Source organism: Spea bombifrons, chromosome 4, assembly GCF_027358695.1.
Source record: "Spea bombifrons isolate aSpeBom1 chromosome 4, aSpeBom1.2.pri, whole genome shotgun sequence".
In the NCBI taxonomy this organism is placed as follows: domain Eukaryota; kingdom Metazoa; phylum Chordata; class Amphibia; order Anura; family Pelobatidae; genus Spea; species Spea bombifrons.
Window position 1 is genome coordinate 40,334,759 of NC_071090.1, and position 137,015 is coordinate 40,471,773.

At 40.0% G+C, this 137,015-nt stretch overlaps 4 protein-coding genes and 1 pseudogene across 9 annotated transcripts in view; 3 read left to right on the plus strand and 2 right to left on the minus strand.

Annotated features, from left to right (window-relative positions):
* Positions 1–12,827: 12,827 nt before the first annotated feature.
* LTA4H (leukotriene A4 hydrolase) lies at positions 12,828–24,820 on the minus strand. The gene is made up of 19 exons (XM_053463108.1): positions 24,594–24,820; positions 23,117–23,247; positions 21,083–21,203; positions 20,552–20,620; positions 19,724–19,828; positions 19,155–19,207; positions 18,652–18,724; positions 18,255–18,395; positions 18,011–18,034; positions 17,622–17,692; positions 17,156–17,267; positions 16,373–16,517; positions 15,606–15,709; positions 15,346–15,416; positions 14,535–14,589; positions 13,980–14,075; positions 13,677–13,759; positions 13,345–13,449; positions 12,828–13,118 (listed from the first exon to the last, which is right to left on the minus strand). The coding sequence occupies exons 1-19, from the start codon at positions 24,738–24,740 to the stop codon at positions 13,001–13,003; spliced, it is 1,824 nt and encodes a 607-aa protein (XP_053319083.1). The 5' UTR covers positions 24,741–24,820; the 3' UTR covers positions 12,828–13,000.
* Positions 24,821–40,009: 15,189 nt separating this feature from the next.
* ELK3 (ETS transcription factor ELK3) lies at positions 40,010–56,989 on the plus strand. Of its 3 annotated transcripts, none has more exons than XM_053463303.1 (6): positions 40,010–40,370; positions 50,520–50,728; positions 51,288–52,103; positions 52,639–52,767; positions 54,351–54,473; positions 56,391–56,989. In XM_053463303.1, the coding sequence occupies exons 2-6, from the start codon at positions 50,522–50,524 to the stop codon at positions 56,490–56,492; spliced, it is 1,377 nt and encodes a 458-aa protein (XP_053319278.1). In that variant the 5' UTR covers positions 40,010–40,370; positions 50,520–50,521; the 3' UTR covers positions 56,493–56,989. The 3 variants fall into 3 exon arrangements, with proteins under 3 accessions (XP_053319278.1, XP_053319281.1, XP_053319279.1); XM_053463304.1 differs by lacking the exon at positions 40,010–40,370 and adding an exon at positions 48,425–48,569; XM_053463306.1 differs by lacking the exon at positions 52,639–52,767.
* A 1,186-nt stretch (positions 56,990–58,175) lies between these two features.
* Positions 58,176–119,393, minus strand: CDK17 (cyclin dependent kinase 17). 4 transcript variants are annotated; one of them, XM_053462420.1, is made up of 18 exons: positions 119,027–119,393; positions 96,904–96,965; positions 87,056–87,205; positions 82,106–82,201; positions 75,724–75,857; positions 71,091–71,216; positions 69,964–70,020; positions 69,554–69,668; positions 69,002–69,096; positions 67,997–68,059; positions 67,170–67,293; positions 64,983–65,103; positions 64,399–64,496; positions 63,677–63,782; positions 62,394–62,436; positions 61,320–61,410; positions 61,132–61,209; positions 58,176–60,816 (listed from the first exon to the last, which is right to left on the minus strand). In XM_053462420.1, exons 3-18 carry the CDS (start codon positions 87,171–87,173, stop codon positions 60,779–60,781), a joined length of 1,503 nt encoding a protein of 500 aa, XP_053318395.1. In that variant the 5' UTR covers positions 87,174–87,205; positions 96,904–96,965; positions 119,027–119,393; the 3' UTR covers positions 58,176–60,778. The 4 variants fall into 4 exon arrangements, with proteins under 4 accessions (XP_053318395.1, XP_053318393.1, XP_053318394.1 ...); XM_053462418.1 differs by having other exon boundaries at positions 82,106–82,270; XM_053462419.1 differs by lacking the exon at positions 96,904–96,965 and having other exon boundaries at positions 82,106–82,270.
* A 10,131-nt stretch (positions 119,394–129,524) lies between these two features.
* Positions 129,525–133,158, plus strand: LOC128491344 (tubulin tyrosine ligase 3-like; annotated as a pseudogene).
* Positions 133,159–135,125: 1,967 nt separating this feature from the next.
* The window catches only part of CFAP54 (cilia and flagella associated protein 54), a 119,170-nt gene continuing 117,280 nt past the window's right edge, over positions 135,126–137,015 (plus strand). Inside the window, exon 1 of the mRNA XM_053463661.1 lies at positions 135,126–135,210. Coding sequence (XP_053319636.1) covers positions 135,126–135,210 — 85 coding nt within the window. The remainder of the gene's footprint in view (positions 135,211–137,015) is intronic.

Here is a 137,015-nt window from a genome sequence, read left to right on the forward strand (position 1 = left end):
AAGCATACTGCGATGTGTTACCATTCGGAAACTAGGCTATGTGTAGATCTATTAATGATTCTCTGATTTTGATCCTTTCCAGTGGTGGTGATGCCTATGAATGCATTTTGGAGTATCTGCATGTACAGTAAATAAACAGTTTTAATGGTGTTTACAGATTTAATAATAAAAAACTTCCATAAAGTGAAATTTTAACTACATGATGACTGTATTAATGTACTAATCTATCTTTAAAAGAGTGGTCACAATGACCACTAGGACATAATAGTACGTCCTGGCTATCTTGCCACCAGAGATTTTTGTGCCAAAGCATGAGCGATTTTTTGACAGCCTGGCCTCCCCTTTTTAAGCTGACCGTAACAGCACTAGGTGAGCCCTTCCCTGCCCATGGTCACATGTGGTATGATTAGGAGAGCAGGGACAGACCCTTGAACCCTCCAAGGAGAAAACAAACATTTTCAGCCCACGAGCAGTTTAGTTTAGTAGTTTAGTTCTTTTGTCTTCTAAACTATTTATGTATCTCTGTACTCGCAGAATGCTGCCGAACATAATTTTTCATTTCAGTTTTGGTAGCCATCCCAAGAAAGCAGCCCTAAGCATTTTTTACAAAAAAATATATGTTAATGTAATAAATACTGCATTATATGTATGAATATGGAATATATATACACATTTTTGTATGTGCACTAAACAACAAAGGGAGAAAACAGGGTTGAACAAACCTATAGTAAAGATAGCAAAAAAAAATCTCCAGTCTTTAGGATGTGCGATACCCTTCCCCGTGAAGGAGTTAAACTAATATTTTCAAAAGAAATACACCAGTTAAGACAAAATGCACACACTTGGGTGTTTTGATACAATAGTATGGCTGTAAGTTTGTTTTTACCTTGGTAGCTGCATTCTGTGGTATTTTTATCTATTGTGTAATACACCCTTACTCCCTCTAGATCGTAAGCTTGTTTGAGCAGGGCCCTCCTCACCTAATGTTTCTGTAAGTCAAATTGTTATGTTTATATACTGCTTATGTCCTGCCTGCCCATTGTACAGCGCTATGGAATATGATGGAGCTATATAAAACAATAATAATAATAGTTATTTAGAGGAACAGACAGCAGTAATTACAAGTGGTTCATTGTGCTCTCTTAGTGAGGACCTGTCGATTGCTCCATCTGAAAAAAATAGGGACTATCGGGCACCCTGCTTAGATAGCATTGATTAGCAAATGTTGTGAAAGAGCCTTTATTGATCTTTTCTGGATTTTCTTAACGTCAGCCTTTTAAGTTTGAAGACTATTTTTTTAAAATGATCTTTGAATGATCTGCTTCTTTAACTGCATTTTATATGTTGTACACTCGGAAGCTTGGTTTCCATGTGTACACCACAAAGTCATCCTTTCCTCTTAGTGTTCTACTCACAATCACAGTTTTTATTTTGAATGTTCTACCTAAGAACTTCCTTGTTACTGTGAAGAACTAACTAGATGACAGTGAATGTATTGACTTTTTGGAAAACTTGGGGGGGGTCAACCTCTTTTGGCTCATGTTCGTAAGGTAAGTGTCAGAGGCCTCATCATATATGAGAGTACATTGAATCCCACAGAACAGATGATTTTTGAGAGGCACACAAATCTAGATGCATGGGGGGGATTCCTTATGCATTTGCCCCTGTGCCCACCCCGTGCTATATTCTGCGCTGGAGATATGTTTAGTCCAACACATCTTCTTGCATGTGATATACTCCACAGCTGGCTCGGCACATGCACAGAAATTGCTCCCATTTATTTCAATAGGAGTGCAAAACTTGTCACACCATGGACCATGTATGTTCTCCTTCAGATACATTTAATTTGTTTCAATTTCTGAGGAATTCATATTAAAGTACTTACAGAGCACTTTATCATACAGGCTTTGTTGTGATGTTGTCCCTTTAAATATAGTTTGGCTGGTACCATCGCTTCTCCAGTGTCAGCACAAAAATACTTTTTTTTTTTTTTTTTTTTACTCTTTTCTAAGCAAATCCATTCTGCCCAGTGATGAGCACTTTTGAGAAATCTAAGTAGTTTGTTTAGTATTCAGTCGGTCTGCAGGTGAGTTTATGAGATGAAACATTTACAAAACTCTACTAACCATTGCGAAAGCCAAACCTGGTGAGTTTCTTTTGAACAAGGGCCAGTGTAATGTACAGTTAAATTGAAGAGATTTCCATAGTGTCATCCCTTTAGTTAATGATAAACCTGCATGGTGCATAGTTTAAATGAACCCTTCTCCAGAAGTCATTTGCTAGGTTTGGACTGTTGTGAAGTTTATGAGTTGAAATGTTTTGTTTTACTGCAGCTTACTTCAGTCGGGTGATTTAGAGATACATAGATTGTAAACTATCAAGAGCAGTGCTTTCTTCTTGTCCTGCACCAGTATGTCTTAACATGTGTTATTTTCAATTTTAATGTCACTGTCAAATATTTTCGCTGTCCTCTTTCGTAATGGAATCTGCCAGCGCTATATAACTGAATGCAATGTAACACGTTTCTGTGAAAAGTGCACATGCAAATTGACATTACCTAGTGTTGATGGAGTAGGAGCTCTTTGGCATCTAGAATTGTGTTTGTGCTGTATCCTCAAAGAGGCTGAGCTGTGGAATCCCAAAATATCACTTTAGTGACATATCAACACAGCTGCAGTGCATAGCTTGTGTTCCTTTTGTTTGTTTTGTTGGGATGGTGGCAGAATGATCAAAATCCTTGGTACATGGTAGCTCACTGGACAATCTCCATAAACCCCTTTTATGCTATGGAGAATTGTTCCGACCCGGCACTCAGTAGACCAGACAGTGGACACGGAGGTAGCCGCTGGAGACAACGACCAGGGACGTACTCTAAGCATGCCACGGACATTGAGAGCCAAAGATAATTGAGAAAAACTCTGTAATGTTTAATTCTCATAGATCCATAAAGCTCTTTAGTTTTGTAAATTCTGGGGCAGTCAGTACTCAATATTATATAAATTAAAATTATTTTGTGGGTAGAGAATACTGGCTTAGTATGCACAAATTATTAAATTATTTTGTAGTTCTTTTATTTCTCTTCCTCCATTGATTTTTTCCCCACAATGAATCTGTGTGCTGAAGTGCCATTTCTGTACTTAAAAAGAAAAAAGATGGCAATGTTAGTTTTGAAGATGGAGGACAGCCTTTTCTCCTATAGATAACTGCATCAATTGAGTCTAGCGTGCTAACCTTCAGCATTATTTGCTGAATTCTTATGTCTGCCATTGCTTACTGACCTTCAGTGTCAGTAGCTTTTTTTCATTGTTGCAGAATATGGAATGAATTGGTAGTTTATTGTGTAACAGAATACATTATCAGAAATGATCTATTTTGTAGAGAACATATCTTCTCTTTTCATTCATTATGCAATAGATAGCGGTTACCTGCAGAAGAACTACCTTGGATACATTAAGATATATGATAATCTACAAAATGTATTTTAGATTTCATCTAGGGAGTGACAGCCCAGCCACAAAGCGTAACCCATGCACACTCACAGAGTGCAGAACCACATAGCACATACAATCTTGCTTGTCCTCTGTAGCATCACACACTCCAAACCGACCCTAGAAGCAACATCAGAACAAGCACTGTCCGTCAGGAACTTTATGAAATGGGTTTCCGTGGCTGAGCAGCTGAAGATCATTAAGTGCAATGGCAAGTGTCGGTGGGAATAGTGTAACGCACACCACTTTACACTATTCCAGTCTGCTCTTGGCATTGCAGTGCTGGAGCAGTGGAAACATGTTCCCTGCAGTGATCACACTTCTCCATCTGAAGTCTGATGAATTAATTAGGGTTTTGCCAGGAGTTACCTACCTCAATAGATAATGTCTGCTATAAAATTTGGTGGAGGAGGGATAGTGGTCTTGCTGTCTTTCATGGTTTGGGCTAGATCCTAAGTTTCAGTATAGGGTAATGTTAATGCACTAGCATTCAAAGACATTTTAGACAATTGTGTGCTTCCAACTTTGTGGCACTTTGTTACAGCATGACTGTGCCCCTGTGTGCAATGCAATGTCCATAAAGACATGGTTTGATGAGTGTGTTGTTGAGGAACTCAAGTGGCCCACACTGTCCCCTGACCTCAACCCCATCAAAAACCCTTTGGGGGGAACTGGAACAGAGATTGTGAGCCAGGCCTTCTCGCCAAAACATCAGTGCTGCCCTCACAAATGCTCTACTGGATGAATGGACAGAAACACTTCAAAATCTCGTGGAAAGCCTTCCCATAAGAGTGGAATCTGTTAGAGCTGCCAAGGGGCGCCAACTACATATAAATGCCCATGGTTTCGGAGTGCCTTTTTGCTAAATTTAGAATTTTTGTACTGGTGTGTATGGATTCCATGGTCATTTTTCTCTTTCCTCTAAGGCTAGATATCCTTTATGAGCTTACAAATAAATCATCTATTTGTTTGTTTAGATGCTTATTTTAAGAACACATAGCTGGTCTGTTTTGGAAGCCACTTCCTACAGAGCACAGCTTAAAGCACAAAATATTACTGTTTGTGCGTTCTCATGACAGTCTGCTCTTATTTTTCCATTTCCTTCACCCATCTACATATATATATATATATATATATATATATATATATCTTGAAATGTTGTAGGTCTTGTTTTGGGGCTGTAGATAAACTATCTACTAATAAATATTTGTCTGGTTGATCTGCATGATAGTTAACATTCCTAACAATGTTTTTTTCTGTAAAAGAAAATCATTGTTCTCTTTCAGTTTATATTGGCAAAAGTTTAAAGGGAATTGTCTAAACATCTTGCATGGGTATTCCTTCGTTCTGTTTCCTTAGTGTAATTGGCGTGCAGTAACTCCATTGTTTTCTGTAGCTGTGTATCATCTTTCCTAGCCAGACTTTAGACACTAAGGTGCGGTACTAACTTGAGTTGATGTCAGACACACCATAAGTGAAGCCAGAGTATTGTTGCAAATATATTTGTCACAATATATGGGTTACTTAAGCTTGACAGTTGCAGAAATATCTATGCAATTATGTTGCATGCCACATCACTTGTGTCGTACTCCATGCCATGTTCTGATCTCTAAGAGGCTTCCAGGTTGTGATAATATATGTGTGTGTGTATGTAGATATATATATATAATCAGAGACATACATGAGTAAAATATAGAAATAAATAATAAAGCCGTCATCTAAACACTCTGGCTTATCCTGGACCAGCTATCTTCACTTTCTTATATGTAAACTAGGGAGCCAGTGAAGCCAAGGAATCAAAATGTGATAAATGTTGTGTCCTTACGTTGATGGTGATTTCACTTTTGTTTAAATAAATCTATGTTGGGCCAACCACAGTATAACATCAGATTCAAAAAGTGCTTTTGTGATCCATGTGATAGTCTTAAGACTAATCATGTATCAACTAAGAAAAAAAACATTGTTCCCGTTATAGCATCTGTTTGCCAGTCTTATTATGAATATATTCTTGGCTTTTCTTTTTAGAGATTTATATTGAACGCAGATATATAATGGTGTTTACAGATGAAAATGAGCAATGTATGGATTAGAAACATAATTTCTGTCTGCAAGAGTGAGCAGTCATGTTAGCTTCCTGTCCTTGGGATCTGCATGATTACTCTTCTCTAAACGTATAATTGCTTAGTTTAGTTGCTGGGTTCAGGCGGTGCTTGTAAGGAGTGGGTAAGAATAAGGGAGAGATTAGATTCAGTTAGTTCTTCTTTTTTTCCTTCAGACACTTAGGTAACCATTCAAACTCAATCCAAAATGTTACACTGATTGACGAGCGTAAATCACTGATTGACGAGCGTATTAAAAGTAGATATGGTAAAACAATTCCTCTTTAAAACTGTTATGAGAATAAAGGTCTGAAATATTCAATATTATAAAGTCATTATAAGTTACCTCATTATTTGGACAATATTACATTGGTGTTAAAATATTGTGGTTCATATATAAATTAATGTAAACATGTACGGATGGAGATATGTTTGTTTGTTTTCTAGGTTCCAGAATATCCTGTAAAGATATGTGAGTATATACAATTTTTATAACCCTTATATTTTTATTTATGCACAGTTAATGTTAATCATCCAACCTGACACTTTGAACATTGAAAGTATATAGTCAGCAGGACTTCATTAGCATAGCCATAAAGTATCAACACTTATCTTGAAACGATTTCTCATTTAGATACGTTCTAAAACCTGAAAGAGAGAAACGCCACTGAAAGTTGTGCCTAATCCCTTTTAATGCATCCTTCTTCTTGGTGGGTTTTCTGCAGTTGGGTTCATGTGCAGAAATTCAGGATATAATTCAACCTGGTTAGTTGGAGTGCCTTTTCCTTATTTCCCAGGTAGAGATTCACACGATGACCAAGTTGGTAATCTATGACATCGTGTGGATTAGTGGTAGCCCAAAACGAGCTGCTCTGCTTGGAAAACTGACCGTGTTAACATTCAGCCGCTTCATATTAAAAATGAGTTTTTCTGAAAATATCACAACATTAGAAGTATAAAAACAGCCTTTCAGTTACCAGCAGTTTATGCAAAGCAATGTAGAGGAAAAGACTAGATAATCAAAAGGTTAACTGTCCCTGGTGTAGCATTAAAAAATAAAATCTCTAAATAGTCTGAGAGGGATATGACAGGCGACCTGCTTTCCTACTTGGATTGTATTGGAGAAAAACAGCAGATGGTCAATTCATCTTGTGGTCGTGAAAAGTAAACAAGCCTAATGACTTAATGTGAGGGCAATAATGCTTATAACTGCGCAGGCAGATATCGGGAGTACTACAGGGTCTAAATAGACTCCTAAATTGTTTAAATGAGCAGCGGTAGCCTGTTTCCAAGGAGGCTAGCCGCTATGTTGTAAATAAGATGTGCCTATAACATCAGCTATTTTAATTTTAAAGGGAAACTTCCACCATTTAAAATGACAACCTTCGCATTAAAATGAGTTTTCAAAAACATTGTTGTGGTTTTTGTTTCAAAATGGCTCTAGTTCTTAGATAATACAATATTTTTGAACAATGCCATTTTTATGTATTCTAGCTTTGTTACCCTAGCCAATCTACTAGACAAAAACTCCGTGACTCCTCATCACACTGGTAAAAAAAATAAAAAAGGCTTAGTGTTAATCACCTAAATCAGCAGGACTTCATTCTTTTGCCATAAGGAATCGGCTCAGTGTGGTGTTTGAGTAGGGAAAGTCACCCAAAATATCACATGACTGGCAGCAATGGCAGCCCTCAGGGCTACAGATAAAGTAAGCTTATTGGAACAAAATGAGAGAAAAATATGTGAATGAGAGGAGGCACTCAAGAAAGAAAAACAATAGTAAAGCACATATAGATAAGTATATGGTGCACCCCACACCGAGCTTGTCCCTAACAATGCAGTTGATTATGTAGGAGGTGCACTTGGTAAAAGCAATCCCATATGTAACCACGCATACTAGATATTAATAAATAGAAAAGTATTTATTAAATATAGTATTGATTCAGTGAAAACATGGGGGTACAGATAAAAAGCACTTACATAGCGATAAATAACCATGCCGGAGCTGCGGACAGTGAAAGGTGAGATCCCCAACATTTTGGCAGGTAGCCTTTGTCGGGGATGATCTACCTGGTGTGGTGCAGCGGCTCTACTATGTGGAAACAGTATGTGTATCCCGGAAACGGAAAAACAAGATGACCGCGGCCAGTCAAATGCATCATGCTTCGTGATGTCATGATGTTGCCACTCCATGTGTTCCATATGTGAATTGGAACGCATATGGAATACACAATGTGTTTGACTGCTGGCCGCCATACTGTTGAGGATCTCACCTTTCGCTGTCCGCCACTCTGGCACAGTTATTTATCACTATGCGCCACCATGCTCTTTTCACTGAATTGATACTATAGTTAATAAAATAATTTGCTATTTGCACCTCCTACATTATCTATAACAGAATGAGATAAAACCAGGTTATTGTTACTCTTAACATACATCACCGCACATCACTATATTTAAGGCTCAAAGAAAAGGGTTTTCCCATGAGACTTTACATTTAATATAACAGTAATGCTATAAGAATAGCTCAGACCAAATGGAGTTTGTGATGATTAATGGCAGTTAGAAAACCAAAATGATTCTGAATGGCTGACAGATATCATATTTGTTTTAATTTGGCTGCTTTGTACTGGTAGACTTTGCTAGATTAAATTGTAATAATTAATAAATGTTTTTGCATTTCAGACAAGAAGATTCCAAAAGTGAAGAGGCGAAACGAAGGTATGTAGAAGGTCGTAAAACAATTTAGGGTAATGAGCATAAAACTACAAACTTGTTTGGTTGTGTTGACTGTATTAGTGATTGCTGAGCCTTCTTCTTCTTATGTTTTTTTTTTTTTTTTGATGGAGTTGGATATTTTATATTAAAATTGATTGTATTGTGTATATAATGTTTCCTACTCAATTTCTTGATTTGGTATTTTGGCCATGTGGTCTCGCTCTTAGTTATAGTGTTTTATATGTAAGTAGTGCTTACCAGTGTTGCGTTTGCAAAAGAATATTGTCAACTGAGTCCATGTGTGTGTTTGTATTCTAATTGTGTATATATTTTTCACGCCGCTTAGGAATTATGGTGGAGTGTATGTGGGTCTTCCATCTGATATTGCATCTGGTGTAGGTGCTAGTTCGAAAGATGGCAAAAAAGGTAAGCTGTTTTTAGCAGTCTCTGTGAGCAGGGAGATTTATTCAGAAAACGAAGGACTATACGGCATTGAACATCCTTTGGGCAATTCCAGCACATTTCTGTGCACAATTCAAGCCATTATTTCCAGTGCGCTGGACGTTTGGGAACCAGTTTATTGCTGCCCCAGACCCCAGTAATGTTACTAGTGAAATACTCAGGATTGTATACTGCTAAAAAATATATATTTCGTGAATCCCTTTTTGCTTGGAGATGCGTAACTTTTATGCAGTTGCAAAAATGCGTATAAATTGTAGGCAAATGAGCTGATTCCTAAATTACAACAAGCACCAAGTCCATAGAACCAAACAAGATATGTCTTCTGTTTTCTTTTTCCGTCTCTTCATAAGATTAATGGAATGGGTTGTACATGGTGTTACTGGGTCTTTTTAATGTAGCATTATGCTGTAATACTGGCTTTAAGCAATAAGCAGTGAAAGCCATGTCTGCTTGTAACAGACCTCTTTAAATGTTTGCAGATACTGTTCAATCCTGTATTCAGAGGAAGGAGTAGAATCATTCCAGCCAGACCCAAGGAAACTAAACTCTTAACACACACAGTATTATGGTGCAAAACTGTACAAGGACATATATATGGCTTTTCAAACTAGCTGACGCGCCGTGTCATTCTCTTCAAAATTCCCGCCAAAACGAGTTGTCTTGCCAAGGAAACTATGGATGACTGAAGGGAAATGTGTATTTCTGCTTTTCTTACGTCACCACTTAAGATGACCCTAAGCAGGTGATTATTGGTGAGGTCCTGAATGCTGATCTAAAGGGGGTAAATACGGAACAGCCATATCATAACATGGAGTACATAATACTACTACTCTAACAATGATTAGACAAGCAAAAGTCTCTTGTGAGTTGTAAACTGCACAACCATTTGTACTGTTGAAGACCGAAAGGTGACCTTCGTCCATTTTTATTTATTGGGAGTTATCAGCATGAGAAAAGCAGAAAGTTTGAACCAGGCCATAACCATGTATCTGGATGAGGAAAGCATTACCGACGATGAACAATAAACTTCCACCATATTTCCCATAATAGGAAATAGAGCCCCTAAAACAATGTTACAACTTTCATATTTCATATTCATATCCAAAAGTAAACTGAGCTCTTTAACAATTGTGTCGACTTGTGGTACATCTGAAGGGAGATAGGGGAGATGGAAACAAAGCGTTGATTCACTTATAAGCTTTCATTACCACAGACACATTACTGCTGAGTTTTTTGTTTTTAACCCCTTAATGTATGGGCTCACAATGTATTGTTTTAATGGGTTTAAGGACAACCCATTGTCCTTAAGGGGTTAATAGGATCCATCAATATTATTAGTATCTGATTCAAATATTAGTGTAATGAAAGTGAATAGGAGCTGCACTGTGACAACCCTTAATATTGCAAATAGGTGTAAAAAAACCCCCAAAAACATAAATATAGTGTGCGAGGCATGCAGTAAGTACACTTATTTTAGCGTCCCACCCGCTAACACAATACACCACAAAGGAAAAAAACGCATCTGAGCAAAAACCATAAAATTTAGATATGCTCACAACAGGGCTCCACTCACTTAACAGCGTACCCGTACAAAAAAGTATTGTTTTAAACAGTATTAAGAAAGTGTATGAATCGGGTCACTCACCTGGTTCTGAGCAGACACACTGCTCAGTTAATCAGTATATAGGAAGAGGTCATCGCCACAATTAATATCCACCTAACTGGGCTCCGGCTTCCAGGATTCCAACCTCATCGTGGTATAGTTCAACCAGGAATCATCCGCACAAGCAGGAAGAAAAGGATGCTAACCTTCTTCAATTCCACAACTTTTTATTTCAACAAAAATTACTAATATATTGGATTAAAATGTTTTCCAAAAAATATTACTTTTTGCATTACTTAGTGGTCATGCAGCTGCACACAGGCTACTGGTGTGTGGTCTAGCGCTGTTATCTTATCACAATCTACTACACATTGACTCCTTATCCCGCTGCCTCTGATAAGCAATAGAATGGCTCAGTTTTACCAGACACGCTGACTAATGAAAGTCTATGATGGGAACACACTTCATTGGAAAGGGAAAGTTAACCAATATTTCACATGCCTGACAGTGTCAGCCTCTAAGTACACAGATATTGGAATAAAGGAAGGTAAAACTAGGTTTTGCCAATGCTAACCTACAAAGCTGCGTTTGGTACTGTATTTTATGCTTAAGGAAATATATTTTTTTCCATGGGACTTTCGTTTTATGTCCACATTGAATTGTTCTGTAGTCTTGTGCTTTCAACTTAAAATTGAGGTGAAACATTTTGCAAACTTTTTTTTAAATACTGTAATATAGGATAAATGCTGCTATACTAAGAATTTGTTTACATTTTAAAAACGTTTAGGTCATTTACCTTAATATGCTTCGATGGAGGGGGATTAAAACTGTTCCTTTTTCCTTATATTCTTTGGCTATAGTTTGCAGCCCCTAAGCGATGGTACTAACGGCCCTGCAACATCTATCCTCAGGAGGCTGCTTTAGACCGAGTCCAATAAGCTCTGTCGGAGGGAGATGGACGCTTCTAGGCGAAATAAAGCATGGAGTAGGAATCTTACAGCTTAGTCGTATCCCTAAATTCACTGGCTTCAGCAAGTGTCTAGGGTGTTTTGTACAAGATCTAGCCTGTATACATATCGCACCTGTGAATCATATAAAGATACATATAGCTTTATAGGCAGTCTTTTATCGAGACTTTCGTGTTATTTTTGTCACAAAACCATTTCCAAAGACATTTAAATGCCCTGCAAGAGATGTGCAAACAAACATCACTCCGCATGTGATATTCTCCCATCCATGTGTGGAAAGTGTTGCAATTGTATGGTTTTCAAAATGTATATATCTTTACAGCAGTGTGTCCTTTTTGCCAAAGCATTACCTGACTGCACCATGTTCAAATGATTGGATGTAGCTGCTAAGCTGGACCCATGTTCTGCAGGGTTTTCAAACAAGATCCTTAATGAATTGGCCATTTAACCTCCTTTACTGTATTTATTTTGTGTGCGCGAACACACAAAAATAATTTGCCCTACAACAAACACAATAGCTGTAACTACAGCCAAGCATCTTGGATTCATCACAGCAAAGTATGATTTAGCCAAGGATTATCTGCAAACCACCTGAATAGCCTTGCACTACATGCAAATGTCCAGCAGGGGTCAGCATTTGTTCAGTGTACCAGTGGCAGCTCATACAATGTATATGATTGAAAAGAATGTTTGGATGAACCTAGCATATGACTGCAGCAAGAGCGTGTGAACGCATGTTTTATAAACAGCAACAAGTAAAACTAATTTAGTATAATAAATCTTTAAGTCTTGGCAGGTACGAGGCACCACAATTCCTTTAGTTGAAAATTCACAGGTTAATAAACCAAAATGAAGTTAAAAAGCGGACTCTTATAGCAGTTGTAACCTAATTCTGCATAACCTAAACATTAAAGGTGCACCCCTTCCATAGCAATAAGGGGATGAGAACTTTAGTTCCGGGGCTGTTCCACCATTTATGGACACCGCTTTCTCAGACATGTGTAGTCTAACTGTAACACGTAAGTATAGTAACATGGGTGTTTTTTGTACCATCAGTAGCAATTTGAAAGGACTCTGATAGGCGTCTAGGTTCATATTGTTGTCTAGTTTCACAGCAGGTGATGAACTAGGTACCCTTAACGAGCCATTTTTATTAGTGGATTCCACGCTTCCAGTTCCGCAGCCCATGAGAACTTGCAAAACAACTTGCAAGTTTAGGAAAAGCTATCTGGGAAACTTCTAAAGGGGCTACCCCTGAGACTCTTGACATATTAACCTTTCAATAGCCCATCCCGCTGGTTCTATGTAGTAACTCACCAAAGTTGTTAAGCAAATTACTCTTAATTCCAGTCTCACGTTAACCTTGACTTTCCATTATTCAAAGATTCACTTATCTGAGTCACCTGCATTCATGCAGGGATATCAATCATGACAGACTGGTAGAAAAAACGCAGAGGCTCAGATGACTCAAGTCACAACATGCGGTGGATTGCAGTCAGTGTAAAAGATATTTATCCAATTTTTTTTTCTTCAAATCAAGCATTACATGATGAAAACCACAAGCATAAAAAATACATCTCTAGGGAGTGAACTCCATACAAAGTTTTGGTTGCGTAAATCTAGAGATCATTAAGGCGGAATCAATAGAGCATTGGCTATGCATTAGTTAACGTGCAGGTCTTTCGCCACCAGCATTTCGGTCACAGGGTGCATATAGGCTCTGTTTTTAAGGAAGGTGCTTACAGCTTCATCTCGTGCCTTATCAAAGTTGTAAAGATCACTGGAGAGGAAAGAAAACACAAGGCAACAAGTACTGAGTGTGGTGTTACCAACGGATGCTTCACTTAGCAACAGATCTATATTTTACAAAGTTCTGTTTTCTTAATTATATGTTGCCCCTGCTAAAGGGTTAACAGAACAACAAACTACCAAAAACTAAGACCAACTGGCATGTTACCGGCAGTTATACCAGGCTTTACTTGTCCTTTTTAGGTGAAGTCACTTACCGATACAATGGTCGTGTAAACTTCATTCTCCCTTGTTCTGTTGCCATTTTGAGCGCTAATGGGATAACTTCCTCCCACTTTGCTCGAATACAGAGACGCAGCCACCTAAGCGATATAAAAGAACGATAGCCGTTATGCGATGGTGTATAAATGGAATATTTCACAGTTAAAACTCTTCTGCCTTCCTTGATATTAAGAAAAAAAAATTAAAACCTGATTTAATTAAATTCAAAATGTCAAAGTTACATTACTAGTAAGAGGACTAGATTTTAATGTTTCTCCCCTCTCAGATGCATTCAATAATGTAATGTGTTTTTTTTTCTGCCACAAACCTGAATCTTATTTCGGAATTTTTTACTTCATTAAAGTTGTACACTTCTTGCATGCGCTTGACGTGAGATACTGGAAGTGGTTCCTATAAACAAATATAAATAAGAAAATGTAAAACTTTTTTTTTTTAAACTAGTTAACAGAATATGATTAATATAGAACTTTAATATTCACTTGTGGAATAGAAATTTGCAGGCTTGTGGTGCTTTGTAAACAGTAAACGGGCGCATGCATTTTCTTCATCTTTACTGGAACTCTTGATTAAGGATTATAATTCATCCCAAACAGACAATCATTAATTTTACCTGAAGTAGCAATAGAGTTAGGAGCTCTATTCTCTGATGGGAAGAAATGTCTTTCAAATCCTCAGCACTGAAGGAGCTCAGGTCACATTCCTTAGCCTAGAAGAAGTTGGAAAATTTGTGTATAATTAGTGACGCACACACACACACACACACACACACTTTAAACTGTTTCAAATACAATGACACTGCTTTTAGGATACACAATAGCAAACGTATGTTAAAGAAATTCTAACTTCTCTCATTATATCCGGAAGAATTTGTTTCATTTCCAGGTATGATTTTTTAATTTCAAGTTTGTGAATAGTGGAAACATTGCTTCACTTATACATCATTTTATGTAAACATGGAAGATGTTAATAAAAAACAGCCCTCTAAAGTGCACTGTAAGCCTGCAAGAGCAGGAACATCTTCTCTTTCTGTACCAGGAATGTTGCTTTTATTTTTTTGTTTTTTCCATTGGCCCTCATATGTAATAACGCCATGGAACTCTTAATATGTGTGATAAAACACATTATATACAAGGGTAACATTTTTTTATATAAAAAAGGTCCTTACCTCAACCCATCTCTTGCTGAGAGCAATACAAGCATTTGCGAGAGTCATATCATACCTGATAGGAAAAAAAGAAAGTAGCAATGAGCAAGAACTGTTCCACTGGCTGCTATAGTGAATGCTTACATTTCACTGCTCTATACATAACCCCCGGCATGTCGGCTGATCTAAACGCTCTATAGTAATTCGCACTAACGTTTATTAGCAATGTAAAAACACTGTGCCAAAAGGGATCTTAAAATCTACCTGATGAAAAAGAAAGAAAGCAGTGGAAGGAATTGTTTGCAAGCATAGATTTTGGTTTATCTTACTGTATGTAGATTTTTAGCAAACATGAATATAAAGAAACTTTTGAGAAGGCCATCAGCATTGGCATTAAATTAGGATATACTTTACTTCGTAATCCAAGTTTCTCTTCTGACTTGCCATTTCTCCTCTTATCTCTAGTCAGCCCGTTACAGTAATAGTGTAATAACTGGGTATTTCAAAAAGACTGCAATCAACCAGGTACATGTTCTCCCAAACAGAGCTCAATGTAACCCTGTAGCCTGCCACCCCACTAAGGAGGCCCAGGGGTGACCCTAAAGGTACACCTAAACCGTTCTTATGACTGGGAATGATGGGTAGTTATTGAAAATTTGCCCTGTGTATTGAAACTAACAAGTTAAAGCATTTAGATGCCAAGTCAACAGCAAAGCAAGGCTAATTAGTTTTAATACAACACACTCGTTACTTTTTTTCTTCATATATCATAAGTGGAAGCTTTTAGGCTGTGTGCCACACGCTTTAGATTATTTCTGCAGAACACACTTACTTTGGCTGTACTGGTGGCATACCAGGGGTATTCATCCATCCATCCCAGTCCACTTTGTCAAGAATCTCTACCTACGTAAAGGAACACAACATACATCCCAGTGACGTCAACAACAAAAAAACATACTGGGCTAAAATTGAGTAACCATATGGTCAATGTAGTGACCTTGGATTAAGTTAAACACCCACCCAGGTTTGCTGTTATTACTGGCTGGTGCATTCCAGCCACAAGTTAAAGCAGACTAAATGCAGCTCCTCTACCTTGTCTTTGAAATAGGAATACAAGAATTTCTTCCAATCTTCTGTAGTCACTGTCTTGTAGGCAAACACCTGGAGATAATTCTTCAGGAAACCCAGGAAAACAGCTTTGGATTGGAGGAGGAAATATAAAACACCTTAGTATAAGCAGATGTAATGCATTGTTCTTTCTAGCTATCTTTCCAGCAATATAGAACCTGAGGATTTTTGCACTTAGAACGCATCTCCACATAATATATACAATATAAATGTCTCTCAACATTCAGATTTCTCACTGCTGCATATTCCGTGGAATTCTCAATGTATCTAGACTGGAGATTAAGGCTCTTCTGAGCAGCTTAATATTCGCATTCACACACTTGACTCTTAAAGCAATTTTCTGGTGGCACTGCAAGATATCTAGAATTCAAGAAAGTATACAGCTATCCCAAGGAACAATTTGAAAAATGCAGACTAGATGAGCCAATTGGACACCATCTATAATAATAAAAAAAAGGAAGTCCCAAATATTTCACAGTCAACCAAAACCATGAAAGATAATAATCTTGAGAAAAGAGTGGGCTGATAAACATGTTACAGAAAAAAAAAATAAATATATATATATATATATATATATATATATATATATATATATATATATATATATATAACATGTATATTATGAACTCATCAGCACATACCGAAGCAAGGAGGCTTTAAAATAACATTGTGTCACAATTTCTACGTTCATATCTCATCCACACATGGGCATGTTGCACATTTTCACAGACCTGGCCCTCCCAGAAGCTGCTCTAGGTAAAACAGCAAAGCAAAGCCTTTCTCATAAGGAACAGAGGAAAATGCTTCGTCCACATCCACTTCATGTAGATTGGGAACAAGATTTGTAAGTACATTACTGGCTCCGAATGTGTTCACCTGGGAAAAATAAAATATACAAAGCCTCCTTAGTACACAACAGGCATTCTACAGCATCTGGGAGTTTATATCTGCATATCCTGTAGTTTATGGATAACATTAAGGACAGTTATTCATTACACTCTGGATATTTATATGAAATGTGTAAAATCTAAATCAAGTAAGTTCCATTCTCTACTACCAGTGTCAAGGCCAGTCATCCTATATCAGGTCTTTGTTATGCTCATAAAAAAAAAAACCATACTCCAACCAGAACAATTTAGCCTTTTGTGTATTTAAAAAAATATATATTTATTATTGACTGATGTGTCATTTATGCACGACAAGATGATCATATACCTCATGGTGATATGATACGCATTAAATCTACCCCCACTGAAGACACAGCTTTTACTTTTTGGTTACGGACATTATTTTGGAACATCCTGAATGCAGATTAAACACATTAATTGCGTAGAATGACTAAAATACTTGGTAAGCGCTGCAGGGCTACACTTTTCACATTAATTCCCACCTATTGTACTTACTAAATGACTAAACCGTGAAGCATATAGTACATCTGTGTCATACATACAATATAAATATGATAAATATCCATACTGATTGAGAGGCGCTTTGATAGAACATTAAAGACCTACAGCGTTTTGCAATTCTTTCCATCCACCCAAAGCCTTGAACTGGCGGAACTCTTCCCCATGAAGGAGTCCATCAATTCTGCGTTCCAAATAGACGGTATGACCTTCGTTTAACCTGAAAATCAGAACACTGAGGATAAGCACTGCTCTTATGCCTTAGGAAGGTACCTTATACTATGCATTTCAGTCTCGAGCAAGGACCCGACGGTACTTTACGGATACAGTTGTCTTTTGTCCAGCTTCTGCAGAGAAGGCAGTACAGGAGCTTTTGCTTTCTAAACAATTCTGCAAACCTCCCTCAAAAGACCTGAGTAACCAATTTAACTAAAAAAAATATCTACTGGTGCTCATGCCATCGATTTAGGAATGGAGAGAAGATTTATCCCTGCTATGCACCTCCTAAATCCACCTATTACCCAAAAGCCAATCTGACAAATTAATCAACTGCGGAAAGAATAACGACACATACCAAAAATTTTCCCAAGTTCTGTTTGTAACCAAATTTCCTGTCCAGCTGTGTGAAATTTCATGTGCAATAACCTTTAAAATAGCAAAATTGAAAAGTTAAACGCACTTCTGGCAACATCTTATACAATGTGAAGGTCCAAAAAAAAAAAAAAAAAAAAGGGGGGAAGGAGACAGATGTAGAAAGAGAGTAGATAAAGAGGAGACTGGGTGGGAAAAGATCATACACTCACTGTGCACTACATTTTGTCAAATAAAGTAGATGATATAACCTAAAGGAGGTTCCCCTAACAGAAGAAAAGGGGCATATATTTACAATAGTTGACCGCTACATGCTGGTTACCATAATGCATAACATATTCGGGTAAAAAGGTATGAATAATAAACACTTACACTTGCTAGAGAGCGATCACCAGCCTGTACAAACAAAGAAATATTTTGTTTAAAACCAAGCCAACCGAAAGTCATAGAAAACTTAGGTTCCCCCTGGCCAGTACAGCCCATCCCAGAACACCGTTACATGCAGCACCCCCTGCCCCTATCAGTTGGCACCCTAGCTATGGGCGAGTACTACCGAACCGAGCAGTACAAGTGACTAATTGTAAGTGCACTCAAATTCCTGGTGTTCCTCACTTACCAGAAGAGTTGGAGTGACAAAAGTGAGGCAAGGGTTCTCCATACCACCATAGGGGAACGAGGGAGGCAATATAAGCAGGTCATATCTTTCCCAAACATAAGGGCCAACCAGATCTTCTGCGTATTTCAACATTTTCTCAGTCTGTTCAAAACATGCAAGCATACAAAATATATCAAAGGATACACAGTTTACAGTGCAGATATGAATAATCAACAGCAACCCCACAGTAAATGGGCAACAGGAGTGCTCACAGTTTTAAAGCGCTTCTCAAGAACATAAACTGTTACTGGACTACAGGAAAACCTTACACTTATGATAATGTTCTCATAGTTCTTCTTAGGTTTTACACATCTCCCCCTCCACCTTGAGCATAGAAAAAGGTAACACTAAAGCCTACCTCAGCAAATTCATACACAGAGGCCTCCAAAAGTTCCTTCTCTGTCCACACGGTCGTCCTTGGACCAACACTCCTGTACAAAAAAAAATGCTCAATCACATATTTTAGCAGCAATATTCACATTCTTATAAGGCATTGTTCCACCAGCTTGGCCATGCAATAGACCAAGGCAGTAACCAAGGGGGCACAAAGCAACACTGCACACCACCAGGTTTTCCCTCAAATTAGACAGACTAGCCTCATGCCGCAAAATCCCTGTTATTTAGGGCTCTATCAAAAATAAAGGAAAATACAGAAGGGCTGTTGCCTCTCACAGTCTAATGATGTTGACCCATGGTGGACTGCATGGAAGCAAGCGCACAATGTTTATGCATAAGCAAAATTAAACACAAGGTAGTGGTAGTATTAGGATTGTAGAAACTAATAAATATTTAAAATATTTACTTCAATAAAATGCTTTTTTGGGTTTTTTTTTTTTTGTTTTTTTTTTAGAATCAACTCACCTGCCCTCCAACGCTCCAACAACCAGGGCAATCAGATAGCTGGGTATAGGGACCTGTGCAGGGATGAAAACCAATTGGCACCTTTTATTGTTAGCTGGCTTTAAAGCTTCATCCTGACTTTTCATCACAGATCAATACAGTATATTTTTATGTAAGAGGCTGGAGAATAAGGCCACCATGCCACTCTTGGAGAAGTATACCGGAAGACCTGTCCCAATAACGTCTAAGTATCTGCTCTAACAAATATAGCATGTGTATGCATCAGATAGAAAGGAATGGATTAAGTCTACCCTACAGATCCCAAGATTGTGGATCTGGATGTAATCTATTTACAACACACAAATCTGATTTAGACCATGGGATTACTAAACAAGCAAAAACAAACTAACAAAATTGGATTGACATCATTACTACACTATATGCAATACAAACGGAAACAAAGACTGTTTCATATTTATCAAAGAAAAAAATGAAAAATGTTGAACCTGCTGTGAATGTTTCTTTGATTAATACATATTTCACACCATTGCCCTTATATTGTTCATTTTGTTAGTCTGCACAGATCTTACATTTTGTTTAAAACGATAAATCTTCCTGCTGTTGTCATCTGGATCTGAAATTTCTCCATCATGAAGAGCGCTCATTAACGCCACCAGCTCCTTAGGAACCGAAATCTAGCGGGGTGGTCAGACAAGTAAACATTACAACTTAAAAGGAAAACATAGAACGTTTATTTTATACAATAGGACTGTAAGTTGATTCGGGACATCATGCAATCCCTTTTGAAGAGGAAATTGATTTTTTTTCCATGTTACCTCTCAAATATCTTCAAGTTCTACTCAAACTTTCCATGAAGAGCAAATCTATTGCAGTGCCCACCTCAGCCCTGCTGCGACAGGTTTACTACTGGCTGGATCTGGGCATTGAGAATAAATAACATGCTCATGCTACTCGATTCCCTGTTGCGGCCGGGATCAGTACTGGATCCTCTGTGTACACATGTAAGCCTGTTAAGCAGGCCTGGGTGCCGGCACAGGGGAGATAGAAATCGGGTCTAAATAACACCTGTTACAGAAATGCTATGCAGCACTTTGGAATACAGGACAACAACTTTTTATCATCCATTTTCCCCACGGAAAAGGGAAAAAAACAAGTTGACTGTTCCTTCTAAACAGCAGAAAAGCCTAACCCTCCATTGTTCGTGTAGATTTTTTCCTGAATCTCAAATTTTCTGGAATATATGGAGTAAAGGTGCTATAAGATATAGCTTGAGGAATTACTGGGTAATGTCACCATCGATCAACGGTGTAGTCATTACCTGTAGGCATGTTAAAAACGGCAACAGCACAGACTAGCACATGCTGGATGTTGCCCGGCTATCTATAGTCGCTACAAACCTGGCAGTAGTAGGTGAATTTCACCGATGGGGTATCTTGGCAGGGGATGATGGTTCTGCAGTGGGTAGCCTAAAAAAAAAAAAAAAAAAAAAAAAAAAAAGTTTGATAAAAAGTCATGCAATTCATTTAAATTATGAATTAAAATGTGTGTTCTCAATTGCTTTGATGTTCTACATGTCATCTTCTAGGCATAAATAAATTCACATGAATCATGTTTTTTTGGGGGGAGCATCAGTATATTAGATTGAATAATACTAGCTGACTTAAGGTTCCTTTGCACATTCGCATAAACCCAGAGAAGGTCTCAACTTGCGTTATGTGATGCAATTTACTCTTTACAACATTCCAAATTATATGCAAATAACAGCAGCGCAATTGGGCCACATCCATGGAGAGAGCGGTCTGTGTGTATAAGGACCTATTGAGCCTTGGTGCTGCTCAGTTGTTACGTGTACAGAACAGTGTGTTTCTATATATCAAGCAACACATCTATAGGGGTTACACTTCAGAAAGCAAAATAGAGCTTGTCACCTGGCATTGACTGAAGAGATAAGGATGAATCTTCCCTGCTGTCTGTTCTGGTTTAAGCCACTGGAGAGCTGATGACTTGGGAGAGGTTTCAGAGCTGATGTCCACAACGATCTCTTGACCCCTACATACATAAAGAATAATTTAGAAGTATTCTAAAAACATCCAAAAATCCCTGTTACACCTACAATGACCCAAGGGTCCCACCCTTGGTACACAAATTAACAAATTCTCAGTAATTACACAAAGCAGTGTTGAACGTCTCGTTAATGCAGCATCTACATTGCTTTTTCCATCATTTGTCCTTGGTTTCCCTCTTGTGCTCTCTGCGTTCTTCTGGAAAACCAACGGGGGTGCCTGCGGTCAGTTTATCCTTAGACCCCGTGCTTAGGGATTGACTACATAGTACGACTGATCATGTCCTGGTGTCTAAGCCATCCACAGCGATGCCAGGAAAAAACTTGGCTCTGTCAACAGAGTACCCTTTGAGACGGGTTACTGCATTCATACTAATGACACAGTGGTGAACAATCTAGCTTGACACATGATAACCATATGGCCCTTCATTTATAAAAACAATCATGCAGGAATGTGAAGCGCTAGATGCAAAATGCTAATTCTCCATATGAATTTCCACATTTAAAATAGGCCATTTGGTCAACATCTGCCTGCCCTGTGAATCAATCTGTAACTGCTTAATTTTAGTAAAACGTACGGGGACCATTTTGTAATTGAATCCATAATCCCAGTTTCAGTCTGTTAGGATGTATCTGCGTGACATGCTAGATATATCTTTTATTCCTCTTTATATTTTGTGCCAAATAAATAGGAGTATCCACAGAACATTATTAAAGTGGCAACATTTCACATGGTTAAATAGCTCTAGGAGTGTAATCATTCAGTAGAACTAAGAGGAAAGTTCCCAATACAACTTTTGGTTTTATTAGGAACAACCAAAGAGCAGCACCTCTAATATAGAGAACACACACACACACACACACACCTTTTCTGAATGGGTTATAAGACTTGTATTCCGTTAGAGTCGACTACCATCTGGTGTTATGGTTACCAGACCTTTTACTAATTAAATACAGCCCTCCGAGTTTTCGTCTAGAAGGTGTACATGGTAAACGCCAATTTTACTGCAGTAATCGCAAAGCGCACAGAGAAAATAAGTTAGTAAGAAAAGTTCAGAGCATTGCAGGCAGCCATGTCCCCATCAGCACTAACCAAGCAGTAGACTTTGCACTGATACAAAGTCTGAGAACTTCATACTGCAATAATTGCGATAGGAAGTCTGCTAATTCATGATCCAATAACGAACACAGAACTTTACCCTCTTGAAGTGTGCATTTTTAACAGATAACACTTCCCGAAGTACAGGGCAGGATGTAAAAAAAAAAAAAAAAAAAAATGAAAATGTAGAATTTAGTAGCCATCCTCACATCCTTAGCAGTCAAGAAATGAAAATGCCTTGTATGAACTCCACCATGGGTTAGAAATCTTTACGGCTGGCAGCTTTAAACTGGCAGACATTAGCAAGTACTAATTACAAGGGATAGATCAGAGAAACGTCAGAGATGCCTAAGGCTTTTATAATGTATATTGGATTTAGCAGAATAAATTGGATAGGAGCATTTAATATTTTATAAAGCCAAACAAACATTATTTAGAAGAAAAACAATTAGGTGAATTACAATTCTGTTTACTTAAATAGGTGCTGAATATTCAATTTATCTAAAATACACATATTGCTGAAAATTGGGGTTAAGCATCAGGATCTTCTCACCACAGACACCAGCAGAATAGTCAAGACAAGACCAAAGGCTGATTAAGGTCCGAATCTCGGGGAGACCAGATGGCCAAATGGCTCTGATCTGCCACCGAGTTCTATGTTTATAGAGCTCATGTACTTGTGTACAACATGCACCCCTAAGTGTAATAAAAAGGGGGGATGCGAGTACTAGGTTTTACAGCAGGTAAAGGGGTGCACAGATCAAACAATTTCTATGTCATTCCGAACAATCTAGGTTGTACCTTGTGAGGGGAAACGGGAGAGTTATTTCCAGAGGGGTTCCTTTAAACTTGTGACTTGTCCCAAGAGAATATTTTGCCTCTTGCCCATTTACTGAAACTTTCTTTATGGTCAGATCCTTGGTGTCAAAAATCTGGAGGGAAAAAAAAATAAAAAAAAAGGATTATTCTCTCCCAAAATACTTTGTCGGGAAGTTTACAGTTCACAAGTTAATAAAATAGTTTTGCTTGATATACTACAAGATAAAATGATTTTTCCATGCTGGTCAGCAAGTTCTACACCATTCATAAAGATGGCACTACTTTCGAACACAGATTATTGATGCTGAAATATCTGTTTTAATGACAAAGATGGGATGAGAATCTTTGCACTATAAAAATTCATGATACTTAAGACATCCTGGCACAATATTATTTCTAAGAGACCGGAGTTGCAGTATCATGAACGTACAGAAATGATTAGCTGTCAACCGAGGTGTAAACGTAAACCGAATGTGTAATCCAAGTTGTCCTTGCAAAAGATCAGATTTCAAAACTGCTAAGTACAGTCTCCTCGGCCAAATGCAGAACCACGATAGCAAAGCCTGTTTATTGGAGCGTAATCACTTCTTCATTAAAGGCAATGTTCCACTTATTGTGCTGAATTAAGCAATTTGTTCAGATGAGCCTTTATAATGCACAACTATCCTGCTTTAGTGAATAGACCCCTTTGTGTGCATAAAGTTATAAGAACTACATGCCATTAATTTTATCTCAGTGGAACATCACCTTTACTTGGAAGTATTTGTCTTGCGCAATGACTCAAAGGGATGTAACGGTAAAGTGAATACGTTACAAAACTTAAATAAAGAAAGATTAAAATAAGCCTATCAGAGTATTTATCATAGTTCACTTAACTAACTCTGGAACAAACCAATGTTATGAAATCTCACCAAAAAATATTTCGATCCCATGGTAACCCAAATACTTGGCTTCCTACTCATACATTATACAGACAAATAAGTGCCTTGGGCAATCACGATCACATGCAGCTTAGTTTGCCTATGAAAACATTTTTTGTTCCAAATTAGAAGAGCTGCCATGCCCTGTCCAATAGCAGCTAGTGTTTTATTGCAAAAACAAGAAGACAGATTAAAACACATTTCATTTATCAGTACATGCATTTGCAATCAATGATGCTGCACATTATTTCAGGTCAACATTTCAAGTGCCCGGTCTCTGCCCAAAGGCAGCACGGCTGTAGCCGGTGCCCCGGTCCCTGCCCAAAGGCAGCCAGGCTGTAGCCGGTGCCCGGGCCCTACCCAAAGGCAGCCAGGCTGTAGCCGGTGCCCCGGTCTGGGCCCAATAGCAGCCTATGCCTGGTCCCTGGCCAATAGCAGCCAGGCTTGTGTCCAGCTCCTGCCCAAGGGAAGCCAGTCTGCAGCCGGTGCCCGGTCCCTGCCCAGCACTCAGGAAGCAGCCCTCTCCCATGTCACCGTACCAGCTGGCTCAGGGAGTCGTGCAGCCCCCGCACGGTCAGGGAGCTGGAGGCTCGGATCACCCGACAGTCGAAATCCACGCAGAGTTTGAGGTTGATGTGTCTGGTGATGAACTGATCCGCGGAGGCGAACGAGCTGGGATCGGCCATGGCTACGAGGAGATCGCTGTCCAGTGAGCGCTGAACACAGAATCAGAGCGTGACAGCCGAGAAGCCGATAGAAGAGAGGTAAAAATGCAACAGCGCTCCCAGCGTGCAACGGGGCAGCAATGCGCGGGGCATCATGGATAATGTAGTCTCATTCTACTTAATCCTCAACAAATGATGTTGCACGAATTGCTGACCTGTACTTTTCAAATAGTTAATCATGATCTATTATGCGCTTTAGTTTTAATACAATTTATACCAAGAATGTGGCACTAATGTAAAAAAATATTTCACTTGTTCATCTCATTTATGAACTGTGGTGAAATCCAAGTTAAAGGATATGGCTTAATAAGTATTTTTTATAACATTTGAATGTGTGATTTATTGCAGAAAAAGAAAACATACATAAAAACATATATATATATATTTATCTATATATATATCATTTCATTTACATTATATTCCGGTTAGCATGTAAAGTAAATTGGCGATGTTACTTTTCACGCATCATATACTTCTCACACAAGGTTTAATGCTTTTAGGGTTTCCATAGTCTACCCGGCTTTAACCCATTCATTCATTTAGGGACTGTTATGAAACATAATGTATGTAAAAAAGGGCCTTTCATTTCCTGTTCTTCTGTCTTCCTCCTTTCCCTGCTAAGTGCATTTTAATAGCTTTCATCTCAGACGCTTATATGTAAAAGTTGCTTCCTTTCTGGCTGCTCAAACTCAACCTCGCTTTTACCGTGGGGTCATGTACAGGTCGACGGGCCCTCTGTGAACAATTTTGGACTGGCCCTTGGGGCCTTTTGGCATATAGGGGGGTAAAAGGCATGTCATGGGGCAGCGTGGCATATAGGGGGGTATAAGGCAAGCCTGAGGGCAGATGTGCATAACTGGGGGGGCAGGTTGGCAAATAAAAGGAAATAAAACCAAAAAAATATATAATTTTTCTCAGCTTTTATTAAATATGAAAAAAAAGTTTACATGAATTAATAAAGAAAGTTTCATACAAGAATTTTAAAAGGGAAGCATTCATCAAACAACCAGGTTACAAAGTTTTGTAAATATACAGTGTAGATACAACAGGATATTTTGAAACCAAATTCCGCAGAACATCATATCAGCACTTTTCAGTAAGGAGTGAGTCAGAATGTATATTGCGTAATAAATGTTACATAATACAAGTCTCAGCCCTTACAACAGATTTTACAAAAATACTGAATCTAGACTCATGGTACTGGCCTTCAGCATTTCCCTTTGGTATGTAACTTTAACCCCTAAACCCATTAAAGACAATGCATTGTGAGCCATGTACGGGCTTAGTCGTGAAGGGGTTAAAAATGTCATTTTCTAAAATATATTAAAGAAAAACAGCTTAACAACTATATTATAAGTGCTCTACCAGAGATGCAAAATGATATATATATATATATATATATATATATATATATGTATATATATATAAATAAATAAATATATATATATAAAACATTCATAAAAAAAATATTAAATATACGAATGGATATAATTTCTGTTTTATAAATACGGTAGCACAGTTTTTCATGAATATAACAAATCCATTGCGCTGTACCATATGAATCACCTTCATGGAATGCAGAATGCAACGCCCTTTAGCGTAGATAGAGACTTCAAATCAGACCAGGCTCCACGGTTTGAGAGAATGATGATTTCACATTTCCTAACAAAAAGTGTGTATGATGGTAACACGTGACTTGCATTGACTGAAGAGGTTAAGGGTGAATCTTCTGTCTTCTCTAGTTTGAGAAATTGAAGAGTTGATGTCTTTTTAGCAGATCTCCACAAATATATTGACTGATGCAGAATGTGATTCATTGTATTAAAACGTGTTAAATGTACAAAAGCTATGAACAAAAAAAATGTGTTTTTTTTCCAGTTACTTGACAGGCGAGCTTTTTATTTGTGTGTGTAGCATTACGAAATATGTTTCAGGTGAACCCTATAAAAGTTCAGCTATTGTTAGTTGTATTTGTAGGAGTAGCAAGACTTGCAAAGGCAATGATATGCCAAGTGTCTTACTACAAAAGTTATTTCAATTAAGTCATTACCAGAAAAATGACCCAAAAAAATTGTTTAGTAAGCAAATCAGTAACACTAACAGATCCTGATAAGGTTTCAGACTTTGTACTTACAACGTCTTACATGTTATTTGCAGAATAAAACTACAATAGACAGATAACCGGTTCTAAATGTAGGCATATAGCTTTTCACGCTGCAAAGTTCAACAGGTCTGTTGGAAGGCTAGTTTGCAACACAATGCAAGCCAAGCCACATTGACAAAAATTGGCAGGTGCTCAGGGACCAAGCTTTACAATGACCCACATCAGCTGACTAATGTGCCCAACTAATGTGAAGTCATAAGGGGATTCAGATGGAAAGAAGGAAAAAAAGGAAAAAAAAATAGATATTATGATGAGGGATATACAGATACTTCATGAGAGGGAGCAAGGACATAGACGTGCTTGATGAACTGTTACACCTAGGGCCCCTTTCATGTGTTTGAGATGTTGCTATCATCATGCAATTAGACATATTCAATACAATTTTTGAAGCCAAGAAATGAGTTGATGCAGCTACATAACATTCATAACCTGGGTCTAAATGATATACCACTTGAAAAAGGTTAATGTACTAGAATACATTTCCCATAAGCTCTTCTCTGGACAAAGGTCTCATTACTAGATCTATAATTGCATTGAAAAGAATGTGATCAGGAATAGTAAGGTAGAGACCATGTAGTATAATTCTTACACCTTTATATCAAATGGTGTGCATGTTGTATTCTTTAATGACTTACTTTCTTTTTATATACCACAAAGTCTTTACTAATGTACTGAACTGGCCACCAGTCTCCACCATGTCTTCAAGGGGAAGTGGAGAATACTGTGATAAAATCATTGATAACCCAATCAACCGATTGCAATACATTTTTTCATAAGTTCTAGGCAATAATCATTTTTGTGCAATTATTTATGTTCTGGGTTTTTACCTGTGCAGTGTTTTCCATCCACAAATGTGGAAAGCAAAATCATACCCTTAGCATCACTGACCAAAAAAAATATGAAGGCAGGTTTTTCCAGAATCACAGGGAATTTCAACAAAATTTCACAAATTTGTTCAGGTAATTTTCTAGCGCGCTGCCGTCAGTTGTCAATTTGCCATGTTCAGGAACACAATGGATTCTCAAGCTATGCCTAATTCAGCAACACAACCAGACAAACATTGGTGTCTCCTGTAAGGGGCAAGATGATAATTTAAGCAATCAGGGGCCATCATAGAAAGATAATTTTAATAGATTTGGTGGCCTTAAATGAACAAATCAGGGTAAAAAATAAATTATGCTAATAAAGAGATAAGGAAGTTGTATATTAAGTTAATTATCGCTTTGAACTTGGCTTTCCAAAAACTGCAGGTGCCTGTTTATGGTAGTAATAATAATACACTTTGTATAACGGTGCTTCCTTTTTAATATGAAAACCTAATCTATAACACTCACTACAATTTTTTTCTTTTTTCGCAAGGATGTAAGGCTACACTTCATGGTGCTAATTCCATTTACGGTAATTTGCAAAAGAAGAGTACTAAGCACATTCAAAACTTACCAAACTAGTAGACGCATATTAAAGGTGCCGTTCCACATAGTCTACTGAATTTACCATTCTTGCAACCATTCTTGCTTTACAAAAACAATTCCTGCCACTGCTTAATGTCCAAACATTTCCCATTAATAATTACCGGTACTTAACTGTGTAAAAAGCTGCCTGACTTGTCCTTGTGATTAAACTGGTCCAAGGAAAAAATAGCATGACTGTAGAACAGCACCTCTGAAAAAAAGACACTTTAACACATTATTCACTAAAATCAAAGAACTGCAGCAACCCGCTGGTATTTTCACGGCACACGTGGTCAGTAAATGCTGCGAAGTAAGACAGAAGAGCATTTTCAATATAACTTGGTTGTGAAGATATGTGTTTTAGCTTACTACTCCCAAACAAGTAAAATGTTAAACTAATTGTACTGCAGCAACTGTCTGAACATCCCCCTTAACTCTCTGCTCTTCTTAATCCAGCTATTGTCTTTTCTCCACTTCTCCAATTTCCACATTCTGTTTTCCATTGGCATGACATAAGAGAACACTTTCCCATAGTGTTCAGTCTGAGGAAGCCTGTGTTGTCTATCACTGTTCTTTATTTTATTCACTCTCATCCCACCTTTCTACACATCTGTCCTCAAATTTTAAGTGGACTTATTCTTCATAAAGTGAATGTTTCTGCTGTTATTTAAACTTACTTGTTTCTCTCTCCTCCATGTAACCTGCCTTCCTTTTTTATAGCATTTTAGAATGAGTCCAAAAGTCCACCATACCCACAGGTTAGCCAAAGATCAGCCAATGAGCTCTTCCGCATGAAGCCTCCACTGAAATTACACCTCAGCCATTGAGAACTGGGGGGAGCCAGGATCTGATCAGGGAACTATTTGCCAGATTCTCTGCTGGCAACATTTACAAAAAAAAGACATAATTATAAAAAAAAGGAAAAACCGTATGGTAATCATAGATGTTAAATGACCAATTAATACAGGGTGTTCTTTTTACTTTATTTGAAAAGGCAGAGAGGGGGGGCATGTGTGAAACGTCCGTCATCAGACAGAGCATGATATTATAAACCTGCTAGGTGCACACAACACTGGATATACTACAAAGATAAACAAGGAATTTACACATATATTGTATTGCCTAAATAATAATAACCACTTAATTTACACTTATTTTTATAATAATACTGACTGGTCTGATTGATTCATAGCTCCTGCACAGCTTTACACTCAGCCTGTGTATGGCAGATGCTGCCGTCTACTCCATGCCCAGCAGCTAGATGCAGCTAGATGCAGCCTGTGCCCGGTAAATCTGTAGGATTATCCCCGCCTCTCGTTAAAAAACACTTATTTTAGAGTCTGTGAAAACACAATACTTCCAGCAAACGCCAGTTTGATGACGTAAAGCTGTTTCATGAACGGATGAAGCAAACTTTGGTGAAAACCCAACTATGCAATTCCTCGTTAGTATAGTGGTAAGTATCCCCGCCTGTCACGCGGGAGACCGGGGTTCGATTCCCCGACGGGGAGGCAAGTGTTTTTTTTCTTCTTCTTTTAATTAACGGTTTAAAATTTTAGAAATGTGTTACATTATAAGGACGCTTGTCTGTAATATTTCATTTATCTATCTATTTTTGTGATGTAATCTAAATTTAACAGGGAATGTGCCATGCAGAATGATTCGTTACTAGAACATTTTAAAAGTGTCCCCAAAACCAAGCCATGATCCATGGAATATGTAATATTTGTCCTCAAGTTTTTTTTATAATTTGTCTTTCGCAATTACTTATAATAATGTATATGTTCTACATAACAGCACACATTTTTTAAAAAAATACTTCCTTAAACACAGTTCCCTTTATGTGGTCTTTTGAAATAGTTCTACGAGTCTGATAAAATATTGTGCATGGTATCTGGATATCATTGCATCTTTATTATAACTACACTGAGGGTTCCCAGCATTTGCGGGTTGTCTATTTTTAAACTTTCGCAGATGTTATACATTTCCATTTTCAAAAGAAAGAAGCAGGCATACTTTGATTCCAACTTCTTATTTCAGATGTCTTCTTAGAAGTTTCGGGGGATATATACAGTATACAATTACCGTATTTATCGGCGTATAACAGGCACTTTTATATCTAAAAAATAAGTTTAAACCCTACCTGCGTGTTATACGCCGATAACTTTCTGTGCTGCACGATCTGCAGCCGCGTCTCCCGCACTTCCGGTTCCGGCGAGGGTGCGTGTTATACGCCGGTGCGTGTAATACGCCGGTAAGTACGGTAGGTCACTGACACAATTTTCGGGGGATATATACAGTATTTACAATTTGGACACTGACACAATTTTCTTTATTTTGGCTCTGTATGTGACCACAGTGGATTTGAACCACCTACCGTACTTTGCCTATAGATGGCGCGGCTCTGCATAAATAAAATGTTACCTCCTTTGTGATGCTTTGGCAGGCCTTTTCTGCCTTATGTTTTGTCTTCAGCAAGTGAAATGCATGCTAGATTAGGTTGAGATCAGGTGGTTGACCCGGCTATTGTACAATATTTCAATTATTTGCCTTTAAAAACGCCTGTGTTGCTTTTGCAGCATGTTTTGGGTCATTGTTCATCCACTTCGCTGAATTCAGGTGAATCCAAGCAGACAATATATTCCTATCCACTTCAGAATTCATCCGGCTGCTTCTGTCACATAATAAATAAACACTAGTGACCCAGTGCCATTGGAAGCCATAAATGCCCATACCACCACACTACCTCCACCGTGTTTTACAGATGATGCGGTATGCTTCGGATCATGAGCCATTCCAAGCCTTCTCCATACCTTTTTCTTTCCATTAAAAAGGTACAGGTTGATCTTAGTTTCACCTGTGAAAAAAATGCTTTTCCAGAACTGGGCTGTCTTTTTTAAAGGTTTTTGGCAAAATCTAATCTGGGCTTTCTCTTCTTGAGGCTTATGAATGGTTTGCGCCTTGTGGTGAACCTTCTGTATTTGCTCTTGTGAAGTCTTTTCTTTATGGTAGACTTGGATAATGATATCCCTGCCTCCTGGAGAGTGTTCTTCACTTGGCTGGATGTTGCAAAGGGATCATCCAGCACTGTTGTCTTCCATGGACGTCCAGGCCTTTTGTGTTGCAGAGCTCACCTGTGTGTTCTCCTAATGTTCCTGCTAACTCTCTGATGGTTTTTTTCTTTTTTTTTTGCAGCCTAAAGGTGTACTGTTTCGCTTGCTTGACAGCATGTTGTGGGTTCACAGCAACAGCTTACAAATTCGAATGCCACACTTCGAATCAACTCTAAACCTTTAACCTGCTTAATTCATGAAGAAATAATAAAGGAATCACCCACACCTGTCTATGAAACAACTTTTGAGTCAATTGTCAAAGTACTTTGGGTCCCTTGAAAAAGAAGGGGCTACATATTAAAGAGCTGTAATTCCTAAACCCTTCCTAAACCCTTCCTCCAATTTGGATGTGAACAACCTCAAATGTAAGCTGAGACACTGTACTTTAATGTAACTGTAACTTGAATTTAGTGAACAAAATGGATGGCAGTTAACTTCCCATGTCTGCATTACATGGAATAATCACCCATTGTCATACACACCCCAACTACATTATTAACTTTTCAACAAGACCCTACACACATTTACACATAGACAGTAAAACATGCTGTATCATTCACAGCTCACTCACACATCTGAGCTCCACCTGCCTCACAAGGTTATTTTTTTAAGTTAGACGCAGGGGTATACCAGTAAATTCTGTGGGTACTTTTCATCACTGCACATGCCAAGAAGTTGGCCAATAGTATGTAAAATCATTGGGTATAGCCAGAGCATCTTGCTCCAGGGCTTTATGTTTAGATAGGAGACGCATTGTAGCTTGGTTACGAACATACAAAGGTATTTAAGGGTCACTCTGGCCCTGAGCATTTCTATTAGATGGAACACAATTGGCAAATATTTGGAGGTCTTGGAAACTAAGCAACTATATTGAAAGGATTGCAATGAATCCTTTTGCACATTTGCATGCCAGAAATGTAAACATAAGGTGACACACAGTTATGATATGCATTAAATTGCGACATACGTTTGCATATAACTCACTTTCCATAAAACTTACGCAAACTATAAAACACTTGCTTCAGATATTTATGTTGCAGTTGTGGTGGCACACAAACACCCTCACATTGGTTTATGCATTTTTTAATGCACATGTGCCCTCAGTAACTATTTATGTGACATTCCTTGCAGAACAAGAGTATTGTTTTAATATCCTTTTGAATTCATCATTTTTAAGATCATACTTTTTAATATGGACCGTCAGGCAAGGTCAAGCGTGCTGAAGTCACACAATTTGAAACACTGCTACCACCTTGAGGCAAAAGAGGAGAATGCATACATTGTAGTGCTTATAGTAATCTTTATTTTGGTTAAAAACATAAATACATTCTTAAAGCATGATAAGAGGTGTCACTCTAATGAGTATAAAACATTGCCAGTTGCTATGTTGATATATATTGTCTGTGTACAAAATTTTGGATGGAATTTCCAAAATTTTTCCGAAGTTTTGTACCTTGGTTCCAAAAAAGTAGACTTGTCTTGCACCATGAAATTAAACATAGAAACATAGAATTGGATGGCAGATGAGATCTTTTCGGTTCATCTAGTCTGCCTATTTTTTCTAATGTAGAAACTCAGTCCTTGGTCTTTATGCACAGGATAGGCTTTATGCCCATCTCATACATGTTTCAATTCCCTCGCTGTATTAACCTCTACAATACATTTGTACCGTATATCAGACTTTTATACATAGCTCCAATGATCTGCATTCATACACACATTTATAATAACTAATCAAAATGACTTTCTAACCGTAACCAAGTCCCTGAGGTTGTGAGACTTTGACATATGTGTGTCCAGGAACTTCCTCTTCTAACAGAGGTTACAGAGGGGCTAGAAACTGCATCTCCACCCAGAAACTGGTTGACATAATGATTGTTACCTCTGTAGATGTAAAATGTTCTATTTCTGATCAAAGACAACCTTTCAAGTTTTCATTGTTTTTAAGAAAGACATTGCTTTTAATACATTCTAATATATAACGATTTATGCTCTACTGTGCAAAACCTATTTAATTAAAGGAACCTGTCATCTCTGAAAACTCCATTTTCTGAACGAGTGGCTTCATGAGGAGGAGAGCTAGCTATCGGTGAAGGCGAGGCTAGTCATTTGCGGGAGTTAGGTATGCACAGGTATGGAGCTTTGGAGGTACGTCTGCAGGGAGTAGAAAGGGAAGCGGGCAGGGAGCTGGCGTGACCAAACACCGCTCCTCTTCAGAGAAAGAGGAAAGTAAGCTAGAGACCCAGGGAAGCATTGCTTCAAATATAGACTCTGGGTGAAACCCGGTGGGTTCCCAGGTATGTTCCAATGCTCAGAATGGGTAGACAAACCATAGCACCAGAAGCCAGGACATAGAGATATATGTCTCTTGTGTTTTTTAATTGTGAGATGGTTAGGGAGAAGTCTCTGATCTCCCCAGCTGCCCCTTCCACCTGACATCTAGTGGCAGCTAAGTGTACTACACCAAGTTCACTCTTCCAGGTACTCTTCTCACAATGAATTAGTACAAAGTGGAAGACCACTGCTACGTCTTGCATGTGAATGTTTGTGTGCATCTCCTGTATGAGCAGAAGTGTGAGTATTTATGCTTCAGTTTATGTATACATTGCTCAAGTCTGTATATGTACACGTGTGCACATGTACCTAGAAAAATGTGTATAATTGTCAGTGTGTGTATGTATGAGGGTCTCGATGTGGTTGAGTTTGTGTGCATATATGAATATAGGTGTCACTGTCAGTTTTAATTTTCAGCATGTATATGAATAAATAAATATTTGGCAGGGTAAGCAGGACTAAAATTGAAACACTGTCAGGAAAGGCGTTCAGAGATGTAGGGGCCATTAAATAAGGCTTGCAAGGTGGATTAGGAATGTGTGCTGCCTCACTTGAGGTAAGGTTACATCTGTTATTAACAGACGTGCTAAATTTGCCTGTGTGTGAATGAAAAGACATGTAGAAACTGAGTTTACTTGAGAGAGCCAACTAATCCCAGTTTTATTAATGCCCTTCATTACCCAAACTATATTGTCTGTGATAAGGTATCTGTGATATAACCATAGGGGACAACAACCATGCAAAGTATGACCTGTGCATCTCTATTCCATAATGGGTCTGCGGATAGGCCTACCTGCCTTAAAAAAACATTTTAGTGCCCACTTCCCTCTAGATTACACAACTCTCTTCTCTTTCTATGTTTTTGCACCGCTTGATACAGACATGAAAAATATAACGTGTTTTACAAAATAACAGAATTGGGGTATTGTTGATAAAAGTACAGAATGTGTCGGTCTACGTACGTTACGCATTTCCAGATTTGGAACTAATCACTCAGTATACGCTAGGAGAGCACTATGTTCTGTCTGAAACATCGTGGAAAGGATTTCCCTGCAGGAAGGAGAAAGGTGGAGCAAACTGTGCAGAGCATTTCTGGTTCTCTATTGTGCAAATCTTTGGAGGGACACAGGAAAAGGATGCGGAAGTTTCTACCGGATGAAGGAGGAAAAGTTCAAACATAAACAGCACCCAAATAATGTCATTAAAAGATATTTTTCATTTCTCTTGTAACACCAAACCCTTTCATTGCTGACATACGGTATACCGTATATTCTATGGTTCACAATCTGATGTCCGAGGATCAAGATGGGAAGGTTCAGTGACTTTTGACATGACTGTTTCATTTAATGGAAAACAAATCCTCCTAGCTCCACCATGACTCCAGATCCCCAACTTCATAAGAGAAGGCCATTGTGGCTTGTGTTCATAGATAGATAGATGTATAGCTCAATCCGGACCCCCAGACAAGTGGTATGTGCACCCGCAGCAAATCTGATGGTACTGCCTGCTTAAAGTCAATAGACTCCAGTGAAGTAAACGCAGATTAATTCAATGATTTCCCCACACACACACAAAAAAAGCAAAACAAATCATGGCTCCTATATTTTGGTTTGATACACTGGAAAATTGGCAGGAATGAGTTTTTATTTAAAAAGGCATTTTGTGAAACATTTATGCAATTATAATTGTGTGTAACAAAGTACATAATTTCAGTTCTAGCAAGATATCCCCATTTCCTTTGTGGGTATTAAGAACTTTTTTTTTACATGGGCTGGTGGTAGATCATTTTTGTTTGGGAATAATCCCACCAGAATTTAACATAAGCCTTCCATGGCTCCCTCTAATTTATTAACCTAACTATAAGGTTTATCACATAACAGCATTACAATAAATTGAATTTTTTATTTCTTAGTAGCATCAAAAATGAGACCGTCACTGTGTGCAATGTGGCACTAATTGCTTAAGGAACAGTCAGGTATTTTTTCCATTCACTCTTAATGTCTCCAAGCTCTCAATGCTCTGCTACGTTTGCGTGGGCATCATATTTCTAGTTGTCTACCACACAGTAAGCTGCAAATCTACCTAGATAGATTTCAAAATGTGTCATTATATTGTCAGATTTCTCTCTCTATATATATTTGGAGACAATGATGGGTGGATTTCCCACTATGCAGATTATGCATGTTTATAGTGAATTCAGCGGGGTGATATTGGTGGACCTGGAAAAATAACCTTGAATACTCCACTCCAAGCTCTGCCTGTCTCGACTAAAGTCATGCCCTGAACATTTTATGTTTATGTCCCTTCTTGTGTTTGTTTATCTCCCAGGGGATCAGTGGTGTTTGTGCCTAGGTGCACATGGTCCTGGATTTAACTTTCACTGAGATACTTTTATATGACTATACTTGCCTCTATAATATATAAATACAAAGGGTTGTCACAATCATAGAATTCAAATCCACATGTAGATAAAACTGGACATTGGACCCAGGTTCGACACAAAATACATCTTTATTGAAGCATACTGCTATACATATACTCCTATAATAATGGAGATCGTCCTCACCCCAAACGCTGAAGGGCTACATCTGGACTATAAGTTAGACTTGTATTCTATCACCAGAGTCAATATGTTTTGCCTGTTGTACTACATGAATGCTATAAATTCCATAAAACCAAAAAAATATTCAATTATTACTTTTCTGAATATGCAAAACATTATTATTACAATTGTTGCAGTTATTTATTGTGTAATCATAAGGTAAGTACTTGCCAAACATATAATCTTAATTATCTCTGGAACTAAAAGATACTTTTTGTCCTCTTGATTAGCATGGCACTTAGCTTTTCAATCAAACACCGTAATAAATGACGGTCTAAAAGCATATGTCATTACTTTATACCAGAGCAGAATCAGGATGGAGAGCTGTGTTTAGTAAACCTTTCACCATGTTAGATTTAAAGGAACAGCTTAAATGGTACTAGAAGAGTTTTACTTGACTATCGCTAAAGTGCTAATCACTGTAACATTGATTTGTGTACACATTGCAGGCGTTACACGTCTTAATGGTGCTGTTCCACCTACCCTGCTGAATATTTACACTTTCTAATTCAAAGCAATAAAAACATCATTCATGAAACTGCTCAGTATACAAGCACCAGAAATGATTTCCTGTGTTGATACGCTCTCACTCTTATAAAGGCAGCCAGAAGAAATCCGTTTTAACCAAAGAGGGGCTGGAACACAACATAAAAACGTGTGGGGCATAAACAAATGGAGAGGGGAAATACAGACATAGACAAGCGCAGTGTAAAGAAAACAAACCAAACAAAAATATATATTTGTCATCAATGTACTACAAAGCAATCAAAAGCACAAATGACATTTCCATGATGGTGACCCTTTAACATTCTCTGATCAGCTTATATAATATTTATAAAAATTATATATATATATATAGTAATTTTTCCACCCATATTATATTTCTTCTCAATTACAGTAAGAAAAGAAATGCTAGAATTGGATTATGTAACATTGTTCAAAATGTTCTGATAATTACAGCTCATCATGCACAGAAAATAAGGAAATGTTCTGCACATTTTACAGATACTCCACCTATTCTCCAGGGTACTGGGGAAAATATTATGAATTCATATCTATAGAGAAGAAAGTCAATCTCCGGGCTCATATTTACATGCTTAACATTTATTGGAATAGACTGATTAGGTATCCGAAAACTCTGCTCTGTTAGACTAAGTTTATTGAAATTGTCAGGAATGCTGTCGTTTCTTAACTAGAAAAGAAGGGTGCTCTATACTTAGTGAATGACAACAATAGGGATTATTTTGACAATTAGTTTAATGTGACACTGAACTCTTGTGTGAGATCATCAGCTGACTTTTACTTTGGAATGCAGAAAATAAATATCACAAATCATCCTCAGTATAAGAAAGTGACTATGCAGTGCTTGCAAGTAAGCATTATAAGTATTAATTAACACAAGGCATTAATACTTGCAATGCCAGCGGTTTGTACAATGTGTTCCTTGTGAACACTTCAGGCGCTGAATTTGGTAAAAATCACTGGCACCCTGTTGACGACATGCAGTTAAAGAGTCAATCTCTAACTCAATAATTTAATTTAAATGAAGCCAACATGAACAGGATTGTGTCAGATAAAGTGACATTTATCCAACACACCAGATAATGCTGAAGGGTAGATCCAAAGACCTAACCTCAGCTAAAATCTGGATTAATTCGTAGCCCCCCCCCCAAAAAAAAGGGTGTATGACGAAACCTAGTTTAATTTTTTTTAAATTCATTTGCAGACATGCTTCTTGGCTTGCTTCCTGGGGTGAATGACAGCAATGGGGAACCTGGCAAACCAACCCACGTTATATCACTTCTCCTCACTGTTTTGCTTCATAGTAAAGCAAATATCTTAAAATTGTTATACAATAAGGGGTGTCTATGGTATGGTTGTGTTCAGAATGGATGCTGATTACCCCAAGAAGTCTTAGAGGTGACCTGTCTCATTTTCCTCCCAGGGGTAGCCACCAATATTGCTCATGTTGGACATTTAATGATGTTCTACAGACCTCAACAAACCTTGTCTGGGACACTTTGCCAATCCCTGTTTCCTCCTCTCCTGCCTCCTTCTATTGATGCAGGGAGCATACTCCTGTATCATGTCCGTGTGTATATACTAAAGCACTTCCATGTTTTGGGTTTCTTATACAAAAAGTGATTCAGGTGCAAAGTTTGAAAAGTTGGTCACTATAGCAACCAATGGAATGGTCCCATCAGCAGGAGCACTGTAGTGGTAAGACCTCGTTTTAACATGCAATGCATAGGTAAATCTTTTATCCTGCGTAAGGGGAATATTTGGAAAAGTTTTGTTTGACTTCGGAAATGTGCCATTAAAATCTAAGCAGAAAACAGATGACATTATTGTGACAATCCTCGTCCTAATATTAATGTATTTGAAGAGTTCAGGCTTCTCCTGAAAACAGATTGACTTTGAAAACCTGCACCTTTTAGTTATATGCAATTATAATTATACATTATCGAATACATAAATCCCATACTGCTTGACTCTTGGGGGAGCAAGCCTTATTATGACTTAAAAATCAATGCAATTTATTTTGCACAGCCTGGGAAGGGGTGTGTTAACAGCAAACTGCGCCATGTTTCAGATTCATTACATAGCGATGGATAAATAGGGAGGTACAGAGAAAAATGAAGCATGTCAATTATTGTGGTTGTGAACATTGTTTAGGCATTGTTCTGGTTGCTATGGTGACTGCACAACTTTAAGTAAAAGCTGATCAGATGTTTCATAAGATGTAGGAAGATTTCTTATATGATTCCAACAAGTTAGAGGAAATACAGGAACCAGCCATATGAGCAAAACATAAATATTTTTTTAATGTCATTTTGAAATAAATTGCCTGCTGGGGATTTTTTTTAATGCTGCCGACTATGAAAATTACCTTCAACGCATTTAAAATAAAAACATTGAAATATAATTTACCTTTACCTGTATACCTAAAAGAGATTATGTGGACATAGAGAAACATAGGACCAAAAAAGGGTATATTATTATCATTTTTTTCTTCCCAACCTCTATTTCCTAATTAAAATCCCATCAACTTCTTCTCCGCGGAATCTTCTTCTCTATAAATACAATGTAATAATAAAATAATACTTAAATACATCATTTATGTAGGAACATTGAAAGAACTCCTCCCCAGTAGTGTAGAATGGGAAGATGTGGAGTATGGAGAGATGGAGCATTTGTAGCTTGATATGTATGTGCGTGTACGTCGGTATAGGCGTGTGTGTGTATGTGTGTATGTATGTATGTGATATTAATCTTTATATTACTGTCTTACCTCCTGACATTTCTTAAGGGACACCTTTGTTACAGAGGGTGTGGAGGGCGGGTGACTAGGGGTGGGGATTTATTTTTTATGTGACTTTGTGAACTTTAAATAGTTTTTTTTTATGTAACTGAGTAATGCAATTACTGGAAGAATGTATTTTATTTACACAATTTAATTTTGAAACACATGTCCTTTTGTTTCTTTACACATTGTGACTCTATGTAGAACACTCATACCCACCAAACATTTTGAGATAAGGGGGGGTGATTTAGGGCCAAAAAGGGGGACTGTCCTTCCTAAAAAAGGGACGCTTGGGAGGTATGCTATGTGTGTGTTACGTTACAGCGATGCTGAGTATCAGCAGCCAGAGAAAGGAGAGGGAGGAAAAGCCTGTTTACACAGACTGTAAACCGCCTGGGGAATAATGCAGCAGAGGAAGTGAGCCGGCTCTCTGTCTGACTGCTCCAACTTCCTGCTCTCTCTCACACACACAGCACTGAAAAAAAGAAAAGAAAGAAAAAAATCAGGATCTCATTACAACAGGAACGCTCGCAGACGGCTGTCAGCATGGAGCGCGAACACATATTACCTGCTCCATTGTAGAGCATTAAGGGGAAAGTTCCGAGGACACAGCAGGAGTTCGGGTAGGTAACTGCATGCAGTGGATTTAGGGATGCTGCAGACCTGCCAGCGATCGCCTGCACTGGGATCGCACAGCGGGCTTTATCGGAGGACGTGTCACGATAGAGCTGGAAGGGACACATGATGCTGTGAGGAGGCGCGGGGGGTAGCGCAGGTAGAGCGGTAAAGGGGTGTCACTGTCCCCATGTCGGAGGAGGCAGGCTGGCGGTGTTACTGCGGGGTGACTGTCACCCGCCGCCGTCTGGGGCTGCTGTAGCCAGCTAGGTGCTGTGCGAGCCACAAAGGGCGAAGCTAGCTAGAGGAGGACGGGGGCAGCACGCAGTGGAGGCGAAGCTGGGATACACAGGCAGGGGGGTGCATTCTTCTTAAAGAAAACTTGTGTGAGTCTGGCTTGTCTGGAAACAGTAAGACTAATTGCCATGCGCTTCCGGTTTGAAAACTGGCAGCAGACAACATCTTGAAAATGAGTCACTGGAGCTCACAAAAGAGACTCTGTGGTTTCCTTCTGCTCAGGTTTATGTATTTGCGCCTTGCTGCGTCCTTTGTAGTCTTGAGAGGGATTTTTATTATTATTATTAGGTTTTTTTTTTTTTGGTTACCTTGACCATTTAATAAAAGTCCCCTCAGACAGAGAGGTAGGGGATAGAAACTCAAGTGTTGTTTTTGGAGGTGAGGAATTCCACTTTTTTTTCTTCTTAATATAGTTAGAGGACCTGATGCTGCTTGAGGGGGGGGGAGAAGTTCCCTTGAATTTTCCACTGGCTGCAGGAAGGGAGCATATTTAGTCATGGCTAAGTAATGTCTGCGAGCACCGACTAATCTCATTAGGAGTTTCCGGTCCCCAAACACTGGAGGGTTTTGTGCGCTCTCCAGGAGGAGCCCTGCCACCAGCATGCACAGAGTAGGAGACACATCATCCATCAGATCATCATCCATCACAACAAGGCTGCCTGCCCTTCTGGACCAGAGTAATCAGCTAGAAGAAGTAAAGAAAAAAAAGAACCCCGAGCAGATATAATATATAGATATATATATAAAAAGAAAGAAAAGAACCCAGAGCAGATATAATAAGTAGATAGGTAGATATATAAAGAAAGAAAAGAACCCAGAGCAGATATAATAAATAGATAGATAGATATATAAAGAAAGAAAAGAACCCCGAGCAGATTTATAAAAAGAAAGAAAAGAACCCAGAACAGATATAATATATAGATAGAAAAGGAACCTGAGCAGATATAATATATAGATATATAAAGAAAGAAAAGAAACCCGAGCAGATATATACGTATATATTTATAAAAAGGAAGAAAAGAAACCCGAGCAGATATAATATATATAAATATATATATATAAGAAAGAAAAGGAACCTGAGCAGATATAATATATAGATATATATAAAGAAAGAAAAGAAACCCGAGCAGATATGTAGGTATAAATTTATAAAAATGAAGAAAAGAAACCCGAGCAGATATAATATATATATATATATATATATATAAAAGAAAGAAAAGGAACCCGAGCAGATATAATATATAGATATATAAAGAAAGAAAACGAACCTGAGCAGATATAATATATAAGAAAAAAAAGAAACCAGAGCAGATATTATATAATAACGTATCAGGATATCCTATTTTTCAAAAGACATTGTATATATAGATAGATACACATACTGGGATCAGTGAATCATGTTTTGGAGTTACATTTGGTAAAATAATTACAATCATTAAAATATGTAGACTTGATTAGGTTCTTGCAATCATTGAGAATTCTCAATTTAAGGAGCTGGGTGGAGTAAATAAGCAAATCATAAATAACGACCTACTAAATTTTGCTTTTGGTATTTGAAATCAAGACGGCATCTTTCATTTTGTGCAGTTTTGGAATTCAGTGATTACTTTTATCCATGGTAAATCATCATCGTATTGTTCAGAGGAATGCACGTAGTGGTTGCTATAACAAATTTATTTGTAAATGAAAATCCTAATCATTTCTATAGTCTTGCGTGGAGTCGAAGTGATCAGATTGCCTTTTGATTGGGAAAATGGAAAATGTTTACAGCTGGGCTGTATTATAATCATAGCTGCCTTAGACAGATATTAGTTTTGTTTCTGTGTTCAAAGAGACATCTTGTTTTTACTTTACCGAGAAGGTTGTAGATGAGTGAAACATCCTCCCAGCAGAAGCGGTAGAGGCTTAAACAGTGAGGGAGTTTAAACATGCATGGGACAGGCATAAAGCTATCCTGGATCTAAAACATGACCAATGAATGAATAAATAAAAAAATGGACAGCCTAGATGCGCCAAATGGTTGTTAATTGCTGTCAAATTCTATGTTTCTACCTGAATGCACATCTCCTTTTTTCTTGACTTTAATTTGATTCAAACATAGTTTATAATAAACTATTATTAGGGTGATTCATATTGATATATATATATACACTTTTATCAAAGATAATATTTTGCATGTACTTGTTATATGTGCTATCATTGCTGATGTCATCTGTGAAGTCATGTCTGATGTAATCAGCATGGGGCGCATGGAGTTAAGTTCAGAAGACTTAATGTTTCCCATATTTAAGGGAAACATTAAGTCTTTGGCTTTAAAAACCAACAATAGTGACAGAGGAGCGCAAGAAATACAAGATACTGTGTTTTTTTAACAGTTTTTCTAAACAAAGTGTGAGTAGGTTTTTTGTTTTTTCTTTTACCCGAGAGCGAGCTGCATATTATTTAAGGTGATGGTAGAAAGCGCTCGGCTATATTGACTTTGGTTTTCTGTTGGTAATCCGTGCGTTAGCCGTAGAGTTTTGTGATTTAATATACACTACACAAGTGCTCCGAAGAAAAGGAGGGGGGCTCTTTTTGACACTTGGTTCAAAAGAACAGAACAACAGCGTAAATCAAGGTGTTAACATTCAACCTGGCCAACTTCCAAAGCTGTGCCTGGTGAAACCTCTGCACATTGGATGCAAACTGCAGCTGAAAACACAAACATCAGAATGATTACATGTTTGTGTTGTGCTGGTATATGGATCATTACAAAAAACTTTACAATTATGTTATTGTGTTTATGTTTTAAGTCTATTCATATCTCTATAATCTAAACAAGGTAGCTAATTCCGGCCGTGTGTTAACCCTTTCACCATGCAGTCCTATTCCATCATGATTTTCAGTTTATGGCACATACATGATGGTTTGGTTAGTTGGGTGAATGTATTGTAGGGGTGTTTCTTCTTTCCCAGCTACACTTGGTGTTTGCAATTTATTATGGGAAAAGGTATGTTTATATTTTTCCATTTATACAATATGTATTAAATGTATACTTAAATGTGGTATCTAAAGAAAACACTATGCATAGTAATGTGTATGGATGCAAAAATAACATCAAAATGATTACATTTAACAAGTAATTTTATTATATTTATATAGCGCCAACAATTTACACAGCGCTTCTTAGAATTTGTCAGTTTAAACAGAACTAGATTTGCAGGTGAATCAATACATTAAGTATTAGGGTCCTGCTCGCAAGCTTACACTCTATAGCAAATGGGGTGTAAAAAAACATAATTGTTATACTACCGCTAGGCTACTCTAAGATGTACTTAAGGTGGTCAGTATCTTTTCTTGGAGGGTCAATGGAGCCATGTCACATGGGCCAGTCTGTTTCGTATAGACATGGAAATCTTCTAGCTGGCCTAACACCAAGCATTCCCTGACTCTGATTTCAGGAAGGATTTGGGGTACACGTGACAGGTATTGCTATGCAGAGTGTTGCTTCGTTCTGCCCCTTTTAGTTTGATGGCTAGCATAGCATCGACATGGATGTTTAGCTGTAGCTTTCAAAGACTGCATTCAGAGGCTGTAGATACCGCCGAGCCACGTGCAACAGACCGGACGTTGTTATCAACCAAAAGATAGCCAGTGGCCAATAGCAAGGCGGTTCATTTTATCAGTGATAAAACCCATTTGATACCAGTATTTATAAGTAAGATATTCCGCTTATGTAGCATGGTAATAAACCTTTTCATGAACAGACCTTTTCTTAAAATGACTCATGTTCTATATTTTTGCAACAGTAATTTTTCTGTTTTTTTTTTTACTTTACCGTGTTTACGGATAACCTCCCGTGTGGTTGGTTGTAAATGATGGCTTGAACATATAAGACATACTATTTTCATCTATGACAAAGGACGAGCAGCTGAAACGCTCTAGTAAAACACATTAAAACCATACAAACATAGAACTAGCCTGTTCATTTTAGGGCACCAAACAAAGCTGTTCTGTAGAGAGGAAAAATTGTATACTTGGCTTGACTACAATAGAAAAACACACACACTCATTAGACAATAGGAAGATGTGCACTGTATGGACAAAATAATTAGGGCACTTGACCAATATATCAAGAGGGACTTTTATGACATTGCCTTCTAAATAAATAGAGCTTAATATGTAGTTGGTCCCCCATTGCAGCTATAACAGCTTCCACTCTTCTTGGGGAGTTTTTTTCACAAGATTTTGGAGTGTTTCTGTGGGAATCTTATGCCATTCATCAAGTAGAGCATTTGTGAGGTCAGACACTGATGTTGGATTAGAAGGCCTGGCTCATGATCTCCGTTCCAGTTCATTCCAAATGTGTTTGATGGGGTTGAGCTCAGGGCTCTGTGTGGGCCAGTCAAGTTCCTCTACACCAGACTCATCCAACCATGTCTTTATGGACCTTGCTTTGTACACTGGGGCACAGTCATGCTGGAATAGAAAGACCTTCCCCAACATTTCCCACAAAGTTGGAAACATAGTATTGTGCGGGAGATGAAGGTGTCTATCGACATCCTAGACTCTAGGCTGTCAGGAGCAGCTTACTGCCAACAGAACGAGTATAATGGCATTATTAAGACTTTACTTGTCCTGAACAAAATGCTGTATAATTTGTGTGGGTATATCAAATATGGAAAAGTGTCTTCATGGATAAACATATGGGAAAATTGACAAAAAAAAATTAATTTGTGTGTGATGACAGAGCTAATCTGCTAATTAGAACCCATTATTAATCTTAATTCCATTGGGAAGTATTAAAATATGTGTTATTATTACCAAAGTAACCAATGAAATGGTCCAGATAACAATTAAATTTCAAGTTTGGCACCACAGTTACTGTTTTGCTTCTTATGTACATGACCTGGAGTGTCTGGTCAGTGTCAGTGCCTCATAACTACACTATAGAAGAATTCATCATAAACGTGAGAGTTTAACATGCATTCTTCCAAAACAAAAATAAATGAATAAAGAACTTACCTGACTATGGAAACCAACGGCAGCACTTTCCATACAAGCACACTTCACTGGGCCAGCGTTGGGCTGACTAGAGTTGAGTATATTGTGTGACGTTAGATGTGTGGCCGAATACATTTCTCACAGGGACCTTAGCTGGAGGATGGTGAATGGGGCAAATGCATATGGGGGGATTCAGCAGAAACCCCCGTACATCTGCAAACTGGGCACCCAAAAATTTAAAGGGACCAAGCAGCTATCATGTGCATTACCGTGCATATGATGGCTGGAGTGTGCCTTTAAGTGATTGTTTCTCAAAAAGGTTTGGCTATTCAGTAGCACTGGGAATGAGATTTCAAATAAGTGTTCCCTGGAGGGTTCATCGACTTGTCCAGTCTGCATCAGATTAAAAGATGTCCTGACAAATTGTTCTGTGGATATGTACGTCTGAAAGATTAATGTATTCCGTACCGGTCTGCTTGTATCCGCACCAGTGACGATGTTTCTCTATGTAAGCTTGTTTGAGCAGGGCCCTCCTCACCTGTTGTCTCTGTAAGTCAATTTGTTATGTTACATACTACTTGTTATGTCCTGCCGACCCATTGTACAGCACTACAGAATTTGATAGCGCTATATAAAACAATAATAATAACGTGTATAGAGGTAACCATGCGGTTTGGGACCACGTGTCACACCAATACGTGCGTTCCCTTTTAACCAACCTGTGTCCAAGTGAGGAGGACAAACAATGGAACATATAAAGAAATTGTTTAGAAGAGCTGCCATTTCCACTAAATCACCTTGAAGATTTTGGCACGCTGCAGAAGTAACACATGATGCCACCTAGAGAATGGGTATCGATCTATAGAAGGCAGGCCTAACTAGCATTTCTCTTAGACGGTACATTGTACGTTGTATTAATGCTATGTTCTAAAACATTTGCTTTATTAAAGAGTGAATTAGTTTTAGATATATTTCTGTAAAGGCATATATGGATGTAATACACATGTTGCATTCCCAGGGGTTCATCTGATCAACAATAAAAATACAATTTCCTTTGAATTGAAAGACCTCTTCCAAAAATGCATATTTTAAATATAACTCTAATGATTCATCCATTAAGGCTTTGAATAGTCAGTTTTCTTATATTAAATCATACATCAAAGCAACTATAGTAAGAGACACTTACCGTATTCTGTGTAATCTAAAACAGCAATCATTACATTGGAATACGTTTGTCTAATTGTCAAGTTTAAGCAGGGGGTCGATAGATGAAATTGTTAAATTGAAAATTAATCTGAATTTGAGAGAATTGTCTTCTGAGCACCAGGATAGATAAAGTAGGCAACTGAGGCATAATCACAGAGTCCGAATTGTTTTTCTATTTGATCCAAGAACAAAGGATCCAGTATAGCGACCAAATCAAATACACAAAAGAACCTCGAAAGAAAGCAGTAAGTCTACTCACCTCTCTTAAACGGGAGTTAGCAGCCGAGTTGTGGTTTTCAATTCACTATTCATTATAAAGGGCCAACACTGGCAGGTTTCGCCAGCATAAAGAATAATTGAATATGTTAGGAGACTTTGAAGAAATCTCACTGATTTAACTATAGAGTGTATATATTTTAGAGTCAGCCAAGCTCTTCCTGCTGCAGAAGCTTACTGGGAAAGGACTATCATATAGACGCCACTTGTTATGGTGGCGTACGCAGTGGCATGTTTACCTCCAGGGCTTCCCTATGCTTAACCCAGGGCAGTGCTGCCTGCCACCCATCCAAGCCGCTGTCCTTTCTAGCGGGTGTCAAATTATGATGTCATATCCCAATAAATAAAAGCCCAATAATACTTTGTACGCAAAGGATGATGTGCTTCAGTAATTGTGGAACTGCTTCAGCCACCAGATTTGTGATAAGTAAAAAAGTTGCTTTTGGCAACTTTTGCAAACCAGTGCATTACATCCTGATGCATCAACCTCCGAGTGCCTAAAAACCAATAAGAGAGTTAAATCAGTCCAGATTTTCATACATCTCAGTCTTATAATTGGTATTTTCCACAAATGTGTTGAGCCCTGAGTCACAGAAAGGAAAGTATTACTTGAGTACTGTATGTGTGTGTTTAGGCTGAGTCAGGCAGTGCTTGGATTTAAGTTTCACTCAAGATGATCTATAGATATGTTTATCTGTATTCAACATTATAAAAGGATAGGAAACATTAAATTGTGTCCATTGGTGACAGAAATGTTTCTACGCTGTATTTGTGATTAAACCCTAAGAGAGAAAAAAAAAAGAACAGATCTGCCAAGCTTTATTTGTTTATTAGGCTAGAACATGCAGTTAGTTTTTCTTTGCCGTTTATTCCCATCATTTAACTTGACTCGTACTCATTTTTCATTGTGGGCTACAAAGATATTATATATATATATACATATACATATATATATACACACACACACATACATTTTATTTTATTTTTTAAAGGAAACCAAAATGAGGATTTATTGTACTTTAAAAGGAAAATACTTGGCCTCATCAAACAGTGTAGATTGTACATTTCAGCGTTCCTGGTTTTCCATGGGGTAGTGCTAAAGGAATTCCTACTTTCTGCTTTTTTCCCAGCAAGACGCCCCAAAAACATAATAGGAGGAAGTCCTGATTTAGAACGTTTTTACAGCTTGAATACAATAGCAGAAGTTAGAGGATGCTCTGGGCGGAAACATTAGGTACTGGATATGGAAAGATCAGCATCGTTACTTTGCAATAATGTAGTATTCCACCCAGTGTTGCGGGTATGTAGCTGATTTCAGCATCACCTTGGATTGTCCGCAGCGAAGATGCAATGTGAACGGTGTGTTAAAGGAAACTGAAACCGATCTCATTTCAGCCAGGTTCAGGTAATCAGACTTCTTATCCTCAGCAAGATTTGTGATGATGGTAAGTTCTGTGCTTTAGAAGAAATGCTTATAGCCGTCTAATTACTCCAAGCATTGTTTTCTGAATTTTGTTAAGTGGATCTTTTCTCTTTAAAGTATTTTTTAGCTTGCTTTTATTATGAGTAATAATCATACCACAGCAAGTGGCAAAACCCAAGAGAGTAGGTTTGGTATGGGGCAGAATGCCTATCAGCGCAGACATCAATGCAAAACTATTTCACAACTTATTTTTTATATTTTACACATCCGCTATAACTACTGCATTGTGACAAGAACTTAATAATGTTCATTCTCCTCCAAAGAAGAAGAATTTGCGTTATTTCAGGTGTAAGTAATCCCTCCTACCCCAGAGGCACATAACGTAACGTGTGCTTTGGGTGTGAATGTAAAACTCAGGGGTTAACGGTTCTGCCGCTTGGAGCAGAGGAAGCGAAGCGTTGTGATTTTAAGCCGGGGCAGATGTAAGAGTCCAGATTTCCTGTGGCCTGTTTTCCAGTTTCCTGCCAGTAACCTACAGAAATACAGGAACCAGCAAGTTACAAATCAAGCCCACCCTTGTTCCTGGAGATATCGCTGCAGACTAACGGTCACAGGACACCCTGCACCAACATTGTTTACAGCGTCTTTATATACACATAGGAACCAAATCAATATTCCTACCGTGAATCTGGTTACACACAGCGGGAGCTTTATCAGACTACTACCAACACAGCCAAATACTTACATCTGTAACACAAACGTCACATCAGACTCCACCTCCGCTGTGCATTTATTACGCACAGGAGCCATAACAACAAGTAGAGCCAAAATAGTTTAAAGTAGTGAACATGCACCAATTTGTGCACGTGCAAAATTACAAAACAAATTGCCACCAACACATGCTAACAAGGGTCACTCACACTTCTCTCAGGGGCACCAACTCTCCTTCCTCCAAGGCCTCTTGGTCCAGAAGCGAGTCCTTCGAACCTGGAGTTAATTTGCGTTTAAGAATGTCTAATATGTCATTGCATACAATACATATGTTGCCCCACAATACAAGTGCACATAAGCAAACACTAACTTCACTCCATAATATCTCCCAAAATACAGCCATTAAGATCCAAAATAGGATGGATAAACAGGGAAGTGCTACACCACTGTCTAGTGTGGGCTACTGGGAGTTTATGGTATAAGCCAGGATTGCCTTGCCCAAATTAAATCCTTATGGGTCAGACACACAAGCATAACATACTAACCAAGCATAACATACTACATGTATGTATGTCAATTGGTTATGCACCTGTAAGAGCTTTTGTAATACATTTGGACTTCATACTACATTTGGTATTTGACAGAACAATCAGCGGAGTACTCTAACTGCTGGTTAAGTGGCCTTGGTGGACAGGCGAACCAGTGAAAAAGTAGCAGTGTTTGCTGGCAGATTAACCAATTCCATGACTAGTATAATACTTTTTTTGGAATTAGCAATCGGAAACTTTGTGGAAGTGGGGCCTCAGGAAATCCAACAGCTATTGACTAGTGCTCATATACTAGATTGTAAGCTCGTTTGAGCAGGGCACTCCTCACCTGTTGTTTCTGTAAGTCAAATTGTTATGTTATACACTGCTTGTTATGTCCTGTCTACCCATTGAACAGCGCTGCGGAATACGATGGCGCTATATAAAATAAATAATATCATCCATTTACTTGGATGGAGAGGGGTTTCCCATTTGTGCCATTACAACATTTCTGGTGCAGGAAAGATGGTTTCCCTCTAGTGGTACATTAACAGAATGCAAGCTGTGTTTTCCACTACCCTTGCTGTTTTTAATCTCTGCAGTGCTTGAGCTATGAATCTGAATCAATGACCATCTTCCTCAATGTTCTCCAACTTGAACTACAATATTCAAGTTCTTGTTTGTACATTGATCTTACCCAGCGTACACTTATGCTGTGACTTTGCTACTTGCAGGTATGGAGAGTGCAATCACTCTGTGGCAGTTTCTTTTGCAACTGCTTTTGGATCAGAAACATGAACACCTCATCTGTTGGACGTCAAATGATGGCGAATTCAAGTTGCTTAAAGCCGAGGAGGTGGCCAAACTCTGGGGGCTTCGCAAGAATAAAACTAACATGAACTACGACAAACTGAGCAGGGCTCTGAGATATTACTATGATAAGGTAAGTACTATCACGTTGGTCCCACAGAAAATTGGTAATCCCATCTAGATTTAGGATGGGAGGTGCTGGGCTGTTGTAAGAGGAACATATGTTTCTATCTGCAGGATAACTGTTTCTGTGTACAAATTCCTAGCAGTTCGATGGATGTGCAGGCAGAGCCGTTAAGATTAGAGCTGCAATATCAGCTGCTTTTTTTCCTGGACACAAATAATTCTCATACTTAGCTTGATTAATATCCTTCTTTGATTTCATAAATCCCAACTACCGTATGGTAGTTCTATAGACGATGGCCGGCAACATGTAAAACTGATGTGTCCAGGAGAAAACGGCAGATCAAATCATTTTTAGGAGTAGCATCAGTTCATTATACCATGCTTCAAATTTAAAGTCATCTTACATAACGAACATATAACAAACATGATTGATGGAAGTTATATATGAATTTCTTAGTTGTATTGTCATGAGCTTGCAAATGGATTAATACATTTTGCTAGCCAAATGTATAGATCCACAGATATGTAACCGATTCTATATTTTCTTTTATACATGCATCTTCTAGAACATTATCAAAAAGGTCATTGGGCAGAAGTTTGTATACAAGTTTGTCTCCTTTCCGGAGATATTGAAAATGGATCCTCATGCCGTGGAAGTCGGCAGAGACAGTCTGCTGCTGCAGGACAGCGATTGCAAAATCTCGGCTGATCTAAGAGAACGTCACAAGCACACCTTGTCAGCATTAAAAAGAAACGAATACATACACTCGGGCTTGTATTCATCCTTCACTATAAATTCCCTGCAAAATCAGACAGACAACTACAAAGTCATCAAAAGTGAACAGGAGGACGATGACGAAGACGTGGAGGAGGAAGAAGAAGAAAAGGAAAAGCCACATGCCAAAAGCCCCATGGAGGAAGTCAGAACTGTTATAAGATTTGTTACAAACAAAACAGACAAGCAAGCTGTCCGGCCTGTAGTTTCAATACCATCAACATCAGAATCGGCAGCCGCATCAGAATTTTTAACATCTTTTTCTGCTAAACGGTCTTCTGATAGGTCAAATAGAGCTAGCGTGTCATCTTCATCACCCTGCTCCACCAGATCACCATCTCTGTCCCCTAACATTTCCTACCGGACAGAGCAGAGAAGTCCATTCTTTGATTACCCTTGCCACAACACAGACACCTTGGAACCATTAAATCTCTCGGCAGGATCCAAAACAAAGTTATCTTGCCACCCGCCAAAGGCTAAGAAGCCCAAGGGTCTGGAGATCTGTTCTCCACCCCTGCTCCTCTCTAGTAGCGATATTGGATCGATAGCTCTAAACAGCCCAGCACTTCCTTCAGGATCTCTGACCCCAGCCTTTTTCACAGCTCAGGTAAGAGCATGTACCAGAAAATCACATTAATCGTGTTTTCCATACTTGACACAAAGCGGTTTATTCACTAAAGGGAGAGTTAACAGAAGAGATTCCAGGTGAAGCGACTCCTTGATGTCACTACATTATTAAGCCCCAACCCATACATATATGCCGCAGGAAGAGTATGGTTGGCCCCATTGTAATGCATAATTCAATCAGCGAGGTATATCCAATATATCCTTGCATATTGAATAATGGTTCATACACATACCAGGGATCTCTTCAAGCGAAGCACTGCTTCCCCGGCTCACTCTGCTCTTTGGGGAGGGGAGTTTAGCCACACCTACCCATGCTTTCTGGGGGTAGCCCTGCCTATCTCCACCCCTTAAGTGGCTAACCCCACCCACCCCATAAAACCACTCCACCATAAGTGGAGTAAGCTGACCTAGCAAGTGCCTAGGTATTGTCTCACATAGCGCCATCATGTTCCATAGTGCTGTACAACTGAAAGACAGGACATAAGTAGTATGTAACATAACAATTTGACTTGCAGAAACAAGAGGTGAGGAGGGCTCTGCTCAAACGAGCTTACAATCTAGAGGGAGTAGGTATGATTATAGAGGACCAGCTCAGCCCTTCTAGTTGGAGGAACCTGCCAGTGCCAGCCCTGTATAATGATGAAGTAAGTGAGCTGAAACCATAACTCTCTTGTAAATTCTTCCGACAGTTCTCCCTTTATTCTACATTTAATAAATAGCTCCATTTTGAAGTCTAATATTGCAGAATGTGATTGGGGAATATGTCCTGGCATGTGTAACTGGCGTTGATTTGATGCAAAGACTTGAATACGATGGGAACCCAAAAGCTATTAATCTATTTAAATAGCATAACTTGTGAGACCTTACAAGGCTGAAGAAGAGAGAAATCAGTGTTCCATAAGAAGCGTATGCTTATAGCTGGTAGAACCTGTGAGATCTGTGCTGTGTTTCTCATGATTTGACTGGGGACTCTATATCTGAAATAATGGGAGCAATCACTACAAAAACATTTGCACATAGTACCTCATGGCAGCAACCGACTAAAAACGCAAGATCATAAGTGAGACCTTCGCAGTTGAGTTGTGAGCGTGTCCTGGAGCTTGGCCAGGCCCACCTTAAGTGAATACCAAAATGAAATACCCTGATTCGGTCACATCTTTTGAGCTGTCATCGCATAGCCTCCAAAACCAAAATACAGCGTTAACCAATGTAGCACACATAGTTTAATGTTTGAGATGCACCCAATGCCCCTGAATAAGAGTGATCAATAATACTTAATTGGACTTACCATGAATTCTCTGAAATCATGTTTTCTGTCCAATGCCAACAAGACCCCGACGCCCATACATCCACAAACAGGTTGTATTAGCCGTTCTCTACACCCATCCAAATCTTTCACTTTATATCTACCAGCGAGGTATAACTGAGAACACTCCAGATTTGATACAAGAATGTATTGCTAGGTCTGTAAAACAGGGGAGGCGTTAGCCACAACCTCTTTGATACATCTATGCTGCTTTTAACAGGCCAGCGTACCAGAACATATCGTGAGAAGTACCTTTATGCAAATCTATTGTGACAATAAGAAGGGTATTTCACCCACATAAAGCCCTGCATGTCAAATGGCCAAGGGGGACGTGATAAGAGGTGACTCGAGCTGTCTAGAAAAGTTTTATGACTCTGAAACCAGTTTCATACATATTATTGTAACTCTTAGGACGCTAAAACAATGCGATACACTCATAACCAGCAAACATCTGAGCGCCTAGAAGAGGACCCATCTCTAGGACCATGATGTAGTAAAACATTATTAGGTGTAGACTGTTATACTGACATAAAACCCCAAAAAGTAGTTCTGTGAATGAAACTACTTGAAACCTATGGTTTCTTTGTGAACCTACACAGTCTTGGCATCACTGCCAAAGAATTGCGTTTAGGGTACAGGTACTGGGTAAAATAATGCATGGCCACATGAGTTCAGTCAACAGATTTATTTGTTTGCACTGATACACAGATACTATAAAGTCAATTCAAAAAAGAACTGTTTGCAAAAGAACAGGCTATCAGGTTTGGAATGAAAAGTTGCTTAAACTGCACAAAATGGTCCGAGCGGCAGTCCTGCATGCCACACCAAGCTAAATAAGTGAATTTGTCAGTGATGAGTGAATAAAGATTTGCACGCATAGCAGGTGTTACATCTAATATCAATTTTCTATTTACATTTCAGACTCCAAATGGATTACTGTTAGCTCCAAGTCCTCTTTTGTCCAGTATTCATTTCTGGAGTAGCCTTAGCCCAGTTGCTCCTTTAAGCCCAGCCAGGCTGCAAGGACCAAATACCTTGTTTCAGGTGAGTGTGAAAACATTGGTGAATCAGTTACTTCTACAGCACCAATTGCAATAGCTATAAAATATGTTATTTTATATATATATATATATATATATATATATATATATATATATATATATATATATATAAAATATATGTTCAAGCTCCACAGCCATCACAAGTTCAGTTTATGATGCAAATAGAGAGTCAAATGAAGGTGACCCCCAAAAAATAAAATATGCATGTCTGGTCTCTTTGACCTGCTAAATAAGCCAGCCAGTAAAGGCTTTAGTTAGCAATACTGCAACCTTTCCATGTCACATGCAGTTACTACACGGAGAACTAGATAGTGAGTAGCGTGCGCACAACTCGCATATAAGAACAGCCAGTGGCGACTCTAGAAACAATGTATAGGGGGGCACACAAGATATCACAGTCAAACTGGGGGGGGGCATTCATAATTTCCAAAATTAATGTGCTATGGAATTATACTTTTGTTATTGGGCTAAAATAATACTTGATCATTCAACATGGGAAGCCTGAAGCCACAATTGAGTGCGACTAATCCTTGAAATAAATATTATAACACAATAAATAACTTTACCACTAAATGATTTCAGGGCCTTGAACGTTTTGTCCCCTGAAGTCACTACAACTTCAGGAGGGCATTTTATCTCTGGATAAATATAAATTAAATTCCTACTGTAAGTTAAGTGCCAGGAACAGATGACCAAACACACACACCAACACAGGCTCTGTCACACCAACACCCAGACACACACACCAACACAGGCTCTGTCGCAACAAAACACAGAGACACACACCAGGACAGGCTCTGCGACACCGACAACCAAACATACACACACACACACACACACACCAGGACAGGCTCTGCCACACAGACACCCACACACATCAGGACAGTCTTTGCCACATCCAAACACACACACACACACACACACACACACACACACACACACACACCAGGACAGGCTCTGCCACACCGACACACACACACACACACACACACGGACAGGCTGACACACTGACACCCAAACACACCCTAGGACAGGCTCTGCCACACCAACACCTATACACACACCCGAGGACAGGCTCTGCTACACTGATAACCAAAAACACACAAACAGCAGGACACAACCCACGTCACAGACGTCTGCATCAGGATGGATTTTTCACACTGCATTGTCGTTTATACCCCCCTTAGTGTTTTTGCCCCTGCTGCCCATATATATTAATATTAGCCCCAGTTGCCGATAATTAACACATTAACACACAAACCAAGCTTTGGATAGATCAACTGAAATTCACTTGTGATCTCAGCACTGAAGGTATATATCAAATAAACAGAATCAGACATACAAATCCTGTATTTGCAGGTATACAATAGTATATGAAACGTAGCATTGCACTCATTCATTCACAGATTCATTCCCTCAATCACACATTCTCATTCAAACTCCCTCCCCACCCCTTACCTGCACTGCAGCTCCTCGACGCTGCTCACAGACTTCAGCAGAGGACGCGGCCTCCCTCTGCGTTCTCTGGTAAAGCACAGAGGAAGCAGGACTGGAGCAGAGTCATGTGATGTCACGTGAACTCTGCTAGGTTCCGCTTCCTCTATGCAGTACAGAAGACCCTCCCACGGGTAAGTAGCAGGGCTCGAGGTGCGGCCCGCGTAAGAACGGTTGCCTTGGCTGCCGATCTTACTCGGGCCGCACCCTCTCTCTCCTCCGCGTTAAAAAAATTAAAAAAATAGCGACGCCACTGAGAACAGCCTTTTTAGACCTTATATATTGAGCGATACCACTGTGAGCAAAATGACTTTTTTTTGGTATGCGTAGAATCTCTACTGTACTAAAATGCATTAGTGTTAGTGCAGGTCTTTTATTAAAATGTGTTCTTGCATTGTATTTACAGTTTCCAAGTCTGCTGAACAGTCACTTACCGATGCAGTTGACAGGCTTGGACAGAGCTTCATCTCCAGTGCTGCTATCAACCTCTAACCCCCCAAAGTCCTGATATACTCCACTCATTATGGACTGGTCAACCAACCCATGAAATAACTCATTACCAGAACACCTCAAGTCTCTGGATAAACTGTACATGTTCACACGGCACCTTCTGTGTTTCATTGAAGTGGTCGACAGCAGTGCAAAGAATTGCATGAGTATTATAGGCTTTGTTTGGTTTAGTAAGTGTTGAGCACTGTTCAATTCTCTCCCCCTCAATCGCCGACTTATGATACACCCCTATGTTATGCACTTGAACTTTTGTCAACTATAACCGGCTGTGTGCCTTTTTTTTTTTTAGTTGTGTAAATTGTTTATATATATTTCTTGCATTACGGGGAACAGTTAGGAAGAGATACTTCTTTTGATAGCATTTTAAGCCCCTTTCCCCCAAACATATAGTCCAGCAATATTTGTATTTAGTGCTTTTTAAATGTATAATGAAACATGGCCTTATATTTTCTACATTGGGAACACAAAAAAATAAAAATAAATGTTATCTTTGAATACTTTATCTCGTATTTCCTTAGCCAATGCTCAAACGTGGGGTTTATTCACTAAAAGTTTTATTACTCGTACTTCATCATCCATTAAAAAAGAAATCTCAGTAATTTATGCTCTTCCTGCAGCAGAAGCTCACCAGTCAGCCAGTTGAAACCATACCTCCGTTTATTGGATCGCCCCTATATGTTAGCAGTCTTAGACTATGCTCGTTGAGCAGGTCCTGTCTCAAAAAACAGAGAACATGACTAATGAAACAAAAAAAAAACAAACCCAAAATATTTAAGCCTATTTTAAATAGTGTAAGCCTTTGTTGGTGGGACCCAAGGATTTACTATTGCTAGCCGTTTTCTGTCTCTCGTCAGCTCACAACGAGGCATTTAGCCATATCCGTGCATGTGATTGTCTGTAGCAGAAAGTGCGGGGGAGCTGCTGAAGGCTGCAGTCCGCTATATGGGTGACCCCACAATCACAGCAACGTGGGACCGTTTTACCAGTGACCGACCTACCTGGTATCTCATTGATCGCGAAGAGTTTCATTGAAACATTTTAAAAAGCCACGCTGCAAATAATTGATCCTATGGATATCCGGACAGCAGATCCATCCCCCTCAACAACCCAGTGCCATCTAATGCTTACCCGTTGCAATGTTAATCAATGCTTAAAACTCAATCTTTAGAAACAAAAATAATCACTATCCTCTGCATGGGCTTTAGAAAATTATAACTACATTTTTAAGAACCATGGACTTGTTAACTAAGTGTGCTTCCAAAGATCAAGTGCCAAGATTCCCAATCCATAAAAGTAAGAAAGTTGTAACTGAACTGTGAGAACTATAAACCGCGTCGTGAAAGTAGATAATGTATTATATGCTAGTGTGGAGGGCTGAACACCGAATGGGACGCAGTCACAGGGTGAATGGACATCATAGTCCAACAGAAGCTACAGACATTTCAGTTGGGCAACTGGGTACTGATGCTGCGATCTCACTGAACCCAGATTTTGCCCTGGAAACCTGCGATTTAAGAGCACTCTATACCAACAGGGGAGAATGTATTTTTGAGCGAGTCCTGTGGAACACCCACCTAATGGTCCAAGGGACAACATTGGTCTTTGTTAATCTCAGTGAAATTTGATAAGAATTCAGCCCAGTGTCAGCGCCAAACTGCTACCAAATGTTACCAACATGCACTCAGTTTCAAATCCATTTTATTTTTGCCCCAGAGAATATTATAAAACACCTTAGAAATCAGCACCAGAATGGTAAAAACACAGGGAAAACAAATTTTAAACATCTGTTTCTGAGCTGCACATGATAAGGTGTGTGTGTGTGTGTGTGTGCGCGTGTGGGGGGAGTCTCACAACATAGAAATAGCTGTTCTCATGAGAAACTTCAAAACAAGACTGCTGATATTTCACATAATATTTATACTTCAAAAAGTACAATATTAATACAGGTTTGTCAGTTTAAAATAAAACACCAGTTCTGTTAGGTCTATGGATCCATTCATTCTTAAATTAACCCATGTACAATATCAGAAAAAGTAGTGGTCCAAATATTCTCTGCTATTTAACATGAACCTGTCATTTCTAACAAAAAAAATTCCCAATTTAATATATGTTATATTAAAGAAACAAACCCACATGTTCCACCATCACTATTCACAAATAAAGTTAAAAATGAAATAAAAAAAATATAGAAAAAAAATTAACAAGAGGTCACGTAATACTGTTAAATAGACTACAGAAATGGGAAGACCCTGAACGTTTTTACAGTGAATGGTAGAGTCGTGAAAACCCAATGACAATCATTCAGGATGCACCACTTCAAAGATTAACATGACCACTTAAAAACAGAACAGAGATTTTACAATCTTTTTCTGGTTAAAACCCCAAAAATAAACTAGGCGAGCTCAAATACTTCAGAAATAACTTCTGTTGCCACCAGCAAGTTTACTTTCATTAACATCTCCGCTTCATCGCCAACGGCAGCTGGAAAAACGCTGCACACTGACGCTTATGTCACAGAAATGCTGAAAGTTAAAGCAACAGATTTACTTTCAAGACATAGGAAAAGAAAATTAAAAAAAAATGTTTATTATAGATCCGTCTTACATAAAATGGAGGGAATACAGTAAAAGGGGAGATCGTTTTGTTTTGTGCTAAGCGGACTTTTCCACATTTCGTTCAAAAGTACGTGAAAATAAAGATGAACTCAAAAAGTTTACCTTTTGAATGAGCGCTGCATATGTTTATAAAAGGGCTCATTCTACAACTTTATTACGTTTAAAGGAAACAAATTACAAAAGGGGGAACTTTTTGGCCAATAAAAAATGCAGCCACTTAGCTATTTTACTCTTCACGAAGATGTTGGAGGAAAGGAAAAATGTTTGTATTATTGCATATTCACTGGAATGCTTATGGGTTACATCAGGTTAATGCTGCACAGCGGTGCAGGCCCGGTGTTACTATGTGCTATTCACATTGGAGTGAAAACCTTTAGAGAATCCATTACTACTGCCTTTTCGTATAGAAGTCTAAGAGTGCAATTGTGAAGCAATCGTGGACTACAATCCCCATGATGCCCTGCCAGTGACTGCCACGCTACAGCAGCTGAACGCCAAGGGGTGCCTATAGGAGACTGGGATTTTATAAGCGCATAGCATACAGCCGAGCGAGAGAAGCCTAACCAACGCCAACTTTAGCACAGAAGATCCAAGAACAGGGTTGGAAACTGGAGCGGCTTCTCACTGCTTTGATCTTGTAGTACTTGTCATCACCGTGTTTTTTCCGGTTAACGTGAAATGTGCATTTTAAGAAGCTTAACGTGGCTATTCGCTTATAGTTTTACGTAATATTGATATAAACCATCAGACTTTATAAACGTGTTTCATTCAAGTAATTAAGATTAGTTATCAATTCTTGTGTCACTATCCTATTCCCCCTCAATGAAGAAAAAATGGAGGAAACTGGTCATTTTTGAAATTATATTAGTAATAAAAACAAGGATGTAAATATCCTTGAAAGACACACCGGTCTCACATGAGTGTACTTGTATAATCAAGTGAGCTTTAATTTAAGTGCCGTTGGCACTTTGTGGTTCCAGGCATCATCAGAGCTTCTAATAAATGGTCAGTGGGGAGGTTGTTATATCTGCGACTTGGAAAGCACTTTGCTGGTGACCTGGAAAAATTAAGAAATATTTTTGCTGGTTGGATTACTGAATTATATATTTTTTGCTAAGATTAACATGGGCAAATTATTCTCAAACTAACCGAGTGTATTAACCTTGGTCCGCAAAACTATGAAGGCCAAGCAATACAAGAGAAACATCCAAACATGGAAATAAAATGTTGTGGAAAAGAAAAAAAAAAAAAAAGATAAAACCGTCTGGGAGAACAAAAGGAAAAACAAAAAACACAATGCATTCACAGATTATAAAGCCACCGCAACTTCTTCAGGCATTTGACTGTTATGGTAAATATTCAGACAGTAGTCATTTAGCAGCAACGATTCCGCAATAAATAACGCATTATGTCTCAGTCCCGCATGAGAACTGCAGCTACAGTCACACCGACAGCCGTAACCTACCAGCTAAAACAGCAGTGGAGACCTTAAGAACAATCTGTACAGTATTTGTCACACTGTGACAACAAATATAAAAAAAAATCTGCAGGCCTGAAATAAACAACTCCGCTGGTAGGTAGACATGAGTCCAGGAGTCCACCAGAAGTGATCAATTTCCACCAAAGTATCTGATATTGGTACAAAAACCACAAGATAGGAAAGAAAATCTTAGAAGAGCATGCTTTGTCTTCTGTTCTTTCCATGTCCTGAGAAAAAAAGAAACAAAATATATGTTAGGAAGCTGAAGCAGCAAGCATTGCCTGGTGGTTATAATCGTTATAGGACATTCTAGACATTATTTACAACAAATGCATAGGATAGTAGTCCTTTAAATTTTATGCGGTGCCCCCCCATCGGCATAATTCCTCATATGCTGCGAAGGTGAAACAGTGTAAAATAAGGCACCCATATACAGTACATATCATTTAAGAAGCCATGATCACCAGCAACACAGATCCAGCATGTGAAGAAGCTAAATATTGTAAATAATTGTCTGTATTGTTCAAATGCAGATCACGTACCTGTCTCTGAATAGGAGGAATTTCGAAAACCAGGATCTTTTTGTAATTGGATATCCATAAGACTGAATATAGAGATATCTACAAAAAAATTAAATATTTTAATACCAAAAATGGTACCAATTTAATTGGTAATTTAACATGTCTACATAGACATGTTAGCTGAAAATATTCATGCGTTTTGGTCTTACTTTCTGGTAAGCTGTGTATTTTTGTGCCAAGACTTCGGAAGTAAGCATGTTTCATGGCATCTTCTGCAGAAATCCTCTTTTTAGATTCGTACTGCAAATTACGGAAAAAAAAGTTAAACCCTTCAAAATTGTGATGTGCTTTTTCTTCCATGTGCTGCCAAAACAAACCACAATGTAGCTACACACCTGACCCAGGCAGTCCTCACAATACACTGCATTTCGCATTTTATACTATAGAGTGGAAACTAGCAAACAACTTGGAATAAAGGCTGCTGGAACATTAAGAAACTGCAGACTTACAAGACAATGCAATGTGAATGTCATTAGGATCAGCATTATTAGCAAGGCCTGATTGGTTAGTACGTGGGTAGTTCAATTGGGCGATTCTTAAGAGAAATCGAGGTCCCAAACTACAGCACACACTTTATTTCACAAAGGACTAAAAGCCGTTCTCCGAGCGATAGAGGGAAAAGTGGATGTGCCTAGATACATAGATGTCATACAAGCGTCTACAAGTTTCCCACTCCTCCTTACTAGGTATTAAGTACAGTAGTGAAAGAGGTTAATGCATGCATGCATGGGATAGGCAGTACAGCTGCCCTGAACAAAAAACAAGCCAAGTCTTAAGGGCCAGATAAACGGTGCGGTTTCACAGGAGATAGAAGGTAATAAGGGAAACATAAGCTAGGCCAAATGGATTATATTTGCACATGAACAGATTCCGGCCCTCCTATTGAACTAAAATTATTATGAGCCACAGCTAGAATCTTGCTGGCCACGAGATCACTTAGCATCTTGGACAGGGTAGTAGAGAAACAACTGAAAAAGTATAGGCTACCATGACACTATTTCATTCAAACTGGCCTCCAAGCCATCTTACTCCATCGACAGTCGCTTCACACTCCATAGATGTGAGCTGGTTTGTGTGCACTGCATAAACATTACGAATTACAAATTCATCTAGCCTCCTTCTGCATGTATGTCTTAATATGTTCTATGCTGTTAATGCTGTATCCTCTCTTATTCTAATAGCCCTGCAGAATCTGCTGGTACTCTATGGATGTAATCTCTTACCTGAAGAAACTTTGTTAATAGCTCGATTCCTTCCGAGTCTAACCTAAAAGAAATAGGAGTGATTAGATGAATACATCATTGATACAAAACCGCTTACATTTGCTCTGAATGACTTAATACTGCAGATTTAATATTTTTCACAAAAATATTTTGCGTTTGATTTGAAGAAATCCTATCAACGCAGCTCCTGTTTTGCCAGCGGTATCATGCTTTCCAATTGAAGTAACTATTAGACGTGTTTGCAGAGTAAGGTAAACACAGCAAGCGCACCGGCACAGAGGATCTCAAGCATGCGCACGCCATTAACATGCTTAACTCGTCACGTAGGCCTACCGCTTTGTTACTGGGCAAGTTTGCATATGAAAAAACATACCTAAGAGCTTCAATAATTTGCTTAACACATATCATTAATAGGGTATTTAAATGGTGGTTACCCCATTAAACAGCCTCAAGACTATGCTTACTGGGGAAACGACACTCAAACATAGTAACACTCAACAGCTTCAACATACTAAACACTAAAGTCTACCCAACGTACTAAACACTAAAGTTTACCCAACGTACTAAACACTAAAGTCTACCCAACGTACTAAACACTAAAGTCTACCCAACGTACTAAACACTAAAGTCTTCCCATGTAGAAACTCCGTCCACCACTGCAAAAAGCACAGGCGCTTGCTGTGCATAGATGATTTATCCCCTTGTCTGTGGGTAGACGCACTAGGGCGCCGGGACATGCAGAAAAGAGGCGCTTGGCAGCAAAATATAGCGAAGGTTACATATAAGGTGTGATTTTAGTGCAAAGTGTGAAAAGTAGCAATCAGTAAAATACTTCTGATGGAGATACTCTTCACTATGGTTACAGGGCCACTGTCAAATTTCTATAGGTAACGTGTATGAATGTCAGGTTTCGTTCTTATTTGACCCTGTATACATAAAGATGCATAGAACCTACTGACAGACTACGCCAGATTTAGCAACACTTCTAGCTGCAAAAAGGAAATGGTCTTAAATAACCCACCCATGTACCACAGGCGGCAGAGGTTTCACGGTGACACACGTGAACTGAAAAAGGCTGTTTTGTTACCAGAGCATAACTTCATATGTTACGAGACTCACAGAGTAGCAGAGCAATGCTGTTAACGTACATACATACATAAAGTCCAGCAGAGACATTGGATCACATGAAATCTACAAATGGGCCAATGCGTCACACATAAGACAGGATCTTTACTGGGCAATACAGCACAGCAGAACCCTGTCCTTCAGAGGGGGCTCAATACCTTGGTGCGTGATTGATCAGAGGCTGAGGCTTGTATTTGGGAAAATTGTAGTTTCGGAATTCATCATTTGACAAAATGCCCGGCCATGTTTCCTCAGTTGCAGTGCCTAAATGAGACAAATAGGGAATATTGAACCAAGTTCTCTTTCCAATAGGGTAGTGGAGGTGGTAAGAAATGTTTAGAGCTGAAGTTGCCCATCTGCACTGTATTAAAGCAGCTTATATTACCCATGTGGATGCAAAAAGACTCTACACAGCTGTGTGAGGTGATGTGTACATAATCAGCAGCAAGATAACAGCTAGTGGCTGCATATTTCCTAAGGTCTGAGAGAGTAAGTCCTAGGTCAGCTAAGACCTTACGCTTGCTTACTACTTGACCAAGTTCCTGCCCAGACTGAAAGGTGTTAACATTAAAGGACTGAAGCCCTGGAGCCACCACATGCACATCAAAATGCCTGTATGATACGGCAGGCTAGACCACTAATAGTACGGACAAGGCTGTAGCAGGGTTCAATCCGGAATACATAGCTATATGTCTAATTCTTATGTATAAAACATGCAACAGCACATTTCTGTACCTGTGTGTCACTAGCTGGGTTCTGGCAGACTAGGTATACATGCAGACGTGAAGCTCATGTAACAAGTGTCGTGCCCTGCGTGGGGAGACTGCGCAACTGCAGAGGTAACCAACTTGTAAATCCCAATCACATCTACAATATTTACCTAGGAGTCTGAAAATTAAATGAAGCTCATCTTCCACCGTGGACCCGGGAAACAAAGGTCTTCCTGAAGCCATTTCAAAAAATATACAGCCAACACCCCTATTGGGGAGAGAGAAAAAACGTTAACTCATATTTTAGAAGTTTGTGTGTTTTGACATTACAATACCCTAAAGAACGTAAGCATTATGACAACCCAAATATTAGGAATTTCCTGGAGGAATAAACCAAACTACCAGTGAAATATTTATTCATAACATTTCATTGGTTTGCTACCCAAGAATCCATTTTTTAACCAATAATTATACTTAGGTAGCTCAATAGACAAAGTAGCTGCCACAGAAAAAATGTATGCCATGCTGCTACCACTAGATGGCACTGTAGTATTGTGTGCCCTGTGAATACTTTCCTATTTCATACGCTTACAGCTCATTGGGAACATTTTCACATCTACCAGTATTCACCATATAGTAATATTCTAGGAATCCCATTTTTTACTAACATATCGGAGGAGCGCTAGGCCCCTCCCTTTTGCTGGTACAAGTAAAATATACACACATACATATAAGTTATATATGAACTATTTACCACATATCAATTTGCGTTGAGTATTCAGAAGAGCCCAGGAGGACATCTGGAGGCCTGTACCATAGTGTTACGACCTCATTCGAGTAGGTTTTTGTGGGAACAGACTTTGCTCTGGCCAAGCCTGAAAGGGAAAAGTAAACAGATTAACACGCTATATATAATTTCATTACAACGCAAAACTGCTCTCGATGAAGCAGGAGTGGAGATCCAAGAGCACACATTGCATATGCAAAATGCTCCAGGGCAGGCATGAGCAAAGTTTTTAAGCTTGTTTTACAAAGGAAATCTTTGCTTTGATGCAGGCGAGTATTAAACAGAACAACTGCTAATGTGCAAGACTGAGCCAACGGCTGCTGCAGCGGTGATTGACATAAATACATACACACACACACATATATACACATATACACATATATATATATATATATATATATATATATATATATACATACATACATACATACACACACACATATATATTACTCTGTATACTCTGCTACTCTGTAGCAGTTCCTACCCAGTGCTGAAACTGTTGCCTATTAAACCTTCAAGCAAACCCTGAGATCAGACAAAAGGGAACTGGAGCGAAGAAACCCATGTTGACACAGATATCACTTTTTAGTTAGTAAAGGAACTAACATGTCCTGGTGTGAAAAAGCAGCCACTCCTTAGACTGTGATTATGCCACGTTCAACAGCAATAACTGCAATCAAGCATGTCCTGTAGTTACCGACCGTGCCATGCACACATACTTTATCTTGATGTTTTTTTTATTATTATTATTTCAGATGATGCCACAATACCTCAATGGGGTCATGGTCTGGACATTTACTAGGCCTAATGTCTGCTTCCTAAACTATTGAATATGCTCACAATCTGCTTGAAGAAATTAATACGAAAATGTTGATTCGTGTTTCTGTCATTGATTGTAAGATGTCCACGTTCTGATGCAGCAACATATCAATAAACAAGGACACTACTACTGCAATGTTTATTATTTTTTTTTTTCCAACATGGCAGGCAGTATTTACTTTTTGGCAAACAAAACGAGAGTATGTTACTCAAATGTTCCACTTCTGTGCCCATCAAGCATCGTTCTAGGATGCTTGAGGAACATCCAGGTGGTTTTTGGCAAACTCTTATGTTCTTGGAGAGCAATGGTTTAAACCTAGCTCCTCTGCAATGAACCACATTTGCCCATTGCTCCTCTGATGGTGGGCACTGACCTTGGCAAGGGAGAGCGGACTGCAGATACTCAGGGCAATAATTATTACACATATGAAGGCCGCATGTTTGATTAACCAGCACGTCAAACCAGAGTCATCCTGTTCTATTATATTGCCTAAACATTGCTACGGCCCACATTTGCAACAAAGCAGAAAGGCTACTGTAGATGTTCGAGTACTGCGTGATCCTGTAACGCAAAGGGCACATTTACAGTTATTTTACGGTGTAATTTGAGTCCACTCGACTGAAAAGAATTAGTGGAAAGGACAATACAAGATACAACACACTTCATTCCAGCAAATCACACTCAACGTCTGTCATTAGTATTATGTAACTGCAGCGTCTGACAGCAATTTAAAGCTGTCTGTGTCAAGCCCAATCACCTGTGATAATATCTATAGTTACAGTCCATTTCATCGTAATCTAAGCACCCTTACGCACTGTTGTGCATTAAAAATGTTTGTCCAAGGGCTTACTTTCTACATGAACTGCTCCGAAGTCTCGGATGATCCCAGATTAGAAGCAGATGACTGTCAAGACGAGTAAAGCCAAAAACTGTACAGAAGATATTTTTAACTTATTGTGGTTAGCCCCAATATTAAAAGATGAAGTACAAAAACGTATCAAATACTGGGCTACAAACGGGGGTGCTTTGTGTCTATGTGGTGCAGTCAGTTAACTAGAGTCAGAACTTCCTCTAAACAGTCAATCAACATTGAAAAATAAAATCTATTCTTCCAAATGTTACAGAATAGAAGTAATACTAGCACAGATTGAGTGAAAGGGAAGAGGTGATATCTGCCGCTAGATTTATCTGCCTTTGTGCAAATAGAAGTGAAACATATCGCTTGCAACTAAAAAACAATGTACACCAGCTTTACCTCTCGCCTATAGATATATTAACATATTAATTTAAGACATACTGCCCACTGAACTGAAATGCGAGTCCCCCATACATACCAAAATCAGCTAGTTTCAATTCCCCTTTCTCGTTGATGAGCAGATTTTGTGGCTTCAAGTCCCTGTGAAGTACTTTTCGCTTGTGACAGTATGCCAGGCCCCGCAGAATCTGATACAAAAATATCTAAAACAGAACACAGGAAAATTATACGAAATAAAGCAAAAAAAAAATAAAAAAAATCAACATGTAAAAACAAAACAAAAAACCCTCCAGGAGATGTGCTCCAACTGTGGAGGCATTAATGCATGGGGGGGGGTTAATAAACGAAGGGAAAATGGTAATTATTACCGAAAAGAATTTATCAGGGCATTTGAAGGGGCCAGTGCTGTCCAATACATAAGATACACCACGTTTCAAATCCACTGAAATACCAGTGCTGTGACCGATACCCTTTTCACTTTTTGAAATGATTATGACAAATTGGAATCCTGCCCTGCATGAAACATTATAGAAGGCTAAAAAATATACCACTTTATAAAGCAAGGGCACTCGGGCAAACATATGGACTTTGATGCACATGACAGCTCAGTGTCTGCTTTACATTTTCAGCAGAATCTCCCCACGTGTTTGCTTCTTTCCTCTTACCCCCAGGGCTCCTAAGCGAGCAGATGACATGTTCAACTGAACATACCTGCCGGCTAGCCAAGGCACGCAAGTAGTATACTTACTACCAGCCAACTCCAGCTCTGGATTCTGCGAGAGTTCCAGGGGGTCCAAAGAGACCACCCCTCACATCCGCACACTTACTGACCAAAAGCGGCACAGAATCAGGAAAGCTTGCTGGGTCTGTATGGGACACTAAGCTTTGTAGCATCTTGGCACGTACCTTTACATTGTGTATACTCATGATATTCCCACAGTCATCCATATACTGCTTTAAATCTTTATCCTTGGGGGGAACAAACATAAATAAAGAACATTGATGAGTACACAAGCTTCTGTAGGTATATTTCAGCCACTCTGGCTATTAAATACTTGATTTAATCGCAGAATACAATCTGGGCTGCAGCTCTTGTTGAGGATGATGGGAGTTTAAGGAGCGTGAGAGCCGCAGGTGTGATCTACTGGGGTAATGATAGTAAAGGTCTATTATCGGCATGTGTCCCAGGGAGTCAGCAACACAATATACTTCACAACAATCTAAGCGCTGACCAGAGGTACTGCAGGTTGCAAAGTAATACCAATAACTACAAAAAAAGAGTCCAGTACATTGTTTCAGTGATTTCAGTTTGTGCAAATGGATGCTCTTATGTTCGTCACCTTGGTGGGTCCATTTGCTAACAGTAAGGGGGAATCTGAATTTATTATGCAACCAAAAAAACAAAAATGAGCGTGAGGATGAAGAAAAGATTTATACAGAGTGAAATTCTCACTCATCTGATCTCACCATGAGCTTATCAGGCAATAAAAGTGTAAAGTGCTGGAATTTTGTCAAATTAACAGCTTTTTGCCTGTTAATTAACAATTAATCCAATCATTACATGTTAACGTGGACTTGCGAGCGGGGTGGAAACATTCTTAAAAAGACGCTCTCCTCCCCAGCAACAGCCAATGCTCTTTACATAATCCACCTGGGTATTGGAAAAGTGTGTCAAAGCCACCGGTCTGTCGGGTTAGTCGATTCTGTCCCCTCACTAGTGCCGTGCATACGGGGCACATTAACGATTTAATGCCTTGTTTACGTAAGACGCTTGCCAATCGTAGCAGCAAAGACTTGTTTGAAGATGAATATGAAGACAAGCAGCATTCATAACCAATCACTAAACTAGGAAAAAGGCAATGAATTGTTGTAAGATTGTATTATCCATCACCACAGTCATCAGGTACATACCAGATATTCAAACACCAGCGTGAGCGACTTGTCCGTGTGTACAATGTCATGCAAAGTGACAATGTTTGCATGCTTCAGGTCCTTTAATAGCGATACTGCAGAAAAGCAGATAAGACAAATTAATCTCCGACATAGGCTTTCGCCGAACACTTATCACATTACACATTCACACTTCCTTTTGTTAAGCACCTAATCCAGCTTTATCTTCCCGCAGAGGGGGGATTTGGAAGCGGGGCGGCAGATGCTTCACGCAGACCACTGCTGAAGCATGAAACCATGGTCTGGTATATAAACGTTAACCGCAGAGACGGCACAAACATCAACAGAGAAACAGACTATACCGGTCATATCCGGAAACCAAAGTGTGACTTCCTTTTAATATTTTAGTTACATTAACCATTTTCACCTGATTTTAAACATAATTCAATTTACTACATTAAATACTGCTATCGCTTTCAGATCCATGATACCTATTCCTCCCGCTGCCCTTCTAAAAAGAGACATCGATAAACATGTCAAGTACGAGGTTGTGTGACACACGTGAAGGGTTACCTTCTCTGATAGCTGTGCACGGGGCTCCTTCTTCATGCTCCAAACGGATTTCTTTCAGCGCTACAAGGTTCTCCGTTAATTTACTTCTTCCTTTAAACACCGTCGCATAAGTGCCCTGTAAAAAAAAAAACCCACATTCACACCAATTAGTGTATAAACACGGTAGATCCCACAAAATGAATAGCGGCCGCGTTATAGGGTTCTTCTACACTCCTACGACCCGTACATTGTATGTGTCATCACAACTTTGTCATGCAAGTACTGGTTTTATGAAAAAGGTTCTGGGTAAAGAAAATATCTATTTCAATGAAACATTTACAGCACTAGTTTAGTTATCCGCTAAGATGATCCTCTCTACTTACGAACATCCTACAGAAACACAAATGGAACATAGAATGGAAAATACTCACCTCTCCAAGCTTTTCCAACTTGACGTACGTTTCCATTTTCCCAAAACCAATTTCTGACTGTGTAGGAGAAGAAAATAGCGCAAGTTACATGGCGGTATAGATATTACAGCAGTGTTTCGCACACAGTTGCTTGGCCCAAAATGTTTCAAAAGACTAGTAATTGGCTTTGATATGATAGAGTAAACAAATATTTTGTGGACTCTGGGTAACAGATGAAGAATCAAACAAGTTCATATTCCATCCAACTTCCTTTGACCAAGTACGGTATATTAGGGATTTGAACTCTTGCTCTGAATATACTATTCTTGTAACAGTAATGGCATATATACATTTATATACACATATATATATATATATATATATATATATATATATATATATATAAACAACTTGCTTTATAAGTTTATTTTTTGTGTGTTTTTCCAAAAATCCTGTTACACCGAGGATTATACTGGGCCATCGGGGTGAATGCTGTCTAGTTATGGCATTTGTGGTGTAGGCCAACCGGGTTCATTTTACCAGGTTGGCCTAGACAGACCATAAGGTATGTATGGGCTACCAGTTACAACCCGCTAGCAATAACCAATCGTAATGATCTAACAGAAGAACATTAATATAGGCCACTTTCCCCACTAGAGTTGGCAGGTACAGGTGGAGGCAGGTACCTCCAGACAGGGGACAGGGCTGCTGACACGTTATTCAATGGAAAAGGACACCTAAGATCAAGTGTGCCTAGTCCTTAAACTACATTAGCAAACAGCCCACTTCACAAGCCACTTGTAAAACCCCGGTAGCATGAAAGACATCTTTACACGCTAATGACATAAGAGCATAGAATGAGGTAATGAAGCATGTCGATTAATATGCTGACAATGTATTAGATAAAGTAGCAAAAATTCACAAGGGGGGGGGGTTTGATGCCGTTTCACCCCAAACGCCCCATGTTTGGGGGGGATCAAACCATTAATTTCATTTAGCTGCAACAAATATCTAATGTTACATACATCTATTGAGAATTATGAATCAACACTTCCAGCAAGAAATAGCAACAAACTGACATTAGAATTCTAGATAGCAATTAGTTTTTTTTTTTCTGGAAGGTTCCGCCAATCCTTTTATGTTCTCACCAATGATGCCCTTCTCGATCGCCTGCTCATGGGTTGATCAAAGGGAGGGCTGTTGATTTGTAGCTTTTCTAAATATCCATCTGGTATCCTAATGTCTGCTGGAAGTGACAGCCGTTTATTCAAGTCCTAGAGAAAAAACAAACATTCACATAGATCAGCATAATAAAACATTAGATTTATGATGGATACTGTATTTTTTTTTGTTATGCACACCTCATTACACCATAACAGAAATCTCTTACCCGTTTCTACACTGCGGTTATAAGGCAGTTTGTCGCACTAAACAAATAAAAATATTGTGAAGAAAGCTTTTTAGTTTGCGTACCTTTGGTAAGCGCTGTTCAACCTTTCCACAGTGAATGAGCCATATGAAATAAACCACCATGTAACAGAGTATAATTGGGGTGTTCAGGGACAGTTTAACACCCCAGTCTTTCCAAATCAGACACAATAAAGTACTTTGTACTTCAAACATGCATTCTTTAAAACGTAGAAGAATTAAAATAAAACAAAAAGCATTTGCAAAGTGGATGGGGCTAAGCTCCCCTATGCATTTAAGTGCATATGATGGATGGAGTGTCCCTTTAAACTCATGGCTGAAACGGCTGGGCTGGATTTCTTCGCACAATAATCCGCGCCTGCAGATGGAAAGCAGAGATGCTCTTTTCCACGTGCAGACCTTGGAGAAAGCCTAAGCTGTGTATTAAAGCGCACAAAATACTTTGATACAGATCTTGAATTAGCCTGGCATCTGCTGCACCCGTTCAATCCGCTGCATATAAACCTCAAGCAGAGACTTCTTCTGTGCCAGGTGTTACAAGCATTACGCGGGCATACAGACGATAGAATACATATTCTACAACAAAATAGAAAATGATTGGAGTGACAATTAGTATTCTACTGTATTACACCACGGATTGCATGCAGATTTCCTCTATGGCGGATTGGGGAGGGGAGACGTATTTTCTCCATACTGACACCGGCACCCCAGTTAACCTGCACGACCTCCTCCATCACGATTTCCCAGCACTGCGCTCGAACACAGCAGAGAGCTGCGGGGTACGTCAAACATTCAGACGCATGTTTCACATGTCACAACGCATCTGGGAATATCCGAAACGGAGGGAACCGTTCTTCTCCCAGGCAGGAGAATGCTGGCTCAAATACACATTTAACCGTCAACAGGCTGAATAATACCGATTTACATGCTAACACGAGTTCTATACCATCCGCTCCAATCACAGGCTTCTCCAATATGTATGCACATCGAGCAGACAATTTGTCAGCCGCAAGGACTTTAAATGACTCCCTATTATACCAAGGATCCCTATAGGAAATATTTACTGTACCTGCGCTGAACATTATACATATACCCATAAAACAAACTGGATTATAAGAAACCCTTGATTTTCTGAAGAGGTTTTAGGTATGTGGCTGCCGTGACATAATGTTTATTTAATAATTGTTTAAAGTGAAGGCAGCCGAGAGAAAAAAACCTGAACGAAATGCCCTTAGCTTCTTCTGGTAGCACTGTATTATAGGAAGACGAGCATGAAATAGATCTTGATTGTTATGAAATATGAGCAAAGACAAAATGAGATCATGACCCAATTAGAGAAGCACTTGAAAGACGAACGATGTTCCAGCAGGGAGCGGTGTTTTTCCAAGGAGGCATTGCACAGCCTGAGACAGGAATCACCCAATACACACACACACACACACACCTTAACCGTGCATCATTGGCACTGCAGAAGTCGTTTCATTAAGGTCGTCCATGCTGCATTAGCTATTCTCAGCTATACATCAGGGAGTTTTTACATACCACTACAGCTAATAAGGTATGCCATATATATGATGCCATTCAGTTGGAACAGAAGGGCTACTAAACAAATTAATCGAAAGACCAAAATTTTCACCTAGCCTCTAGGGCGGAGGTAGAAAGAGTACGGAGCGGAGCGTGGGTTTACTCTGCTCTGGGGTAAACGGATAGCCCACACCTCTAAACAGCCCTATAATGCGCAGTCTGAAAACCCGCTGTAAATCAAACGCACAAAACCCTTAGAGTCTGCGTTAGAGAAAAAAAAAAACGGCGTTTTAAATAAAACTAAGGATTTTTAAATATTTGTCCTTCACAGGCGCAGGTTCCTCAAACATTAAGTAAAAAAAGTACACAATTCCTTCAAATGTTTATTGTAGGGTCACAAACCCCCAAAACAGCCCACTGAACCGTCTCCCGTACACTAGCTTATCCTCCTAAAGGGGTTGACGCAAGAAAATCAGACAGACATTCTGTAAAGAAATGAATACCTTAGACTCATAGCATGCAAACTATTTCAATGTATATTTGAAAACGGCAAATACAGAATGAGTATTAGCGCTTTGGAGATACCCCGGGGGCGCTGGCACACATTTTCACCCCTGGGAGGCCAGGCCAATTTGTGTAAGTGACAGTACATGATAGATTACAGGGGAGGCACACACGGTTAAATCTCATAATTGGGCTAATTAAAAACATTTAAATAAGTATATTCTGAGAAGATAGCGCAAGTTTGAAACACCTTTCCCAATAATATACACATTTTTTTTAATCTATACATTTTAACCTGTAAACACCATTATTTGGAATTACCGTATTTGCTCAATTATAAGACGAGGTTTTTTTCAGAGCAAATGCTCAGAAAAATACCCCTCGTCTTCTAATCGGGGTCGTCTTCTAATCAGACCTCAAATAGAGGTCTGATTATGAGACTAAGATCCAGATCCCCCGCACCGCTGCAGGGGACCTGGATCCTCCTGTCTCCCCCCCCCCATCATACACACACTTACCGGTGCTTCCTGCTGTATTGCCGGGGCAGCGGGTTGACGTCTACGCGATCCGCGTAGACAACGTCCGCTGGAGCCGGAAGGAGGTGTGGCTAGCAGCGGGGGTTGTCTGTCAGTCGCGCAGACCTTCCCCGACTGTCAGAGATCAGAGTTCCCCGCACCTGATCTCTGACAGCCGGGGAAGGTATGCGCGACGGACACAGATAAACCCCCGCCGCCAACTCCACCTCCTTCCGGCTGCAGCGGAAGCAGACGTCAACCCGCTGCCCCGGCAATACAGCAGGAAATGGGAAGCGTGTGTGTGTGTGTGTGTGTGTAATGGGGGCATAGGGCATTTCTGGAATGCCTTATACCCCTATATGCCACTCTGGCACTTAGGGGGTTAAAAGGCATATTATGGGGCAGAGTGGCATATAGGGAGGTATAAGGCATTTCTGGAGGCAGAGTGCTCTATACAATGCCTTTTAACTCCCTTAATGCCACTCTGCCTCCTGGAATGTCTTATACCTCCCTATACGCCACTCTGCCCCATAATATGCATTTTAACCCCCTAAATGCCAGAATGGGATATAGGGGTATAATGCATTTCTGGAGGCAGAGTGGCACATAGGGGGTCAAAAGGCATACCATGGGGCACAGTGGCATATAGAGGATTAAAAGGCATATCATGGGCCACAGTGCCATATTGGTGTGGCAAGCCTGGGGGCAGATGTGCGTAACTGGGGGACAGGTTGGAAAATACAAGGAAATAAAAACAAAAAAATATTTTTCTCAATCATAGCTTTTATTAAAAAAAATAGTTTACATGAATTAACATTTACTGGTAAAACTTTTTTCCTTTAGGGTCGTCTTATATTCAGGCTTTTTTTCCTAAGTTAATATTCAGATTTTGTGGGGTCGTCTTATAATTGAGCAAATACGGTATTTAGGTAAGACAAGTGGGTCTTTCCTGCTGTAAACACTATATGGTGGTAAGAAACTTAAAATGACTAACGCTCCATTACTAAAAAGGTATATCTGATGACGCATAAGGAACCGGAGAATTATTAGGCATCTTTCAGAATCTGACACAGCAAGCCGAGTTAAGCCGTGCACACAAAGCTTTCCCAATACATTATCTCAATATTCACGGTTTATAAAGAACTAGGCCAAGCACTCATTTGAAGTGGGAATAAATCCACAGTGTCATTGACAATGGGAGATCCTCATTAATTCAAATAAAAGGGAGAATTGTGCTAATTAACCTCTTCTAAAAGCTGCTGGAATGGACAGATGTACTCTTAAGGGCAGAAGTCACATGCAAACATCAGGACATCATTGTGCTACTCATATTCTCTCTCATACACATACACACACACACATTTAATTCAGACAGCTGAATCCCAAACCATACACTGACACCACAACCACACAGAGACCAGGAGTACTACAATTCTCCATACATCAGACAGTGTTTTACCAGCTCCTGTCACAAGTTTGACACCCCCTGCCCTGGATCTACTGTGTGAACACTTCTTGCACACTCTCAGAAGAACTCCATTTTACTTTAGAGATTTTGTGCACTCCATGGACACCGACGTTTTACTAACATACATGCTACAGGGTGCTGCTGCTACTCCCATTCTTTCCCATTGGGGCATGCTGCCATTGGCTGTAACTCGAGTGCTACCGAGCATGTGCAGGAAGTATGCTTCCTTCTTACACTTCCTGCTTTCCATAGGCAAGCGAGTTAAACGAAAGTCTCGATTTCCGGCTCATTCGTGCGCAGTAAAAAAATGTGTGTAAATATACTGTTAGACATGCACGCTACCTCCATTGAAATCCGCCGATGCATTCGATTCCGTAGGCATACACCGGTTGGCGACTGAACTTCGTCTGATGAGGTCCCAGATGCTTGGTCACTTTCACCATCTGATCCCATTTTAAGGTTTTCGTGTACTATATCTGAAACAGAAGCATTGCTAAAATTATCTATGCCAAATTGCAGCAACTGATCAATTTACCAGTTCAGAAAAGCCAACAAGATACATTCCTCCATTGTGCTCAATGGCAAATAAATATAGACCAACTCCCCTCGAACACTCGTTTGACAAAATGGTCTGGTCCTCTTCCACTCAAAAAAAAATATTTTTTGCAACATGCCCATTTCGGCTACAACACCGTTACTTTAGTAAGTATAGTTAAAAGTCATGTTACAGCTGGCCTTAAAGAACAGGGGGGGGGGGGGGTGAGGCGGCTCTGCATAGCATTTTCATGACATAAGCCACTTGGCCCGATTCCTGCTGATTTGGCCAAGATGCCAACCGCATAGGAGAGTCATACTTGGGTGAACCCTGAAACTAGCTAAGAGATGGGTACATTTGTAGACAGCATATACAGGTCAAACACATAAACGGGGCATTTTTTTTGAAGGGGAGAATGTGCGTGTGATGTGAACTTCAAAGTTCTGTAGTTAAAAGAGGCACCAAACGTCTCTAATACATGCGCAGATAAATGCATTTACTGGAATAATGTTTCTATCAGCGCATGTGGATCTATGTACACAATCCATTCCGTTGTTACACAATGCACACACTCCGTGAATTGTGCCAAACGCAGCCCACTCTCTATGCCACGCACGCTGTGAGCTTTTAACTTGGATAATGGATATCGACGTGAACACAATGCATAGAGCATTTCTGTTAAGTGGCCCGTTATCCTGTTTGCATGACTGCGCCACTTCACACAGAAATGCCGTAGACAATAGTTACCTGCCAAAAACGGCACAAAAGAAATCCAAAAGCAGTTTTCCTACATATCTGTGATTTAAAAATCATAATCTAATTGATGTTTTAGCTACATCCAGGATCTCCTCCAACACGGGTGACCCTGTCAATAACCAAGTAATTGAGCACACGTGAAGATCCTGGAAGCTGCTGGAGAGGACCGAGGTTGGAAACCTATGCTCCACAGGTGTCATTTTAAAACAGGTTTATCCAGCTCAGGTCTTCCCAGTAAACACAATGTGCAATCACGTAAAAGGTTAGAGAGAACGCAGATAGTGCTGTCAAAACGAATGTAGGTTAATACCGACACAAGCGCACAGCCGTTATCACGTATTGGCCGTTCTTCTGAACCTGGGGTGGATTTTTATGGACTCTGTTTCTCTCTTTCCTCTCTGACACAAGATCAAAGTGTGAAAGTATGTCAGTAAAAGAGAGGGAGGATTTTAACGACTCAGCCTCTGCTCGCTCTCTCTCTTCGGACTGAAGAACGTGACTACAGCCTTTTGCGGAAGCACCTGGATAAGGCAGCTGACACCGGGGAGAAGCGGATTAAGTAAGAAGACAGAAGAAAAAGATGAAAGCGGAAAATATGAAGCGGAGCCCCGGAAAAGGAGACAGGGACATGGAAATGGTCGGCGGAGAAGGAAGGGTGACAGAGCATGAAAGATCATGCGAGTGACAAGCTGCTAGGCTAAATCGGCGGGACTGTGGATCTGAGGTCTGAATAAAAAAAAAAAAGTACCTCGGTTATAAGGTCTTTTTTTTCAGATTATTTCTTTCTGGAAAAAAACCTTGTCTTATAAAATCGAGCAAATACAGTAGTAAAGGAATCATTTCCCATTGTCCTTCTGGCCATTCTAATCAGGACATATAGATGCAAAATACCCTCTAATGGAGACCTATAGGCCCTAAAGAAATCCATTGTGTGACTGCTGCTACAAAGAGGAAAGACACAAACCCTTTCAACAGCTGATAAAGAAAGGCATAGCCATCACAAAACAAGAAACAATTCATCATTTTCCTGGGATTGTCATATGTACTCTGAGAGGCAGTGTTCCATTTTTTGCACAATTTTGGCACTGAAGCTTGAAATTAAATAGCTCATTAGAATAAAAAGACATACAAGGCACTACATTAAGACAAAATCACAGTTGACTTGTTCTCTTAGGGTAATGAGGTACTGAAATGGTATGAATACCACAACAGCAAAAAGACTACATGTGCTTCAAAAACACTGCATATGGGGTCTGTTATCTATGATTCCATGTGGTGCAAAAATGTCAACACACAGAGGGAGCTTTGCACTGCAGCTTCTCCTAAAGTTGCTTAAATTTTTTTAACTTTTGAATATACACAGAATATTGTCCCTGTCACACTGAACATGATCATTAGGGACACCTTCCAAAAATCGATGAATGCTTACAGACTGCCCAGAAAAAAACCTCTCAATGTGCCAGATCATGCCTCATGTCTACTTTGTAAGCAGGTGCCATCGCTGATACGAAGAAAGTCTTCAGGAAGAACAGCCATTTCTTTAAGTTCCGATGTTTTATTTTCCATGTCAGCTTTGCTTACATCTTCGTATATAAAGGCATTGTTTAGTCTCATTGGTACAGCAATCCAAGCAGCCGGGCATCAGAGTATGACAAATCTACTGATGTGTACCAGATAATGTTAGCTCAACTGCTTGTATAAACAGTCAATTACTGGCATGTTACTCCCAAAACACACTTAATTAATGTCTATGCTAAGTGACTAAAAGCATGCAAATGACGCTAGTGCAATAAGAGCTTCTCTAATTCAACAAAAATGAAAAAAGCTTTGTATCTAAGGATAATTTGAAGCAAGACATGCCATTAAGATGTTTCAGTCATCGGAAAAAGGGCCACTGTATGGAAGTGTTTTTCCATGGATACAATTGCCTGGCCTTCACACTCAGTCACACTTTTTATAGTTTGGCACTCCAAAAACAATGTTGAAGGTCGCATAAACTCACCTGAGAGCACAAGACCAAAAGTATTGGGACACCCCTCCTAATTATTGGTTTAGCCGTTTCAGTCACACCCATTGCTAACAGGCATCAATATGCAACCGTCTCCGTAGCCAAACATTGGCAGTAGAACGGGTCATACCGAAGAGCTCAGGGACTTTAAACGCGGCACAGTCATAAGATGCTGCCTTTGGCACAAGCCAGTTTGTGGAACTTCTGTCCTGCTAGATCTGCTATCATCGTGAAGTGGAAATGTCTAGTAGTAGCAACGATGCAGTTGACAAACCATCAGAGCAGGACATTGAGTGCTGACGTGCATAGCGTGTAAAAATAGCAGGTGCTTTGTAGCATCGCTTACTACGGAGTTCCAAAGAGCCTCTGAAGTAGCAGTGAAACGTGTTCTTTGGAGTGATGAATCACTTGACAAATCCAGGTTTGGCAGATGCCAGGAGAACACCAACTACCTCAATGCACAGTGCCTACAGTAACATTTGGTGGAGGAGGGCTTTTTTCAGTGTTTAAAACTCAATATCAATGCCCATGGTTTTGGAAAGAGATTTAACAAGCTCATATACATGTGATGATGAGGTGTCCACACGCTATTGTACGTCAAATTAACACATTGTGCGTAATTGGCAGGACCTAGATGTAAATATCCAGGGGACTGCATCAAAGGTAGTGGTGAGTATATGCAGACATTGAGTGTGTTTTGGTCTCATAGCCAGAGTTGACCTCCGTCATCCCCACATGTACTAGCTCAATATACAGTTTACTCAGGTATACTCAGAATCCACCTTGTTCTGGGTCTACAGGAAATATCAGTTCAAAGAAAAAGCTGAAATAAGTATGAATCTAATATACCCTTTCGCTAAGAGGCAGGAATATCAATTGTTCCCAATGAATCAATTTTAAAAATGTACCCCTGTACTACTTATGTAAGGGTAAAAAGAGGAGACATTCTTTGTGTTAAACATTTCAAAGGCATCCTCTTCGCTTGCTCTTCTGGCTTTTGTTGATTTCTGAGTGGCACTCACAACGAATTACAAACATGAAGGAAGAATCAATAACAGTCAAAGTTTTCGCTAACATATCACTTGGGTTTGTACTGCTCACTGAAAGGTATTTTATTTCTAAAAGAGGACCACTTCAGTCTAGAGCGCTCAATAAACAACAAGGACAGCTCCAGCTAGAACAAGGAAATAAACTAAATCAAAAACCCACTTTAAGAAGATTCTTCAAAACAGAATAAAGGATATGGCTCACTGCTATGCCCACAACACACTAAAGCTGCAGCTTTTATATTTATAATATTAAAGCTAATAGATATAACACCCTGCAACAGAAGAACGTTATTAAAATGTACCAACTTTATGACCTCTGATGTCGCCAAAACCTAAATTGCACCACAATGGCCAGTGGCTGTACAAATTCAGAAGCACACATGCAAGTTCCATGCCCCCTGGGATTTTATTTACATATAATAGAAATTACTACAATTGCCTTAAATTTGCTTTAAAATTATTTGCTATAGGTTGTTGGTGGGACAGTAAAGATGATAATGATGATGAACACTTTAGCAGTTCTGTTTATCGCACATAGAGATGAAACAGCTCAGGGTCTGCTGCTTGCTGGAGGGAACGCATCCAGTGTTCCACTTTACACTTAATCTCTGAATGATGAAGTTTTGTTGGAAACCTCTCATTTCTTATTCTTTGCTACCAATACTACTTTGTGGATGGATGTGATGGATGGAAGAAAAAAATAGCTGTGTGTAATGGGCTAGAACTGCTTGGAAGTGTAAAATCCATATGGTATTCCATGAAGACTGGTCATCCATCAACTCGAAAATGTGGCTTCACAAATCAGAACTGGAATTTTCACCTCTTAGCCGGTATAACCTAGATCCATAGCATCTTAAGACAGCATGTTGGGTTATATCAGATATTTAGCAGATGAGAAGAATTGTAAAGGATGCTTAAAGGGCATATATTTAAGAGACATGAATTGGGGGGTATTAATAGATTCACTGGACCTAGCGTTACACGGCAAAGTCAAGCGGCACAAATTCCTTTTCTACTTTATATTTCCTCAAACTGAAGAACCCACCAGTTCCGATGAGTATTTGACTTTATACCTTTTGCTTCATTGTAGTCAAACTTATGTAATTGTAGAGACTTGGAATGTGTACAAGCGTTGGAAAGTGTACAGTTTTTACATTGTCGGCTGATTGCCTTGCAGAGCAGTCTGAATTCACTGCGTATGCAGAACCATCCAGCACTGCAGATCTGCTGAGTACGGAAACGCAGCAGCTCGGCAGTAATTGTTTAAGTAAACGTAATGCTTTGTGTCCGAGTAAAGCAGGAACCTGCTAACGTCGCAGCATGTTCACATGTATGGGCAGCCATAAAATCTGGTATAAATAAGCACAATTTAAACGAATGCATCATCAGGTATTGATAGGGTGCATTATGAGACTTTATAACTTTGTTAGTAAGAACATAAGTCTGCCTGATTAAACGCCTATCAGTGAAGCAAGGTGTGATTTGTAAGGTTCTTTCCAATCCATCACATGGCCACAAGTATTCTCTATTCTGGAGTGCCATTTGGACACAGGTCTTTAAAGGGGAAATGTGAACACACAACTCTGGCATAATTATCACTACCAATGATTTGTGTGTTTACACCATTCATTGGCTTGCAAAATTTGAAAAGAATCTCCTTATGAAGCGATCTTCCGCCAGTGGCTAGTTTACCCAGTGACACACATTAACGGATTGGGCGAGTAAAGATAGAGAAATACACTACCCAAATAACATTCCATGCAATAAAGGTGCTGTGAATCATTGTAAATGTATAGAATTATAGGTAAAACACTTCTCTGTACTTACCAAAAGTCCTCTATAGATGAAATCCTCTAAACACACGCCAGTCACGACTTGCATAAAACGTTCAGTAAAGCTTCTAGAGCTCACAGGTTAACGCTTTAGAAATATTACTGGTGCGTATCGCTAATGCTACCTATCGTGCAGACAGCTTGATACAGAATGTAGTTTCTCATACAGATCTGTACTCTAATGAGCTTGAATATGTTTATGCTACATTACCAGTGTTGTCTTGGTGTGTAAAAAGTGTATGCTATCATACGGATAACCCAGCGTCCAGACAACAAATACGTTTCTCGGTCTCAATGTATACAGTAATTGGACCCATATATATATTTCCAAGAGTCCTGCACTCTGAACTTCTACAAGCTAAGTGTCCGGGTTAAAACGACACACGTTAGCCCATCAAACAATACACACTCGTGGATCTTAGTGGAAAACCAAATAAGTCATTTTATAATAATAAGTACCACAACATGTTCCTTTGCCAAGATGAGTTGTACTTGATGAGGTTTAAATGTGCCTTTAACTTAATAAGAGAATAAGGATAATTACCTAGTCTGCTCCCATTCCTAGGCATTGCCATGAAAGAACCGAGGCTTCCACCTATAACACTGTGCGGTCTTCTCAGTGGGGGCTTCTTGAAGGATCCTGTGTATTGGTGGAGGAAGGAGTGCATACTGTGAGACGTTGGAGGCCTGCCATTCTTCACAATTGGTTCTACCAATCCCAAGGGCCAACAATTTCATCCCATCAGAAAAGGAAAGATTGGAAGAAAAGCAAAAGACCCAAGAGAAGAGAAAAAAAAAAAAAAAAGAAAAAGAAAAGAAAAAGGGCATTACTATATGCACAATCATAAGTGTAAAGATACAAATATTACAAAGCCCCCAAATTACCCTAGAGCATGCAGAGATACACGACAATGAACCAGTGACCGACATTTGATCTATACTGATAAACAGAACTACAACTTAAATGGCCCAAGTTTCACTTTGCTCTAAAGGAAACATCAAACAAGATATGTTAGACATTTGAACAATCCTAACCAAGTCAAACACAGTCAGTGGTTCATTATCTTTAGATTAAATGAAAGGGGCTCTTTTCTAATGTTCGGCACCCAATAGAATGTATAGCATTGCAGAGAAAATCATTTGAAGCAAAACATTTAAGAAACAGAATAAGGATATTCAGTTAGCCACTTAAAAAGAGTTCCCCAGGCACCAATACACAAGCATTATAATAAAAATGTGCAAGGTATGTTGCCAGCGCCCTGGTAACATGAATAAGATCACATTAAGACAGGCAAACAGAGCCAAATACATTAGAGCTTTGCTTTTTTATAGCGAGCACCTATTCGGTCCAATTGGGGGCAGGACCCTAACCCAACATCTGGGTATTCATAGCATACGTAACAGCCTGATAATATTACTGGAATGCTGAACACCGTATTGGCACTATATCATTCAGGATAACACCACATCTTTCGTAGGGTTCACCCTACATACACCTGCAGCAATGGAAGAATCACCACTCCCAAACATGCCTTAGCACATTACGCTAGCGTTCACACACGTGGAGTGATTATATATAAAATAATGAAGCTGACTTGCAGTATTGCTTGCAATCTAGCCTGAACCTCTATAGCTTTAAGGGGTTTTGAAAACTGCCCCGGGGTATAGTCTGTACACATACTAAAGTCATTACACCATCTCCAAGATTTCCAGGAATCTACCAGCTTGTGCTCTCTTTCTTACAGGAGAAGACTTTATTTTCGTTTCAGCATAGGTACAGTGCTGTATACATTAATGAAGGTTGGTGTTGATAAATGTGAATCTCATTTTGTTCCAATTAACTTCCTATATCTGTAGACCAGGAGGATGCCACTGCTGCAAGTCATGTGATATTCTGGGAGACGTCACCTGCCCACTCACACTGAGCTGATGCTTTACGGTAATGCTAAAAAAGCCTGTTTCACCACAGACTTTCATTAGTGAGATCACCCGGCTAGATGATTTACAAAGTGCCATTGCATTGTTTATCGCAAGGGGTTATCCGATAAGGAGTCTGGGTGCTACATTTGGGCTATAGTAACAGAGCCAGAACATATACAAAATGACCAACATACAGCTGCCTGTATACATTATGCAAAAACTGTTAAAAAATATATTTACATATATTTTTAATCTAGTAACTAAAATAAATGGTCTTTGGAAAATATGTTTTATTTGTGCTTTGTGGCGGTTCTTGATGCTTTAATAGTTCTGCTCATTTTGTATCATAGAGAGGTGGAAGGCTTGCTGGCCTTTTGTGGGTGGAGCCAGATCCCATGAGAAAACACTATGGAGATGCAAAGTGCACCTCTATGGTACCTTTATATGGCTTGTGTTAGCAAAGTCTACACAGTTCTAGGCTCTTAACCCACCAGGCCTCTTAAAGTAAATCCATCAGTTAAAATGCCTTAAACGATGTGCAGAACTGAGAAGTGTATTGTGGATTATCTAGTTAATGTATCGGAGAGTGTCATATGCCAATATTAAAATCCATACAGGAATAAAATTGATCACTAATCAGAGGCAGTCTTCGCAGTAGTTTATTCGCTATATTAAGGCGAGGTGTAGAAAGTTGACGTAAAGACCCAGCTATAACTTCAACAGGGCGTGCGGTAAACCAAGGGCTCCAGGTTCAACCAGATTTTCCCATCACGGCATATCAAAAAGGTTATTAAATACTTGAGGGAGTGACAGAAGGCATGTTTTTTGACCAGCTGTACTGTTATACATCAATTTCCTATGGGTCAGGAATATAGAGTGCAGGTTAACTGGATCATAAACTGACAGACTTGTTCAATGGCTGAATTCTTCCAACCATGGGCTATACGGGCCAATTCTCCACAATTGTGAAGCAGCCTGGCTTATCTAATTGCTATCTTCTATGGCTCCAAATAAGATAGTACTGTAGAAAGGGTTTTTGGATTTCTCCTTGATGAATGCATGTTATGTCTCTAATGTGTGCATTGGGTGGATGTCTCAAAGTCAGCACTGTGGTAAGCTTATCAAGCTAATGTTGGAAGTTCAGAAGTACAAAGAGTTGCTTAGGATGTACATTCAGGACTCAGTGATAGGAGTCACCACTACACAAAGTGTATCTGTCATGAAAACAGTATCTGTATGGAAATAACCTGCAGATAGCTGTAGATTTCAAAATGTAATGTAAAAAAGCTGCTTTCTGTAAAACTGCTCAGTCTGACATAACATCAGGTCACAAACTTCAATACTGCTTGATTTGCTAAAGACGCTGCTGTTTTAAGACTATAATTGTTCAGTTCTTTCAAGCTGGGACCCAAGACATTTCTCCTCACATTTAATAGCTTTACAAGCACCGTATAAAATATATATATATATATATATTTTTTTTTTTACAGAAATGTAATCCTTTTAACCAGCGATTCAAAATTTCCTTCATCTAAGTACAGAAACACTAACAAAATGGGAATGTGCTTTCATTTACAGAAAGGAAAGACGGCATGGAGAAACCAAACAAAATATCAACAGCGGCACCAAAGCCAGTCAAACAAACACATGCTCATTCTCCCAGACTACCTTGTGTCCTGCCCCGGAATGCTGTACATGTGGTAGGTGCAGGAACACTGCCACCAGCCATATTTGTGTATCTCAATGAATTTGTACCTACACATTTACCGGCCAAGTAGCTAGCTCAAAGTATTGGTGAAAAATGTACCAACTACAGAACGAGACAATTTCTCCATGGTGGGTGCGCTCTGAAGGTCTTAAGTGACCCATCTAAAAAAGAAAATTGCGCCAGCGGCACAGATACACTACAGAACGCAGTCACGGAACTGCAGGATCCGAGACAAAATGCACTTTTGTTCTTATCTGTATAGACGCTACATCTTGTTCGGATTATCAAAGGCATTTTCTTAATACATCACTATAGAGAAGCATGAACATTACCAGGGAACAGCTCTCCCTGAAACACTGACACTGGCATTGAACGTCATTCAGCCGTGTTCATTAAAATTATAAAAAGTTGGCTGAAACATAACATTCCTTTGCTATCCTCTCATTTGAAAGTTGGCAAGCGAGCAGGGAGACTCATTCTGTCACTCTGAATCTCGCCAGTGCAAATGCTCCTTTTCAATTCACAAAGAAAGATCTGTATGTCATTATAATCGGAACAGCCTTGGCAAAAGGCTACAGTTATCATTCTAAAACACGGGAGGAATACCAAGAATTTTCAATAACTGCTAATCTAGGTTAACAAACATCTAAGCCTCCAGAGAAAAGAAATGTCCAATGTCTGGGTTGGTTGGAGGTTACAAATCTTTCCATCAACAATATATGTTGGATTTTATTAACAGATGAGAAAATCTGTGTTGAATAGCAGATGCATGTTTACAAAAGTACAAGGTCTGGTATAGTATGGGCGGAAAGAAGGCGACTGCTACCACAAATTGCCAGTTACACAGCCAGTCTAAATGAGCATATGTAAAGAGAATTCAAAACATAGGTCCTGGGAATGCAAACATGTATGGAGGTCTGCCAACCTGTACAGAAGGTTTTGATTTTAGGTTGTGCGCTCCTCTATTTTTGTATATTTTTTTGTGCTGTGCATATTTGCAGGTTCTGGCCAAACCGGAGGGGTGAGAAGCCCCCCACCTGCCACACAGGTTCCTCATTAGTGGTGTCCAGAGAAGGCTTTAAATAGCTTGAGAGTCTCATTTGGGTTAAAATACAATGCAGTCCTACTGATTCAGCTTCTTGGTAAGCTATATAACCATTTAAAATGATAGGACTCGCCAAACTTGGGGTACTTTGACATAGTGGTGGGCCAAGCAATTTATGGCCATACAATGTGATGACATCTTCAATAGTTATGCCTCAGATAGACCTTAATTATATTTGTTGGCTATGCGTTGAATTCTTGCTTTTTGTTTCATTTCACTTGTTTTCATACAAAGTAAAGGTGAACTCGGGTCACACGTCTAGAATTAGTGATGCAGCATGTACTAGATATTGTGCTTTGCTAAAGAACTCCTGTTATTGTCTACAATAGTGTGTCATTTAACACGCAAAGGTTCACCAATATTCCTCTTATGCATTTGTTCTCCTTGCCCACACTCCAGCTGAAGACATCCGGTATACTTACGGCCAGCTCTAATACCGACTCTCACAAGAGATGCGGGGATCTGCAGCACACAGTACATGCATTGACAGCATTCTAATTTATCTAACTTATTATCATCTCTTATTTATATAGCGCCAACAACTTACACAGCACTTAAATGGTACTGAAGTCCTGCCACTGACTTGCACAGCGAAGGGGTGGAAGTTTGGTCCCTTGATGGGAACCAACCACTAAAGTTAATTACACATGTTAATATCAAATTTTACATAGCGCAGGGTTACGATCCTTCTGCCTTATTGATCTACTTTAACTAAAAAGATGACCACTTGCATGCAGGTTTGAGTTGGATCTCAAACTCACCATTGTCTTTGCTGCTGTTTTCCTCGATGGTCATTTGCTCTGCAAGCTCCGATAGGGATTCATCTATGGTCTGACTGCCCCGCAACGTGAGCGAGAGCCTTCTCTTAAACTTCTTCATGTTTCAGATAGAGGCGTGCTGTGTAGAAAAACCTGCAAGGCAAATGACAGGGGGTTAGCATAGCTGGAAAGGCAAAGAAATGCTTGTTTATAAAAACATTTAAAAAGGAGGAGGGCTTATATTTGTACGTTAGAGTGAACTAAACAAGAACATTCCCCCTAGCATGAAAACCTAAAACACAAATTTAGAGTGATGTTCACCTTCCCAGAAACTATTACACACAAACTGGATAGAGATGCTCTGCTGACTCTCAGCAGAGGTATAAGGGCTAAAATAATTTATGGCTGGCTCTATGAAAGCACATGCAGTGCATGGAAAGAGGGATATAATGATATGTTCACATACTAGAAGAAAAAGACCCAAGCATCAGGTCAAATGTGGACACTGGTCTCCTGCAGCTAGGCTGGACATATGAATTATATTAACACTTAATACCCAACAGGGCTCACATTTTCTATTGTACAAACATTGCCACCTACTACGTTCATTCTCCAACGACGCAACAAACTTGGAAGCAAATTGGCTGCAATATTTAACCATGAGAGAAAAAGGTTATGTAGAAACAATGGCGGAAACACAAAAGATAGACCAAATATTCATTTAATGCACCGAGGCTATCATAAGTAAAGTCTGCATGTGCCATTCAGTAGACAGTGGGCCAGGATATTACATCATGCCTGCATAAATTAATTGCATGACATCGTAGAGGTAGGCAGATGATGAGCGCCGTTCATAAAAAAAGTCTCAGTGCCGGGATTTTACTCCATTTATCATTGTTTTTAGACAAGTAACAATGTTTTAAAACGACAACACTGGAAATTCTCAATGTAATTTCATGTTATACTAGTTTTACAACATTATCATAATGAAGTATTTACAGACCACCAGCGTGTTCTGTAGCGCTATATAGTGGCTATTTTTGGCAGCGAAACAGGGTTACTTCCCTTCACTTCTAAAAATACAATAATTACTTCCCCTTCAGAACCTAAACTAAAAACCTAAACAAAACCACCAATGTTATTCCATTTCCTGCACGGCTGACGGCTTTACTTTTGACATTTGGCCAAAGGCACCAGTGCCGGTAAACCCGTTGGTTACTGATAATCAATGACAAGTATGAATAATGGCAGCCGCAGTGCTATGAGATCGATGATGCAACCGATGCTGCTGATTTTTTGCATTTCAGTAAATGCAGTATTTATCATAAAAGACATTCCAACAATACAGTACATGCGCACCCACAAATATAAAAAAGAAAATACAATAAATCAGTACGCCTCTGGGATTAATCAGAATATATATGTCCGGGTTCGGAAGAACTCACAACACACAAACACAGTGTAACAAGTCCGCATAAAGTATATAACTCTAGCTAGTAAGACAGACCGTCACAACAGAAAAAAAAACACAATATCACATCCTTAATCAGATGTGTAAAATCTAACCGGACACACAACGCACTTTTATATTTTATTTTTATATTATATTTGTGGGTGCGCAAACACTATTGTGTATGGTTGGATTGTCTTTTGGGATAATTGGGGAATTATCCTTGCTGCACCATTACTCGACATAAGTGTGTTGCTAGATATATACGCCATTTTTTTTTTTATCACATGTAAAGTCTTCTGCATGCAACATCCTGTGCCCTACACAAAATGTGCATAACAAGCCAAAAAAACAGTCACTTAGGACGCCACTAACAATTCTCCAACCCACAGCGGCTTTATTTACGTTCAGTAAACGGGCCAAGCTGAACGCAATAGGAATGAAATCATTTTAGAACCTCAGGGTTGCTGAGGTTGGAAGCAGGTGCCGCATCCAGGACAGAGTATGCGTTGTGTTCTGCAACGAGCCGATCGCCTGCGGCATCTCGCAGCTCCATTATATAAACTGCCGACTAATGGTGACAGGGCCACATGCCGACATCCCTGACAGGTTCTTGTGACGTCAGCTGGCAGCCCCATGCCGACACTACAGCAGCCTTCCACAGTCACTGGCAGAAGCCTCTCCCCTCATCACTACGGCTTTACACAGGCGCAATGGGAAAACGTTATTCCTTCATCACTTGAACACAGCAGAGAGGGTTATGGAGTTTCACGCTGCTTTCCAAGAACGTAAGACGTTTTCAAGAGGTACATTGTGCAAACCGTAGCTAGAGGAATATTGTCTCGTCACACTGAAGTAACTTTTACAGCCTGTCATATGACTAGTAGCAAGCTGAATGCCCATTGTGTACATGGAAGTTGTGTCATTGCACACGTGACAAAGGACCCTCTGCAGTCGCCTTGCCACAATGCTGTATGTCTAAAAGCATCAATAACGCACTGAAGGGGGTTTTGTTTGGCCACTCAATAGATTCTACTGAACACATTCTCCTCAGCTAGCCCTTTCTTATTGTTTATTCATTGTACGCTCTGCAATGATTTCCTGGAGGCCACTAATGGCTCTTGGAGGGAGATCAATACGATTTTTCTTCCACAAAAAGACACCAGAAAACGGATGGTCCCTGTCTCAGGCTGCCACCTTTCAAGAAACCGAGTACATCTATAACTAACAGCGTCTTTATCCGTTCCATACGATTGACACATTATCCCTATAACACAGCACTAACCTTCTAAAAAGGTAGATGTTGAAAGCTGCTGAGACAGTATTGTCTCAATCAAGATACACACAATGCTTCCCTCACAACCACCACACATAAGAACAAGTGACCCCTACCCTACATCAGAAGGAACAATTGTTTCTTCAGACTAATGCATGCATACATTATGTTACCATAAAAATCAGGTTAAATAAAACCATATCTAGCATGTAGGCATCTGGCACAAACACATTCTTTTGACCACAGCGGATTTGGCACGTCAGTTTTATATTTAACCGTTCATAACGTAATATTGAGCAGAAGTAGCATGGTGCAGATCTTTCAATGAAATGGTAGCCTTGTCTGGAAGTTTATCAAATAAAATGGAAAAGGGAAACTAATACAACACTGCCAAAAGCAAGTTTCACAGTAGTGGTTTTCAAACCAGTCCTCTAACACCAGTAACCAATTGCACGCGTTTCAGACGCTTCCCACTTAATCAGCCCCTAAGAACCTTCACCAGAACACTACCGATACCGACGTTCCTTCAGGATACGTGAAGGAGCGCTGCATTGCAGCATTTTTTCAGTGGCTGGCCTAGATACCCATCAGTAGCGTGCTGCAGCTTATGCTATAGAACCATGAAATGAAGTGGCACAGTATCTCCTGTCGTGGCATCACTTCACATTTTGTGTAAGGATGCTCAAATACAAAATCTACAATTCCACACACAGCATTTCAAGATTCTGATGTGCATGTCAAGCGCTGATGACACTGCCTGCACAGACTATCATACGGTGTTGCATATACACACATTTATGTTCATTTCAGTTCATTCGTAGCCTTGGTACCACAGTGCTGCATACCCGTTTGATTTGGTGGAGAAAACTACTGCTAAGCGCTTTAACCAATGAATAGCAGCAAACCCCAAGCACCATCTGTACGCGACACACAGCTACCCACTTTTATAGAGAAGAGGAACAGCATCAAACGCCATATTATGGTAATAAGGATTGAACTAAATCTTTTCAAGTATAGGGTTGGCCAAGCAAAGGTTGAAGAAGCTTCAGAAGCTGCTTAAGGTAAATGGAATTGTATCTACACAAGTTTACACAGTCTAAAGAAAGAATGTGCTACGATAGTAAATATTACTACACGTCAATCACTTGAGGACAATCTGTTTTTAGAATCACTCACACTACTGGAATGCAGTGTTCTCCTACCAAATGTAATTAAGGGTATCTTATTACAGAACACCTAGAGCATGTTCTCCCATATATTAGGGGTTGGGAGTAATTAACACCCTTTAATGGAGAAGAATCACGGTGACCAACATATGTTTTGTATAGTAAGGCTATTTTTTGTTAAATATAAAGGCAACCAGTGATAAAACAATTCATAGTGGACAGCAATTGTTATACATCCCTCTGCATGAAAACAATGCACGGGGCACGCGAATTTATGGGCGAGGAAGGATGTGCCACGGAGTGTTTGAATACTCATGCCTCCGACATTTGTTTGGTCTCAGGAAACCAAACGCTAAGTGACTTTTCAGGAAATGCACAGAGGTTTACAGCATAGCGAACGGCCTTTTGTTTCCTGTATAGATGGAAGAAACGATTGAGTCATGGTAAGGACTCACCACACCTTAGACTTGAGTAAGCAATATCAGAAGAAAAATATTCTTTTCAAGGATAGATTTTCCAATTCTGTAATGTAGTTTCAGTCTACTACTGCCTTATTATATACAGCCTTCTCTACACCAACTCTACAGCCCAAAGCTAATGTAAAAATAATAAGCAATGAAAATGTGAGCAAGCTGGCATTCCAAGACACGGCTTTATAGCATCAAATGCTGGATAAAGAAATCATTTTTACAAATGGTATCGATGGACCTCATACCTTATGGTAAATTATTTTACATATTACAACGCAAGGCTCACCACTTCAAGTAAAGCCAACTATAATAGTGGCGACAGATAATTGCTTGGAGGAGAGAAGACAGGTGACATGTGATAGAGACTTAAAGAACAGGAGGAAAGTTTATTTCAGAGGAGAAATATTAAACTTCGCTGACTTCTAACTTTACCAAAAGTGTTGGACAATACTTTGCTTAAGGGCTACACTGCGTCACTACACAAAACACTAACGCTCCGCACGAAGAAGTTACATGATATTTTGGGTAAGTTCTCCTGCTCAAAGACCACAACTAACCAATTTTTTATGGCGATGAAGTCCTGTTAATCTAATGAATTCTGTTCCTCCATAGACTTTAATTAGTCAGAGGGACCGTCTGGGTAATTAAAGTCTCAAAACAGTATATTACTCGTTACAGGGCATCAGCATAAGGAGTTCATAGATTTCTAGTAAATCTGCTCAACTTCAGTTATGTTTTGGCTGATACCACCATAAACTAAAATCCATAAACAAAACAAAAATCCCACCAAAACCTAGAATAGTTTTAACTGAAAAAGAAAAAATGGCTCTGTTATTGTTTGTGTGTGTGTGGGTATGCTTCCCTTATCAAATAATCCTTGCTTTAATAGTTAAGCAGCTAAAAGCTCCTGAGTGTTTCTACTGCCTCTATTATGGAAATCACATTCTCTATGATGGGTGGAGGTAATTCTTCATAGAAAACACAGAAATATCTGCACAGTCAGGTTCATTTAGCAATAGTGACTAACAGGAACAGCATAGAACATTCATCTAAAACAAGCTCTTAAAAGTGTGATTGTGCTCCTAAATTGCAGTTGCAAACAACCCTCGAGGGGATTGAATGACCGCACGTTATGATTCAGACACTCCGCACTGTTCTGGTAATATGGCCCAATCTCACAGTTGGTCCCAACAGGTAACAAAACTTGTCAGCGCTGCGTACAATTAGGAAGTAAACGGCAGCGGCATGCCGGCAGTGTAGCCGTATCTAGCTTTTCACGAGGTTAAAGAAAATCAATAAAAGACCAAAGTATGACTCCAGAGAGCCAGCATGCGGGGCAGCCTTCTGAGTCAGTCTCAATGTGAAGTGCTGTCATCTAGCAGAGACATAGCTCTTAGCCAAGAAGGGATATCACTCAATTAGGATGCCCCACGTCTGACTAAATGAGCCGAATAGCTGCTCAACCCCAGCTGCTTGGAGGAGTCTCGTCCTAGCGTACGTGTGCCCAGAGGCAGCCAAAAACCAAAACGCGAGGCAAATTTCCACATGGTGCAAGGTGCTACATATCTGGACTCGCCACTGTTCTCTCCAAAAGAGAACAAGACCTCAGTCAAGAACAGACATCGCATCCAAACAAAAAACTGTGGCTGCCCGAGTTAGCAGCAGTTTGATGAAATAATGCTGCAGCAAGTAAAATCGAGTCCATACAATATTGGGTGAAGCATGTCATTTTCCATCGCCTCTCTAGCCTTCAAACTGCAATCACAATATTGGCAAACCAGATTTTTCCATATCAGTATTCCTCAAGAGCCAGGCACAGTATCTACTACAACAGTACAATGTCACAGCCCAGTCGAATATGTTTAAGAACGTTGGTTTAAGTGGCAATACATATACACACATACTGTATAATATAATCCAAAAGGACAAGGAGTTTCCAGCACATTACCTCCCCGCTATCCATTTCCAAAACATATCCTATTCCCACGACATGCATGTATTATTCATACGTTACGGATACCCATCATTCACATGTGATCTCTAAAGCCCAGAGAACAAACATTTTTTCTTTATTTCTAAGTGTGTCTATTAGGTTATGTTTAGGCTCCTAAGCCCAAAATGACAGGTCCTGTTATTATGAATAAACAGAATGAGACATACTCCCAATGCCCCTTCCATGCTATGTTTTCAGTATACCAATACACTATAATCTAAAGACAAGCATGGGTGGGAGAGGGGGCTTCCCCTTTGAGGCATTGTGATAAGAAACTGCTGGTTGGCAACTTCATTTAGAAGTAACAAGGTTAGGGGAGAATGATTGCTTTGCAAGCGAGACAAGTCTTGGTGGAAGAAGGATTTCATTCGGAACTTTCATCAATCCTTGCCATCTATAGCCATCAAACACCAGCTCTTACCCTTTGTGGCACCCTCATCTCTTGTTTAGCATAGATTTGATGCCACGAGCTATGAAATAAGTGCACTCTTTCAGATGGCTTTGGATAGAAAGCTATAGATTTCATTGCTCGGGAGCTATAAAAAAAAAAAAAAAAAGAAAAAGAAAAAGAAACAGGGGACTAAGGCTCTGAGAGGACATCGGGCAGCCGTTCACCTAACATTAAGGTGCCCTAATCATTCATATTACCCTGAGAGAAGGTTCTTGGCTGGATCACAAAACGATTTAACTAACCAGGAGCTAAATAATTGTGAGACAGGTGCAGCAAATTACAGCGGCTTTCTGTGCCTGCTTGAGACATTGCAGGTACTCTGTGAACATGTTCTCCTTTTGGGTCTTACACTCTCGCCCACACCAAGTGTGGGTGGCACAAGCAGCTTCTGAGCGAGGCCTCTAATAAGCACCTCTCCCCGCTGCTCTACCTTGAAGCGCCAGCCAGCACAACCTAAAGCATCCACTGCTGCTTCACCCTTCATGCGCCAGATCATAAAACCCACTGCAGATCTCCAATACCGTGAGTAGCTGAGGACATGTGGCAGCAGGGACAACTGCAGACTTCCGCCTCGGCAGGCCCACACACAAAACTCTGCTTTTATTCCCAAAAGCGAGCAGATGATCTCCCCAACTGCTTCTTAACCCTCTGTTTTCTTGTGGCTGCCATCTGTGCGATTTAGTTCCCTACTTGCTTTGTTTTACTCCGTGAATCGGATCTCCATTCACTGTGCCGTGCATCTTTATCCTCGCATCAGGGCCTTCAATATAATGATGCGAAATAAAGCATTCTCAAGAGATCTTCCCATTCACTCGTCTGAATTGAGAGCGCGTTACATGTAACTCGCACCAGACAGCCATTACATCGACATAATAAGTATCAGGAGTGGATTGATACCAGTCCGAGCGCTCTGTATCAGTACGGCTACACAATAAACGCTGATGTAAGCGACTGTCACATATGCATGCAGACAAAGGAAGCAATATTTACCCTCTAAAGCAGCAGCTACAGTATAAACCGGCGACAACAAACGCATGCTTCACGATCCTTGTTCAGGCGTCAATATACGGCTTCTACTACATATAGGAAAACCTCAAGACTGGATTAAAGGTCTATTAAACAAAAATACACAAAATGTACAAGCTATAGGAGATTTCAATAAACATACAGGACAGTAACAGCACAGCTCCCAACACATTTTTATCGTACACCAGGATCCATCCATTTTCTTCTACACGTACTGTCCACAGCTGTAAAGGGAACTGGTAACGTCAAATAAGACACCAGAGCAGTTCAATCCTAAAGTAGGTAATTGCTCTGAAGTCACCAAGAATGCCTTTTCCTTTATACAGCAATAGCTTATTTGTCAAACGAAGCAAATGAGAACATGTTATACTTGACATTATTAGTGGCCCTTACAGGAGACTAAATTAGCCTTAATTAACACTAGAGTACTCACAGCCCAAAAGTTTATTTCTTTACAAGTTTACCCGATAGCCTGAACCTGCCTTTATGAGAAAGCCATAGCTCATACCGCACGCGGACGTTCTTGATGTGTACACAGGCATGATCATTTTTATTATGCCACCGTGTGTATGCACCGTAACAGCGAACTGTGCTTTAAAGGGCAGAACACACTCTATAGGTTCATCCGCAAATGGTATTCATGCATATATGTGTTAAATAATTTTAAGGACCACAACCTATATAGGGAAGGGAACATTAATGCGGATCTGTGACTTCTTCATACAACTGCAAAAATATCAACACATGGCTGAACAGGCAGTGTACAACGGTTACAATTCCCACCTTGTTGGGAGGTTAATGTCATAAGCGGATGCATTTTATAACCAAACATCCTCCTAGTACCAAACCCTTGCCAGAAACGCGTCTTCACTAATGTCAAGTACTTCCCTTGATATTTGAGGGAATGGTTAATTGTCATGTGACTTAAAGTTCTTACAGAAACTAGAAAACTTTCAAGAGCATAAAATGACAGACCTATTAAGGTTGACTTGCTTCACATAGCGAGATAGCGATTACCGTTTAGTGATTACAGTTCCAGGATCTGCATGACTACTACTAACCATTCTTCTTCTCCATTGTCAGGCAGCTGGTTGTTTCACGTTAAGCGGCGTACGGTCTTACTTTTCACGTTACAAATTTAACTATATAAAATTTGCACGGTCAATAAAAGCAAGCTTCAGTTAGAATGACTGGTTTTCCTCGTTAGCATACGGTATAGGGTTAGGTTACACTGAAAGATACAGAGTAAGCGAGTTCAGTCCGGGCTGCCCAGCCTCCGAAGCATTTACGTAATGAGCTTTAAGAAATGTCACACACCCCCTGCGGTAACAGATATCCCGGGATTCCGGTGCCTGGAGGCCTTTACCCGTGAAACACACCAGCAGGGAGCACCGACTACCAAAACCACCATACTGGTATCTTATTACCAATGAACATGCATTCTAAATACAATAGAACCCCCTCTGTAGATGCAGACATATTGCAATGACATGTTCTCACCAGCAGAGCGTCTGCTCCAATATCTCACCAATTGCTTTAATGCATATGACAGCTGAGTGTCCCCTTTAAATTTTCATGGCGTCGCCTTTGCTACAGAATCCCACCATATGGCCTTCCCAACCTCTACCTATAGGCATTTACTGATGATATACTCACCTCCATTCCTGACAATGACTGGCTAGAGTTTCACAATGTAACAAATACAACCATGTGTAGCATGCACAGAAAGAAAATACATACACATTGCCCTTTGTATTCTGTAAAAACATTCCCAAGGTAAAAGCGCCAGAGTGATTTAGGTGAGAGAAAACTCGGAGGCGTATTAGAATTTCATGTGTAGAATACTGAACCCAATGCATTACAGTACACGACACTCCGACAGCGAGGCTTCATAAATAGATCTAGATTGGATCTCATTTGCAAAGCACTCCCAACGTGTTTCTGTGCAAACTGCAATGTCCAGTTTGCCTGTTGTACAGGGCTGCGAAATACACAATAAAAAAAAATAATAATAATTACCAATCTCAAGGGGTTTTCTCTTGGCTCTCCAGAAGGTTAAAGAAATGCCTTGCAGCGTAGAACTGAAAACAAGGAGGAAATGCGTGTCAGTTAAAACAAATGCAGATTTCCAGCTCACGACAGACTCCACATCAGCAGCACAATCCCGTTCATGTAACTAAACACTATAGCAGAGATCAGGCACAATGTTATGACATCATAACCTAGCAGGAGTCCTTAGCAATTTATGGTGCGAAAGAGGTACCATGCCAACGGAGAAAAGGATATTGTATACTTGGAATTTTGCAGTGTTTTGTTGACCAATGTAAAGTTGCTGGTATTTTGCTGAAAGTTCACCTTAATGGAAAATGTTGCTATTGGGAATGTGTAATCTCAGAGGAGAACGTACGGTGCGAGAAAGGAGCTACATTCTCCATGTGTTTAAGCGGATAAGCCAGGGCTGTAAGAGATTGGAGGACGGAGTATCATCGGCTCAACCGGACCCGCTCTGTCTCTCGTAATCCACCTGGGAAATGACTCGGCCTCGCAAGCTAAATGCAAGAGGCTGAGAAACGGGACAGCGCAGGAGCGGTGACCTCACTTCCTGCCATTCTCTCCATCCCCGACAGGAAACACAACTAAAAGAAGGATCCCCATGCTAATGTAATCGCACCTTATATGGGGCTTGGAATCAAAGAGGCTTGTGTTATCTCACAGAAAGGGGCACATCCCTGCTTTTCCACACTGTAAGGTAAACTACGCGTACGAGACGAATATTATACGAACATATTTCAATACGCAGAGCAAGGCCACCAAACAAGGGCTGATCTATTGAAAGATCGTCACGGTCAAGCTGACCTAGAGAGACACGCTCAGACAATTTACATTCATATACAAACATTCTACCCATGATCCGAGCTTATAAGATCCACAACCGGAAGAGTCGCTGAGCACATGCCCTATCCCCACATATGTAGATAAAGGCTTCATTTTAAATTTTATAGATTTGAGACACAACCACTAGAAGTTCACCAAAACTAGACATAGTTTGAAGCTAGCATTTGTCTGCTGTAAACAGACTGACGGGTAAAAGTACGAAGGGGAAAAACTTCATAACAGCAATTATGGCAGCGTTATCAGACAACAAATTCCAGATCAAGCTTTTAACGCAAGACAGTTGGAGCAATACAGAAACACAACACGTCGCAGCATGATTAAAGCGGATAGCTCACAGGGCTGGAAAAACAAAACATCAAATAGTCCAAACCCGTACCTAACAGAGGCTTACAGGCCACAAGGTTTGTGGGATGAATTGCACAGTTGATGCGAGTTTGTGATAATAGTGAAGTGCGTGTAGTGTATACGGGGAGGGGGTGATCATTCTCCTGTAACCTTTAGAGGAACACAGAACACATGATTTGGAGTCTGTCAAACCGTCAAGACGCCTTGTGTATCTAGGCCAGGCTTGAGAGGATAGGCACGTAATGGCATGTATGATTAACCTGCAGTGACACCAATGACGCATTACTACATTTACGTTTAGGGTTAATGTATTCACCAAATAAAGTGTGCGATTTCTTTGCACGTGGCTGTGTGCAGCGTGACTGGTGCCACCTTATGATCTCCAAGAAGCTTCTCAAAATTAAAGCCTAGAGGATTATCAAACAGCAGAGGATCATACGTGGATTAATGACGACGCTTCTCTTTATGCAGCTTTCTGGAACAAATATTTCTTACATATTCCGCAAAACCTTAGCACAATAACTAAAAAAAAATGATATGTACGTATGGTGAGAGTTCCTCGCTAAAGAACACACTAAGTGAACATTCTTTTATCATTTCGGTCTCAAGCTCAAGCAAGGGGAGCTATACCACAGATACTCTAAGGGGTCAATAAGAAAAAATCCACCTGTTTGTGTACTTTAAATGAAAAAGAAATGAATGCCACGACGCAATCACAAATGGGAATATTTGCTTGTGTGCAGCGTTACATAACGAGTGAGTCACCAGAGGTTTCTGCAGAGCACAGAATGATTCACCTGCCCTGCGCTTCACGCCGAGGATGTAGGAGGACTTCTTTGTATACCCCGGCTCAGGATTTCACGCGGTTCCAGAAACCTCTACGGCATATCTCCTATTGTATATATACAGAGGCAGAGCGGCTATAGAAATTAAATAGGCCTTTTATTTCTTCTGCGATGCTGGTGTTCTGTACAGGCTCTCAAGGCACTTGAATGAATAATACAAATGATGAAAAAAAGGGAGTTCCACGAAGAATGCGTTTCTAGGTCTGTGGCAGATTTCTTCATTTCTATGTCAAACTCTTCCCACTGTGCCCTTATGTTCCTTCTAAATAAGTTATTCCAATTATCCTAGAAACATTATCTGTGATCGGAGGTAAGAAACGGAAAAGCACGGTAAAAAAGGGTACACAGATACCAGTATTCTGTACAATTAACAGCAAAAGGGAATGCGAGTTTTAATGGGCAATGGTTCTTGGGTTTTTTAAAAAGCATCAAAGCCAACGATTTAAGGAAAGTTTTAAGGAATATGGACACCGAAGAACTTGCCACGGTCTGTCCACCTACACACTTTGCCTTCCTGCAGGCGGGAGCTTGAATTCAACGGCACCCCAGCAAACAGCGGGACACATAAGTGGGAACCATAATGCGCTTGTGAGAAAGAGCAAGAAACATCAGTCGCTGGAATCTATAGAGCCAGCCCTGGAAGTAGATATACTTTCTTTCCATAAAGTGCAGCAGTAAGTTTGTCTAACTCTTTATGTTCACTGGACTAGATCAAGCAGAGCTGTGAAAACAATAGTATCAAAACTATAGCACTAGTATCTGCATTTTCACAGCTCCCACCTTTAACGCCCAAGCAGTGAAAGCTCCACAAGCTCCTGGCCGGCTCCAAGTCACGTGCTGTGACTGGTTTGCATCACGGCAGGCAATGAGCGTGTTAAACTGCCCGCCGTCGTAATGGCCATTTTGGAAACCATCATGACACAGGTGCCGCTCGGGGAGATTTTCCAGACCAAAAATAGAAAACGGGCAAGTATTTCTTTCTACACCGCTACAAAAAAATAAATGACATCATTAGGGTACAAAGTAACGTGTGTCATTAAATACCGCTCAGAAAGAGATAAGCAGGCTGCTGAAAAGGCATATAAAACGGAATACACCCGACTTGTGTCAATGCCCCGGGATGGACGCATAAAATGATGGTGCTGGGTCAGATACCACATTGAGGTTCACTGCTCACGACAAGGAGACCGTTAATCACCACCGTATACACCAATGCTCCAACTACGGAGAAGTAAATGATTTCTTTGCAGCTGAACCCATGTGCAGAGACATATGTAGACAGAATGGCGAGGCACAGGCCGAGCGGTTTCCATGGCAACACATACATCACACAGTAGCGTGAGGAATGCTCAGCGACACGGCATCAGCTTCGGCAGATCTTTCCATGTGGCTCTCGGCCAGTGATCTGCATAGAGCCGACAGCCCAAAGTCACCTGCAGCTTCCACAGGTATTTTGGGTGATCTATACACCTGTCCAGGTAACTTTAGGTGCAGTTCTGAAACTGGTTTTACTAGTTTCAGAACTAGTTTACCCCTTTCATAACCAAGGTTAGTTTACGGTCAGGGGCTAGTCCGGCTTTTTGCTATGCATTTGTCCAACCATAATTGACCTCCCTACCATTGGGTGTACCCATATGTTTCTTTGATCGAGTGTATATCACTAGAGCTCCGTTTCTCCAAAAGGGAATATTTGATATTAAAGTTTTTCCTCAAAATTATTTTACAACTCTTCTGTATGGCGTGAGATAATATATAAACATATAATCCTAGAAAGAATAAAAACTACAGGTGGGAAAGCATGATTGATTAAATACTTCAGTTCCAGTGTAATAGCGGAGTGTGCCCTTTAACACAGGCCAGCCGTGGGTGTGCTTATCGGAGAGCTGCTCGCCGAATACATCCAATGCTTAGCAACAGGTCTAGCAATTCTCATGGTAAGAGTTCTAACAGTCCCAGAAGCGGGCACGCTGCCTGCCAACTTCCTTCCAACCGCATTGTTTCCTCCTGGTACTTTAATTACGATACAAATCCCTACTGTTTATGTAGCGGCAAAAACGGAAAATAAAAAGTCTGTATTTGTGCCAAGTTAAAACTGCATTGAAAAAGAAAAATGTAAAAAAAAAAAAAAAAAAAAAAAAAGACTAGAGAAGGAGATCACATTCACAATAAAATGTTAATATTAAGATGGAAACAGATGGTTCTAGGACTTGGGAAATTTTTTTTTCTAATCGTTATACTAACTCAGAACCGAGAAATACACATATTAGCCTTAAAGGATACATGGTGAGCGCAACACACACACACACATACATTAATATATATATATATATATATTAATATAAGTAATAATATAAGTTAATATATGTATATATAAGTTAAATACAGAGCTTCAGTGCATGCTAACAATCGCCCCACATTAGCGGACTGCATTGGGAGGCGGGTCCCACCACCAAGAAAGTTGCAGGCGGGCAGTCAGGCACTGTACCTGCGGGTCCCGGTAATCCCGCGCAGTCCCGCAAGGCTGCCTTCTCGCTGCTCCCTTACAGTGTCTCCTCTCTTGCTCCGCTCAGGAACAAAACAGAGTCACGTGATGTGACTGACTTCCCGTGACTCCGCCTTGTTCCTGGGCAGAGCAAAAGAGACGCTGTGAGGGAGCAACTCGAGGACAGTCTTGCTGGAAATCTGCAGTTCAGGTAAGGAGGTGGGCTTAAGTGGCCACAAATGTGGCAGGAGCGGAACACCCACATTGCGGGAGCGCAGGGCTCTGCCCCACATTACACAGCAACATGCAAAGCAAGAGAAGAGTTAGCAGGTTTCTACTCAGTGGCTTCGCTATGCATTATGAATGACTAACCCCATTGAACTTCTCCACAGGGCTGGCTCTCGAAAGCATAATTAATGCCAGAATCTGGTCTCCAAGCTATCTTTAATGCATACTCAAGTCTATTTTGCCGGGACTCCAGTGGATTTTATTGCAGACATATTGGAACACCTATTTTTTCCAGAAGTTTGAATATGAGACTTCTGAGCCCTGAGCTGCCTCTACTGAAACCGGAAGCATGCTTCCTACACATGCCCGGTAGAACTTCCAGACAGCATCGACGTGATTGGCTGCTGCTGATGCCATCGACTGTCCTATTAACACGGCTCGTGAGCACGTCCAAGCAGCGAATTGCCAAACACTTCCTTCTTTTGGTAGAAGCAGCTGGGCTGGAGACAGAACTCCAATAAGTAAAGACAAGAGGCAATGGTTTGCACCTAGTTAATGCAAGATAATCCAATATGGATTTAACATGAAGACACTTAAAACTGTGCGCTTGCAAGTCACCTCTCCAACGGAGCTATGCATCACACAGGGCTAGCTCAGCCCTTTGTGCAGGAGTAGCTTGCTAAGGATGACCCTTCATGATGTAGCTTGCTAAAGATGACCCCTCATGATGCATAATGAACTCAGCAAGCTTACAGCTCTCCTGCCACCTCACACTTCGGTGTGCAAGTCCTACGGATGTCCAGATAATTCATGTACATTGGGACAGATAAATCTCAAATACAGAAAGCTGCTACGACACAGGACCAACATATTACCCACCAGCCCTCGGGAAATTACTGCTGTGGACATCCAAGTTGGGGCTAAAGAACCTACATCCTCTAACAATTACAGAATTGAAAAATAAGCTTAGGAAAATATATGTAAAAACAAATACCGAATCTGGAAACCTCTACCCCCACCATAAATATATTTAGAATAAACTCTCTCGGGATGTATTGTGGATCTCATATCGAGTTGCCTTCTAGGTTCATTGGATAGCGTAGCCCACATCAAGAAAGACACTGGGAACCAGGGCTAGGCCTTGTGGGGTTTGGCTGCTGCTTTAAAGTGTTGCCAAGTCGAAACAAAATGTTAATTAAGTATTTAAGATTAGTACATCATAAATCACACATTGTTACTGGGTCATACCACAAACACTCATGTGAGCAGCTAAATGTGGTATCAACTTGGTAAATGACATTCCTAAATACACCACCTATTTAGATATGACATTTCTATTTCAAAAAAGCTGCTCATTTTGTACAAAAAAAAAAAAAAAAAAAAAAAAAAAAGTCATAATTCGACAAAGCCACATAATACAAAAAGAGACTTTGCAAGCTGATGTGTCCGGACACTAGAATGCCTGGACAAAGCATTAGCCCATGCAGAATTTACATAAAAAAATTGGTAGGATCGGCAACAGATTATTCTATAATCTATTATACATACCTAAACTGCAGGCATACGATATAACATTCTAAACAGGTCCTTCTAACCAGGTGTCAACGACAAAGATAAAAATAGAACAAAATGTTTATACATGAGATAAAGCACATGCAAACTGTGTGAATTCGCACCTTTTCGTTCATATGCAAAAAAAAAAAAACAACATTTTTGCAATCACACAAGACAGCAGCACTTTTGTAATTGTGACATCTTTACACACACACCACGAGATGTCTTGTGTAGGGAAGCAGAGATCATGCAGGATATGGACCGATCGTGCCGAGGTCGCTTGATGATCCTCCATATTGCTGACCATGCAAACTGAAGAACAACTTAGACGGGGGGGGGGGGGGGGGATGGGGGGGGGTGACAGTTGATAAACAGTCACACTGGAGACCACCCAAGCAGTGACTGCATGCTTTAAAGTATATACTCATCGTTCTCACAGTCAAGGAACCGACAGGGGGTAGCCGTTTTGGGTTCATAACATGTTTACTATGTTTCGTTTGTTCAACCTTCCCTTCTTACTAAATCTAATAAGAGACTTAATCATCAACTATACACCTCTAGCTTCCCAGGCAAATGTGTCCTCCATAACCGGGTTCTTTAAATACTGTCATTTTGGAATCAGAAGGAATTCTAGTTAATATTATCATGGAGCTCTAACATCGTTCTGTGCTTATAGAAAATGACGGCAGATAAGAACCATTCCGTCCACCTAGAGCGCTCGTCTTTCATAGTTCTTGGTCTTGTCTCAGATTCAGGATACCTTTATGCCTTTCCCATTGTATTAGCCTCTACCACTTCTGGTCGGAGGCTGTTCCATTCTGCATAAAACAGACAGCAGAATTGCACCACATGCACTGGGCATTACGGGAATACATCCAACAACCCTGTTATTGAATTAAATTATATCCAGGAGACTTGGCTGGCACTGGGCCTGTTCAGAAATAAAACCCAAAAGTGTATTTTTAGATTGTTTAAAATAGATGTTAGTGCATTTTAACACATTTGCTCTTCCATTAGCTGAGCTATCAGAAATAAACCATGGAACCATTAAAGTAAGAAGGTGTTTGTTTTGAGGTGCCTGGTTTAGTTTACTGCATTGTCACTGGAATCACAAATCGCAGTACCGATACACACACACAGACACAGGACACACACACATACACACACACACACCTGTAGGTGGAACTCAGGCTCTTGCATTCTAGACCTATCGTGTGCTCTAAAGCTAGGTCTAAAACAGCATGCTTCTACAAACGAGGGACCACAGGGAATAAAGAGACATACCTGGTGTGCATGCCGTACACATGCCCATATTGGCTTAGAAATTGTGTCTACTTTGCTTAAAATGCATGGCATTTTTATTATTGGGATGTGATCAGATTTCCCAAACGTTAAGGACTTTGAAGCACGATAGCAAGTAAACGCACCCGATACAGACAGAAATACGTTCAGTCATAGTAGTCCACTTATTTCCCCTTTTACATTAGAAAAGCAAGATAATGTATTAGAATATTCTATGGGCTACACGAAGGGCGTGCAGAAAAACAAAAAATAAAACTACAAGGAAATGATCAATTACTTTCATACAGGGTGATCATGCGTCATGCCACAAGGTACAGACGGTTAGAAAGATAATGTCTCCAAGGAACCTGAGAGACTCGGTGGGAGAGAGATTATCCAAAGACTGCACTCTGCTTAGATACAGAAGTTACCAAACAATTCAGGAACACAACCAATATTCTGCAGGAATATATATATATATATATATAAATAATTGCATTTCAATTTCTCAAACAAACAATCTAAAGCATGTTGGGCAGAGCCGTTTCCAAATGGGCCACGTTCAGTAAGCAAAATAAATAGAGATTGACAAACTCCTTCACTATGTCTATTCAGAGTGAGAAAAGCTTTAGCATCTGATCATAACGCTGCCTAATAAACTCTGATCTCCTAGTAAGTCGTATTTCTAATCCCTGCCCAGTCATCTGACTCAACAGTCCTCTAGGCTTCAGTTAAGAATTGTTTCTCTGCAACCTTAATGTAACGATAGCAATCAGTGGGTTAATCTGCCAGTGACCGTATGAGACGTCTCCAAGACCATAGGAGAACCTACAGGTTGAATTCAGCTTGTTTTGCCAATTGCTGCAGACCCCATGCTTCACCAAAAGGCAGGGCACGGCTCACCTGGAACACGCAGACCAAATTTATAACTAGATACACGAGAGATTCTCTTTCAGCGATTTCTACTGATATTCGGTCATCAGCTTAAACATTATGGACAAAGTAAGTAGGCAACGCCGTCATACCCTTCAATCCAATGGCTCCATTGAAATAGTTCTATATTAAAGGCAATCCGGCATCTGGGATTTATAGCCCATCCTGGGCCCAAAGAGCAATATGCATCCGAAAAAGACCTCCGGGGCATTGAAAGATCCCATTACCCTGCATCTCGCTTTACAGCTTGTCGGCCAAATAACCAGCGCCAGGAGACAGTAACGCAAACAACTTATTTTCAGACATCCATTGAAACAATTATTTATGGAACACATGGTGATGCGTATTGTCTTTAGTTTCATACTTTCAGGCTCAAGAAGTCATCGATAAAAACAACACAACCTCTACCGAATAATCAAACTACAGAGTATGTACCAGTACATTTGTATCATGTACCCAAAAACCAAAGCACACGTGACAGATTCTTATATTATTCAAATAAACCTTACATTAGTGAATATGAACGGCCTGCTGCCTGTAACAGTAATTAGTAATAATAGCGTCAGTGTCTTCGGTAAACTATGATTTAGTCGACACATTAGGGTATAATTTTAAGAGGCTACATTTTGTTATGAGATTTTAAGTGAGAACCCTGAAACAAGCACACAAAACACTTGACGTGCATATAAAAAAAACTTAGTGCTTGCCATCGCACTTGTACAAAGATTTGACCTTTTGAGAGGTGTGCCGCTCTAAGGGTTAAAAAGGTGAAGGTAAACACAATATCATGCGAATAAAGCTGCATTTGAGCCGAGAAGTCTCCGGGACGGATGATTATTCGCGCTTTACCCCCCAAGCGCTCACATGTATGGAACAAGGAGGAAAGCAAGCAAAAAACCTTGACGTGATCTGCATTGAAGACGTCTTTCAGTCTGCTTTTGCGTTTTAGCCAATTTTGTTTTTAAACCTCAGTAGCACTGAAGGAAAGAGTATTGCTCCATTTACTTCCATTACTCCCAATGAATAGTCCATTTTACCAAAACATTTTTTCCTTAGCCAGGTTCTCTCGTTCCAAGAAATCAGAAGCTGGAAGAGCAAGCCTACGCTGCTGGGAATTCACACACATCCTTCCACGGCCTCCTCCGTGAAGACGGCACACAGGGCTCCTTTGTTTCCACGAAGAATTAAGGTGCTGTACTTTACATCTCATTACAGACTTGGCTCTTTATCTTCCGCAGCCGGAGTGACTTGATTGCCAGCTACAAACCGAGACCTAGAACTGTAAACATTCGCGCGCAAGACTGGCAGCACTCTCTGAAACCGCAGGAGAAAGATACCTTGTGCTCAGAGTATTTGAGCAGGAGAGGGGAATCTGTTTTTGTGCGGTGGGCTTGCGATGGCAGACAGCGGGAACAAGCGGGAGCAGAGACAAGAAAAACGGAACCACAGTGAGCCAGACTGACAGCCTTCTTCTCCATAGAGGTTCCTGCCAACAAAGCACTCTCCTGCAGTAGAAGGCTGCTCAGTATGTTATTCTGGCTGTGCTTCATGACAGCAAATAAGGCTATGCCCCATAGCGCCAGCACCCCACACACACGCTGTTCCCTCCAATGAAACAGGACATTATCCCTAGATTGTGAGCTTACATGCAGGGCGCTCTCCACCTAATGTATCGGTTTGTCTTAGTCTGCCTATTCTCGTCTCGTCATACCCCTTGAACAAATGTATTGTATGAAGTGCTGTGTAAATTGTCGGTGCTATATAAATAAGTGCGAATATATATGTGGAATCTCTCCTCTTCTTACTTAATTCGCCTTAGGGCTAAGAAGCTACTGTATCCTTACAGTAATAGCTATGCAGTATTTAGGGCCCACCAGGCCTTTCTTTGGGGAGAAACGCATTGAAATTCATAAAAGGTTTTAAGTGTTACTACTGATCTCCCTCAAATTGACCAATGCACTAAAGTTGGCTTTGGTGGAAGTTTCTATTTATAAAATGGCCAGACTGCTCCTTTGTACTACAGTTTATTATATCCTCTCTCAGCAGTAAAATCACCCAGGGCATATTAAGGCAAAATATGTATTTATGTAATATGCGGCCCCAGATTTATCCTGCCCAAATCCAATGCGATGCCCACTTCTTGCCAACTATTCCAATTACCTCTCAAACAGTAAGTCTCCAATACCTATGAATTATACATTTCAGGATAAAAACGAGCGACCCAGTCGGAATACAGGAGGAGAGGAACGTATTAAAAACTGCGAGAAACACCAACAGTGCCAAATCCATTGGGACACCAGCCGATGGAAATACGCCAAAGGGATTATATTAACAATTCTCAGTATACGTAACTAAAGAGCTGTTTATTTTTAGGTAGGTTTATTTTTTGTAGGTTTAAAAGAATTCTGTTTTCTGTATTTGTACAAACTGTTTTGGGGTGCTCTTCACAAATTTCTGTGTCCAGATTTTTTGTGTTGAACTATGGGGCATTTATCATATAAAGCTGCAAAAAATCCAGATTTGAGGTTATAGCTGGAACGGAAATATCAGACCAGATGGCAATGATAGGAATTACAGCCCAACAGCTGGAGAGTAGCTTGTTACCAAACAATATGCTTCGGATATAGAGCGCTATAAAGTGCTACAAAACCCCCGGTATAATACACGCTTAATTTGGAATTTTCAGGAACATTGTAATATTTTGTACATAATAAGCACATCCTGACTTCAAAATTCTATTTTACTTAACTACACCTTTTGAATTTCATAATGAGCTGGGGTATACATCGATTCACAGGAATTACCAACATCTACCAAACCAAGAAGAAAAATACGATTTTAAAAACACTTTGTACAAAGAAAGGAAAAAGAAAGTGGTCTTAAAATATTCTGCAACCTGGAAAAACAGTGAGTCAGAGATGAAGCATCCATGGCTGGTATGTCAAACATTCCCGTTTGTGACTTGCTTGTACAAACAGGTATCATCGGAGAAACGAAGAATAGCATCGCAGGCAAAAACAATGCCGTTCAGGTGGGGTTGGTCTTACTACTACAAAATTCTGAAATGATACATCACCGCGAATCAATTATACAGCATGACTGTCCAATGCCTTCCCGTATCCTCGGAAGAATACATCGCCCCACAGAATGATCAATGCTTTAGTTATTTAGGCTTGTGTGCGTCTTTCTGGCCGGTATCCTTGGTGCACCACACACACACACTCACACACACACACTGGTGCAGCGCCCCTCTTACGATCAACATAATTGAAAGGGGCACCTGAATACATTTAACTAAAACACCTACGCCTTTCACCCAGCCTTGGCAGGGATTGACAGCGTTACATCTGCATTAGAAGTGGTTTTACTCAGTGCACACAAACATAGAAGTAACAATAAATTAAATTAATAATGTACCAGCCCAAACCTAATCAGGACGCAGCACAAAAGGGAACATCCATCATATACAGCTACTGCTGGGACCACTGCCGCTAACAATTGGTAGAAAACACCAAGTCCTGCTTTCTGGTCTTCACTTCACAGAGAGATGCTTTGAAATCTTTTTCCACCAGCAAAAAACATGGTTGCTTTTCAGGTTAGCAATGATCATCTGATCCGTGACTCCAGTTGGAGACCATATTTTGGTGCCAAGGCTTTATCCTAACTAATCATATTTTCCCATCTCTGAGGATTATGGAAAAAATCCCCTAAAACAACTTTGCCAAGAGGGGAACGCTGCTGCCTTTCATTAACACGATGCAGTCTTATTTAGACTTTTGGCATCTCTGGTATAACACGCGCATGCAAAGCACCTTCCGTCCCGACCTCCGTTTTTGCTCAGGCACAACATGGCAGATCTCACAAACGGCAGATACAGAAAATAAACCGCTCTTTCCTATAGTATGTTAAACAAACGTGTGTGCAAACAGTTAAAAGATAACGTAATTAAATGGTGCATTTCCAGACGCGGCCCGTGCTATATTTATACAGTGGATCTGATTTCCAGATAAACGTCCTCTGCACGGTTGTTCTTTCTTAACACTCTGTCTATTCATAGCATTCCGAGTGTAGAGGAAACAGCCCGCAGCATCCCCATCATTTCTATTACACACTATTACAGTCCCAACGCCATCCTATTGCCTCTGCTTCATTACTGATAAACACTACTCAAACGGATCAAACTTCATTCCCTACGGGCCGGATTAAGAGATATTAAACCTCCCCAAAGCACCTTTTTTAACCCAGTGTAATGGCGTTTCCAGCAGGGCTAAACAGATCCCTGAGCCAGACAGCCCGGACACCTACATGTTTTGGCCGGAATCTTCTGCATTGTCACAGTACCCTGAACAACATTTTTTAGTAATAGACCTTATGTTTATAGCATTAACCTCCATGTTGGATTTGCACGGTTATCCCTCTGTTTGCCCCCCCCCATTCTGCTGTAAATTGGTGGCGCTAGATATTTGGGGGAAAGGCAGTGAACTTAAATATTCCAAATAATTATTCAAAATAAAATCCAAACAGACTGAAAGAAAAAAGCCCATAGGCCAGGAATCCTAGCACACTCGGCCTGCCAAAGTAAGTAAGGTTCTGTACCAGGAAAATGAGGCTTTAGATAACCGGTTACAGTATATTTCACAAGATTGTTGTGGAAAGTCACATCTCCCAGCATTTAAATGTTCACGAATCACACAAGTGCTTTTAGTCCTGTCAAGTATTTACACACGTTCATTACACCACTAATTGGATGGAGTCCCAAGCTAACTGTACCCAGCCACGTGACACGGAACCCACACAGCGCTGCCTTCTCATATAAGAGGCATTAAACTGCGTTGGAATCATTCCGGCAGGCCGAGAAGTCTTAAAACTATGGCAGAGCATTACTCTAAAGAGAGACTGTGGTTCTGCCTGCTTCTCGCTGTGTGATGATCAGCGGCTTTCCTGATCACACCATGTGTCCGTAGCACAGCCTCACACACAGCCTCACACACAGCCTCACACACAGCCTCACACACAGCCTCACACACAGCCTCACACACAGCCTCACACACAGGCCAAAGCCTCACACACAGGCCAAAGCCTCACACACAGGCCAAAGCCTCACACACAGGCCAAAGCCTCACACACAGGCCAAAGCCTCACACACAGGCCAAAGCCTCACACACAGGCCAAAGCCTCACACACAGGCCAAAGCCTCACACACAGGCCAAAGCCTCACACACAGGCCAAAGCCTCACACACAGGCCAAAGCCTCACACACAGGCCAAAGCCTCACACACAGGCCAAAGCCTCACACACAGGCCAAAGCCTCACACACAGGCCAAAGCCTCACAGCACCATAAGACAATCAGTGCAGGGCTGACCGCTGCTGACAGGGGGGGAGGCCCATCAGTGGTGTGTAGTTAGAAGGCAGGCCCATTCCAATTATGACAGCAGAGAACCTCCTTTGTTTTGGTTGCTTAAGATGTAATTTGCTAAACGTATGATCATTAATTGCATTTACTAAGTGACCAAATTATAATATTCAAAATGTGATATTCTAACATTTCCACTGAAACCAATGAAGAAGGAAAAAAATTCAGATCCACAAAGCAGCAGGTCATTTATCAGGGGAGCACAGAAAGGAGACCCCCCCCCCATTCCCAAAAACAAAACAAAAAAGCTGCAGGAAAAGCTTAAAAGAATTCAAGGAAAATATTTTGATTGACTTTCTGAATGCAAAAATAACTAATGCAGAAACGTAACACATAAATAAAGCCATTCCTCCGCATGCACGAAGACTCTGGATATATTATGTAATATAAGCCACAGCCATTCCAGCAAGACCTTTCGAAAATAGCAATCTGAAAAGGGTTGCATAGCAACAGTTTACAGCTCCCCGACTTTAAAGGCATCTTGACATTCCCGTGAAATATTTATACCGTAACACAGCACAGTAATTAGCACATAGCCTACAGGGAACACAAGGAGTCCTTGGAACAGAAAAAAAACGTTCTCCCTCGCAAAACGGGGCTCTGGTCAGCAGACAAAGCATCCACACCTCTAAGAGCGACGTGTCTTCGAAGTCACAGAGGTGGCGATTCCTCTCAAGACCTATGTATCATAACAAGTGCTCGGGGCCAAGCTTATCCCTGCTGTGACACGGAGCACAACACAATGTGGCTTACGAAGCATTCCTGCGTTCCACACCACCACTTTACACGTACATTTCAGCTAAAACTTCCAGCTGGCGGGCGATCAGTTTGCTCATAAATCGTACGGTGGTAGTAGCAGGAAAGACCGGATGAAAAAACGCAAGTGGCTTTCCCCAGGGTTTCAAGACATTCCAAGTGAGTTTGCTATGAAGAACTGGGGTTGTTTCTCACCCTAAATAAACAAACAATGATTGGGACGGCATTGAAGAAGTCTATTAACGTGGACACTTTCTCACCTGTCCACACCAAGACATGTCTAGTCTTAAGCGTCCTACAGGAACTAAAGACCAGTTAAGTAGCAGATTTATTGAATGGCTAGCAAATTAACCACTAGATATGCTACAAAAACCAGCAACTACAACCAAATTATTAATCGCCCACAAAGAGCATTTTAGTATCTTACTGACATAGTGGTACTATGTCATGTCTTGTTGCCATGGTGATCTCCAATTTACAGTGTTCATCCCACAGAAGCTTGTATCAGTTTACCCAACATTGATACTGAAGAACGTAAAAGCCAGGGGAGGACGGAATCCCTAACGAGCTGGCCAAAAGAACATTCTCAACGTAAACCCTTCGCCCAACATTGAACTTTTTTTTTAAATACCAATTTATACAGTTTTGAAACGATAACAGGAAATGAGAGGGTCATATTGAGATACAGGAGTATCCCTTATCAGAGAAGTTTTTCAGACAAGGCTGAACGGAAAAGAGATGTCTGAACTAGGACTGCATCGGGATGCGGGTCCCGTAAAAAAAACTTTAAGGTGCAGGCGCTTTTTCGGGTGTTGTGCACGGTCAGACACTGTACCTGCGGGTCCCAGTGATCCCGCGCACTCCCGCCAGGCTGCCTTCGCGTTGCTCGCACACGGCGTCTCTTCTCTTTTTCCGCCCAGGAACCCAGGGGAGACACGTGAATTTACGTCACATGACTCTGCTGCATTCCTGCTTCCCCTGGACGGGACAAGAGAAGAGACGCTGTGTGCGACCAACACGAAGGCTGCCTTGCGGCAGTGCGCAGGAAATCTGCAGTTCAGGTAAGGGGGTGGGGAATGAATGAGTATATGAATGAGAAAATGAATGTTTGCAATAGTGGACATATGTTCCAGGAGTAGGCAGGAGTGGTCAGAAATTCAGCGGGAGAAGACAGTCCCGCGGAGGGCTCTCCTGTAATCAGTAGATTCTTTCCCTCCCTCCTTTTCGGTTTCCCTCTGCTGTTTGCTTGGTTGTTCAGGCTTGTTCCCGCAGTCCCAGAGAACTTCCTGTCCGTTGTTCAGGCTTCCCCAGAGCACTTTTACTCCCTTTCCTACGACAACACCGACGATTGGACCTTCTTGTGGAAGAAAGCCCCACTTGGGCTCGCCTGCCATAATGCATACATACGTTGGTGAGTTCACACTTTATACATGGAAATGTTTGTTGTCGCAGTTCTAAACGAAATAAGTGTAAAAAAAAAAAAAAAAAAAAAAAAAAAATAAAGCTGGACATTGAGTCGTCATAGATAACGCTTTGGGTTTGGTAGTTAAGGGAGTAAATCCTACCAGAAGGTTAGGCACGTGCTCATTAACATGTGACCAAACTATTCATGATGTGCAGAGGAATCCTATACCTCATTTGTTTTACCCTTTGTATCTGTAGGCTCAAGGACTAAATTAAGACACCCTTGTGCAGTAAAAAAAGCCTAAATTTGAAGTCATTTTCTTCCCCATAAGTAGTTGTCATAGCAACATACTGCGTCCCACTAAGACACACTGCACAAAATGGATGCTATACGGAGAATGAGCAATGAAGAAAAAAAAGCCATTGGAAACTAGTCTGCAGTAACTTTGAAATTTATAGGAGCCTTTAAATAACTTATTGGCCATCAAGCAGGAGTGAAGTAATCTTCGCTGCATTTGCGGGTTTAATTTGTAATAATGTGGTGGTGCTCACACAAAGCAGAGAGCAATACAAAAACCGTGATGAACAAGCTCAACTATTTATATAAAACCATCTTAACGCACTCTACCAGCAGGACCCAGAGAAGGCAACAGGCAGTGCCTTCAGGACACTAGCAGGGAGTAATGCGCGATGAGAGGGTGTGTGAGTGTGAGATGTATCCATCTACACAGTGATAGAATATATTTATGTGACAGAATGACCTGTCATACAAGGCCTCAAGGTACTCAGAGATGGCTCCAGCCTGGCTGTCAAACAAAGATAGCACAGGTAGGAACTCCATTGTTTAATTAATCCCATCAATAGGATTGCTGCCAGGGGATTAAAGGTTGGATTGTCTACATGCACCTATTTATCAATGTTAATTTACGTTAATGAAGTTCTGTGGCTATATGAGTCTATGTTTTACAACAATAAACTGTTCATTCCTGCTGTACTCAATTCAAGGTAGTTGTGTCTACTTATTGGGTACACATAGCAGGGTTCCAAGGTGCGCATGCTGACTGGTGCTGGAAGTTATTCCGGGGACAACAGGAGGATACATGCGGGTGATCTCTGGGAGTTACTACAACTCTCTTGGTGAACCCGTTACAATTTATATTAGTTATAATAACTGAAAGCAAAATTCTTTAACACTTAAAAACCCAAGGACCTCCCTCCACTTCATCCTAAGTATACTGTTAAGCACTGGAAGTGTTAGAAGTGATAAAACAAGGGCAGAAGAACGTTGCCAACACGATGCATTGAGAGAGTCAAGATTACAAAGTTTAAAGTCCGTTTCTGCCCTTCTTACAACACCACTCCTGAATGGATCACTCCTCTGGTTACTATGAGGATAATACTTTTCACACGTTATGCCAGAAGCAGTTTTTACATGAAATCGTCAACTTACATGACCGCAAAGACCCTTTTATAGAGACACTAAAAGCTTTGTTGAAATGGAGAGCCTGCGATTTAATGGTAATATATTTACAGCTATTCTGTCCATTGTCCAGCAACTGGCTTCAGACCCTTACTTAAAGGAGAATTGTTAAAGTGTATTGATAAATAGGCATGATGTGACACCGGTGCAGTCTCAGAGTAGCACAATTTTCCTTCCTTCTAGTGCCAGGGAGTATTTTCAGCGAAGGCATAAATAATTTGGCTCAGTGTGGTGTTTAGGTTTGGTAATAAACACGGATATAGCCATATAAGCCTGAGAGAAAACAGGTTTTTTTATTGAAGATGATACTTTGTAACAGATAGAACCTTGTAGAAACAGATATAAAGTTGCATGAGCTTTCAGGACCTCAGAGTAGAGCCCTGCACGGGGCTGTTTTCTTAATCCCACTGACACTGAATTTTTGCGGAACAAGAGAAGAGCCGCTGAAGGCAGCCTTGCGGGAGAGTGCAGGATTACTGGGACCCGCAGGTACATTGTTCGATTGCCCGCAACACCTGAAAAACCACCCGCAAGTTTTTTGGATGATGCAGTCCTCTACCTCAGAGGTGTATTCTTCACACATTAACTCAGATGTAAATGGACAAACCAAAACCCCTTTCCATTCCACCACAGAATTTAACACAAACCTTTCAGCTCGGAAGTGAATGCAGGCACCCTAGCACAATTTTGAGCGACAGGTACACTTTCATGCTGTTCCAATGTTTTCCTACGTTTATATGAAATGCCACAAACTGCGTTCCAGGTCCTAGATGGTGCTTTAGACTTTATTACTTGTATTTGTCATTGTTAAAGGAAAATAAAGGTTCATTATCTGATTGTATGTACACCGTGTAAGACTGCTGCGACAAGTTCATTCCTATGCGACTAATAACAGTCTGCAGATTGACAGACGCCCACCAAAACATTCTGAAAGCTATCATCCATCTCAGGGAAAGGAGTTCACCTGTTCAACAACATTATATAGGTGGAATAGCAGCACAGAATGACGTCAGATTTGTTGTGATTGCCATTATCATTAGCAGGGAACCAACACACCAGCTACTCAGAGTCTGTATAAAAATCAGTAGACAGCTGCCCTCATCACATAACCTGAGTAGGGTTCATTCACTAAAGTGGGAGTTGCAGGAGAGGTCTGGTTTAACTTGCTGAAATCATTATGTATTTCTCCTGCAGAAAAACCGGAGCTGCCCCATACATGAGGTGACTCGCATCCAAGTTTAAGTTTAAAAGGCTAATTGATCATTAGAAAACCGTTTTGCAATTACATTCCTCGTTCATGCATATAAATATCCTGAAATAAAGCCTCGGCTCAATTACATGGAAAAATAAAAGCAAAAGAAACACTAAAAAGGCTTGCTAATTATGGCTCGATTTTACGTTTCATTCTAAATAATGGAAAATCGTGGCAGGCAGGTTGGCAATTAAATCAGTGTCACCAAGAGGCCAATGAGTAGGGATAAGCAGCAAAGAATAAGTGTTTCATTTAAACTACGGGCGACATACGTGTAAAGAAGTGTTCGTAAAGAAGCGAGGTGTCACTACTTGACCTAAATATCAGGAGTAACAGTTGGCTCAAGACCCACACTGCTTATTACAAAATAAAACGCTTATAGATGCCAAGCGTGTCCTCTTTACGGGGGGGGGGGGGGGAGTGGTGTAATTGCTTCCGGGGCTGGAACAACTTGCACAGCGCTGGATAATAAGCAATTTTGTATTAGTTATGGGGGGGGGGCTGTGCTTTACCCTCCTTGCCAGAAGTGGTTTTCCTCCCATAGGAGAACATCATTTATGGCTGAGCTTGAAAAGACTAAGACGATTGAGGAAAAATAAGGAAATCCATTAACACTCAGGAGAATATGACTGGGAGAACAAAAACAGATATACAGGTTCAAGAAAGCGTATGAATGTGCGAGTGACGCAGCAAAAGACCCGATACCAATCATTCTACGGTTATATACGATCCCATACTGCACTCATTTATCACAGATTCAGGGACCTGTCTATAGTATGTATTCAACAAGGACTACTATACGAGACAGATTACACATGTGGCTGCAATAAATCCTAGCTGCTACAGTGCCAGGTCATTCTTTGACTGCTGTGTCATTGCTTTAATATCATCAAACCCACCAGCACATGAAAACATTGCACTAAGCCGATCTCCGTAACATAAAGCTTCACACCAATACCAACGCGTACTAAATCAATAAGAATCTGAAATCAAACCGGGGTTTAAATATTGGACTCATCAGCAATGAAACATCCCCCTGGATCAATAAGGAAAGTGAAGACACCGATATAAGATATGTGATCATATCACCAGGCAAACAGGGACAATGTGGCCCATGTTGTAATGAGTTCAGAGGGTGGCCAGACAAGAAAATCTATTACAGTCTTTTCTAGAGCCATTGTCCTTGGTGTACATGGATTAAGTCTTTACCCATGTTATCTGCTTGCCTACCAAAATACTGTGAGAAGACCTTGAAAAACACCAATTCTGGAAAGTGATGTTTTCAGTGGAATATCAAGTACATAGTCAGTGTAGATAGTACATAGTCAGATAGCTGCTTCCTGCAACTCGAATTTACAGATTACATTACAAGTATAGATATGCAGATTGGAAGGGGAAATTTCTCTCTGATATGAAAGTATTCTTTCAAGCAAAAACGAAGAAAATCACTGAATGTAAGACAATGCACAGTATAGTCTCCAGTGCAACAAAGCTATATGTATATCTATGTATACAAGAATATACATAGATGACAACCTATGGCTGAAAGGCACTAAACAAACCTCAGGTTCCAATGCCAGCACCATGTGTTATTTATGCTGAAAGGTCAGCGTAAGCCACCTACAGATGAAGTAACTGAAAGATCAATGCTGGAAACCACTGCTGCACCCCCCCCTCCAGATTTTTCACCCATCCCCCTCCCCTTAAGGAGCTTTTTCACCATTTGTGGAGCTTCCAGCAGCACAAGAAAAATGCCTGCTGGGCTAGAGATTTAATGATTGCAGACTCTTGGGGGTAAGAAGCAGAGGCTTTCTTGGCTTCTGTGTGAACTCCAACATGAAAATACTGTAGGTGTTTACCTTTGAATTAACCCTTGTAGCTTCTTGGCAGAGCTGCAGTTTGGGACATATAGATTGCATGTGTAATTATATATATATATATATATATATATATATATATATATATATACATACATACATACATACATATATACATATACACATATACACAGGTGTTGATATATATTCCAATTAATGTAAACTGAACACATATCAGTCTAAACTTAGTGAAAAGAGAATTAAAATATAGGATGTTTAACACCGTAAGAATGTCACGTCCTCGATTACAAGTAGCAGCTCTTTAAAAAAAAAAAAAAAAAACCCACACAGCTGGTACTTTCATATAAACTAGGACTGTACTTTAGTACACGCGACACTGGTTCGAGTTATCTAGCATACACCGGGTCTGTCCTGGTTCCTTTAATACAGATGAGCTTACAGCTAAACATACACAGCGTGACTCACTCGGCAGACTCTCCCAACAGTGTGTTTGCACAAGCTTCGACTATTCATGCTTTCGCTGCCAAAGGGGTGAGCAGTATATAGGATTCAAGGCATCATGCGACATGCCGGGCGTCTCTACTAAACGGAGTGCTGGGATAGGAACAACACACACAATTTGGCCCACAGAATAAAGCTTTCCTAGGGCAAATGACAGCCCATGCACAATGCTAGCGTGTACACCAAACAAACCATATGTTTAACACGAACACATAAAGCTTATCTATGTCAATAGCTGCATCTACAACACACTTGAACTTAGTATAACCCTTGGAAGCCAAGCTTTCAAAGACTGGAACAGCGAAGATTACCCGGAAAATACTTCCTTAATCTAAAATTGAATTGTTTTCCAGCACAAAGATTTAGGATTTCTCAATGATTCTATAGCAAGCAAAAAGTGCCCAATCCAAGCATAAGTGCAGAGCCTTCTTTACTTAACGTAGCAGTTCATCCAGCTGTCCTAGTTTCGCCATAGACTTTATGTATTGTAAGAAGCGCTGTGTAAATAATATAGAAATAAACACTGGTGGGTTCCTATTGGAGAAGGACACTGATCAGGCTAACCCTAGGAAGGGATTCCATGCCTCCTTCTGCAGGAGATCTCATATAAATGGTGTGATGAGCCCTGACTCGTGTCCCTAATCACCAGGCTACCATCCATCTCCTCACAGCCCCCCGGTGCACTCACCCCCTCTCCTCACAGCCCCCGGGAGCACTCACCCCCTCTCCTCACAAACACAATACCGCAGCCGGACATACACCGCCCTCCTCCTGAAGCGAATGCCGGCCAGCAAACTAAGAGCTGCTGCTTCCCTCCGGCAATGGAAGGCAGACATAGGGAATAAAGCCGGGGGCTTTCCTGGCTCTGGCCCTCCTGGTGGTGGGGTGGGAGTGAGGTTTGTAAAGAGGGTAAACACTGCGCGCGGTTACTCACCGGCTAAGTGGACTGGCTGGCAGCGGAAACTGGAGTCCCGGGGCTGCAGGCCGGACCCGGCAGTCTGTGGTCAGCTGGTACAGACGGATACAGTGGCTGGGAGTGTGCAGCCTCCCCCCGGTGTGCTGGCTGCTATGTGGCCCGCTGCTGTCCTGGGGTCATGATCCGGACACCTCCGTAGGGTCTGTTCCCAACATGGCTCCCGCGGGAGAAGAGTATCTGTGGTGGACGGGGATGAGAGGCTTTGGCTGTCAAGCGGCTTAAGCGTGTGACTCCGGCTCCGTATGCGGGTGCGCGTTGGGCCCGGACTGGGATCTGCCTGACAGGCTGTTTTGCGGCAGTCTCCGGATACACACTGAAGGGCTCCGCCTGCTCCTCGCACAACAGGATCGGGGCCTCTCTTTCGTTTTTCTTTTTTTGAAACCAGAAGCGGCGACTCCGCCCCCCTCGGCCCTCTCACAGAGGGTTATGCAGCTGAGCAGCGCCCCCTGCTGGATCCCGCCTCAATGGCATACGGCTCTTCCAACAAATCATTTCACTATTACGGTAATTCATTTTTTCTGAGGAAGCACAGCATTTTCCTCAAATTAAAGTGATCAATTTTGTTATGTCATTTCTAGTGTTAATAATAATAAAAGTAATAAAAGGCCTAATCACTAAAGGGAGGACTGTCAGGATGCTTTACAGGAGAGCAGTGGCGTAGCTATAGGGGGAGCAATTGCCCCCCCTGGGTTATTCCTTGCCCCCCTGTTGCCCCCCCCCGCCGAATTTGGAACCACCCAACGGATTGCCCAGGACAGTTCCGCAATGGGCAGCCTCAAACGCTTTTTTTTTTTTCTTCACGCGGAGGAGAGGGTTGCCTAGCAACCGCTCGGCCCCCCTCAGTCTCCTCCACAAGGCCTCTACCTCCATCGCGGTGCCGGCGTTTCACGCTGAGCGCCGGAATATGAGGTCATATCCACCGCTCAGCAGTGAAGCAGCGCCTGCCGCGGCAGAGCAGGAGGACGGAAGCCTTGTTCTCTGGCCACAGGACTTAACCCCTTTGTGACAAAGGCTGATTTTACTTTTTGTACCCTTCGTGACAATGGCCATTTTAACAATTCTGCGCTGCTCGTGTTTAGCTGTAATTTTCTTCTTTCCCGTTTACTGAACCCACACACATTAGATATTGTTTTTTTCAGGACAAGAAGGGCTTTCTTTAGATTACATTGTTTTGATTGTATCATATTATTTACTATTAAAAAAGTATAAAATATGGTGAAAAATTTAGAAAAACTTTCTAACTTTTAGTTGAAAACTCTTTTACTCATCTATAAAAGGTAATGAAAAAACCTGCTAAATAGATTCTACTATTTGTCCTGAGTTTAGAAATACATAATGTTTTTATGTTTTTTTGCTTTTTTCTACACATTATGGGGCAATAAGTACAGGTAGCGTTTTGCTATTTCAAAGCCATTTTTTCCAAATCTGGTAATTCTTCCCCCCATGTGCCATTTCGGGTATCTTTGAAGCCGGCCAATGCAATTTACCCCATCAAGTCATATATTTTTGAAAACTAGACAGCCCAAAGTATTCCAAATGCTAGTATTTTAACCCTTTCCAAGCACTAATTCTACCATCAGCCTTTGGCAAACTTTATGGTAGTAATTTGTTTTGCATTTGTTTTTTTCACACACATTTTACTTCAGGTATGAATAAACAGGTTCTGGTATATGTCACTATCATAAAACACCCCAATATGTGTTTAGCAACATCTCCTGAGTACAGCGATACCTCACATGAATGATTTTGCCTGGCTGTTTGGGGGCAAAAGGGTCACATTTGGGGCATGCGCATTTTCAATGTTGAACTTTGGCGTTTGGCGATCAACTGCCCATGCCCTATTTGGTACATTTTTGAGCCGGGCCATTTCAGTATGCCCAATAAAGCCATATATTTTTGAAAACTAGACACCCCAGGGTATTTCAAATGATAGTATTTTAACTCTTTTCATGCACCATATCTACCACCAGTCTTTGTCAAACTTTGTGGTAGTCATTTTTTTGCATTTGTTTTGTCACACACATTTTACTTCAGATATGAATTAAAAGGTTCTCGTATATGTCACTATCACAAAACACCCCAATATGTGTTCAGCAACATCTCCTGAGTACAGCGATACCTCACATGAATGATTTTGCATAGCTGTTTGGGGGCAAAAGGGCCACATTTGGGGCATGCGCATTTTTCAATGTTGAACTTTGGCATTTGGGGATCCACTGCCCATGCCCTATTTGGTACATCTTTGAGCCGGGCCATTTCAGTGTGCCCAACAAAACCATATATTTTTGAAAACTAGACACCCCAGGGTATTTTAAATGCTGGTATTTTAACTCTTTGCATGCACATATTTTACCACCAGAATTTTTTCAAAGTTTGCAGTAGTATTCTTTTGTGTGTATTTTTATAGCTCCTGGTATATGCTGTCACACGACACCCCAATATGTGTTCAGCAACATCTCCTGAGTACAGTGATACCCCACATGCACGGGTTTGTCATTTTTGGGGGGAACTAAAAGGCCACATTTGGTACGTGTGCATTTTTCTAAATTAGATGTGTGGCCATCCTTCCCCCGTGTTAATTGGGACATTGTTGAACCCGGCCAATTCAATTTACCCCATCAAATCATACATTTTTTAAAAGTAGACACCCCATGGGCATTTAATATGCCAGTATTTTAACTCTTTCCATGCGAGAATTGTTTTAAGCTAATGTGCTAATTTTAGGACTTGCTCACAAAAATATATTTTTTATATATATTTATTTTATTTTTTTTTTGCCTTTTTTAAAAAAAAATTTAACATTTTTTTTTCAACTTGAAGGTTCCCCTGATAGTGACATCAGAGGGAAATTATTTTTACATTTTACTGTTTTTTTTTAAATATTTTTTTCTAATTATTATTCATTTTATTTTATTTTTTAATTTATTTTTACTAATCACACTGTGATTAGAAAGCTGGGCTCCATTGACTTGCATGGTTGAATGCAGTACCAGAGTTCTCTAGAGGGTCTGGAGACCTTCTAGGAAACTTTTTCATCTTTATTGTTTTTTTTCCCGGGCCGCCGCCATCTTGCGGATGGTGAAGATTGCGTAAGTGTTTGGTGTCGCTGGATGCCTCCTGATCGAGGCATTCCAGCGACACCATTTAAGTTTAGGAGGTGATCGTTGATCATACAAGGGTGTGGGGGCACCACATTAATCTATACTAAAAGGGTGCTGGCTGGGGTATCAATACACAAAGGGCAAAAATACTAAGGGGGTATAAACGACAATGCAGTGTGAAAAATCCACCCTGATGTAGATGTCTGTGACGTAGATTGTGTCCTTCTGTTTGTGTGTTTTTGATTATCAGTGTAGCAGAGCCTGTCCTGGGGTGTGTGTATAGGTGTTGGTGTGGAAGAGCCTGTCCTGGTGTGTGTTTGGGTGTTGGTGTGGCAGAGCCTGTTCTGGTGTGTGTGTGAGGGTGTCAGTGTGGCAGAGCCTGTCCTGGTGTGTGTGTGTTTGGATGTGGGTGTGGCAGAGCCTGTCCTGGGGTGTGTGTTTGGGTGTTGGTGTGACAAAGCCTGTCCTGGTGTGTGTGTCTGGGTGTCGGTGTGGCAGAGCCTGTCCTGCTGTGTGTGTGTCTGGGTGTCGGTATGACAGAGCCTGTGTTGGTGTGTGTGTTTGGTCATCTGTTTCCTGGCACTTAACTTACAACAGGAATTATTTAATTTAGACTTATCCAGAGATAAAATGCGCTCCTGAAGTTGTAGTGTATTGTGTTATTTACTCTATAATATTTATTTCAAGGATGGGGGAGGCGGGACGTGATGATGTGAGACGCTCAAGGAATTAGCGCTTGAGGACCACGGGGCGGAGAGCAACGAAAATCTAGTGTGCCGAAACTCCGACAGCGTTTTCAAGCCAAACATAGAAGCCTTTCAGTTTGACTATCCGAGAGTGTAAAGCCATGAGTAAAGGGTTTATAAATCAAACCTTTCAACTTGCTATACACTCTAATTATTCAAAGGTTTACTTTAATGAATAAAAGAAGGGTGCTGGATTATAGTTTAAAATGTATTTTAGTCTTAAGCACAAGTCAATCGGTTCAAACATATAACAACATTGAGGGGATGGACTATAAAGCAAAATTGACTTTATTATTTACACATGTAAATGAGAAATGAAACCTAAAAGGTTTGCTGAAGATACAAGACATGTGATGCATATCTTTAAGAGTGGATGAAGGCTAAGATTATTTGCATTACTAACTGTTATTTATTAATTGTTATCCATTAAGCGCGGAGCTCTAACTTCTACCCGCATCAGTATAAAATTTAATTTACTATATCACTGAGTAACTGCATTTAGAAAAGAGGTCTGCTCGTATTGGGTTATCAAGATAATAAAGCTGTATATGTACAAAGGATGGTGGAAGGTTAACATTTCAGACTGTTTGCATCTTTAATTGATAATAATCAGTCCTGCTGAATGCTATCACTTTAATTAAGGCATTTACCCAAACCACGTGAACTAATATACAGCAATATATAGCATGATTGAGGACAAGATGGCTACAAAAAAAGAAGAGATCAAGTGTAAAAAAAAGAGAAAAAAGGGACTTGGAGTCTAAAAAAGAGAAAAAAATTACATCAATCTTTTCACCTCAGGGCCCCAAAAAAATAGATGATCTGAGAAACACCTCTCTTGATTTATCTGATGGGAACCTGGGTGAATCAGCAAGGCTATCACTCAGTCCCAATATACAACCTTCTCTCTTGTTTACACAAGAATATTTACAACAACGCATGGAAAATCAGCTTACACTGTTTAAGGCCGAAATAGTGAAAATACACGCTGAATGGAAGGAGGAACTGCTGAAAATAGGTGAACGAGTGAAATCAAACGAGCAAAAAAAACGAATATCTGGAATTTAAGTTAAAAACTACTAAGGAAGAATCTACTCAGATGAAAAATAAGATTGCATCTCTTGAAGCAAAACTGATGGACATTGAAGATAGAGCTCGTAGGAAAAATTTAAGGATACGCGGCATACCTGAAAAAATTGAACAAGAAACAATTAGAAAATACCTAACCGATTTAATTAATAATATGAGTGTTCTGGAAGCAGAGAGAGAAGATACCATAGAAAGAGTCCACATAATTAAAAAAACAAAGAACATAGCAGATTCCAAACCAAGGGATGTAATAATTTGCTTTTTTTTTCTTCTTCTATACTCTATAAGAAATTGACCCACCCGCGTCGTCACTCACTTCATGTCCATAATAACTATGTATACGGGGTTATTAGGAGTTCTCTCCTATATTTTACACAGTTTTGGGGTACCAAGGGTCTTGCAAACCCTTGTTTTAGGTTGGTTGTGTGAGAATATATGTGAGTATGGTGCATGTTTGGAACTCGATACTCACAACAACAATTTGATATCTGTAGAATGGAAAATCTAATTAAAGTGATTACGCTAAATGTGCAAGGTCTCAACTCCCTTCAGAAACGATTTTCTTTGAACGATTATTTGTTCAAAGAACATATTGATGTTTGCACTATCCAAGAAACTCATATGGGGGGGTATTCTTAGATTAAATAATAAAAGATATACAGTGATAAATCATTCATCACTCGTAAGGAAAAAAAAGGAGGGGTAGCAATATTGATCTCTAATAATATGAAGGTTGAAGTAATTTATAAACAGAGCGATACAGCTGGTAGATTCTCTTTTGTTGTGTGTAAACTGGATGATAGGTTGTTTTCACTTTTAAACATATATGCTCCAAATTACAGACAAATGCATTTCATAAATAGTACTTTACAGAAGATAGAGGACTACATTCAGGGTACCTTTTTGTGTATGGGAGATTTTAATTGCGTAATTGACCAAGAATGGGACAAACAGAGCAAAAACTCAATTAGAAATGACCATAAACAGAGGATATTATCCAGAGCTTTTTGTGATATTCTAGGAAAGTATGAGCTTTATGATGTATGGAGAACCATAAGATCATTAGATAAAGATTTTACCCTTTTCTCACATAGACACCACTCCTTTTCTAGGATAGATATGATTTTGACAAGAGCTGAATCCCTTAAAGATTGTAAAAAGATTATGATAGGAAACACGGCTTGGTCTGGCCATGATCCAGTTTGTCTTGAAATTACCAGGAAGTACAACACAGGCATACGGGCTTGGAAACTCAGGGATACACTTCTGATAAGTAATGAAAATGGGAATTATCCCAGATTACAACTCAATTCTTCCAAGAAAATTGATTTGGGAAGTGTTTGGGGAGCATACAAATGCGTATTGAGAGGACATTTAATTAAGAAAGAGGCTCAAAATAGAATAAAAGGTAGGAAGAAGATGGCTGACTTATATATCTCTCTGAGTCATGTAAAAAACAAATGTGCAGATACAGTAGATGCTGTCTCTATACCTAAGATGATCCAAGTTAAAAAAGAGATTGAGGAACAATCTATCATCAAGGCTAATATTAATGAAGCTAAAACAAAAATTTTACTATACGGGCAATAGAGAGGATAAAATGCTTACCAACCGCCTAAAAAAGCGTAATCTAAAATCAAGAATATATAAAATTACAGATCGAGTAAATCATTGTTACAGCCCAATAGAGATAGGCAAGGCGTTTGAAGACTTCTATTCTAAACTGTACAACATACCAGGACAATTTCAAGAAAGAGATCAGAGTAAAAAATACTTAGTAGAATCTAAACTCCCCAAGGTCTCAAAAGACAGAGCTATCCAGCTTGATACCCCCTTTAATGAGATCGCAATACTCAGAGCGATTAAGGCGCTGAAAATTAACAAGGCATCTCACATACGAAGTTACAATATAAACAGAGTAAAGAGGAAGATTGGTATTATATAGAGCGAGAGCTCATCGGTACATCTAACTTAGAATGTATGCTATGGCGACACCAAAATAAGTTGGAAGCTTTAAAACGCACTATGCCGACTTCAATTAAAAGCCGCCTAGAATCTTGGTTAATATTTAAGAGATGCGTTAATATGAAAGATATCATATTGGCATCATCCCCTTTAGACATTTTTACAGAAGAATATCCCCCAATTAAGCCTTTGTCACTGGAATAACTACAGGAACTGTAAGATAAAGGATATCATATCTTCGGGGAAAATAAAATCTTTTAACCAGCTCTCTAGTGAACCGAACTTATGAACAGTTTGAGGAAGTGGTATACACTATTAGAAAAACCACTATTAATTAGAAACCACTATTAAGATAAAAGCTGTAGATTCATGGCAAAAGAAATTAAATCTTCATATAGAGAGAAAGCAATGGTTAAATAGTATGTTGGAAATTAAAAGGACTACTCACTGTCTAAATATGGTTGAGTTACACTATAAAGTCCTGCTACGATGGTATTTAGTCCCTGTTAAGATAACAAAATTCACCCCAGGTACTCCATCTGACTTTTGGAGATGTAGACTAGAACAAGGCACTTTTAGTCACATATGGTGGAGCTGCCCCAAATTAGACAGACCTGGACTGAATTATTCAGTATTATTTCTAATCTCACAAGAATTAATTTAGTACCCCCACCGGATCTGGCATGCTGCATCTCAACATGGCCACTATACCCCCCAACAAGACGGCTCTGGTCATACAATGTTTTTTAGCTATGAAAATAGTTATTGCTAGGAACTGGAGACAGCAAGAGATAATACCTATTGGGAACATATTAAACCAGATAAAATCTCAATGTCAAATGGAACGGGGTTATTATCAAGCATGTCGGGAGATTCATAGGTTCCACAGAATTTGGGACGCCTGGCTGGGGTACTTCTCTTCTGCAGACGGATAATAAGTTTTAATAGGTAAAAAAACGAGCATTGAGTTCCAATGATTGAATGGTCATAAGGGTTTCTGGCAGTAAAAGGTTGGATTTGGGAGGTGGTGTTGCTTCAGATTTTTTCTTTGAGATCCAATCCTCACCAGCCTACTCCTGATTGGGAGTCTGTACGCAACTGACCTGGAAACACCTGTTATGTACACCTGTATGTCCCTTTTGTGTTGGAACTAAGTGTATATTTGTATTCATAAGTATCACAGAGCACAACAGAATCACATTTTTAAAACATAACAATGTGTGCTTAAACTGGGTTTCTTAAAGAAACACTACTGCTATCATGTGCTAGTTAATGTATATAATAGCTGTGGCCAATTTAAATTATCATCTTCTCCCTCCTGCAAATGCATGGAAGCAGAGATGTATTAAAGCTGGGTGCTGCTGTAGTCCTGTCCCAGTGCAGCACCCCAAACCTCCCCCTCCATGGCTGACATTTTTACTGTGGAGAGCACTTGGAATCTTATGCAGATCTTCAAGAAGATCTTGGAAAGAGAAATCTAAGACAGCATGGTCTTTAACTCTTCAGAACCATCAACCAGGATAGGAGTAGGGGTGTATCATGACGGTCTAGAAAAGGATTAGGAATACAATGCTTAGGAAGGGAGGCGTGAAAGACTGGATGTAGTTTATGTTGTTGAGGAAGATTCAGACAAACAGCTACAGGTCGCACCAAAGCTTGAACAGAAAAGGGGCCTATGTATCCGGGACTTAATTTCTTAGAAGAGTAATTCAACCGAAGGGCTTGTACGGTCAGCTAATTTTTTAGCAGAAGCTTGTGCCACAAACCACAAACCAGATGGGGACAGAAATGTAGTGCAATCACCTTTATTAAATATACAAAAAATAATAGTAAGTGCAGAGAAAATAATGTCCATAAGACATAGTCAAAAATCCAAGCCAGGGGTCGAGAGTCAAATAAGGAAGTCAAACAAGCCGAGGTCAGGATACCAGAGGTAAAACGGAGTCAGGGATGAAAGCAGGATTCAGGAAGCGGAGAGGAAATCAGCAAACCCAGGAGTCATACACAGGAAACTGCAGAAACACCGGAGAATGCACTTGGAGAGACTGAGACCAACGCAAGATCAATGAGACACTGAAGTGTAGCTGTTTCAATAGCCAGACTCTAGCAGGGAACTCTAGCTGGCTAATCAGCAGGAAACGGGGAAAGTAATTAGGAGCAAATTACTTCAGCTGAGGAGAGACTGGAGTGTTAGAAGCACGGGGGAAGGGTGAAAACCCTGACAGTGCCTGCATGAGAGTGTCCTTAATCAGGGCTATCTGTTTCAATAAGGACTGTAGTCTTTAAACGCTTCCTGGGACAGAAGAACTTCTGGGATGATCAGGAAGGGTGAAAACCATATGTGGCGAATAATGAAGAATTCATAGGGAGTGTAGCACCTCATGTACTGCTCCAAGGTCTGGTTGGCTGTTTCTGTCTGGTTATTAGTTTGAGGATGACAGGCAGTTGACAAGTGTTGCTTATGACAACAGCCAACAACACTTTATCAGCATATATTATGCTTTTATGTGTTAAAATACCTTTTTTTCTCACACAGGTGGGTGTTTTTACCCTGTATCCCGGTGGATTGTGCGTCTCTTTCTAAAAGAACAAATATTTGGAGTGTCCAACATACTCCTATTACCGGTTGAGACAGCCGCCACCATATAAAATTGAAGGTACCGTTCAATTTAATTATTTCAAATAATCTATACATTCAATAGCGAAACAGTAACTCTTCTTCTTCCTCTGAAAAAAAATGTTTTTGTTTGTTTTAATTTGCTTTAAATTGTTTTCCCCCCAGATTTCTAATGAATTACAGAGAGTAAGGGGGAATCCCACTGGGAAAGGAGGTCCCATGACAGGTAGGAATAATTTGTATTCACATGATCCGTACTGTATTTACTAAATACTTTACGACCTCTATACATATTAAATACTTATCTATGGATATATTTACACCGGCACGTATACTCATATACAGAATTATTCCACAGAGTGTCATTTAAAAGGCAAACTAGAAATAATGTTATTGTATTTTGTTTCTCTAGAAAAAATAACATTTTCTTTTGATGGACGTCCGTTAAAAGGAACCCTTCCCTCGAGCATCAATCTGGATCAACTGTTTTTTTGTGGACAGTCAGACGCGACTCGGTGGACAGTCGTTACCAACAAAAGGATCAGATGATGAACCATTACGCACAGGCCGCCGCGATCGCAACCAAGGCGAGCCACGCTGGGGAGCTGTCGTGTCCCCACTATATTATTCCTAAATAACCTGTAGGTAATTATTTGCCCCCTTTTCCTCTGGAAACACTCCAGAGGGCTACTTATTTTTGGGGTGAAACACGCTGTATGTATATATCTCTACTGACTCGACTGAGCTAATAATTGAGTCTTGGATGAGAAATAAGAAAATAAAATGAATGACTTTTCTTCTAGGTTGGCTTGTGCGTGAATTTAAGAAATCTACATTGGTTAGATCAGCTGCCGCTGATTCAGACGCCTTTTTCCCCCGTTGTTACAGACTCTGAGATGTCAACGAGAAACAAGCATTTATGGGTAAGAATACTTATCATGATAACTGTGTCTTCTCTGAATTATGATATGTAGGTCAGATCAAGTAGTGAGTACAGCGAGGAAGCGCGTATATTGCTATTCATTTGTGATTCATTTGTAATTTTTTCCCATTAGACGACTTTTGGCTAACTGCTGCCCAGAGTATCCTAAAGCTGGTTTCAGGAAGTCACCACAGGAGCGCCATCAGTCTGACCGGTAAGTGGAGTTAAATAAAATATATCTTTGGTGGTATGTGGTATTTACAATCATACGATACACAGCATCCCAAAGAACAGCGGGATATTAGGGCGACTGATTACCAGCTAGGATGATCCGTCCCTGGTCATCATAATAAGTTGACCCTTTTCTTACACCAGCATAGAAAAAATTTAGTTATAAAAGCTTTCTGGAACTCAGTGGTCTCTTCTTCAATCCATGTGAAAAAGAGAGCACTAATGTGTCGAGAGGTACAACAGTCTTTTGATTTTAATTGAATATCTAGGACTATTATACTGATTAAAATGCAAAAAGCTCCAATTAATTAATTTAATTTTGCCAACAGTGGCAATAGCGACAGTTCTGAAAAGTGCATTCCTTTTAACTCTGCCGTGTTCTTCTACCCAGAAAACCGCGTCCCGGCTCAGGTTATCGTCACTGCCCTACAAGCCTGCAAATCGTATCTCGCTACACTGGAACATCGAGATATTGATACAGAGACTCCTGTCGTCACCGAAGCATCGCGGAACGAGTTTTTACGCAGCTACTAACATATCATCCAGTAAGTGACGCCGCACGGCGCCGATCTATTATCTATTATCATAAACATAATTACATAATGCTAAAGCCTGAACACATAGGACAGGATGACATGAGGTTGTGGGGACAAGATAGGGTTAACACAGTTAATGTTCAGGTTAGGCAGATAGGTCATAGAAAGGTCAGGTTAGTTGAAAAAAAAAATTGTGCTTATATAACTTTAAATCCATTTGCGCCTGCGCTAGCGCTTTGCTCGTGCTGCCTTTGGGTGCCCGCGCAGGTGCCTCGCGCTGCGCTAAAGGGCGGGAATTGCACCCATAAATAGGAGCGTTCTGAGGGGTTTATTTCACTTACCTGGCGAACCGCTGAGCGATTACTGCACTGACCGTAGAGTCTGGTGAGCAGTAGCGAGGTTGGTGAGCCGAAGAATCAACATGGAAGAGGTGACGAAGATGCGCCCTCCCACCCACCCTATGTTTATTTTATATGCTTATTTGTCGTGGCTTTTATCGGGGTAAAGTTACCCTATTAAATTGGGGTGAACTGTAAATCTTTATATGCTGGCTGGCTTTCAGGGCGGTTGGCAAGGTTAAAGTGATTTAATATGGTGCTCTGGGCTTGTGCCAATGGATTGTGTTTATTTATATTATATTGGTTACAGAGTTTGAGAAAGTTACAGTTAATAGTTTTGTTATAATGGTAAAACGAAATAAAAGTCCACGGCCTGCTTCATCCAAAAGCATTGTGTTATGTCTTTATTGATAATCAGATTCTTGTATATTTATGGTTTATGTCCCTTACAACCTCATGAGTGAACATTTAGCGTTAAGACCTAATTCTTGTTTGTTTCTCGACTATGAGCTGTACCCTTTTATTGTTGCAGTGATGGAGCTACGATTGAAGACTCACATCTGTTTGTGATTCGTTGCAACGATGTGCTGCAGAAGTTAATTTATTTAAAATCCCATGGTTTTATGATAGCTCCTTATATAATAGCATCAGAAATGGAACCCCTGCACATTTCACACGTTTGGTTAAATTGACCAGTGTCTGCTTCTACTGTTACTTTGAAGCTGAGCATGTTTCCCATCTGTGAATAAGATTCTAAAGTCTACTGTTTGTTCCTGCGTAGGTATTGTTTGTATGGATCACTTAGAAGACATTCTAGAGCTGGATAAAGGTGATTCAATGACTGCAAAAGAGGAGAAATTGGTCATCCAGAAATACATTGAGAGACCGTTGCTCATTCACGGCACAAAGTTGGATGTGCGCCAGTGGTTTCTGGTGACCGACTGGAACCCTTTAACAATCTGGTTCTACAAAAAATGTTACATTCGCTTCTCATCGCAGACGTTCTCCCAAAAGAAGTACGAGAACTCGAGGAGCCGCCACCCACAGATACCTGCGAGCAACATGTGGCCCTCCTACGAGTTTCAGAAATATCTGGAGAAAACGGGAGAAGGTCGCGCCTATAAGGAGGTGATTGTGCCAGGGATGAAATCTGCCATCATCCATGCTATTCAAAGTTCCCAGGATCTGGTAGAGCATAGGAAGAACAGCTTTGAGTTATATGGAGCAGATTTCATGTTTGGAGAGGACTTCAAACCCTGGTTAATTGAGATTAACGCCAGTCCAACTATGGATCCATCAACGGCAGCGACCACCAGGCTTTGTCCTGCTGTTCAGGAGTACACTCTGAAGGTGGTGTTAGATCGGAGGCGTGATTCAAAAGCGGATGTGGGGTCATTCGAGCTCATCTATAAACAGGTATTGCTGTAACTGAGTATCCTTTCTATATTTTGTTAACCCAACACTTGGTTTGTGGATTAATGTGCTTTATAGGACAAACATGTTTTACAACACAAACCCCTTTAACCATATTTTGCTGTATTTTGTTCTTGTAGGCTCCTGTAGATGTTCCCCATTACAAAGGAAGAAATGTACATGTGGTTGGATCTGCTATTAAGAAGCCATGTCCCCCTCCTCAGAGACCTTCCCGTGGCGGCGTTAATGTGAGGATTGCTCAGAGGATAAGACAGAGTTCTCCAGCGATGGTGCAGGCAAGAGTCTCGACAACTACTTCTCAGGCTAGGCAAGAACCTAGAATTAGGTCACCGTCAATTGGGTCATTGAACAGGCCAAAGACATCGGTACTTGGGAGAGAAAACAATACATTAACTCCGACACCACCTAAAAAACCTAGAATGGAACATAAACATGAGACAGGACAGGTATACAGTGGTAGATTATATAGGAGAGGAGTATCTACCTCCCATGGTCATTTGCCAATTGACCTAAAACTGCCCCTGTCTGAGAAGCCGCTACGCCTGCATCATTCCACTGGACTCAGAGATAGAGGCTACATAGATGGAAAGAACACCCGCCTTAACTCTAATGTCTTACCAATCCTTGACAAAGGGCCAACAACAGGTAAGAAGACAGTAGCTTCTGTTTTTTGATACATTTGTATCTAGAAGTGGATTCAAGACGTGTTAGAGAATGCTTTTCAATAGTTTCAAGTTTCTTTAAAAGAACGAAGTGCTTTCCTAGAAAATGCTTCCTAGTTTCTACCCCATCGTAACACTTTTTCATGATCTTCACAAATGTCATGTGAAGTTGTCCTGAAATCTTTGGGGTGTAGAGAACAACTTTAGGGTATAATTGTCAAGTATAACCAAAGAAAAGTCACATGACTCAAGCTTTTCCTAAAACATCCTTATTCCTTTTATCCACAGGTCCCATTTACCAACAAAAGGGTCCACACGCCCCGAAGATCCCATATGCATCAGGTCTGAAAAGTGGCAAGCTACCACCTATATCCACCTCTAAAAAAAGCCACGGACGAACACAACTGTATACGTGGAATCCAGTGATCCCCGAATCCCTCTTTCTGTAAATGCCATGTTTCCTAATACTGCGGATAAGTCATCTACCGCAGAATAAATTTGACTTTCCATCAAGCCATTCATGTTTTCAGGAAAAACGCCAAGATTTCTTGGGATATTTTCATGTCAGCTACTTTTTTTATCGATGGATAAAATGCAAAAACAATTTTTCATAACCGACTAGGTGCTGTACAGAATGCCTAGAGGTGTTAGTAAATCTTGTGGGTACTAAGTATCATTAAACATTGTATTATCGCCTGCTGGTGCTATATTATCTCCCCTAGAAGAGGGACAAACTGCACATTTAAACAAAAAAAAATAGTTTTTTAACAAGTTAAATTCCGTTTCAAGGTGACGCAAAGAACACAATGATAGAAAACTACACTAGACATTGACTTCTGTGACTTGTGATATTAGTTGTGTGTCTTTTATAAAATATACATTATAATTTACATGATATATTTCATTACATAAGTTATGGTGAGTAAAGGTAATGGGAAAACCCCTCCACTTAAAATTAAGGGGGTAATAGAAGCATTATTAAACACTCATCTACAGACACCAGACAAGCCAGAAGGCTTGTTTCTCCCTCAATCAAAGCTTCATCCAGGCGTTCCTCCGTATTGCGCTCCTTATATGCACCGTTCTCTTCCTTCTTCCGTGTACTTCACAGTCTGGCATATAAAGTCTATATCCCTGTATTTCGTTCACACAGAGTCTCCCTGTCTGTCAATTAGTCTCTACTCCTTGGAAGATATTAACCCCTTCTTAACCTTTTCTCAGGACTTAGAAGTATTCTCAAAAAGATGAGAGATGTATTATATATATAGATAGATATCAACCCAAAAAGGAATTCATATATATTACAAACGAGGTACATAAAGTAAGGGATATAAACAGTGTCTGTATGCATATAAAACCTTTTAACTTCCTCTCAATAGTTATTTAATGTCCCCAATTCAAACACCCATTTCATTTCTCGTTGTCCCATATTTTTTATGTAGTTACCACCTCTCCAATATCTCTGTACTTCCTCTATAGCATAAAAAATTAAGCCTTCTAGAATTTTATTATGAGGTTCTAAAAAATGTTTCGATACTGAATCTTGTGTGGAAACCTTTTTTTATATTGCGAAGGTGTTCATTTATTGTACGTGATGCACGGCCTACATATTAAAGTCCACATGGACAAGCTAATAAATATATCACGTTAGAATGACATAATAATATTAATATTTTTATATCATATTTATTTCCATTACTATGTGATCTAAAATTCTCCACAGGAGATTTTTGTTGTTTAGTCCAGTGAAAGCACGTTGGGTATTGCTTGTATATGATCCCCACATTATTGTGCAAGAGGGAGTCTCACTTTACTAATCCTATGTAACTGAAAATATCCCTCAAACGATTAAACCGATGAGAGGGTAAATCAATGACGATGTCATCCGAACATCTCCTCAATTCAGCACTTAGACAATATGCTAGCCAATAGATCAATTGGCCCACAGGCTTCTGCTCCCCTTACATTTCTTGTAGACATAGGGTTAAGTAGGATAAGCCTTTTAAACAGGGTAACTCATCAAGACTCACTTGGCCAAAAAATGGCCAAATCTTCCATTGGACTTGCTTCATGGAATGGCAGACGATAGATAACCTTTACACTGATATAAACCGGTGGGGGCAGTAGGCAACATCTGAGTAAGACTACTGACAAAGGATATTACAAGCAGAAAGCAAACATGACAGCACGTGTAATGCAGGTGTTCATGTTTGCAAACTGTGAGTGCACATCACATATATCATCCTTTAAGCCAATGCTGACATTTAAATCATTCTTCCAGCTGTTTAACTAAAACCAGATGATACCAAGCAAAAGCAGAGTCAGCGCTACTGCCTATGAGGTGCTATAGGGCCGAAGCATGTCAGCGGGGTATAAGTGTTGCGGAAGTTTAAGAATGGGATGGGGAATATGGAAAATGGCGAGGTCGGTTACCAAAACCTTTGCAGGAAGAAAGAGATGTAATGAAACAGAAGACATCAGTCTGACTGATGATAATAGAGGTAAGCAGGTGGCAAAATAGAACGAGAATTTGTTGGTGGACGGTTAGCCCTAACTCAGACCCAGTGTAGTTTAAAGACACAGAAGATCATTTCCTATTCTTTGTGGCTATATACTTTTTTGTTCATGCATTGTAATTCTTACGTATTATGCTTATTTTGTACGTCACTGTGGTACCCAGTTTGATGTTAACTTATCATTGTACTTTGAGAATTTCAATTGGAAGCAAAGTATTCTGGATTAAATCCCATTTTAATACTATGTGGTCCCACCACCAGTGGGTTTCCTCTATGTTATTTGAGGCCAGCAATTGTTATCACACCACTTTAAGGCTGCAACAAATCACCCACAAGGAACCTTGTGAGCTTTTCCACTGATTGTAAATATACTATTTTATTTACATGACTACTCAATATATAGTTGTACTCGTGAGTATGAAGTAGAATACTCGCAGGAGAAAATCAATATATTTTACAGAAATGCACCATGATGAATTTACGGGTCCTTTGTGTAAGCATATATATCCTGTATACTTACTTAAACATCTGAAGCATGGGCAAATAATGTTCAGTGCTTGGATTATAATAATCATGTTCAATAATAATATGACATCACAGTACTACACCAATGCAATATGCTTAGACATTGGATACTATTGTGTGTCTATAGCCCAAAGTTTTATCAGAATTATTCTTCTATCTGCTTTGTACCTGGGCGTATTTATTTATATAATAGCTACGCACTTTGATAACTAAAATAAACATTGATGAGCTGTACAATCATCTTGTATGTCATGTTATTGTATACAACCAAAACTATTTTTTGTTAATATCTCACAGGTTAGACTAATGTATAAATTCTCAAATTTTGTGACTCAGCAATTAAGACATATCAATGCTAAAGCCACAATGACCAGACTGCTTGGGAAGGGAAAGCATTGATTTTCTTTTGTTTAAAAGGAGAAAATCTCAGTATAAGAAATAACAACTATTATTATTATTATTATTACTGGGAAAACCAATCTGTCAGGGACCCCAACGTAGGCCAAAGCAGTAGTAAGATATATATATATATATATATATATATATACCTAGGAGAACAGAGTTCACATGTGAAGGAATCGGCAGATATGTAGGGCAGGGATCTTGCTAGTGACAGCATCAGGCTGGGTAGGCCAGCCAACAATACAGGATTAAGAAAGATAAGACCTTGAAGTCTACCGAATTATAGAGAATCTGGCGACAATACTGAAAAGGGATCATCAGACACCAGACAAGGGTGGGTTGGCAATATAGCAAGGTATCAAGTCAAATTAAAAAAATGTATTGCTATGAAACAATGAATTTATTAATATTTTTACTAAGAAATATGAAAAAGACATTTCTATATCAACAGTTAAAAAAATACAGCATGTATCTATATGTATGTTTTAGGTGATGTGCATTCCGGTGAAATAATAAAATAAATTGAAGATGGGGAGGAAGTTTATAGAAACAAAAGTCCCATTTGAATCCTCTGAGAGGAAGATGTTGTGCATTTTACATGATTTATTAGTTGGCATTGCAAATGTACATTGATTGTATTGATTGATTCATATTAAAATACATAACAACACAAAATATAACATGGAAAAACCCCAAATAAATAGATCTTAATGTTCTGTACAAGCTGCGGCAATAATTACAAAAAGCACAATAATAATAACAGTGATAATAATAATAATTACAGAACAGGCTTACAATACTGGACAAATCCAGTCTATGTGTTACCTGGCAAGCTAACAAGTCAGTCAATAGCAGTTTCCCTC

Coding starts and splice junctions, on each gene's coding strand:
- LTA4H (XM_053463108.1), bottom strand. CDS start 24,740: ATGGCCGATCCCAGCTCGTTCGCCTCCGCGGATCAGTTCATCACCAGA. Junction 21,204..23,116: donor CTCCCGTTTCCCCTCACAAG/GTACAACCTAGA, acceptor TTATGTATGTAG/GGGTCAAGAGATCGTTGTGG. Junction 14,076..14,534: donor TCAGCAAGAGATGGGTTGAG/GTAAGGACCTTT, acceptor AACTTCTTCTAG/GCTAAGGAATGTGACCTGAG.
- ELK3 (XM_053463303.1), top strand. CDS start 50,522: ATGGAGAGTGCAATCACTCTGTGGCAGTTTCTTTTGCAACTGCTTTTG. Junction 50,729..51,287: donor TGAGATATTACTATGATAAG/GTAAGTACTATC, acceptor TGCATCTTCTAG/AACATTATCAAAAAGGTCAT. Junction 54,474..56,390: donor GACCAAATACCTTGTTTCAG/GTGAGTGTGAAA, acceptor TTGTATTTACAG/TTTCCAAGTCTGCTGAACAG.
- CDK17 (XM_053462419.1), bottom strand. CDS start 87,173: ATGAAGAAGTTTAAGAGAAGGCTCTCGCTCACGTTGCGGGGCAGTCAG. Junction 64,497..64,982: donor TCAACGCAAATTGATATGTG/GTAAATAGTTCA, acceptor TCTCCCCAATAG/GGGTGTTGGCTGTATATTTT. Junction 61,210..61,319: donor AATACACAGCTTACCAGAAA/GTAAGACCAAAA, acceptor ATTTTTTTGTAG/ATATCTCTATATTCAGTCTT.